Consider the following 144,179-nt stretch of genomic DNA (forward strand, 5'->3'; position numbering starts at 1 on the left):
TATTTATGTCTGACCTATGAACGAAAAAAAAACTCTCCCATAAAAGGTCAATGATACAAAAAACGAACGGAATTGGTTATTCTCCAATAAGGGGTTTTTATACCCTACACCACAAGGTGGTCAGGGTATTATGTCTTTGTGCATTTGTTTGTAACAGGCAAAAGGAAACGAGATAGACCCATAGTTCCTTTTGATGATCTGCATAGAATCACTTTCTGAGTTGATTTATGCATGTCAGTCCGTCTGTCCGTCCGTCCGTCCGTCTGTCCGTCCGTCCGTCCGTCTGTCCGTCCGTCCGTCCGTCTGTCCATGTATTCTTGTGAACAAAATGCAGGTCACATTTATTATCCGATTGAGATGAAATTTTGCAAACAACATTTGTTTGGCCCAAGGACGAACCCTATTGAAATTGGAGATAATCGGTAAAAATTTAGATATAGCTCCCATATATATCTTCGTCCGATTTGCCTTTTATTGTGCACCAAACGTGTCAGCCCGAATAGTATGGAATTTTGCACATACAACCAAATTAGGCCTGAAAATAAGTATGCCAAATTTTATCGAAATCGGTTCAGATATAGCTATAGCTCCCATATATATTGTTCATCCGATTTGTTATTTTTGTCCTCCGCAGCCGTAATATGCACTCTGTAACAACAATATTTGGGGAAATATATCAAATTCAGCTCAGAAATACCTTTGCTAAATTTTATCGAGATCGGTTTAGATTTGGATATATCTCCCATATATAATTTCGTCCGATTTACCATTTATTGTGCACCAAACGTCTAATATTTGTCCAAATGGGATGGAATTTGGCACATACGACCGAATTTAGTCTAGAAGGTTGTATGCCAAATTTGGTGAAGATCGGTTCAGATATAGTTATAGCTCCCATATATATTGTTCATCCGATTTATTGTATTTGTTACCCACAGCCGTAATATGCACTCCGTAACAACGATATTCAGGGAAATATATCAAATACAGCTCAGAAATATTTTTGCCAAATTTTATCGAGATCGGTTCAGATTTGGATATAGTTCCTATATAAATTTTTAACCGATTTCAAATTAATTTCGCACCAAATGGGCAATACAAGTCCGTATTTAAAAGATACAAATGCTTCGGCATATTTAGTCCTTTGAATTTTAAATTATAATTAAAAACTTCTAATTATTAAGTGGAGCTCAACTAAATTAGCAAGGCGGTGTAGGGTATCATAAAATCGGCCCCGCCCGACTTTAGGACTTTCTTTACTGGTTATAACTATAACAATCAGGAAATATGTAGTCCCTCTGACTCTGCTGGGAGGGTATTATAAGCTTGATTTGGCGTGTGACGTTTGTAACGCGTCGAAATATGTAACATAACTCTTGTGCGAACAATAAAAAAAAACTGAGTTAAAAAGTATCAGTTGAATTTTCCGACAGATGTATACCTCAGCCTATGCATATGTTAACCCTTTGTAGGGAAGGTACAAAAGGAGATGGCCAATTTTTTAAGGGATAATTATTTTTTCTCTAGAACTTTTTTAACGTCTCCATATATAAACCCCAGAAGCCAACAGTGACCTAAATATTAAATTTCAGAATTTCAGCTTCAGTTTTTAGCTTTTTGTATAGATATGGCAGGGTAAGTGTACCAGTAGTCGGCAATTTTAGGATTTTCGATTTTTCATTCTTTCAACATTCTGAGTGAAATCTTTCAATTGCAGAAAAATAAATTGTTCAGATTCCAAATTTTGTTTAGTTTTCGAAATAATAAACAAAAATTTAATTTGGTTTTATTAAATTGGCAAAATTTGCAATTTTACTAAAATAGTACTTTTTTGCCAGTAGTCGGCACCATTTTCCAATGCTCGGCATGCCTATTATAAATATATAAAATTTCACGGTTTCAGCTTTATCTCTTCAACCATTACCAAATTTAGTAGCATTTAGTACTGTACGAATAATTATGGTACACAATTCCAACTCCATACCTCAATTCCAAAGAGCCTTAGTATCAAATTACGGGATTCTAACACTTTTTCTTCACCCAATACCCAATTTAGTTCCACTTAGTACTTTTTGAACAATTATAGTACGCATATCCAAAACCACATCCATATCTTAACCAAAGACACAAACAGTGTCCTTCACCCAATACCAAATTTTGTACTTAACGTACAATTATAGTACAAATGCCCAAAACCACCACCATATCTCAATTCCAGATGCCAACAGAGACCTCAATATACAATTTAAAGGCACCAAATACACTCCCTCCTAATTTCAGGTATCCAGCTCTATTCTTCCTAAAATACCGACGTTAATACTATTTGTTCGTATTTTTTAATTACATATTTCGACATCCCCCGCCGTGTAACAACCAACCGCACAAAAGGTGTTCCTAATGCCAAATTTTAGACTTCCAACTCAATCCCTTACCCAAATACCAAATATTGTACCATTTAGTACTTTTTAGTACGTATTTCCAAAAACACCTCCAAATCTCAGCCCTACACACTGACAGTGATCCTAATGGTAAATTTAAGATATCAATCAGTATCCGTTAACGCAATACCAAATTTAGTACCATTTAGCACCTTTCGTACTCTTGCTAAACACATTTCCAAACCGGACTCTTCCTCTTCACCAGCAGAGACCCTAATACCAAGATTTTAGATTTCCAGCTAAATCCGTTCAACCGAAAACAAATTGTACCGAATTTAGTACAGTTATTAAACTTAGAACACATTTCCAAACACATCTACTTCTATCAACACTACATAATTATACCCTCAGCCATACTGCTACAGGGGTGATACGACCAAAACGTGACTCGTCGAAATAACAATTTTAGGCCCTAGGTCCCTTGGACCAAATCTGTTTCAGGTCATTTGGAGTCGATCTAAAGGTATCCGTCCGCCCGTCTGACTGGTGCGCACAATAACTAACGAAGAAATATCCGATTTAATCAAAACTTGGTTCATCGTAATATTTTTCTCAAACTTAGATCGAGTTCGTGGATGGGCAATATAGCTCCACTCCTTCCGGTACCTCCCCCACAAAAGGTAAAAAATCGCAAAAAATAATTTAGCGTAAAAAATTTTCAATTTTTTGCGTATGAAGAACATATACATAGAACAGAGCACTACTTCGCGAAGCTCATAAAACGCGAAATGAACGTTTGGTTCTTTTTGAACTCGGCACATCCCAATATTTCTATCAACCCAAGATCTGGTGTAAATATGGAATATATCGGTCCACTCCTACGGTACTAACCGCGGTCAAAATTTAAATAATCATAACGCTAGTCAAAATTTATTCTGATAAACGAACAGGTTAATGAAACGTAACCTTATGTTGGTGGGTAGGGGTGAACCACCAACACTGACCCACATGCAAAATTTCAATATTCTAGCTTCAGCCTCTTCGCCTCGATGAATTATTATAAAAATATAGATGGAGTTGGAGCTGACTTTATTCCAATCGATACTTCATCATATGATTCCCAATTTCATCTAATTAGACAGACGAAACATGGTTGGTACATCATTACAAAAAACTAGAGATTAGACGAGAATTCATGCAAGACAGAACGGCTCTTTTCAAAACTTTGTATAAAAAAAAAAACATTTTTAGTCTGTTTATACCCTACAACACTATGTGTTGGGGGTATTATAAGTTTGATTGGGCCAAAAATTATGTAACACCTCGAAATATTGGTTTCCCACATAGGAAAGTATATATGGATCTTCCTAGCTTGCCGAGCTGAGTCGATCTAGCTATGTATGTCCGTCCGTCAGTCTGTCCGTCTGTCCATGTTAATTTGTAATCACTCTACAGGTCGCAATTATGGCCCGATCTTCACGAAATTTAGAATGGAGGTGGGGTCTGGGTCAGAATAGAACCCTATTGCTTTTGGAGATGATCGCATAATATTTAGGGGTTGAAATGGACCAAATACTTAAAAATTTCCTGATTTTGCAGTTGCTCTACAGGTCGCAGTTACAGACCAATCGACGCGGAAGTTAGCATGGGGCTACATCTTAGGGCTGGCCAGAAGTCTTCGAATTTTGATGGTCATCGGGTCATATTTAGTGGGTGAAATAGACCATAGCATTTGTGTTAAATAAAAGTCAAAATTTTCATTAAACCGCGAATATTTTTAATCCCGGCGAAATCACAATAGATGAAGAGGTCAATTCTGACCGTTACGTAGATGCCGATAGTAAATATATCTGATATATATCGGGAAATATATACAATGTAAATATACAATAGAAGGGGACGTTAGCAAGAATGCATATATCTCAAGAATGGCTGAACCGATTTTGACAAATTTTCTCAATTCAAAATGCCCTCTTAACATAAGAGAATAAAATCTAAAAAAATCTCATAGAAATGTGCCAATAATAGTGTTATTATAGATTTTGTAGTATTTTGTGACATTTTTTTTATTTTTTCATATTTTTTATCGCATGCGATTTTTTCAATTTGACTTATAATATTGAAGAATACATTTTGTAATTTGTTTTCACCTTACAACACGGGTTGGGGTTATTATATACAGATTGCAATTATCGTCCGATCTTCACGAAAATTTTCTCAAGGGTAGGGTTAGGCTCAGGAGAGCCATTGTTTTCAAGGATGACCGCAATATATTTGGGGGTTGAAATGGAGCACCCACTAAAAATGTTTCTGGTTTTGCAGCCGTTATCAGATCGCAAATAAAAACCAAATGACTCGAAATCTAACATGTAGTTAGGGTTTAGGACAGCGGTTAGAATGGACCACTAATTTTGTGTGAAAAAATACCAACATTACTTACAAGCGATATCCGAAATACACAAAAAGCGAACTTCTGGCTTTTTATGCTGATTTCGTTGATGAATATAGCCAAATATTGTAGTCAAGGAAATCATATATATGGGTCTAAATTTGTAGATGCATAGCGGCATCTTGCTTTCGGAGATGATCGCAAAATATTTAGGGGTTCAACTGAACCAAAAACAGAAAAAATTTTCTGATCACAAAATTGAAGCCAATCGACACGCCTGAGAAGTGAGTTAAGGACAGGGAAGAATTCTTGCATTTTGGATGACCATTGGATTATATTCTATATTTTATATAAACCACAACAAATAACAACACGATGGAGTGCGTAAATATTTGGCAAATGTCCCTGGTAAAAATGCTAAGGGTAATATCTGGGCAGTGCTCCGTGATATAATTTCAAAGCGAAATCTTCCAAAATGGATTTGGACATAAGGAGGCTTTTAACATATTGTAGTGTTGTAGGGTATCACATGGTCGTCCCCGCACGACTATAGCCTTCGCTTACTTGTTTTGATATAATATAACGACTTAAGTATCAAATATTGGGACGAAAACCTTTGAAATGCCGAAAGTCAGGAAGTTTTTTTATAATAGAGGTTAAACCATTTTCAACATCTTGCGTGCGTGTTTCATAATAAACTTTTATTAATACCTTATCGTAATTTATACAATATTCAACAAATTCTAAATTCATCCTACTGTAAATCACCATCCGCATCAATTACTCTTGCTGAACATTCTCCAATACGATGGGTGCTGGAGCGGGATAACATCCAACGCTTTCAATTGTCACATTTACTCCAAATTCATTAATTTTGTTATAGACAATTGGATAACAGATTACACCGTAGGGTGTTGAAATTTCCAGATTGGCATCTTGAAGAGATGATTCTGTAACAACAGGTGGTAGATCCAAGGCCAGCGTTGACTTCTCATCTTTGGTAATAGAATCTGCAAATGAAATTTCAGAAGATATATCCGAGGTCGGGATTGTGGTAACTGGCAATTCTGGGGTGTTTGCAGAGACGTCTTCGGTTGTTGTAGTTCCGACCAGGGCTGTTGTAGCTTCTACTTTGGAATTTGCTTTTTCCACTTCGGCTGTTGTTGTTTCTATTGATTGCATGGCATTTCGGGTCGAGTCCGCCACTTTTGTTAACATTTCACCGAAATTAATTGTCGATATTCTCTCCAAAAATTCATCCATACTTTCATCTGGTCGATACGAGGGATTTAGGCTATTCAAAAATTCCAACGGATCTCTTTGGTTAACAATGGCACGTTCTGTAGTGGTAGTAGTTGTGGTTTCGGGTTTGGTGTCGGGTGTTGCTGTTTCTAACCATTGCATTGCATTTCTGGTCGACTCCGCCACATTTGTTAACATTTCGCGGAAATTAATTTTCTGCATTCTCTCCAAAAACTCATCAATACTTTCATCTGGTCGATATGATGGATTTAGGCTATTCAATAATTCCAATGGATCTCTTTGGTTAACAATGGCATGTTCTGTAGTGGTTGTAGTTGTGGTTTCGATTTCGATTCTGGTTTCGGGTTCAGTGTCTTCCTGGATTTTAGGCAATTCTTCCAAAATTGAAGACGCCACGCCGTTTATGTTTGTTATTGAATTTAGGATTTCATCTAAATTCATATTACCATAAAGAGGATAATTGAAATTATTTGTTGGTATGGAACTTTCAGTTGTGGTAGTGTCCCATGGGTAGCTGTTTCGATGGCTATCACCAGAACTGTGAGTATTATGCAACAGTCTTCGATAGGTAAAGAGATTCGAGAGTTCATCTGATAAATCCGGTTTGTTGACGCTGCCTGCACGATAACTCGTTAGAAGACCGTCGTGATCTGAAAATTAAAAAATATTTTTTTTTAAACTATTTTCTAATGCTTTCGATATTATCTTAAATGTGGGAAAAATATGTACGCATCATTATTTCCTTTCAGGACTATAAAAACTCACATTGTCGATTTAAAAAAATTAAATCCAAGAACTGTAATCGGGAATTTTAAAAAACAATATTTCTAAGGCATCAAGAGCTTTAAACGTGGAAATTATATTTTTGTCAAAGATCTCAAGAGCCTATCTTCGTGGAAATTTAAAGAATGTTTTTTTAAAGCTTTAATCGTTGATTCAAAAAAAAATGGTTTTCATGAGCCTCATAGAGTTTTTTATACCCTACACCACAAGGTGGTCAGAGTATTATGTCTTTGTGCATTTGTTTGTAACAGGCAAAAGGAAACGAGATAGACCCATAGTTCCTTTTGATGATATGCATAGAATCACATTCTGAGTCGATTTATGCATGTCCGTCCGTCTGTCCATGTATTCTTGTAAACAAAGTACAGTTCGCATTTATTGTCCTATCCAGATGAAATTTTGCACAAATCATTTGTTTGGCCCAAGAACCCTATTGAAATTGGAGATAATCGGTAAAAATTTAGATATAGCTCCCATATATCTTCGTCCGATTTGCCTTTTATTGTGCACCAAACGTGTAATATCAGTCCGAATTGTATGGAATTTTGCACGTACGATCAAATTGGACCTGAAAATAAGTATGCCAAATTTGATCGAAATCGGTTCAGATATAGCTATAGCTCCCATATATATTGTTCATCCGATTTGCTATTTTAACAACCATATTTGGGGAAATATATCAAATACAGCTCAGAAATACATTTGCTAACTTTTATCGAGATCGGTTCAGATTTGGATATAGTTCCCATATAACTCCGTCCGATTTACCTTTGATTGTGCACCAAACGTCTAATATTTGGCCAAATTGGATGAAATTTGGCATTTACGACCGAATTGAGTCTAGAAGCTAGTATGTCAAATTTGGAGATCGGTTCAGATATAGCTATAGCTCCCATATATACTGTTCATCCGATTTGTCATATTTGTTACCCACAGCCGTAATATGCACTCCAAAGAGTGCATACCCACGATATTCAGGGAAATATATCAAATACAGAAATATCTTTGCCAAATTTTAGCAAGATCGGTTCCGATTTGGCTATAGCTCCCATATATATTTTTATCCGATTTCAAATTAATTTTGCAGCAAATGGGCAAAACAAGTCCGAACTTCAAGACTTTCTTTACTGGTTTTTATATTGAAAGAATATTTCTTCAAGAGCCTAAAGGCCTTAATCTATATCTAAATGAGTAGCGAAGTAACTGACCGGCTGACTAAGAATTAAATCCCAGACGAAACTAAGCACTAGGGTCAGTCTCGGTGTTTAGGCATGTGAAAGGCTAGGTTTTTGGAAATTCGTACTAAAATGGTACGAAAATTACTAATATGTACTAAAAAATTAATACTCTGCACTGGACAAACGGGATAAATTAAAATTCTGGTTTTGGAACGAGAGTCACTGATGGAGTGCTGGATAAATGTACCAAAGGATTTTTGGAAATTCGAACTTAATGGTTACGAAAAGTTCTTAAATGGTACTTAACTTTTGAAGTTGAACCATTTGTTGTTATTTGAACGGATAGAGCTAAAAACTTTTGGTATGAAGATTAAGGTTGCAAATTAAGATGGTTTCGGAAATGTGTACTAGGTGTACGAAATGTACTAAATGGTACAGTTTGGTTTAAGGTGAACGGATGAAGCTGGAATTTTGAAATTTTTGTTTTGGGGTCTTTGTTGATAGTAGGTTTGTGATAAAGAGGTTGTTTTTGGAAATGTGTACTACAAGTGCACAAAAAGTACTAAATAGTACTATGTTTGGCACTATTTGGTATTGGATGAATATAATCTTAAACTTTATTTTGGGTCGCTGTTCATATGTAGCTTGGACATATAGAGGTTGTCTAGTATAATTGTACGAAAAGTACTAAATGGTATTAAATTTGGAATTGGTTGAAGGGACAGAAATAAAATTCTTAAATTTTATATTTAGGTTACTGTTGGTAACTGTGAGCTTTAGAGGTGGTTGGTGGTTAAAAATGTGTACCATAACTGCTCGAAAAATACTAATTGGTACTAAATTGGCTAATGGGTGAATGGATAGAGCTGGAATCGCAAAATTTGATATGAATGTCACTGTTAGTACCAGGTATTGAGATCTGGAGATTTTTCTAAATTTGGACTGATATCTAGTATGGAGAGATGTAGATTTTTTTTGGATATGCGTACTAAATGGTACTAAATTTGGTTTTAGGTGAGCAGTTTGTGCTTGAAATCTGAAATTTGGTATTAGGGTCACTGTTCACGTGTAGCCTGGACAAATGGAGTTGGTTTCAGAAATGTGTACTATAATTGTACGAAAAGTACTGAATTGTACTTAATTTGGTATTGGATGAAGTTAAAGTCTGTTTTCCCCAAATTTGATATTGAGGTCTCAGATGGTGTATGTGCTTAATAATTGTACGAAAAGTACTGAATGGTACTACATTGGGTATTGAGTGAAGGGATAGATAGATGGCATCCCGAAATTTAAAATTGGTCACTATTTGTATCTATTTTTTGTATTGGGTGAAGGTAAGCCTGGAATACTCATATTTGTTATTATGGTCTCTGTTGATATCTGAAAATGAGATATGGAGGTGGTTTGGAAATGCGTCCTAGATTTGTACCAAAAGTACTGAATTGTACTAAATTTGGTATTGGGTGAAGGATAGGACTGAAATCCTCAAATTTAATATTGAGGTCTTTGTTGGTATCTGGAATTCAGATATGAAGGTGGTTTAGGAAATGCGTGCTATAATTTTACGAAAAGTACTAAATAAAAACTAATTTGGTATTGGTTGGAGAGATAAGGCTGGAATCCTCAATTTTGATATCGAGGTCTCTGTTGGTATCTAGGATATGCATACTACATTTGTACGAAAAGTAATAAGTGGTACTAAATTCGGTATTGGATGAATAAATAGGGCTAGAATTCTCAAATTTTATATTTAAGTCTCTATTGGTACCTGAAATAGAAATATGGAGGTAGTTTTGAAAATGTGTACTATAATTGTACGAAAATTACAAAATAGTACTAAATTTGGTATTGGGTGAAGGGATAGAGCTGAAATGCTAAAATTTATATAGATGTCACTGTTGTTAAGATATGGAGATGGTTTTGGATATGCGTACTATAATTGTACTAAATAGTCCTATAGTAAGTAATGGGGAAACTTAAAGAGCAGACATTTGATATTATGATCACTGTTGGTATCTATGTTTTGGGATTTGGTGGTTGTTTGGAAAAGTGTCATACATTTGTACGAAAACGTACTAAATTGTACTAAAACTGTCATTGGGTGAAGAGATAGAGCTGGATACCTCAAATTTGATATCGAGGTCACTGTTGATGTATGGAATTGCTATATGAAGATGGTTTGGAAAATGAAATATAATTGGTACTAAAATGCGTACTATTATTATTCGAAAAGTACTAAATGGTACTTATTATGAATCACTATTGGTGACTAGGATGGAGAGAGGTAGTTTCTTTTGGATATGTTATTAAATTGGTTATTGGTGAAGGATAGACCTGAAATTCTGAAATTTGGTATTGATATTGGTTTCTAGGGTTTACATTTAGAGACGTTCAAATAGTTTTGGACCGAAACATTGGATCTGGGTCCTTTGTCTAATCTTGGATTTTTCAAAAGAACAGAGCAAGATTTTCAAAAAAATATTTCTCAAAAAAGGCTAAAATCATAGAAGGCCAGTTGATCTTCTCATAGAAGGCCTTGGTCTTCCCCTAGTCAGTATTGGTATTCTCCATAGAAGTTTTTTTTTTTCATACATTTTAACATAATATTTATCCTCACCCGAATTTCTCGAAAAATCTCGATTTCCATAGTTATGACACATTCCATAAGAATTTAAATACGAGGGTTCGAATGGTTTCCACCTGTTGCCATAGGACGATAGCGATGAGTCATCATGTGAGCGTGAACCATAGCTCCCAGTATGACCAAAACTGCTACCATAACCGCTACTGCTTTCATGACCATATGGTCTATACGAATTGGAACCACTTCCATAATTATTGGAATTAATTGCATGTCTTCCACTGGAGAGACTATGAAATCCGCTGCTGCTACTGCCCCCACCATGACTGAAAGAGCTACTTCCATGACTGCTACTCGAGTGGCCACCTCTGCTGCCACCATGGCTGCCTCCTCCCCTTCCTCCACGGCCACCACCACGGGCTTCAGCCTTAAAAGCAAATGTTAAAAAGCCAATGGCAATTAAAGCGCACTTTATTTTCAAATTCATAATTAAAATTTCTTTTTGTATTTTTTTTTTTTTTTTCAAATCAGACTACACTTCACAAAGGTTCAGTTCCGCTGCACAAATCGTAATGAGATCAATATGACTATTTACATTTTTTTTAAATCAATCCGGGCTAAGCCGCTGTTTTGATTAAATCGAATTTTACATTTGGTATGGGTTTTTCTTTATATTGATAACGTCATCAACCTGATCCCGGGTACATTAATCGACTGATAAGAGTCATGTATTGATACGGCTTAACGTCTCACATCAATTTGTACTCGATTAAGCGCCAACACAATTGCAACGTATGTTAGGTGTACCGCAAAAATACCAACAACATATTGTTGAAGCATTTAGAAGCAAATAATTAACATACATATGGCGCTAAATATTTGGATTTACAAAGAAGGACAAATTTGTAAAAAAAATTTGAATCACATCAAAGCGACAGCGATATTAGAGAATAAACAAGTAAAAAGCTGTAAGTTCGGCCGGGCCGAACTTTGAATAACCTCCACCATTTGGAACAAATTTGACAATTTTTAAAAAAAATAAAATTCGTTTGAAATTCTGTTAAAATCTTAAAAATACCAAATGTAGCTGTCATATTAGGGTCTAAGCGATGACGTGGATCTGCATAGGTAACTTTTGTCTTAAGCCATTACAATATTCAAATGCGAAACTTGAAAAAAATCTGTGAATAATGTAGCTAAAATCATCAATATAGGGAGGTAATATTATATGGGGGCTATACAAAAAATGTGGACCAGCACAGATAATTTTTAGTATCCCTGAAGAACTTCAAATACCAAATTTAAAAACCAGTAAAGAAAGCTCAAAAGTCGGGCGGGGCCGACTATATGATACCCTACACCACTATGCATATTTTGTAGAGCTCTCGTAAAAAGGTTTATACAGGACATTTCAGAGCTCTATGAGATATTTGGTACAAAATCAAAATCTATCTAATTCTATCGTGCATTTTACGAACTATAGCTATCTATTTTATTTTTTATTTTTACTAAAATTGGTGTACTTGCTTCTAAGCTGGTTTCGGTCGGATTTGCCAAAATTGATGCTATTACGGCCATTTGGTGGTCAATCACCCGAAATCGGATGAAGATATATATGGGAGCTATATCCAAATCTTAACCGATTTCGATAAAATTTAAAACAGCTATTCCTGTGCTCCATCTAATACCTGGTACCAAATATCACGGTTGTGGAGTGAATATTACGAATGTATGGGACTAAAACTCTAAATCGTATGAAACATATATATGGTTGCTATATCTATATATGAACCGATTTTCACTAAATTTGATATACTTGCTTCTAGGCTGAATTTGGTCCGATGTACTAAAACTCAGTCCATTTGGACTTATATCGGCCATTTGGTGCACAATTAACCCGAAATCGGATGAAGATATATATGGAAGCTATATCCAAATCTGAATCGATTTCGATAAAATTACAAACAGCTATTTCTGGGCTGTATCTTATATCTGGTACCAAATATCATTCTTGTGGAGTGCATATTACGAATGTGAGAGGCTTAAACACCAAATCGGATAAAACATATATATGGGAGCTATAGCTGTTTCTGAACCGATTTTCTCCAAATTTGTTGTATTTGCTTTAAGGCTAATCTCAGTCACATGTGCCAAAATCGGGCCATTTGGGCTGATATTGGCCATTTGGTGGTCAATTAATCCGAAATCGGATGAAGATATATATGGCAGATATATCCAAATCTGAACCGATTTCGATAAAATTTAAAACATCTATTTCTGTGCTCCATCTAATACCTTGTACCAAATATCACGGTTGTGGAGTGCATAGTAGGAATGTGAGGGACTTAAAGATCAAATCGGATGAAAGATATATATGGGAGCTATAGCTATATCTGGACCGATTTTCTCCAAATTTGATATACTTGCTTCTAGACCGAACTCGGTTGGGTGTGCCAAAATTCAGGTAATTTGGACTGATAGTGGACATTTGGTGCACATTTAACCCGAAATCGGATGAAGATATATATGGGAGCTATATCTAAATTTGATCCGATTCTCACCAATTTCAATAGGGTTCGTCCTTGGGCCAAAAAAATATTATTTGGAAAATTTCATCTCAATCGGATAATAAATGCGACCTGCATTTTGTTCACAAGAATACATGGACAGACGGACGGAGGGACAGACGGACTGACATGCATAAATCGACTCAGAAAGTGATTCTATGAAGGTTCTCAAAAGTAACTATGGGTCTATCTCGTTTTCTTCTCCATGTTACAAACAAATGCACAAAGACATAATATCCTTACCACTATGTGGTGTAGGGTATAAAAATCCTGTGAATAATGTCGGTAAAATCATGAAAATACCGAATATCGGGAGGGCATGAACCTGCACAGACTATTTTCTGTCTCAGGCTGTAGTAACCATTTCGAACCTCAAATACCAAATTTGAAACAATTTTGGTGAATAATGTCACTAAAATCATAAAAATACCGAATATCGGGATCATCAAAATACCGAATACCGAACGGGGCTGTACCAACACATGGACCTACATGGCCCATTTTCAATACCAAAAGTCTTGCAGACATAATATACATTTCAGTAAAATTTTATCAATCTACTTCATTTCGTTCGGAAGCTAGAGTGACTTCCACAGACGGATAGACGGACGGGCATCGCTAAATCGACATAGAATTTTATGCTGATCAAGAATATATATATATATATATATATATATATATATATATATATATATATATATATATATATATATATATATATATATATATATATATATACTTTGTGGGGTCTAAAATGTGTGTTCGAAGTGTTACAAAAAGAATGACAAACTTAATATACCCTCCATTCTATGGTGGAGAGTATAAAAATATTGAAATGTTTTGAAGCATAGACATTGCTAGATCGACTCAGCTTGGCGATATGTGATGATCGATATGTAACATCGAGGGTCTTGTTTCGAGCAAAATTCATAAGTTTAGCTCAATCTTACACTTAAATCAAATTCCATTTAGTGGCTGTAGTTGTTGTAACAGCTTTACAAGCTCGGTTTAATTTCTGCCAAACCGCTTGTAACTCTACACTTTTATAGGATGAAATTCGAAACATTTTAATTTCAATTTGAGAATTACATTTGTAAGTCGAATCATTCGATTTCTAGTCCGATAATTCCAATTTTAATTCAAAATTTTCCAATTGTAATTTGAATTATTCCTATTCTAATTCGAATTGTTCCACTTCAAAATCGAAGAAAAAAATAATTCGGAATACAAATGGAATAATTCGAATTACAATTAGAATCATTCGAATTACAATGGGATTCCAGAAATACAACTGAAATAGTTCGAATTACAAATGGAATTCTCGAATTACAAATGAAAAGTTACAAATTAAATCATAAATTATTCGGATTATAACTGAAGAAGGTGACGACCTCCGAGGGCTATAACCAAAAAGGTATCCTGGAGAGAGAGAGGTAGGTTTGACAGAACATTTTAAGGTGGTGCACTGTATTGTACGGGTCTGTATCATATGCCGGGCAGATTTGCCGTACATCTGTATCAATTCGTGTCACATACGAATTGAGACGACCTCATAAAACTGAACGTAACTGTGTCAAACTTTACTTGTTTTTCTAGGCTGCTGAAGTTCTTCATCGAAAATGGATAGGAGGGTGGATTCCGAGAAAGTTCCCCCTTCCCCCCACTGGTGTCATAATGAGGCATCCCAGTTCAGACAAAGTCCCTCATATTCGTAATATAAACTCCACAACAATGATATTTGGTATCAGATAAAGGCCAGAAAGGCCCATACAGGTTTATTGTGCACCAAATGCCTAATATCAGCCGAAATGGAGTGAATTGTGGCACTTCCGACCGAATTCAGCCTAGAAACAAGTACATAAAATTTAATTAAACTCGCTTCAGATATAACTATAGCTCCCATACATATTTATACCCTACAACACTATGTGTTGGGGGTATTATAAGTTTGATTGGGCCAAAACTGATGTAACACCTCGAAATATTGGTTTCCCACATAGGAAAGTATATATGGATATTCCTATCTCGCCGAGCTGAGTCGATCTAGCTATGTGTGTCCGTCCGTCTGTCCATGTTAATTTGTAATCATTCTACAGGTCGCGATTATGGCCCGATCTTCACGAAATTTTAAAATGGAGGTGGGGATAGGGTCATAATAGAACCTTATTGTTTTTCGAGATGATCGCATAATATTTAGGGTTTGAAATGGACCAAAAACTGAAAAAATTCCTGATTTTGCAGTTGCTTTACAGGTCTCAATTATAGACCAATCAAAGCGGAAGTTAGCATGGGGCTAGAGCTTAGGGCTGGGAAGAAGCATTCAAATGCTTCATCGGGTAATATTTAGTGGGTGAAATAGACCATAACATTTCTGTTAAACAAAAGTCAAATTTTCCATTAAACCGCGAATATGTTTAATCCCGGAGAAATCACAAATAGACGAACAGGTCAATTCCGTTACGTAAATGTCGATAGTAAATATATCGGATATATATAGAGAAATATATACAATGTATATAAACAAAGGAAGGGGATGTTAGTTAGAATGCTCATATATAAGAATGCCTGGACCGATTTTGACAAATTTTGTCATTTCAAAATGCCATCTTGACATAAAAGTATAAAATCTAAAAAAATCGCAGAAAAATATGCCAATAATGATGTTAATATAGATTTTGTAGTATTTTTTTGATATTTTTTTTTCATATTTTTTATCGCATGCGATTTTTTCAATTTGACTTATAATATATTTTTTCAACTTACAACACAGGTTGGGGATCTTATATAAGTATTGCAAATATCGTCCGATCCTCACGAAACTTTTCACAAGGGTATAGTTGTGCTCAGAAGGGCTGTTTTCGAAGATGTCCGCAATATATTAGGGGTTGAAATGGACCAACAACTAAAAATTTTCCTGATTTTGCAGCCGTTATAAAGGTCACAAATAGAAACCAAAGGACACGAAATCTTGCATAAAGTTAGAGTTTAAGACAGCGAGTAGAATGGACCACTAATTTTGTGTGAAAAAATGCCAGCATTACTTACAGGCGATATCCGAAATACACAAAAGGCGAACACCTGGCTTTTTTATGCTGATTTCGTTAACGAATATAGCCAAATATCGTAGACAAGCAAATCATATAGATGAGTCTAAATTTGGAGATACAGATGGGCTTCTTGCTTTTGGAGATGATTGCAAAATATGTAGGGGTCCAAATTAACCAAAAACAGAAATGTTTTCCGATCACACAATTGAAGCCAATCAACACGCCTGTGAAGAGAGTTCATGACAGGGAAGAATTCTAGCATTTTGGATGACCCTTGGATTTTATTTAGCTGTAAAATGGACCACAACAACTAACAGCCCGACGGAGTGCATAAATATTGGGCAATGTCCCTAGTCAAAATCCTAATTTCAAAAGCGAAATCTTCCAATATGGATTTGGACATAGGGGGCTTCTTACATATTGTAGTGTTGTAGGGTATAACATAGTCGGCCCCGCGCGACTATACTTGTTTTTTTTTTTTAATTTTATTGAATGAAAGCAAAAAATATCGGAAATAGCATCAAATTTTAGAATAAGTTTAGGTTTGTTCGAATTTTTCACCTTTGCACTAATTATGGCCTTCAAACGGCCAATGAAGCCGTCACACGCTGTCCGAATGTTGCTCTGCGGTATTTTGGTCCATTCCTTTTTTTAATGCCAACCTTGCTTTCCAAAATACTCCAGACACAATAGCCCAACGGTTTGGTATCCGGAGATTTAATGGGCATTGTGCGCTGAAAATGAAGCGAGGAACCTCATTTTGTAACCATTCTTGGGTGGAGCGTGCTGAGTCCTGTTGGAATGTCCTAGGTCTATGGTCAAAATGTTTTTATTTTTGCCATAATATTCGGCATTTATTCTTATGCCACGGTCGATTAATACGAGCGGAGGCGACCATCGGCTGTTATGCCATTTTTCGGCCACTGCGATGTGGGTGTGGATAAAGTCGCTTCTTTACTTTTCGAACCATTTCTGCTGATGTTGCTGTTTTCTTCCTTCCACTTCCTGAAGGTCATATTGGCTCAGTTCGTATACAGAGAGGAGCTTTCCAATGCAGCGGGCGTCATTGTTGGTCATGATCTTCTTCGCTATTATGCTCATCTGCCACTTCACTAATGGTATCAAATACGAAATTTGAAAATACATAATTACATACATTTTGTTTTTCCTTCATTGCTTTTTGGATTTATCTATCCTGCCAACGATAGCTATGATATAACAATATTTTTGTTTCAAACGTTCTATGTCGCCAGCAACTTATGTGGCATTACGTTTCAATTATGCATTGTGGAATTATTTAATTATTGCTATACAGTATTTATGGAAAACACAGTCAACTTATTTTAAATTGATGTCCGATGTTCAATCGCGTCATGTAATACCTTCCAATGACGTTCAGAAAATAAACAAGACGCAATATTGGATTGCAACAAAATTTATGTTTATCAACAATTAGGATTGACTAGAAACGCATCTTGTTTAGAGGCTTGAAAGTATTTAAGCATGTCTAAATGATATTTCATTTCAATTTTTCCAATTTCCCTTGTCACCATTAGCTGGCATGTAACGTCAATTAATTTCCTTACTTAGCACCCAAGGTTCTATGTATGTCTTTCCCGCCATAAATACTCTGCACTCAGTGGCTTATGTTACCTTAGGTCTGGGAATGTATCTTTATATTAGATTCTCATGGTCTTTCTAAATTCGATTTATCTATTAGAATAAGTGACAAAATTTAATAAAAACAACCATTTAATTCAATAAAAGAATTTAATTCAAATACCTGAATGGGCGTTTACATCAACACATAAATCACAAACCTAGATTTGTTTTTGTAAACACATTAATTGAAATAAATTAGAGTGAATATTTCAACTATGTAAGCCGCTGTAATTGTACAATGTAAGACAATTCTAAGAAAAATTTAATTGAATTACACTGTAAAACACAAACAGAACGATTTACAGTGAATAATTCTGGGGCAAAATAGATTTTAATAACACTGTGCGACAAAGTTCAATTTTTTCAAAAATTTTGGGAAAAAGCCAGCTGATTATGACATTAAAGATAAACCAGTAAGGTAGAGTCAAAAGTCGGGCGGGGCCGAATATAAGATACCGTACATCACTATGCATATTTAGTTGAGCTCTATTAGTCCTTGTAACAAAAGAATTTACTGGAAGTAGATCATACCACCTATCAACATTTGGCTTTAGAACAGTTATAGTTTGGTTTCAGAGGGATCTAATATATGGGAGGCCGGAAAATATTATTGGGCATTTAATTCAAAGTCGTTTTCCTTTAAATTTGACGGAGACATTTTAATCTTTTATACCACTTATACTTTTATACTTTTTGTTATAGAGCGCATGATATCACTAAGAGAACAATTATATTAAAATATATATATCAGAGCCGAGTTCCGCAAAATAGAACCATTTGTCTCGAAATTCACTACATTTGGGCCGATACTAGCCCGTATCATGACCAGACCTATATATGGGAGCTATATCCAAATCTTTGGCAATCTCGATAAAATTTGGCAAACGTATTTCCGAGCTCTATAAGATATCTGGTATCAAATATCATTGTTGTCGAATGCATATTACGAATGTAAGGGACTATAAGACCAAATCGGATGAAACATATATATGGAAGCTATATCCAAATCTGAACCGATCTTGATACAATTTGGCAGAGGTATTTCTGGGCTGTATATGATATCTGGTACCAAATAACACTCTTTTGGGAGCTATAGCTATTTCTGAACCGATTTTCACTAAATTTGAAATAATTGCTTTTAGACTGCCAAAATTCAAGTCATTTGGACTGAAATTGCCCATTAAGTGCACAATTAATTCGAAATCGGTTAAAGATATATATATGGGAGCTTTATCTAAGTTTGAACCGATTCTTACCAATTTTAATAGGGTACGTCCTTGGGCCAAACAGATATTGTTTGGAAAATTTCATCTCAATCGGATAATAAATGCGACCTGCATTTTGTTCACAAGGATACATGGATAGACTGCATAAATCGACTCAGAAAGTAATTCTATGAAGATCCTCAAAAGTAACTATGAATCTATTTCGCTTCCTTCCCCATGTTTCAAACAAATGGACAAAGACATAAAGAAGACATGCGTATTTCAGAAATTCAGCTCAATCGGTTCATAACAACTCCAATTTGTACCAAATTTAGTATCATATAACACAGATATGTAGGAATTTCCAAAACTTCGTACATAACCCAATCTTACACTCCAATGGTAATCTTATTTCCAATTTTTAGGACACCAACTCAATTGGTTCACTCAAATCCAAATTGTACCATTTAGTACCATTTAGTACACGAAATTCCAAAACTACCTATATACCTCAGTCCTACAATGCAATTTGGAAACTTCCTCCATATACCAATCCTACACTCCGCTAGTAATGTTCATTTCAAACTTCAGAATTCCAGCTCCATCCGTTCCACCAAATTTGAATTGTACCAAATTTAGTACATATAAGTGCAACTTTCCAAAACTACATCTATTTTTCAATCCTACACTTCGATACTAAACTTATTTTAAATTTTGAGGATGTTCATATCTACCTACATCATACAGTACAATATGAATTATATTTTCAAATTTCAGAATTCCAGTTCTATTGGTTCACCCAAAGTTTGAATTGTACCATTTAGTACACATAAGTACGAATTTCCAAAACTACCTACATTCCTCAGTCCTACAATGCAATAGTAATCTTATTTCTAAAATTTCAGAATTCCAGCCCCATCAGTTAACCCAAAGAAATTGTTCCAACTTCAGTACAATTTAGTACTTTTCGTGCCCAAAAGTACGAATTTCGAAAACTTTCTCCATATCCCTATCCTATACTCCGCCAGTAATGTTAATTTCAATTTTCAGGATTCATTTCTCTAAATTCAAACTTTACTAAATTTAGTACCGTTTAATACTTTTCGTATACATGAGTGGGTATACACCGCCAAAACTACCTCCTTACATCAACTCTACTCCTCAACCTTGATTGCCATTCCAAATTTCAAATATTTCGCTTCAACCGTTTACATGATACGAAATGGTACCAAATGCAGTATATTTTAGTACTTTCGTATCTAACAAAGTATAATAAGTATTGATCAGCGCAAAATTATAAGACGATTCAGCCCTGTCCGTATGTCTGTTATTAAAAACGAATTGTGTACAGGTAGGTCAAGTTCGAAGATGAGCTACACGGTCCGCGATGTCGTATGGCCCCCATATAACGGTTATTCAAAGGAACTTTCTGAAATTCAACACAAAGAGTTTTTTGTCGGTACTTTACCGCCTGTATGAGAATTATCTACATAGGTACACGATACAACGGTAACTCCCCCATACAACGGTACCTCACGATATTCGATATTTTTATGATTGCAGCCATATTTTTCAATAGAATTGTCTGAAAACCCACACAAGGAGTACCTTCTGAGTACTTCACCCCCTGGAAGAGAATTGTCTATATAGGTCTACGTTAACGTATATCCCCCCATAGAACGATACCCTCCGATATTCGGTATTTTGACGGTTTTAGCGAGATTTTTGACCGAAATTGTTTCAAATTTCGTATTTAGATGGATTTTAGATGGGTACTGCAGCCTTTGATAAAAAATTGTGTTTGCTTGTCCAGGACTTCGTATAGCCCCGATAAAACGGTACCTCCCTATATTCGGTACTTTTGATGATTTTAGCTACATTATTCACCGGATTCTTTCAAGTCTCGTATTTGAAAAATGCTGATGGCTTATGACAAATGTTGACTTTGCAGGTCCACGTTTATATAGACCTCCATAATAACGACTATATTCGGCATTTTTAAAAATTTAACAGATTTTTAACGGATTTTATTTTTTTTTTAAATTTCCAAATACGTTCCAAATGGAAAAGGGTATTCAAAGTTCGACCCGGCTTACTGCTATTTTAATTGACTAAAAAATTGAATTTAGGCTTTTTTCTATGTCTCACCAGAATAAATTCAACACAGGCATATATTTTGGCATAGTCCCACATCTGTGAATTATTATGCTTTAAAAAATATGCATTAAAAACTAAAACTGCGGGCCAACAATGCAAACCGGGCCAGCTAGAAATAATAATATTAATAATAATAATAATAATAATAATAATAATAATAATAATAATAATAATAATAATAATAATAATAATAATAATAATAATAATAATAATAATAATAATAATAATAATATTAATAATAATAATAATAATAATAATAATAATAATAATAATAATAATAATAATAATAATAATAATAATAATAATAATAATAATAATAATCATAATAATAATAATAATAATAATAATAATAATAATAATAATAATAATAATAATAATAATAATAATAATAATAATAATAATAATAATAATAATAATAATAATAATAATAATAAAGATATACATAACAATTCCAAGGAATCTAAGTGCGAAAATTAAAAAAAATGTGGAAGAGGGGGGAGCTTGTCCCCTCTACTTCGGTTGCTTAGGGATGTAATCTTTCAACAAAATTTTACAACTCTTGGTCGATATCTGTTGTATTACAACTTGGTATAGCGAACCCAAATTCAAATTATTCCGAAATAATTTCAAATGAAATATTTCCTCCAATTATGAAATTTTTAATTTCCCATTTATGTTGCACGGTGGGGTTGGTCGGATCACGTTTCGATCACACCGATGACAATTCTCAGTAAGATTTCTACATTTCTTCGAATACAAAATATGTGATACATAGCAACATATATATGGCCACACTTGCACGCTCTCTGCGGATCATCGCACACAAATTTTCCCAAACTAATTTACGTTCAATTTAAATCGTTTTGTATTGTCGCGGTGGACACCGCATCGAATTAAATCAACATTTTTTTCCCCCAATTTACTACGACTGTCAGCTTACTCGTATTCTTTAAATTGATTCAAGTAAACAGATTATGATTGTTGTTTGTTTTGCGGAAAGATACGCTACCCTAGATCCATCTTAGAACACAATACGAGATTTAAAATTTTTCTCTCGGTGTAGGGTGGTGTAGATTCGACCCAGTTCAACTTAAAAGCATTTTAATTTATTACTTGTTGCCCCAATCACATTTCTGGTGCATTGTACGGCATAATATATAATATGTATAATATATACTATTATCCCCATATGTGTATGTACGTACATCCTCTTTTATGTATGTACCTATGTCACACATAACGTTGATGGAGATAGATATGACTAATGGCTTTTTCGAGTCTAAAGAATTTGCCATGGAGGCTAAACGACAACGATCATTTTCTGTCAAGACATCAAAGTGAAAAGATCAAAAGATACAAAAAGCGGTTGGAAAATTCCATCGAAGAAATTTTTAATTTAAAGTGATTTTATCCGAATCAAATAGAAACTAAAAGAAAATGTTGACAAGAAAAAGTTTCTTCTACTTTGTCTTATTGCTGCTATCACTCCTGGCCGTGAGCGAGGCTCGTGGTGGTAGGCGTGGCGGTTCTATGGGTGGTATGTTCGGTAGTTGGCGTAAATATAAGAAACCCTCATCGAGCAGTGTCTCATCGAGGCGTATTGTAAGCAGTTCACCGGTTCACACGCCCATTACAAAGGCCCTCAACGAAAAGAAAGCATCCGGTGGAGATAAATTTATAAAAAGCGGAAAGTCTTATAGTAAATATAATACACCACCACTACCGCCAGGTGGTTCATATTACACTAATACTGCAGCAATGCCGGGAAATGCTATTTACATAGCTCAATCGCCCCCAAGGGGTGCAGGTAAGCATATAATGGGAATTAGGATGAGTTTAAATAGGGGGTTGGCTCCTATTCCTATAGTTCCTATTCCTCGTTGGCTCCTATTCCTATAGTTTTATGGATCTTGAAATGAAACATCAAGAATTTCTCTTCTATAGAAAAATTTCTCTTCCATAGAGAAAGTGGTCGATATTTTCTTCCTTTCACACAAAAGTATTCTTCAATTACATCCGCTATATGTAATACCTAAATTCAAGGCCTTGAGTTATTTAAACTTCAATGACTTCGAAATCAGATATTTGTGAAAATTATATCGTGCCCAAAGCGATTGCTCTCAAAAACTCTAAAATATGGTATAGTGTTACTGAGGCGATGTATCAATACCTGTAGATAATGAATAATTTTGCTACATAGCTATCTACAGTTGAAAATGTTAATAGGACCTTCGAAATGCTAATATTTGAAATATATGTTGGATATATATGCCAAATTCGATTTAGAGAAGTGGTCCAGTACCCTAAAGCTACATAATCTAATATTTCATTTCGAAGTTGCGAAGCAAAGTCGATTGAGATTTTAGTTCTTTGAAAAGAGATGGGCATTTCAAAAGACTAAAACATCGAATTTTTTTTTTTTTTTTTTTTGTGTCCGATCCAATAGAAATGACATTTTTTCAATCAATACACTAAATAATCGTTCTTAATTTTGAGTATTTCAAGGTTTAAAATGTTATTCAATTTGTCTTTTTCTCGGAAAGAATAATAGCAAATGTTTACCCTTTACACCAAAAAGTCATCAAAACCATTCATTTTGAATTTTACAGAGGAGGGTACCAGTAAAACCATTGGATAATTGGCCCACATTCTATTTTTTGTCCGAACTATTTCAACCATAGGAACCAACAATATCAAAATCAAATTTCAAATCAAATCAAATTTGAGCTCTGTTCCGTCAACCTTTACCAAATCTAGTACAAGTTAGTACTTTTCGTACAATTTTAGTTCGCATTTCCAAACCCACCTCCAAATCTCAAACTCAGATACCACAAGTTATCCAAATATCAAATTTCAGAATTATATCTCTATCCCTTAAACCAATACCAAATTTAGTACCATTTAGTACAGTTCGCACATTTAGTACACATTTTCAAAACAACCTCCATAGATTAACCAGAGACATCAACAATGACATATATATAAAATTTCAGATTTTGAGCTCTCTCACCCAATACCAAATTTAGTACTATTCAGTACTTTTCGTGCAATTATTGTACGCATTTCCAAACCCACCTCCAAATCTCAATCTCAGATACCAACAGTTATAAAAATATTAAATTTCCGTATTTTATCTCTATCCCTTAAACCAATACCAAATTTAGTACTAATTAGTACTCTTCGTACGATTATAATATACATTTCCAAAACCACCTGCATGTTTCAATTTTAGATACCAACAGAGACCTCAATATCAAATTCCAGGATTTCAGCTCTATTCCCTCACTCTATACCAAATTTTGTACTATTTAGTACTTTCCGTTCAAGTATAGTACAAATTTCCAAACTCACCTAGAATTCTCAATTCCAGATACCAACAGAGACCTCAATATCAAATTTCAGAATTTCAGCTCTATCCTTCACCCTATACCAAATTTAGTACTATTTTGTACTTTTTGTACAATTTTAGTACCCATTTCGAAAACAACCTTCCTATCCCAATTCCAGAAACCGACAGAGACCTCAATAAAAAATTAAAAGTACATATTTTCAAAACCACCTCCATATGTCAAGGCTATACATAAACAGCGACCCTAATACAACATTTCAAACCGCAGACGCTATATATTCACTAAATTATACCAAACATGGTTCTAAGTAGCACTTTTCGTGTACATTTCCAAACCCATTTTTTTATCACAAACCTAACCACAGCACTCCAAAAACCACATTTGTATTTGCCAGCTTCTTCCGTTTACCCAAAACGGAATTATACTAAATCTAGTACCATTTAGTACAATTCTTAAACTTAGCACACATTTCCAAACATCATCATTATATCAATTCCACAGGACCCCAACATCAACATTTCAAATTACCAGTTTCTTCCATTCCCCCAAAACGAAATTGTATTAAATTTAGTACAGTTCTTACACTTAGTACACATTTGCAAAACTTATATCAACCCCATTTCCACAATCCGTTCACATTATTCCAAATGGTACCAAATTTAGTGCATTTTAGTACTTTTAGTACACGTATTGCTAGAACTTTGAAAACCCCTTTAGTTTTTCTATCCTCCACAATATCAAAGACTCCCACTACAAATTCCAGATTTCCAGCTCTATTTCCTACTCTGAATACCAATGTTAATACTATTTACTACTTTACTTACTTTTTAGTAGGTATTCAAATCCCCCTCCATATATCAACTAAGCCGCACAAATGGTGATCCTAATGCCGAATTTCAAACTTCCAACTTAAACCCTTACCCAAATACCAAATTTAGTGTCATTTAGTATTTTTTAAAACGAATTTCCATAACCACCTCCAAATCTCAACCCTACACACGAACAGTGATCATTATGCCAAATTTCAGATTTCAAGCAGTATACGTTCATGCAATACCAAATTTAGTACCATTTAGTACCTTTCGTGCGCTTGCTGAACGCCTTTTCAAATCCAACTCTTTATCTTAACCCTACCCACCAGCAGAGACCCCAATACCAATATTTTAAATTCTCAGATCAATCCGTCCAACCAAAACAAGTTTAGTACAGTCAAAAACTTAATTTTCATAATTTTTCACAAAATACCAGAAAGTAAGAAATTAAGTGTTTTAGTACCTCTAGCACACTTCTAGTCCGAATTTTCAAAAACCCAGCCTTATCTGACCCCTACACAAAAAAAACACTGAGCCACAAGAAACATTTAAAAATTCTAGCTCCAGCCGTTTCGTCTGGGCGTTAATTCTCAGTCAGTCAGTTATTTCACTACTCTTTACTATATATAGATATAGGTATACCCTCTATTGCCCTAAGACTGATGATATAGTTTTAATTTCCCGATTGAAGTCTCGATAAACTCTGTATACTAAAATTTATTTTCTTCTTATTTTTAGATTTTGGCGACTTCCTAACTGGCTATCTCACGGGAAGACTATTAACAATGGGTCTATCGCCATACCCATATCATCAGCACATTACACATGTCTATCATGATCATCCGAATCAAGGAGGTACCCAGCAACCCACAAGCAACGCAGATGGCAAAGTTATCATTATCAATAATGGCCAAGACTCACCGGCAATATCAAGTACAACTTCCTCATCACCAAATAGCGCCGACACGACAACAGAAATTCCCGCCTCCTCATCCCCCTACGCTTTAGCCTATTCCTCATCAACGGAGAATATTGCCGCCACATTGTCAACAACACCACCGCCAAATGGCATCATTTGTGTACCCATCAAAATGAAAGAGAAGAACGCCAGCGGGGATCTTGTGGAAGTCGATAGAATTGTCTGTTACCCTGCACCACCGCCACCGGCCCACATACAAAATGAAATGAAATCGAAACCAGTGGAAATTGCTGGCGATATTGTCGATCATTGAAAGAAATTTTTTTATATATATGATTTTTTTTATTATATAAAAATATAATAACTTAATATTTATTATAGATTTATGAGGCGCGGAAATGTTTGTATTATTAATTGTAACACAGTGCGAATAATAAAGCTTTAAATATTTTATAATCTAAAGGAAAAAATAAATGAAAATGAAATATAAATGAATTAATTTTTATATTCTAATAGGTTGTGGAATTTCAATTGAGGTTTGCTGTTTAAAAAATCTTTGCGGAAATAGGAAGTCAGCTCTATAGTTCTGTATTCGGTATATTTATCAATGGTCCAACCGAATTTATAGATGTTCCTTATTGTCTGATGCCTTAAAGCATGCTTTAAATTTTGGAAATACCCCTTAGCTGTTTATGGTAAGCAGTTAAGAATAACAAATCACACTGTGCGACAAAATTTAATTTTATCAATAATTACGGGAAAAAATCCAGCAGATTATGAAAGTAGAGCTAACGAAAGAACACACATATATCGTCGTTTTGAAACTTTGCATCGCAAAATAACCTAAAAAGAGGGAAAAAGTTCCTCTCTCTACAACACTTTTGGGTGAGATGAAAAAACAACCAACTTCAGACTGCTGTCATTTCTAAGACTCTCGTCCGACAGCTGTTAAAATTATTCCAGTGATAGCTCATTGTATTGTTTACAAGCGTACAAAAGCATTTTAGTGAGAATTTTCCAGAAAAAAAAATATTTGGCTTGAAAACCACAAGTGGCTTTAGAAAACTCCAGCATTTAAATGTGAATACATCTTTTATGTCTCGTACTATGCTCGTTACCGTATTACTGGTAGCGTAGCCCGACGCCAAGGAAGTGGACGGAAGAAAACAGCAACATCAGCAGAAATGGTTCGAAAATTAAAGAAGCGACTAGATCCAAACCCACGTCGCATTGGCCGAAAAATGGCTCGTGAACTAAACATATCGCAATATTCCATTCGGCAAACATTAAAAAATGAGCTCAGGGTAAAGCCATTGAAATTCCAAAAAGTGCAAGAACTTACACCGCAACGGAAAGAAAATTGACTTAAAAGAGCCAAAAAGATGCTTCGCTTGGCCGTAAGCGGTGAACTGCCAAATTTGGTTTTCTCCAATGAGAAAAAAATCGACCGTGGCATCAGAATAAATGCCGAATATTATCGCGAAAATATTCTGGAGGTTGCGCAAACATTTTGGCCGCAGACCTTGGACATTCCAACAGGACTCAACACCATTGCATTCAGCACGCGCCATCCAAGAATGGTTACAAAATGAGGTTCCTAGCTTCATTTCCAGCGCACAATTGCCAGCAAAATCTCCGGATACCAATCCGTTGGACTATTTTATCTGGAGTATTTTGGAAAGCAATGTTGGCACTAAAAAATACCAAAGTGTGGATCATCTCAAGCAAGCACTTCACCGGAAGTGGGCCAAAATACCGCAGAGCAACATTCGGCCGGCGTGTGACGGTTTCATTGGCCGTTTGAAGGTCATAATTCGTGTCAAGGTCATAATTCGTGCCAATTCGAACAAATCTAAACTTATTCTAAAATTTAATGCTATTTCTGACATTTTAAAATAAAATAATTCCGACATTAAAAAAAAATTACAAAATTTAAAAATTATATCGTTTGACGTTATTACAGCTTTTTATCTCACTCTGCATATTACGAATGAGAGTGACTTAAACACCAAATCCGGTGAAACATATATATAGGAGCTATAGCTATATTTGAACTGATTTTGATTAACTTGCTTCTAGACTGAATTCGTTAGGATGTGGCAAAATTCAGGTCATTTGAACGCCATTTGGCGCAAAATTAACCCGTAATCTGTTGAGAGCTATATCCCAATTTGAACCAATCTTGATAAAATTTGGCAAAGGTATTTTCGGGCTGTATCTGATATCTGATTCTTGTGGGGTGCATATTACGACTGCGGGGGACTTAAACGCCAAATCGGATGAATCCTATATATGGGAGCTATAGCGATATCTGAACCGATTTGCTCCGCCCTTGCTTCTAGACTAAATTCGATCGGATGTACCAAAATTCAGGTCATTTGAACTGATGTTGGCCATTTGGTGCAAAGTTAACCTGAAATCGTTGAAGATATATAGGGGAGATATATCGAAATCTGATCCGATTCGTCTTTGGGTCAAAGAAATATTGTTTGGAAAATTGCAGCTCAATCGGATAATAAATGTGACCTGCATTATGTTCACAAGAATATATGGACAGACGGACTGACATGCATAAATGGACTCAGTAAGTGATTCTATGAAGTTCCTTAAAAGTAACTGAATCAAACGCACAAAGGCATAATACCCTTACCACTATGTGGTGTAGGGTATAAAAATAAATGATAATAAAAAATTAATTAAGTAATTATTACATTCCTATAGAATATGGTGTTTCTCTATTCGATATCTTAATAAATGGTTCAACCGAATCTATAAATGTTCCTTATCAACTGATGCCTAAAAGTATGCTTTAAATTCCCACAACTCACACAAAGTACGGCTTTAACCCGTACTAAATGTCTCATCAATATATATGATTTACTGGTGTTCAGGTAAGACTTATACTCCTGACATTTTGTGGCAAATAATTTTGTAGAATATTTTGACTTGCTACGATCCCTTTGTCGACTCGCTTAAGGGTTAAATTTTTCAATTCAATTCTACATACCAACTTTTATATTTTCGAAATACTTGAAACCAATGTTTTTTTACTTTTATTACATTTATTATTTTACATAAATACTAAAAACCTAAGAAAAATAAAAAAAAAACATTATTTCCCCCTTCGCCTCCTTTGGGTATTTGTCGATCGAACCACCGTTGACTCCAATGCTGGACGCATACGACACATAGCTCCCAAACCGTAAGGCCTATGTTTTGTTGTGCTCAAATAGAAAACACCTTTCTTACGTCGAGCCGGCTCACCACCCATAAAAACCTCCGCAGGGCATTCTTTCGACCCCGAGGGGCAGCCACATTTCTGTTCAATAACATTTCTATAGTTTTTACAACGTATCGCCCCAAAGGCATATGGATTTCTTAGAGATTCCGTAAAGTAATACAAAGACCCGAAATGATCGCAAGTAAATTTCGGTTCGGTAGCAGTGGCATTTGGACAATGTGGTTGCCCTAGCCCCCAGTTGGGGAAAAATGAAGCATGTCCCAAATCAGTGCCCCGATAACCGAATAACGCCGTATCCGTTTGTATCGATTCCACATACAGCGCAGCATCTGGGGTTAGGCGCCAATCTTTGGCAATGCTTTGATGTATTGGTCCCGCGGTGTCCAGGGCATAGATGACCCCATAACGTGATGGTTTCAACAATTTACCCGCTACACCGGCGACATGGCACCCGTAGCTGTGACCAATCAAATACATTTCTTCGAAGGGATAATTGGTGGTGTCGTGCAGAAACCGGGTAAAATCATTTATCTGTTCCGCAATATCAAATACTTCAGTTATCACTCGCAAATAGTTCACATCCAGCGAATAGTCACTGTAATCAACCAGAATGACATTAAAGTCTCCTATCTCCAGATAGGCATCTTTAATGGCTGCACTCGAACATGTTGTCGTCATGCCATTCCAACCGTGAATGGATATTCTGAAATTATTAAATAAAAATAAAATTGGTTAAATAAAGTATAGCCTGAGAGTCCGAAATTCTTTTGGGAAATTTGGAATAACCATGAAGCTCACAATACGCGAAGTGAGCATCCGATTCCTTTCAAAATCGGTGCATCTCAATATCTCTATCAACACAAAATCTGACGTGAATATGGAATATTTCGGTGCATTTTTCTGGTACCTCCCCCACAACCGAACAAATTTTGAACAATTACAGGGTGAGATAAAAAACTGCAACATAATCAAACGCCATAATTTTGACATTTTTTTTTAATTTCATTAAATGAAAGCAAAAAATGTCGGAAATAGCATCAAAGTTTAGAATTGTTCGAATTGGTCACCTTTGGCCAGAATTATGGACTTCAAACGGCCAATAAAACCGTAACATGCTGCCCGAATGTTGCTCTGCGGAATTTTGGCCCATTCCTGTCGAAGCGCTTGCTTGAGGTGATCGGCACTTTGGTATTTTTTAGTGCCAACCTTGTTTTCCAAAATACTCCAGACACAATAGTCCAACGGATTGGTATCCGGAGATTTTGGTGGCCATTGTACGCTGGAAATGAAGCGAGGAACCTCATTTTGTAACCATTCTTGGTGCAGAGTCCTGTTGGAATGTCCAAGGTCTGCAGCCAAAATGTTTGCGTGTCCAAGGCTTTAATACAGAATATTTTCGCGATAATATTCGGCATTTATTCAGATGCCACGGTCGTTTTATGTGAACGGAGAGCGACCATCGGCTATTATGGTGGCCCACACCATCACCATGGCCGGCGCTTGAGTTCTGGTGGCCAACCGAATGTGCACATTTTCAGCTGACCTATTTGGCAAGTAAACACGATTATTTTGTTTGTTTACAAACTGCTGGACAACGAATGTTTTCTCATCGGAGAAAACAAAATTCGGCAGTTCATTACTTTCGGCCGAGCGAAGCAACTCTTTAGCTCTTTTAAGTCTATTTTCTTTCTGTTGCGGTGTAAGTTATTGCACTTTTTGGAATTTTAGTGGCTTTACCCCGAGCTCATTTTTCAACATTTGCCTAGTAAAATATTGCGATATATTCAGCTCACGAGCGATTTTTTGGCCACTGCGACGCGGGTTTCGATCAAGTCGCTTCTTTACTCTCCAAACATTTTGTGCTGCTTTCTTCCGTCCACTTTCTTGAAGTCGGGCTACGCTACCAGTATCACGGTAACGAGGCATGGTACGAGTCACAAAAGGTTTATTCACATTCAAATGCTGGAGTGCTCTAACGCTAGCCACTTGTGGTTTTCCAGCCAAATATAAAGAAATCACACTATCGCACTTGAATTCCATCACGAATAAATTTTTTCCGGAAAATTTTTTCTCACCAAAACGCTATTGTGCGCTTGCAGCGGTCGGACGAGTGGCTTAGAAATGACAGCAGTCTGAAGTTGGATGCAGTTTTTTCATCTCACCCTGTAGAGTTCTTATCCAACTAATTAGCTAACTGTATATATCACAAAATATTTCTTAAAAGACACTTCACCTAAATATACGTAAATATATACAAACGGTAAATGCTGCTTAAAAGCACCTCTTTATTCCTTCTTTAACACAAGGAATATTTTTAAATATTTCCGCATATTTATATGCAATTCTGCAACTTAAATGTCGTCTACCAACAAATTTCTCAAGTTTGTGCCTTAAGTCTTTTGTTTTGCAAGAGCCTATATCATTATGATTGTTGCAACCCGTTCCCATTTTTATAGAATTTATATAAAAACAAGTAAGCAAAGGCTACAGTCGAGCGGGGCCGACCGTTGAATACCCTACAACACTATAATAAACCATACAGTTTATAATACTCGACAGAATCCCACAAGATATTGTGACAAATAATAAAAGAAAACCATCAGGTTTCGTTCTCTAATTTTCGAATAATAGCAACATAAACAAATTTCTCATTTCCAATTTATTGGTAGATGTTGCACTTAAATGGTCTTCCTAGATCTGGAACCAATATTTCCCAAAGCCCTATAATCTCTCAGAAGTGGCAAAAGATTAACATTTATTATTGGTTTTTGACTGAAACGCATCTATATGAGATACAGCCATTTGAATATATTCTTCAACTAAATCAGCGTTAACGAAATAGTCAGAAGTGCGTCTTTCCTGTATTTGTGAATTCTCCAAGAAGTCACTGTAATGGACATTTTCGTATTTTGTCGACAAAAGTTGGCAAACTATTTCACACATTGAATTTTTTTGGATGGCCATCCAAAACTGCTTGGCTTTTGCAATGTCCGGTAACCCCCATTCAAATGTGCGTGAGGATCGGGCGATAATTACGACCTGCCGACAATTTTGCAGTTTTTTGGTCCATTTCAACCCCTAAATATATAGCGATCATCTCCAAAAAGAGTAGACTTCTATTCTGACCCTCATCTTATCCCCATGCAAAAATTTAAAAGGATCGGGCCATAAATGATATCTGTATATGATATCCTGATATCCTAACTACTTAGTTTTGTTAGCTGTAGAAATATTACCAAATGTTTAATTCAAAATGAAAATATGCCAAAAATATGACAAAATTGAAAAAAATATGAAAAAATTTTACAAAATCAATATTTTCATCTTTAGAGAGATATTTTTATGCGATTTTTTTAGACGTTTTTTCTTTCCTGCCAAGAGGCCATTCTGAATTAATGAGAACTGTCGAAATCAGTTCAGCCGTTCTCGACATATAAGAGATCTTTCAAGCATATCTCCTTTGATAGACATATATATTGCACATATTTTGCTATATATCCGATTTGTTGGATAATAACATCAATGTAAAGGTCAGAAGTAACCTTGTGATGGCTTTGTGATTTCGCCGGGATTTAAAATATTCACGGTTTAATGAGTGGGCTTCTTCCCCGCCCTAAACTCTATCTACATGCGAAATTTCGCGTCGATTGGTCTATAATTGCGACCTGTATAGCTACTGCAAAATCCGACATTTTTTCAGTATTTGGTCCATTTCAACCCCTAAACATTTGGCGATCATCTCCAAAAGAAATAGGGTTCTATTCTGGTCCAAGCCCCACCTACATTCTAAATTTCGTGAAGATCGGGCCATAATTGCGACCTGTAGAGTGATTACAAATTAACATGGACAGACGGACAGACGGACGGACGGACGGACGGACATACATAGCTAGATCGACTCACTCGGCGAGCTAGGAAGACCCATATATACTTTCCTATGTGGGAAACAAATATTTCGAGGTGTTACATAATTTTTGGCCCAATCAAACTTATAATACCCCCAACACATAGTGTTGTAGGGTATAAAAATATAAAAAATCGAAATATTCAAAATATTCGTAAATTATTGCTATTGAAACCAAAAAACGATTGCAAGTTACAATTAAAATCAAAATAACACTCATCAACGGCACAACTGTAATTACAGCCATCAAAAGAAGACATAAAGCGTGTCATCACATACAAAACAGCAAATAAAATATTAAGGGCACTTACGAATAACAGTACACACACATATACATGCATGAATGAATACATTGCTATGCTCAAAACAACAAAGGGTAAACTGCAAACCCTAGAGCAAATAACAAACAATCCATTTAACACATTGCTTCCTCTTCTAGATGTTGAGTTCTTTTTTTGGCATATTTTTTCCACAGATTTTTATAACCCAACAGAGAACGTCTGCCAACACCATGACGACAAGCAGTCCTCCTGCATACCTACCTCACTGGCCATGCGACATTAAAATTGGACTCCGACAATCCCTTTTGATCGCCCGCTCTGAGCACTTGTTTCACGTTCGGATTCTTCCGTGTATACAAATCGAAACGAACATGTTTCTTTGTTGCCCGCAAATCTGGTGCGATCAGCTGACGAGCCTCTTTCGTCACGAGCGTTGCAATGAAATCCACCGTTAACGGTTCACAATAGCCCAACTGGTTCTTAACCACAACGACATTGTCACGAGCTGTAAGGGGAGATAAATAAAATGGGAATTTTGTTTTTTAATTGGTGGAGAGGATAACAAGTATCGCTTGTAAATCATCGTAGAGGGAACTCATTTTTTCACATAAATTTTAAGAATATTTTACTTTCTGTTTCGATCTAATCAAAATTAATCAAACTTTCAAAGAATTTTGTTGCTTCGACAGAAAGTACCTCCTAATGTTTTTATACCCTCCACCTTGGAAAGGAGGGTATATTAACTTTGTCATTCCGTTTGTAACATCCCTAAATATTCGTTTTAGACCCCATAAAGTATATATTCATAATCAGCATAAAATTCTAAGTCGATTTAACGATGTCCGTCTGTCTGTCTGTCTGTCTGTTGAAATCACGATACAGCCCACATTATTTGCCGTAGAGCTCCAAAATTTAGCAGAGCTATTTGCATTGTGTCTAGGATGGTTGGTATTGAAAATGAGATATATCGGTCCACGTTGTGGCATAGTCCCCATATAACGGTACCTCCCGATATTCGGTATTTTGATGATTTATGCCGAATTTTTTCACGGATTTGTCTTAAAATTGGTATTTGTAGGTCATAGCGGGTCCCTGAGCGTGTGGCAAAACATTGCATGTATAGGTCCACGTTGTGGTATAGCCCCCATATAAAGGTACCTCCCGATATTTAGTATTTTAGTTTTTTTTACAACATTTTTCACCAAATTTGTCTAAAAATTGGTATTTGTGGGTCATAATGGTTTCCAGCTCCGGTGGCGGAACATTGCATGTATGGGTCCATAATTTGGTATAGTCCCCATATAACGGTACCTCCCGATATTCGGTATTTTGATGATTTATGCCACATTTTTTCACGGATTTGTCTTAAAATTGGTATTTGTAGGTCATAGCGGGTCCCTGAGCGTGTGACAAAACATTGCATGTATAGGTCCACGTTGTGGTATAGCCCCCATATAAAGGTACCTCCCGATATTTAGTATTTTAGTTTCTTTTTACCACATTTTTTCACGGATTTGTCTGAAAATCGGTATTTGTTGGTCATAATGGGTTCCAGCTCCGGTGGCGAAACATTGTAATTATAGGTCCACGTTTTGGTATAGCCCCCATATAAAGGTACCTCCCGATATTCGGTAATTTGATGATTTTTGCCACATTTTTTCAGGGATTTGTTCGAAAATTGGTATTTGTTGGTCATAATTGGTTCCAGTTTCGGTGGCGAAACATTGCATGCATTGGTCCATGATTTGATATAGCCCCCATATAACGGTACCTCCCGATATTCGGTATATTGATGGTTTTTGCCACATTTTTTCACTGATTTGTCTAAAAATTGGTATTTGTGGGTCATAATGGGTACTAGCTCCGGTGGCGAAACATTGTAATTATAGGTCCACGTTTTGGTATAGCCCCCATATAACGGTACCTCCCCATAATCGGCATTTTAATGGTTTTTGCCACATTTCTTCTAATGTTTCTTTTGCCCTAAGGTGGAGGGTATTAAAAGTTTGGCCCGGCCGAACTTAATGTTTTTTTACTTGTTTTAAATATCAGGGTTATTTTCTGGTTGATTTGTTGTTAGTTTAGCATTTTTGAGACTCATATCTCGACGAAATCAGCAATCTCCAAATCTCAATCCTAGACACCAACTCTTATCGCAATATAAAATTTTACGGTTTTAGCTATATTTCTTCACCCAATACCAATGTAAGTACTATTTACAACTTTTTATACAATTATAGTACACATTTCAAAATCCACATCCATATCTCCATTCCAGATACCAACAGTAATTGTAAAATGAAATTACACGGTATAAGATATATCCCTTCACCTAATACCTAATTCAGTACCATTTATTAATTTTCTTTCAAATCTTTAACACGGATACCATCAGCAATCTAAATATCAAATTTCAAACTCTTATCTCTATCTCTTCACCCAATGTCAAATATAGTACCTTGAAGTACTTTTCGTAAAATCACCCTCATATGTCCAGGCTACAAATGTACCAAATTTCAGAGCAATACCGAATATAGTACTTTTTAGTACTCTTCGTGCATTTGTAGTACAAATTTCCAAAACCACCTCCATATCTTAACCATATTCTCCAACAGTGGCATCAATATTAAAATTCAGGATTCCAGCTCTATCCTTTCACCCAACACCAAAATTTAGTACTATTTAGTACTTTTCGTACAAATATAGAACTCATTTCCAAACCACTGCCAAATCTCAACCATCACTGATCTAAATTTCAAATTTCAGAATTTTATGTCTATCCCTTCACCCAATAACAAATATAGTACCATTCAGCACTTATCTACAATTATAGTACACAATTCCAAAACCACCTCCATATGTCCAGGCTACACATGACCAGCGACCCTAATACCAAATTTCTGATTTCAAGCACTATCTGTTTACCCAACACTAAATTGTACCAAATATAGTAAAGGGTGAATTTTTTGAGGTTAGGATTTTCATGCATTAGTATTTGACAGATCACGTGGGATTTCAGACATGGTGTCAAAGAGAAAGATGCTCAGTATGCTTTGACATTTCATCATGAATAGACTTACTAACGAGCAACGCTTGCAAATCATTGAATTTTATTACCAAAATGTTGGGAGAAAATCCGCTTTTTATCGACAAACTTTGTTCAGCGATGAGGCTCATTTCTGGTTGAATGGCTACGTAAATAAGCAAAATTGCCGCATTTGGAGTGAAGAGCAACCAGAAGCCGTTCAAGAACTGCCCATGCATCCCGAAAAATGCACTGTTTGGTGTGGTTTGTACGCTGGTGGAATCATTGGACCGTATTTTTTCAAAGATGCTGTTGGACGCAACGTTACGGTGAATGGCGATCGCTATCGTTCGATGCTAACAAACTTTTTGTTGCCAAAAATGGAAGAACTGAACTTGGTTGACATGTGGTTTCAACAAGATGGCGCTACATGCCACACAGCTCGCGATTCTATCGCCATTTTGAGGGAAAACTTCGGAGAACAATTCATATCAAAAAATGGACCAGTAAGTTGGCCACCAAGATCATGCGATTTGATGCCTTTAGACTATTTTTTGTGGGGCTACGTCAAGTCTAAAGAAGTCTACAGAAATAAGGCAGCAACTATTCCAGCTTTGGAAGACAACATTTCCGAAGAAATTCGGGCTATTCCGGCCGAAATGCTCGAAAAAGTTGCCCAAAATTGGACTTTCCGAATGGACCACCTAAGACGCAGCCGCGGTCAACATTTAAATGAAATTATCTTCAAAAAGTAAATGTCATGGACCAATCTAACGTTTCAAATAAAGAACCGATGAGATTTTGAAAATTTTATGAGTTTTTTTTTAAAAAAAAAAGTTATCAAGCTCTTAAAAAATCACTATTACTATTTTATACTTTTCGAGCTGTCTCTTCATCACACACCTACCACCAACAGGGACTCAATTTTAAATTTCAGCTTCATCCGTTGATCTTAAACAAAAGTGTTCCAAATTTAGTACCATTTAGTGCAGTTCGCACACTTGTTACACATTCCAAAACCTGTATGAGAAGTTTGATCTCATACCGAATTGTGAGTTTTTAGGTCTATCTGTTCACAGCTCTATTACGTTCAATACCAAATGGTACAATTTAATAAGTTTGGTACGATTTTAAATTTCGAATTTCCAAAAACCCTTTGGTACATTTATTCTGCATATATTGTTCATCCGATTTGTTATTTTTGTGCTCCGCAACCGTAATATGCACTCAGTAACAACAATATTTGGGGAAATATATCAAATACAGCTCAGAAATACATTTGCTAAATTTTATCGAGATCGGTTCAGATTTAGATATAGCTCCCATATATAACTTCGTCAGATTTACCTTTTATTGTGCACCAAACGTGTAATATTTGTCCAAAGGGGATGGAATTTGGCACTTATGACCGAATTGAGTCTAGAAGCTAGTATGTCAAATTTGGTGAAGATCGGTTCAGATATAGCTATAGCTCCCATATATACTGTTCATCCGATTTGTTATATTTGTTACCCACAGCCTTAATATGTACTCCGTAACAACGATATTCAGGGAAATATATCAAATACAGCTCAGAAATAAATTTGCCAATTTTTATCAGGATTGGTTCAGATTTAGATATAGATCCCGTATATATAAAATGGGCAATACAAGTCCGAATTTAAAAGATACAAATGCTTCGGCATATTTAGTCTTTTGAATGTGTTTAGTCTTTTGAATATGTGGAGCTCTACTAAATTAGCAGAGTGTTGTAAGGTATCATAAAGTCGACCCCACCCGACTTTAAGACTTTCTTTACTGGTTTTAATTTTTAGTACATTTTAGCAATTTTTTTACCTTTTAGTACGAATTTCCAAAACTTACACTCCCACCGCACAATTTCGGATTTGTATATTTTTACGCAGTATTTTGGACTCGAAATAGATTTGGAAAATTTAGTACATTGAGTGTAGTCCGAACACTTGGTACACATTTCCAAAACCTTCATATATCAAACTGCAAGTTTTCAGCTCATGTTCAATGCAAAATGGTAAAATTTAAGAAGTTTAGTACGATTTCGGATTTCCAAAAATCCTTTGGTACATCAATACTTCACTCCATCGGTAACTCCAATACAATATATTCAATTTTTAGTGCATTTCAGTACTTTTCTTTACCTTTTTGTACAAATTTACAAAACTTACACACCCAAAAATTTTGGACTGTCTTCGAGAATTATCGTGGACACAGGCAGACAGCCAAACAGACTGACTTGACTAAATTGACAACAAATATTTTTAAATGGATCTAATCGTCCAAAGAGACCTAAGATCTAAAACCATTATTTCGATGAGGCACATTTTGGAATTACCTATTGATATATTTCCTCTGTAGCTGTTATACTGAAGGTATAAAAATTGAGAATATATATGTACTAGCAAATATTCTCTACTTATTGTTCGAAATTAAAAAAAAAAACCTTTTGTCCGTCTATTCTACACAACATCAAAGACCCTCATTGCCAGTTTCAGATTTCCAATTCTATCCTTTCCCCAAATAACATATTGAATACCATTTAATGTTTTTTGCACTCTTTTAGAAGATATTTCCAAAACGACCTCCATATCTCAACCCCACCTCACATTGCAGATTTCCAACCCTTCCTCATATACCAAATTGAGTACAATTTAGGACTTTTCGTACATGTTTCCAAAACCACCCTCAAATCTCAATCCTACACACCAATAGTGACCAAATACCAATTTTAAAATTTCAGTTTCATCCGTTCGCCCAAACCCAAATTGTACAAAGTTTAGTAAAGTTCTTCCACTAAATGCACATTTTCTAAGACACCTTCTACTCGATAAGATTTTACCTCTATCCGTTCACATAATACAAAGTGGGTTTGAAGTACTTTTAGTACACTTGCAGTTCAAATTTCCAAAAAAAAAAAAACTTTGTTTCATTTATCCCACACCCCGTCAGCGACCATCATTCCAAACTTCAGATTTCTAGCTCTATCTACCTTTTACGTTTTTAGTACATTTAGTACCCAAAAAATTCGAATTTCCAAAAAACCCAGCCCCAAAATTCTAGCTACAGCCGTTTTGCCTGAGCGTTGATGAATCAGTAAGTCGCTCACTCCGTCGTCACTTAAATATTTTGAAAAATTAATCTGTTATAACAAAAATATCCTTTAAACATAAAAAATGTAGTTCCGATGACCAAACAAAAATTATTCTTAAACCTGTAAGGAAATGTGAAAAGTCGTGAGGGCCGACTTTATGATACCCAACAACACTATGCGCATTTAGTAGAGCTCACGTAACAAAATTTTTATATTGGCAACCAAATAACGTTGCTGTATAGTGCATGATATGACTTCGATATTGATTTATTGAGGCAATAGATATACCGAACCGAGCTTCGCCAAATGGAAAAATTCGGTTGAATATGAAAAACTCTATCAAATTTGGGCTGATGAAGATGTATAGTGAAGGTATATACAAATTTGAACCAATCTCGATGAAATTTGGCCAAGGTATTTTCGAGCTGAATCTGATGTCTGGTATCTAATTTCATTGTTGTGGAGTGCCTATTACGCATATGAGGGAATTTAACACCAAATCGGATGAAACATATGTATGAGAGCTATAGCTATATCTGAACCGATTTTCACCAAAATTTGAAGCGCTTGTTTTTAGGCTGAATTCAAAAAAAAATAAAATTCAGTCCATTTGGGCTGATAGACATTTGGTGCACAAAAATCCTGAAAACGGACAAAGATATTTATGGGAGCTATATCCAAATCTTAACTGATCTTGACAAAATTTATAGATATATCTGAACCGATTTTCACCTAAAATATGAAGTACTTGCTCCAGGCTGAGTTCCGTCAGAAGTGGCACTTCTGAGCTGATATAAGCCATTTGGTGCACAATAGGTTTCGTCCTTTCGACGTTCGTTTTGGCCTCTTTAGCCATTTGATTGAGGATATAAATATTCTCCAAAAACCACGATGATCCAAAAAAATATACATTTTCTTTAAAAATGCAGCTTTAAAGGTCCAGCCTTAAAGATCCACGACTAAAATCCTGCTATTCAATAATCCATATACATTTCTTGGTCAGCTAGTCCTTGAGCTAATATTCTTTAAAATTAACATTTATACTCATGCTACCCTGTCACTTTTACCTTCTAAAATTGCAGTGTTCGTAACTAATACAAACACTAATAATATCATCATGTACACTCTGTTATTAATCTACCACAACCATTTAGCCGTTAGATTTTAGTAACACAAATTTATACAAAACGCCAACCAAAATATTTTTCACTTAATAATTGTTTTTCTATTTTTCATTAGACCACATATTTTAAATTATAGACAAATTGCAAAACAAGCATAGGGGTTAAGTGATGCACAAAAACTGAGGAATAGATTTTTAAAATGTTTTTCGTACTTAGCCCACAAAATAAAGTATCTGTTCTAAGTCGTTTGTTTTGCGGGTTACTGACATACAGCATTAAATGCATCTTAACACATATATAAATGGCCAACACCATAACAAGGTTGGATTTATTAACTAATATTTTTATTTATTCGAATTAAGTTCAATTTTTTTTATTTGAATACCAACCCCAACACTTTGCTATCAAGATCACAGAGAAAATTAAACACAATCGTTTTAACATTTTTCCCGATTTTTGTAAAATTTTCTTCAAACTGCCAGATTTTGGTGGGTTGACAAATGCGTGCGTATTGGATGTTAACCCGGCTATGTCCTGTCGATAACTAACCTTGCCACTGGAATAGAACAAAAGTTTTATAAGATTCTTGGTAATGATGAAACATCACCTTCACCACCACCAACAACAACAATAAACAAAAAACAGCATACTTGGAGTAGAACCTGTCAAGAAACAATGAATGGGGAAGAGTTTTTTTAGAATCAGAGCAAGGTCATGATCGTATCAGAAATGGAGCTACATGCTACGTGAAAACAATTAAAATGCAACTTAAATACAAAATATATATTGAAACGTATGTGGATGGGATGAAATAGGACAGGGAGGGGAGGGTTGCCTCAGATATATTCTCTTATAAATAAACCGTTTTAATTAATTCATTTAAAAATGTGTTAACTTTAAGAAAAGTTCCATTCACAATTCAAAATCTGATGCATAACTGAGAAGATGGGGTCGTAGAATTTTTTGGAATTCTTAAAACATATTTCTTATAGAAGAGCAGAAGAAGGTCTTCTCATATAAAGAGCAGAAAAAGGTCTTCGCATAGAAGAGCAGAAGAAAGTCTTCTCATAGAAGATGAATAGAAGGTCTTCTCATGGAAGAGCAGCCGAGGAAGCTCTTCTCATAGAAGAGCAGCCGAAGAAGCTCTTCTCATAGAAGAGCAGCCGTAGAAGCTCTTCTCATAGAAGAGCAGCCGTAAAAGCTCTTCTCATAGAAGAGCAGCCGAAGAAGCTCTTCTCATAGAAGAGCAGCCGAAGAAGCTCTTCTCATAAAAGAGCAGCCGAAGAAGCTCTTCTCATAGAAGAGCAGCCGAAGAAGCTCTTCTCATAGAAGAGCAGCCGAAGAAGCTCTTCTCATAGAAGAGCAGCCGTAGAAGCTCTTCTCATAGAAGAGCAGCCGTAAAAGCTCTTTTCATAGAAGAGCAGCCGAAGAAGCTCTTCTCATAGAAGAGCAGCCGAAGAAGCTCTTCTCATAGAAGAGCAGCCGAAGAAGCTCTTCTCATAGAAGAGCAGCCGAAGAAGCTCTTCTCATAGAAGAGCAGCCGAAGAAGCTCTTCTCATAAAAGAGCAGCCGAAGAAGCTCTTCTCATAGAAGAGCAGCCGAAGAAGCTCTTCTCATAGAAGAGCAGCCGAAGAAGCTCTTCTCATAGAAGAGCAGCCGAAGAAGCTCTTTTCATAGAAGAGCAGCCGAAGAAGCTCTTCTCATAGAAGAGCAGCCGAAGAAGCTCTTCTCATAGAAGAGCAGCCGAAGAAGCTCTTCTCATAGAAGAGCAGCCGAAGAAGCTCTTTTCATAGAAGAGCAGCCGAAGAAGCTCTTCTCATAGAAGAGCAGCCGAAGAAGCTCTTCTCATAGAAGAGCAGCCGAAGAAGCTCTTCTCATAGAAGAGCAGCCGAAGAAGCTCTTCTCATAGGGTCTTCCCAAGGGTCTTTTTATTGAAGAGCCGAGGATATTCTTATACAAGACCCGAGGGTATTCTTATAGAAGACCCGAGCGTATTCTTATGGAAGTCCCGAGGAAGAAGAAGACCCGAAGGTCTTCCTATTGAGAAACAGAAGGTCTTCTTATAAAAGACCCGAAATCCTCCTTATAGAAGACCAGAAGGTCTTCTTATAGAAGACCAGAATGCCTTCTTATAAGAAACCTGAAGATCTTCTCATAAAAGATCCGAAGGTCTTCTTATAGAAGACCCAGAGGTATTCTTATAGAAAGCCCGGAGGTGTTCTTATAGAAGATCTGAAGGTATTTTTGTAGAAGACGCGAAGGTTTTTTTTTATAGAAAACCCGATGTCTTCTTATAGGAGACCCGAAGGTCTTCTTATGTAAGACTCGAAGGTCTTCTTATAGAAGACCAGAACTTCTTCTCATAGAAACCGGAAGTTCTTCTTTTAGAAGACCGGAAAGTCTTCTTAGTTGGACCAGTTAGTTTATCTCAAGAAGACTAGTTGGTCTTTCTATAGAAAACTATTTCGTATTCTTATTCAAGGTCTTCTCGTTCCACAGTCATAGGACCACTGTACTTTTTCTCAAAATCAGGTTTAATGTCAACCGTTATTTATATTTTTTGTTTATACATAATTTTTTTTTTTTTTTTTTGTATCCATAAATGATGTGAAGTCCACTTAACCGCAAATTGTTTGTTTCGTAGTTCAATTCAATATCGCTGATGAGCCTCATTACACTGACCTGCCTACCAAAATCTGATTTTAGCCTTTACATTTGTTAAGTAAATAATACGTTATTAAAAGTCAGACTACAGCACTCGCACTACGTCATCATGCGTCAATGGCAGGGCAATGCACCCAAGGCATTGAACGTAAAAGTGACATAATGCAAAGATTGAATAAACTTTTGAACTAATTTTTTATTCAACATTTATTATTAAATAATATGAGGGGACAAAATTCAACCAGGTTTGATTTATGACGATCGTTAAACTAAACCTTAGATACGAAGCACATTTACGCAGTAAAGTAGAATTCTTATGTTTTTTTTAATCGTAAAATAAATTAACAAATGCCAATGATGTTTCATTCATCCTTTTTTTTCATATTTTTACACACCTATCAACTTTGACAAGCCCCCTGGTTTTACGCATCTTAACTAAACAGCCCATTTACTTTGTTCTTCCTCATGCAAGCGCATCATTTCTGGTTTTCGATTTGTATTGATTTTAATGAGCCCACATTTAAATAATTCCATTCCATAAAGAAGTGATAAATGGCAATTGCAACTGAACTTGTTTTGCCTTGTTTAGCGAGTCCAGTAGTTTTCCTTTCACTCCTAGGATGAAACAAAAATGACATCAAGGAATTTCTTATTGGTATGTACAACAGAAAAAAATCTTGTCGAAGGGTGGTCAGTGGGACAAAAAAAGGCAGGATTCGAAATATACTATGCGATGTGGGAAATGAAATTATTATTACTCAAAAATTTGATTTTTAGTAGGGAAGGCGCTAAAAGTAGTAAGAGAAATTCACATTTTTTTCTCTGTTGAACTGAGCTTTTGAAAACATTGCGCGATACAAAATTAAGACTATTCAATTGTTCTTAAAAATTTCTAACTTTTTTTTAACTTTTCGTCGTATCAAAACAACAAAACAAAAATCAGTTTTCTTTCAAAAACCCAGTAAAGAATGTCCTAAAGTCGGGCGGGGCCGACTTTATGATACCCTACACCACTTTGCTAATTTAGTAGAGCTCCACATAACAATTAAAAGGATTTATGGGAGAATTCAATCATACACGCTATAATTATAATTTAAAGTTGAAAGAACTAAATATGCCGAAGCATTTGTATCTTTTTAATTCGGACTTGTATTGCCCATTTGGTGCAAAATTAATTTGAAGATATAGATATATATGGGAGCTATATCCAAATCTGAACCGATCTCGATAAAATTTGGCAAAGATATTTCTGAGCTGTATTTGTTATATTTCCCCAAATATTGTTGATACAGAGTGCATATTACGGCTGCGGAGGACAAAAATAACAAATCGGATGAACAATATATATGGGAGCTATAGCTATATCTGAACCGATCTTCACCAAATTTGGCATACTGGCTTCTAGACTCAATTCGGTTATATGTGCCAAATTCCATCCCATTTGGGCAAATATTAGTCGTTTGGTGCACAATAAAAGGTAAATCGGACGAAGTTATATATGGGACCTATATCCAAATCTGAACCGATCTCGATAAAATTTAGCAAAGGTATTTCTGAGCTGTATTTGATATATTTCCCCAAATATTGTTATTAAAGAGTGCATATTAGGGCTGCGGAGGACAAAAATAACAAATCGGATGAACAATATATATGGGAGCTATAGCTATATCTGAACAGATTTCGATCAAATTTGGCATACTTATTTTCAGGCCTATTTTGGTTGTATGTGCAAAATTCCATACTATTCGGGCTGATATAAAAAGACAAATCGGACGTAGATATATATGGGAGCTATATCTAAATTTTTACCGATTATCTCCAATTTCAATAGGGTTCGTCTTTGGGCCAAACAAATGCTATTTGGAAAATTTCATCTCAATCGGATAATAAATGCGACCAAGAATACATGGACAGACGGACGGACAGAAGGACGGAATTACATGCATAAATCAACTCAGAAAGTGATTCTATGGAGATCCTCAAAAGTATCTATGGGTCTATCTCGCTTCCTTCTCCATGTTACAAACAAATGCATAAAGACATAATACCCTGACCACCTTGTGGTGTAGGGTATAATCAGCATCGGACAAAATACCACGCCAGTGCGACATCTAGCGCCGGATAGTTAAGGTGGTATTATGTGAAGACTGTGCCATCTAGTGAGAAGTAGATTATTAATTTTAAATGTAAACAAAGACCAAAGACATAAAACTATAAAGATTGGATTGAATCGAATATTTATAACCAATTTTATGCGAAATCATAAATTCCATATTCATCTCAGATTTCTGGTTGAAAGAAATATTTGGATATAGCAAGTTGTAAAGAATCGCTGACTTTTTTCGCATGTTAAGACAGATAAAAGTATTAAAAATTGTGACCCTTTGTAGGTGAGGCCCCAGAAGGGGCTGGCAGATGTAAATCATCTTCACAACAGATCTTGTGTTAGCAAAAATTTTTGTGTGTGTGAAATTTGAAGAGAATTGGATGCTTATTTCACCTTTTTTGAGCGTTTTGTTTTTCAAAATCTTGAACCCTATGTGAGGGAGGTACCAAAAGAGATGGTCCGATCTGTACCATCTTTATAACAAATCTTATATTGATGGAAATATTGAGATGTACTAAGACTGAATGGAAACGGATGTTGATTTCGCGTTTTATGAGCTTTATGATATTCAAAATTTTGAAACTTTGTGTGGGCGGTACCAGAAGGAGTGGACGGACATACCCCATTTTCACACCAGACCTTGGGTTAATAAAAATATTGTGATGTGTGTAATTGGAGACAATCGGACTCTTACATCACATTCTATAAGAATGGGGAAAAGGGGGCGTGAAATGATGGAGTAGGCCGATATTGTCCATTTTCACACCTGACATAGCACTAATACAAATATTAGGATTTGCAAATTTTACACTAAATTAGATGACCCCTTCCAGCGTGTCAAGGTCCCCTTAGGACATTCAAATACTAAATTTAAAACAATTCCGATGAATAATGTCGCTGATATTATCAAAATACCAAAAAAAATTGAGGTACCGTTATGAGTGGGTCATACGAAGACGTGGAACTACATAGACAATTTTCTGTCATAGGTTGGGTATCCATTATGAACTACAAAAACGAAATTTGAAATAATTCCAAAGAATATTGTCGCCAAATTAAATTGCCTACTGGCAAAATACTAATGTGTGCAAAATGTCAGTCTTCTATCTTAATTCATTCAAAAGATCGTGATTACAACAGACAGATAGACGCATATCGCTAAATCGACTTCGAATTTTACACTGATCAAGGATATAAATACTTTGTTGGGTCTGACATGAGTATTTCTAGAAGTTACAAACGGAATTACAATATTAATATACAATCATTAGTATGCTGGAAGGTATAAAAAATCCGTTGAAAAAAGACATCTAAAATTATAAAAATACCGAATATCGGGTAGTACAGTCCTATACAAAAGTGTGGGCCTGTATTGTCATCTATCTGCCAGGGAAGGCATTAACTGAACCTAAAAATAGCAATTTTGAGACAATTTCATTAAAAATGTAAAGTCGGAAAAATCCTGAATGCCGAAAGGTGTCATTCCATATTAGGAAGTGATACTCATTTCGAACTCCAAATACCGAATTTGAAAAAATATATACGAAATGTGACTAAAATTGTGAAAATATCGAATAGGTAGTACAGTTATATGGAGCCTATGCAAAACTATGGATCTACATACATAATTTTCTATCAGAGACCATAGTATTTATTGTCTAATACCAACATTAATAATCCCGCTACGATCGGCTTTGTGTAACAAACAACACAGCAAGTACATGTTCCTGTTCGTTAATTTTTCTGATGTGAGAGCAACACTACCCAGAATGTTTGCTCCGAACTCGCTTGGTCTAAGCCGGGAATAAGGCCAACACCAGACTATGGTTCTGCTTCGTTTGTCGTAATCGCGTCTTTAACCGGATACATTAGTATAGCTATAGGGACGTACTGCTTCCTGCTGCGCCAATGTAGACCCCCAGTGGGTAATCACCTTCCACTCCCTGCAATCTCCACAACAGCAATTTATGCAACAGTTGACGCCACACACTGCTTTTGAAGTTCAAGATGATGCATCTTTACTCCACAGGTACAGTTATACGGCGACTGTACCAAAACTTTGGCATATAGATTGTTCTCTGCAAGGATATTTCCTATACACCGATAACACAAACTGTAAATTTACAACAAATTTGGCTTAACATATTGACTGAACCATTAAGATTTTCCAGTACGATATTTGAATAATTCTATAATTTCTCTAAAATCATCAAAATACCGAATATTGAGTGGTACCGTTATATGGGGGGCTATAGGAAAACGTGGACTGACATAAGAATAAAAAATATCCGTTGAAATTAGAGCATTTAAAAAAAAATCCGAGTCATTTGGTGGCGAAACCAAAATGTGAACCAATATGGTCCATTTTCAATACATCTGAATAAAATGTTATCACCTTCTTAATTTCGTTCGGATGAAGAAAGTATATATATATTGTAGGGTCTGAAATGGATATTCTCAAGTCTTACAAACGGGAAGACACACATAATACAACCTCTTGCGGAGGGTACTATGGTGGAGGGTAAAAAAACAAAATGTCGAAAAATGTCTCATTATGGGGGTCCACAAAATATATACAAAATACAAAATATATGCCAAATTATATCTGAACCTCTAACCATCCCGCAATGGTTTATTACATAATCTTTCTTGAATACAGTGATATAGGTATTTGAAACCGTACAACCCGATTCTGTTTGGTTCCTTAGAATAGATAGGGATTTTTATAAGATTCAAATGATAGTTATATTTCCTATAACGATTCTGTAGATCATATTGAGTTATCTATCACATATTTAAGAATGGGCCTCAGTTAGGCATTCCATTTAACCTCATACATGAATTTTTCAACTTTTTTCAACAGAATTGGCTGTACATTCAAATATGAGGTATTAATTGAGTAGATGCGCTCCTTATTGCAATTTTAAATCTTGTCCCCACATAAAAATTATGCATGATTTAATATAATTTTAATTATGGCTGTGAAGCACAATAGGCTTACAGTCCGCCTTAAGCTATTTTGCAAGTGTGATGCTTTATATTCCAAAAATGCTACTCTTTATAAAATATTTAAAATTTCAAGTTTCTCTTATGGTAGGGACCGCCTACTATGAACTTTGCTAAAACTCCAAGTTTGTAATTTAATTCACAAATAATAACACGTTTTTGAGTTGATGGTTTTTTTAAGTAATTTGTTATATTGAATTGGTTTTATGTTTCTTTTTAGTTTATTTTCTGAATATAATTTGGATGCTTCTTTAAAACTTGCTGTTTCTTAATATTTTTCATTTGTTTACATAGATTTATTTTGTTTATTGATAAACTGCATTATTGGTGTTAAAACAACATAAAAATATTGTAGTTTTTTTGTTTTTCAAATTTATGTTGTATTTTTGTTTGAGTAGTCTAATCAAAATGTATTTTTCTTAATTTCATGTTTCAATTTTTTTCTGTTTTGTTGATTTACCTTATAAGGAAATTCTACTATCCTTAAATACAAAATACACAAGTTGTTTTCTTTATATGTTATCATTTTTTTAATTCGAAAAGAATTTTTTAGATGCTAGAAAATAGGTCAGAAAAAAAGAATAAACGCAAATTTGCAAAAACTGCACTTTGAAAGGCCAGGCATTAAAAGATGTTAAAATAAAAATAGAAGAAAATTATTATGTTTAAATAGTCTAACTTTATTTTATTCTGGTTTTTGTTGTTTTTCTTTTTATTAAATATATAAAACATTAAAATTGCAAAAAGAAAATAGTAACGAGAGTGGATAGAGATAAAGTGGTGGGGGGAGAAGACAAATTAAAATATATTTGAGATAGTAAAATGTTAAACAATTTCTGCTGTTTCGTTGTAATTAGACTTTGTTTGGGTGGGGGTGGGGCACCAACAAGGGGAAGCGATATAGAATAAAAAAACACAAATACATATGTAAACAGGGCAGTAGATACAAAACAAACAGCATTTGTTGAATTCTTAACATAAAACAAACAAAAAAACAGCGGGCATGTTTTCAGAGAACAGAAGCGTTTACGCCCACTTCTTGGAAAGAAACATTTTTGCAATTACACATATACAGCAGTGGCAACGGCGACAGTTGATCATCATTTACTTATTAAAATTATTTGGGTTTTTCTTTTGTTGTTGTTGTTGTGGATGAATTTATAAAATATTTATTTTATATTTTTACTTAATATAGTTTAGCAGTTTGTTTTTGTATTATTATTTTTGTGTTTGTAAGTAATTATATTCTTGATGGTTGGCTTTTGTTTGTTTTTTGGACAACTAAAACTAAATGTGTTATTAATTTAAAGTTATCAAAATAAATTTTAAAGCGAAATAAATTTTGAACCGTACACGACAAAAGGAAATGCCTTTCCTCGCGTGGCTGGATGATTTGTTTTTCTCCACAATGCCAAAAGGATGAAATATTTCACTTTAAGATCATTTTGAAAAACATACAAATTAATAGTTTAAAATAATAAAAAATAGAGGAGAGTGAAGGACAAAAAAAGTAAAATTTTAAAATTATAACTAAAAATTACGCGGTTTTACACTTTTTAGCACACGGTGGCTGAGGCAGCTGCTGCAGGTCAGCTTCTAGTCAATTGATGTTCAAAGGTTTAGCCTGTTCCCATGGGAAAACGTTACGGCCGAAATGGCCATAAGTACTTGTGCGCTGGTAAATGGGTTTCTTCAAGTCGAGATCCCTGCAAAACATGAATAGCAAAGCAATTAATTAGATGGATCCCTCCAAAACAGAATTCAATTCCAATTTGCACTTACTTGACAATTTTGCCGGGTCTCAAGTCGAAATTGTTTCTAATGATTTCCAACAATTCCTTTTGTGTTTTGTGAGAAGTACCATAATCGAAGACTGTAATGGACAGGGGTTCGGCCAAACCGATGGCGTATGACACTTGAACCAAACAACGTTTGCACAAACCAGCCTTGACCAATGATTTGGCTACCCAGCGAGCTGCATAGGCTGCGGATCTGTCTACTTTAGTGTAATCCTTGCCGGAGAAGGCACCACCACCGTGAGCACCCCAACCACCATAGGTATCGACAATGATCTTACGACCAGTCAAGCCGGCATCACCCATTGGTCCGCCAATAACGAACAAACCGCATGGATTGATGTGTACAATTGTATTGGCATCGAAATATTTGGCGGGAATGACTTCTTTGACAACTTTGTTCATCACCTCTGTACGTAAATCCTCGAGTGTGATCTTCTCGGAGTGTTGCATGGAAATGACAATGGTGTGGACACGCTTGGGTACGGCGGCACCTTGATGGAACGAATATTCGCAGGTGATCTAAAAAGGAAGGTGGATGAAGAATATTTTTTAGTCTGTAGAATAGCTTTAGTAGGTTTTCTATGTATTGTGGAACAGAAGAGGTTTAGGAGTTCTTCTATGTATAGAAGAACTTTAGAAAGTCTTCTATCTATTTAAGAACTTTAAGAGGTATTCAATCTGTAGAACGGCTTTAAAAGGACTTTTGTGTATAGAAGAGCTTTGTAATATCTTATATGTGTAGGAGAACTTTGGAAGATCTTCTGTGAATAGAAGAGCTTTAAAAGGTCTTGCATATATAAAAAAGCTTTAACAGGTTTTCCACCTATAAAAGAGCTTTAAAAGGTCTTCTATGAATAGAAGAGCTTTAGAAGGACTTCTATGCATAGAAGAGCTTTAGAAGGTCTTATGTGACTAGAAGATCTTTAGAAGGCCTTCTTTGAAAAGAAGATATTTACAAGGTCTTCTCTGAATAGAAGAGTTTTAGGAGGTATATTCGGAATAAAAGAGCTTTAGAAGGTCTTCTATGAATAAAAGAGCTTTAGTAGGTCTTCTATGAATAGAAGAGCTTAGAAGGTCTCCTTTGAATAGAAGAGCTTTAGAAGGTCTTCTATGAATAAAAGAGATTTAGAAGGTCTTCTAAGAATAGAAGAGCTTTAGAAGGTCTTCTATGAGCTTTAAAAGATATTTCAACAGAAATGAAGATCTTTTAAACGTGTCCAGAGAAACACAGCTGAATGTGCAGGAACAAGGTCCTCAAGGCGCTAGCCGTCAGCACTTGGGGTACGGACAAGAAACCTTGTTGACCTCTTATAACGCGATAGGTCGGTCTGTGGTCAGCTATGCGGCTCCAGTGTGGTCTGTGAATACTAGTGCTAGGCAGTGGAAGCACATTCAGACCTGCCGTGAGAACTGCGATAGGGTGCCTCCTCATGACATCAGTGGACCATCTACATGAGGAGGCGAAAGTCCTTGCTTCACTGCTTCAACAAAATAGAAGGTATTTTATCTTCAGATCAGAGTCATCGAAATCTGGACGCTTTTGAACTACAATTTATTTTCCAAATCTCCTTTACGGAACTTATGAATGCTTATGGTTCTTCTTCATCCCTATGACGCTTAAGTCGTCAATGAAAGGCGGTTTTATTTTGCCACGGCTATTTTTTCGTGCTGGACTCTATCGCTGCCTTTACTATATTTCTACTTTTTTAGGTTAAACACAATTGACCGCTGATCTTTGAGTAAAGGGACTGACTGATTTCATGCATCGAAACCCTTGCCCAAACTTATTTTGTATATATAATTTTTTTTCGGCAGTTATCCTCGTCTTTCAGATCAAAGGCATAAAAAGCTTGGCTCTTCTGCCACAATATCTTTTCTATCGGATGATGGATCTTCCTCCAGTCCTGTGGCGCTTTGTTTTCGCCACCTGTTTTTCTCCTTTCGGCACTATATCGCTTTTTCCCTCTTTTATTTCTAATTATTCGGGTTAACACAATGGACTGTTGATCTACGAGTGAAGTACTTGACCAATAAAAAGAAGGCAGTGGGTCCCTGTAAAAATTTTATGAATTATTAAAATGATTTCCTTACCTGTGTTTTAGAATCAGGACGTGCCCACCAGAAAGCACCATTACGGCGCAACTCGGCGATTTTCTCGTTCAATTTGTGTGCCAATACCACGGTCAAGGGCATGCATTCTTCAGTTTCATCGGTGGCATAACCGAACATAATACCCTTTATATCAGGAAGGGGAGAAAAAAGGGAAACGTTAACAAAAATTCAGCAAGATAAGATGTTAACTTATAGATAAATACACAAAAATAATATTGTTGTGAATTCTGATTGTTATTTGTGACAGGAGTTAGAGTTATTTGCCTGATATCAATCAGATACCACAACAAAAATGTTATTAACTACACAAGAGATTAGTAAAACAAATTAAAGCATAAAGCAGATGAAAGAAAGCCATGACAGATGGATTGATTAATAGGAAATGAAGAATTAGTAAATATTACATTTTATTAAACTAAACACTAAAATTTCCAACACCATGATAAATGAAATTTGAATGGTTCGATTTTGTGAGACATTAAAACTACAATATTTTTTTTTGTCTTTTAAAATCGAGCCACAAAACGAGAATTCTATTCAAACCAATATCCAGATATTATTATGATATACATTTTTGTTTTTGAGAAATTTGGAATTTTGGGAAACTAATTTTGAAGATTAAAAACTAAATATTACAAACACCAGGAATGGAAAAAGTAAATATCTAAGTTATGAAAACTTGTTATTTTCATAGGGAATTTTGAATCGAAATCTAAATCGAAATTAAATCAAATTTAGATTTTTTCTGTAAGAAATAACAAGTCTTTTTGTTGTGTTTCTAGGTAATGAGTGATTTAAAAAAAGTGAAGATGAGTGTGCATTGGCAAAAGAAAAAAAAATCGAATTAAGAAAAAGTGTATCAACAACCGAATATCATAAAGACGACAGATATAGGGCTAGCTAAAAAGCGGGCCTAGTTAGAAAAAAAAACTAAAAAAGAAGAGTCAGTTACAAACAAGGAAAATTAAACAGTTCTTCTGTACAAAGACGTGTAAATTGTTTCTATTTTTGCTAAGTGTTGTTTTGGAATATTTTACATATAGGTTAAGCACACCTGATCTCCGGCACCGATTTCTTCTTCAGCACGATTTACATGCACTCCAGCGGCAATTTCCGGTGATTGCTGGTCCAAGGCTAACAAAACGTTGCATGTCTTATAATCAAAACCTGTTTGGTGTTTTGTTTTTTATTGTTTATTAAGTTAAATTGTTTCATATATTTTCCGATAAATACAATAAAGAAAAAAGAAAGAAATGCACACCATTATTTAATTAAAATATATAAAACAATATAAAAATAATATATCATAAAATATCATCTTGTTCTTTGTTTAACCCAAAAATTCTGTAAAGGAAAAAATTCTGAAATACCCCAAGAGTAAAATACGACAAATAAAAATAAACACTCCAATATTGGACAATCACAAACATTCACATACCAAGAGGACGACAAACACAATAGGCCCAAGTTGTTTCAGTTTATTTCGAAATCTGTTTTGGTTTTTCTAATTTTGTTCATGATTTTTTTTTTTTATGGAATCCCTTTTGACGTGCATTAAATGAAAGTTATGAAAATTATGCATTAAAAAAATATATAAAACCTGTTATTTCTTTTAGCAATGTTTCTTTGCTGTAGAATTGTTAATGATTTTGACTGAATGACATGACAGGAGGAGGTAGTTTGTGAAGAAGTTAGATGAGAACTAGTCCCAATTTGGGAAAATAGAACTTCCAACCGTTGGATAATTGAGTCTGGAGTATTTTGGAAAGCCAGATTGGCACTAAAAAAACCAAAGTATCGATCACCTCAAGCAAGCGCTTCGCCGGGAATGGGTAAAAAACCGCAGAGCAACATTCGGGCAGCGTGTGATGGTTTCATTGGCCGTTTGAAGGCCATAATTCGTGCAAAAGGTGACCACTTAGAACAAATCTAAACTTATTCTAAAATTTAATGCTATTTCCGACATTTTTTGCTTTCATTCAATAACATTAAAAAAATGTAAAAATTATGGCGTTTGACTTTGTTGGAGTTTTTTTTTATCTCACCCTGTATTTATTCCATTCATAGACTGCAGATTTGACAAATTTTAAAATAGCTTAAGTGGACTACTTAATACTAAGAAAACATTACTCAGACTTATTTTCGATAACTTTCCCTATTTACGAAAATAAAATAACCCTATTCTTACACAAATAAAATGAATCAAAAATGTTGATGACATATTCCCCAGTTTGCGTTTTTTATCTTAAGTTGTTTTAATGGATTAGTTGTTTGGTTTTCGGTTTTGCGTTTTTTTTTAATAAATAATGAACATTTTCAAGGAATTAAGAAAAATAAATGTTTTGTTATGAATTGCCAACCATGGATGGTAACAAACAAAAAAAAAGGAAACAACGTTATTCTGAGAAAATTTATAGGCGCCACAGACAAACAAACTTATTTGGTAGAGAGATATACATTGATGAGGAGTATAGTAGAGTAGAGATGTTGAACCAAAAGAACAACAACAAAAACACACAATACCTGATCACCAGCGCCGACATCTTCTTGATCGCGATTAACATGGACACCGTTGGCAATATCAGGAGACTGTTGTTCAAGGGCAACGAGTAAATTTAAAGTTTTCCAATCGAAGCCTTAATTTGTACAAAATATCGGAAGGGTTTTTAAATTATAATAAACAAAAAAAATGTGAAATCAAAAAGGAAATCAAAGCCTTGGACGTTAAGTTATGGAACCCCCCATGGATTTTAAAGGAAAAACATACTATATTTTCAAATTTAAAAAGAAACAAAAGTCATATTCTCCTCTAATTTTAAAACCTTACCCTTTGAGGAATCATCATAGCCAATGTGTTTAACTGTTTCGCGTACAACCTTTTGATAATCCACCACAGCTTTGGAGGTAATTTCACCACACAACAAAATCATGCCAGTTTTAGCCACAGTTTCTGTAGAAAATAAATATGAAAAGGAAATGAATAAATAAATCAAGAATTGAAAAAAATTGTTTATTTTATTGAAGTAGCACACGCTTTGTCATGATGACGTATCAATAACACAAGTCTTGACGAGACTTTTTTTGTTTATCAACAAAGGGCCGAAGTGTTTATTTATTTAAATCAATTGAGAAGCCGAACTCAGACGCATAAAGAATCAAATTAACCACTGCTTGATATCATAGTACAGCGCGAAAACTTGCAATTTTGAATAATTGATTATTTGGCACAAGTTTTTTTTTTCTGTCATTGTAAGAAGGTATAATAAAAAAATTAAATTTTTCCAAACTGCCAGGTCAAACCGCTATCACAAACTAGATTTGAGATTTGTTCCACTAAGAAAGTTAAAGTGGACCTTCATAGGCAACTTCTGTAATAAGCCATTACAGAATTCAAATACGAAACGAATAATGTTTAGCTATATCAAAATACCGAATATCGGTAGTTTCCGTTATATGAGGGCTATACGAAGACGTGGTCCTACACCGACAATTGTCTGTCATAGGCTGTAGTATGCATTACGAACTTCAAATACCAAATTTGAAACAATTGCGGTGAATAATGTGCGCGTAAATCACCAAAATATCGAAAATAGTGAGGTACCATTATATGGGAGCTATACCAAAACGTGGACCTACATAGCAAATTTTCCAAGTCTTGCATACATAATATACATTTGAGTAAAATTTTATCAACCTACTTCATTTTGTTTGGATGATAGAGCGATTTCGACAGACGGACGGACATTGCTAAATCGACATACAATTTTATGCTTATAACGAATGTATATGCATTGTGTATATTTCGAGGTGTTACAAACGGAATTACAAATTTAATATACTCTCCAAACTATGGTGGAGGGTATAAAAATATTTATTGGTGCAATAGATATACCGGACTGATTTTCACCAAAGGAAAAAATTTATTGAATATTAAAAAATCTATACGAAGGTATAGATTGAAGGTATATAAAAATCTGAACCGATCTCGATAAAATTTGGCAGAGGTATTATCGAGCTGTATCTGATGTCCGGTGGTATCAAATATCCTTATTCTGGGATGTTAGGGATTTAAACACCAAATCGGATGAAACATATATATGGGAGCTATAGCTATATCTGAACCGATTTTCACCAAAATGTGAAGTACTTTCTTATGGGCTGAATTCCCTCAGAAATGCCAAAATTCAGACCATTTGGGCTGATATAAGCCATTTGGTGCACAATTAACCCGAAATCGGTCGAAGATATATGTGAGAGCTATATCTAAATCTGAACCGATCTTGATAAAATCTGGCAAAGATATTGCTGGGCTGTATCTGACATCTGGTGCCAAGTATCATTGTTGTGGAGTGCATATTACACATGTGAGGGACTTAAAACCCCAAATCGTATGAAACATATTAATGGAAGCTATAGCTATATCGAAAACGATTTTATCAAATTTGATGTACTTGCTTCTAGACAGAATACGGTAGAATGTGCCAAAATTCAGGTCATTTGAACAGATATTAGCCATTTGGTGCACAATTAACCCATAATCGGTGGAAGATATATATGGGAGCCATATTTAAATTTGAACCGATTCTCACCAATTTCAATAAGGTTCGTCCTTGGGCCCAAAAAAGTTTGTTTGGAAAGTGTAATTTCAATCGGATAATAAATGCGTCCTGCATTTTGTTTATAAAAATACATGGACTGACATGCAAAAATCGACTCAAAAAGTGATTCTATGACGATTCTCAAAAGAAACTATGGATATATCTCGCTTCCTTCTCCATGTTACAAACTTTTCTATTTAATCATAATTAATTTAGCATTTAATTTAGTTCAAAAGTCTCTAAATTTCGCCATTAGATTGTACTCTGAAGTAGATACATTTTCAATTTAATCGGCTTAAAATTGTAAATTTCAAATAAATAAAGAGCCCTTTCTTTCTAAACATTTCATATTGATAATGACCATGACGACATTGTTTAAAAAAAGTTGAATAATATTAATTACCACAAGCAACTTTGGCATCGGGATCTTGTTTTAAGTGGGCATCCAAAATAGCGTCACTGATTTGATCGCACATTTTATCTGTAAATAGAAAGAAACAAAGAAGTGAAATATTAGAAAATGTTTAAAAATATATAGAGAAACAGAAATACAATTGAACAATGAACATTTTCTGTAATGCAAAATTTTAACAAAAAATATACACATGACAAAGAAAATTTTGGGGGGAAATCTGCAACACGAGTAATCGCACGCGCATTCATAATTTCACATCATATGAAACATAGCTAGACGAAAAAGAAGACGCTACACTATAATGGACATATATATATTTAAATACACAAACAATAAAAAATTATGCACTCTTAGGCAATGGTGTGTATCCACACTGCTACGCGTAATTCAATGCCAATGTGTCTAGATGAAATAAAACTAGGAACAGTGTACTGTTCCCGCAACATATATGCATGCATATATAGACAATACATGTGTCGAGTTTGAAAAAAAAGTAAAAGATTTCAAATAGCATTTTCAAAATCACCATAATTTCATGATGATGCGACAGAATAGAACACCGCGAAAACGACATCCACACACAAGAAGGCCATTATTCTTCAATGTGATATATGTGTATGAAGAATATTGTATTCGGAGAGAACATAATAGAACCTTGTAGGACATGCACTTTTTTGATGACGTTGAGGAAAATATATACACGAAATAAAATGCCAAAAGAGAATGCACGTTGAACTAATTGTGGCACAAGCGCCAATTTGATATTTTCCGCGTTGAAATTTTATTATGTTTATTTCAAGATGATTTTTTTTTTTTTTTCAATTATCACTTTAAAACAAGACATTGCTCCAGACATCTAAAAAGAAAACAGACAAGACAATCTTTATGTCTGAAGTTGTTGAAATAGGAATGTCAATTGGGATTGCATTTTTCATACCCTCCACCATACATAGTATATTAAGGGTATATTAAGTTCGTCATTCCGTTTGTAACTCATCGAAATATTAATTTTGGACCCAACAAAGTATATATTTATTCTTGATCAGCGTAAAATTATAAGATGATTTAGCCCTGTCCATCCGTTCATCTATCCGTCTGTTGTAATCACGCTAGAGTCAAAATGTATAAAAATGGGAAGCTAAAATTTTGCACCAATTTTTCTTTTGTCTGCAGACAAAAGACCCATATAACGGTACCCCGATATTCGGTATTTTGGTGATTTTAACAACATTTAACAATGGCATTTTCTAAAATTCTACACAAGGAGTTCTTCGTGACTACTTTACCACCTGAAAAAGAATTGCCTACATATGTCCACGATATCGTATATCCCCCACATAACTGTACCTCCCGATATGTGGTATTTTGATGATTTATGTCACATTTTTAAATGGCTTTGTCTGCAATTCTACATAAGGTCCACGATATCGTATAGCCCCCATAGAATAGTGTCCCTTGATATTCGGTACTTTGATGATTTCAGCCACATTTTTCAATGGCATGGTCTGAAATTCTACACAAGGTGTTCTCTGTGAGTACTTTACCCCCTGGAAGAGAATTGTTTACATAGGTCTACACCGAAATATTCGGTATTTCCATGATTTTCGCGACATTATTCACAGGAATTGCTAAAACCTATGATAGAATATTGTCTATGCCGGAACCTCCCTTTATTCTGTATTTTGATGACATTAGCGACATTATTCACCGGAATTGTTTCAATTTTTTTCTTTAAAATCTTTCAAGTTCCTTCCGAATATTGGAGGGTATAAGAAGTTCGGCCCGGCCAAACTTAGTTGTTTTTTACTTGCTTCAGACTATAAGGGCAAATTATGGTTATTGAAAAAATATTAAATAAAAAATACTATCTTCGATAATTTTGTTGTTGTAAAATAGTCAGGCTTAATCCCATTATTGCTTTTTTTTATAAAAACGTTTGTTCATTAGTGAAGAATGATGGCAATGTTAACCAGGGGAATATAAAAATGTTTATGAATCTTGGAAATTAATTTCACAAATTTGTCAGACATTTCCAGAATTGTTAGTTACATCGGATTTATTTTAAAGATTTTTTTTTCTATCTTCTTTTTTTTTTTTTTGAAATTTTTTATTTTTAAAACTCAATTTCAAATTTTATTGTCTTTTTTCATAGTCTCAAAGTCTTCCAAACTGTAAGATTTCTTGTTCGTAATCTCTAGTCGTAGCATGTGATCAAAAAATGTATTTAAGAACAATGACTATAATTAGTAAATTCCATTTCTGTAGCAATATGTATACAACAAATGTATTCATATATGTAATTATAATACAATATAGTCCGGGGTCTAGTATTTAATAATTGTGTGGCCTGTATGTACATATAGGGAAAAACGAGTGATAAGACAGAAAATATTTTGCAACGTAATGCTACGTGCATTTATCCCCGTGAATTCTGAGAAGGAAGGAAATCATTATTTCATGGAAATATCATCATAACAACAAATATTGTACAGTAAAATCTCAATAACTTGGAATTGTAAGGGGACCAGTCAATCAATCTCCTATAATGATAATTTCATTAGGAATTAGGCAGTCAGAGGACTAACGAACTGTAACAAATATCATGTCTGCACTAGATTTATGGATTTTACTGTCTATTACTATTTGGGAATTTTTATTTTAGACAAATACTGTAAGAACTTTACTTCAAAAATATTTCGGTATAAAAAATAAATTTTAATTATGATTTTTTTTATACATTATAAAAATTATGAAACCATAACCTTTTTGTACGTTTAAACAGCGTTATCAATCTGATACAAAATTGAATGATCCATAAAGACCCCAGACCGTTCAATTATTCAAATTATAAAATTATAAAAAAAACAAAACGGAATCTAGAGCTCAAAAAGCTTTTGAAGTAAGACTCAGTGATATTCACACAGATGCAATAAACAAATTGTATTGCATTGAAAAAAACTGATAAAAGTTGCCTTATAAAGAATGATATTTTAGTTATTATCCTTTTGGCAACATTGGTTTAAACAGCGCAAGTTTTGGGTTTTGTTTCACATCAAACATCTTCAGTTTTGTTTAAATCGGTGAATAATGTATAGGGATTTTCCGTTATATGAGGGCTATACGAAGACATGGACCTTCACAGACAAATTTCTGTCTTAGGTTGTAGTATCTATTACGAATTTCGAATACCAAATTTGAAACAATTCCGGTGAATAAATAGATAGCATAACCATTATGTTTAATAGCAGCTGTATTCCTACGAGGCATTAAATCTATAACACGCTCAATTTGATCCTTGGGTATGCTTTCCCAAGCACCCTGAATTCTTTGAAAATTTTTGTGTTTATTTGCTTCCGAATCTCGCTTGATCTTCCTGACTACGATACTCCAAAGGTTTTCTATGGGGTTTAGGTCACATGACTGTGCCGGCCACAAAAAAACACCGATTTCTGACTCCCGCAACCAATCATTGACAAGTTTTGGTGCATATTTGGGATTATTGTCATGCTGAAACGCTCAAATAAGTCGAATATTTTCCTCAGCGAAAGAGAACAACGTGATGTCCAACACAAAACCGAAAATAAACCGATCCATAGCATCCTTTATTTCATGGATAGTCCCAAATCCATAGAAAGAAGAACAGCGCCACACCATTTTTGACCCTCCCTCATGCTTTACTGTACCCTTGCAACACTGCGGCTTGAGTCTTTCATTTTTTGGTTTTCTTACCGTAAAATTTTTCATGTCTGTGCCTTTAATATTAAACGTAGACTCACCCCAGAATAAAATGTTTGTCCATTGAGCTGGATTCCAATTAATATTATCGTTTCCGATTTTTTCTGATATAAATGGCTTTTTGATGGCTTACGGGCATGCAGACCAGCTGCCACTACTCGTCTACGCATTCATCTCGAGCCTACATCCAATGAAAGTTCTCTCCTATTTGTTGTTTGTTGTATCTCACAATTTGTTGATCAGTACGGGCTGAGGTCTTTCATGGCCTTCATCCGTTATAGACTTTTACTACTTATCCAGTTTCATAAAACCGACTTAGTATAAAAAAAAAATTTCTCGGAAATCATTTTCATAGTCACTGATAAATTAATTAAACTTTTTTTGGGCAGTACTTAAAAAATGAAAACAAACACGTGCTGTTGTGAAAATCTTCTCAAAAATGATTTATGACAAGTGAAATTGTTGAAGAAAAAGGCGATATATATAACAGTGAAAACAACTGAAATTGCAGCGATGACATGAATTTAAAACAGAGTTGTTTTTTTTTTTTTGTCCAAGCCAAAATCGGGTTAAATTACTTTTAACATACATTTTTGTTTTTTCATATAAAAACGAATTTTGTTTTAATTTTTTAAAAAGAGAATAAAGCGCCTAATTTAAAGCTAAAAAACTTTGTCATTTTCTTCATTTTTAAAAAAGTTACAGAGCATTCATGATCCTTGTAATTTCCGTTGCTTTTGTTTTGGCCACCAGTGTACATCTATCGGCAAAACCTACTGATACTATTTAATTTGTTTTCTTTTTATATTTTATAAATTGTTGAGTTTAAATTTGACCCTACTATCTGTTTTATTTTTATGAAGAGCACAACACGTGATATTTGTTATTCCCATACAATTCATAATTATATCAATTTTTTTCAAGAACTAGCAATTATCTGAACTACAACCCAATTTATATATGTCATATTTCACGAAATAACAAAACAAAACAGACTGAGAAGAAATGTTTTAAATATATGTAGGTATTAAAAAAATATTTTGCTAAAAGACATAATATGTTGCGCAATAAAATATTTAAATCAAGTTTAATGTCACAAAATATTATAATTTTCCAATTTTTTTTTTTTTTTTTTTTTTTTGTTTACGAAAAAAATCACTTTTAGAGTGATTTATTTTTTATTTTAACTGATAATGAGAAAGAAAATCAGCATCGAGACGAGGGGATTGGAATGGGGAGAAAGAAAGCAATCAATGTTTGTGTCATAATACAAATGCCGAGTCATAATATTGTTATTCAAAAAATCAAACAAAGATAATAGACCTATTTACGATTTACATAAAAACAACAACAAGAGCAACAACAAAAGGTATATATAGTAAGCTTGTAAGTAGAAGATAAATCGTCGTTTAAACTGAGATTTTCGGAAAAGAGAGCCAAAAGCAAATTGAAGAAAAAAAAACAAAATAATATAGAAAGACATGACGAATACCGAAAACACGTGGTTCCGCCAAAACAGCACTTGGAATTGAAACCACATACAATACAAACGAATATCGCACACGCTGCTTGCTCTACAACTTAAAAACGTTGTCAACGAGATACTATACAAACAGTGTGCCCAGAAGGTGTTTGGAAGATTTAAAATGAATCACAAAGAAATACATATGTGGAAAAAAGGTGTCAAGAATAACCAAATTTTGAACACCCTGTCTGACATCTATTTGTAGGAAACCCTTAACCATTAGTTTGTTATTCCGTTTGTAATTACTGGAAATATAAATTTTTAACCCCACAAAGTTATATATTCTTGATCAGCATAATATTCTATGTCGATTTAGTGATGTCCGTCCGTCAGTTCGTCCGTCTGTGGAAATCACTCTAGCTCTAGCGAACGAAATGAAGTAGGTTGATAAAATTTTACTCAAATGTGTATTATGTCTGCAGGACTTTTGGTATCGAAAATGGGTGATGTAGGTCCACGTTTTGGTATAGCCCCTCCCTTGGTACCTCCCGATATTCGGTACTTTGATGATTTTAGCGACATTATTCACCGGAAATGTTTCAAATTTGGTATTTGAAGTTCGTAGTGCATATTACAGCCTATGACAGAAAATTGTCCGGGCAGGTCCACGTCTTCGTATAGCCTTCATATGACCGTACCTCCGATATTCGGTATTTTGAATATTTTAGCGACATTATTCACCGGAATTGTTTCAAATTTGGTACTTGAAGTTCGTAACGGATGCTACAACCTATGACAGAAAATTGTTTGTGCAACGCCACGTCTTTTTTATGGCCCCCATATAACGGTACCTCCCGATATTCGGTATTTTGATGATTTTAACGACATTATTCACCGAATTTTTATCCAAGTTTAGCATTTGAATATTGTAATGGTTTATGATCTATGCCTATGCAGGTGCACGTCTTCGTATAGACCCTAATATAACGGCTACATTCGGTATTTTTAAGATTTTAACAAAATTTTTAACGGATTTTATTTTGTTTGAAAATTGACAAAATCGTTCCAATGGGGCGGGTATTCAAAGATCGGCCCGGTCGAACGTACAGCTTTTGTACTTGTTTATAGGCAGAAGGTACTAAAATAATATCTATGTATATAGTAAAACCAGAGAATGTTTTCTATTTATACAAAATCTTAAGATAGTATTGTACCAACAGAGAGGAGACAGGTTCTATGTCTTTAAGATCCATACTATAGGGCACATTTTAAAGGCTTTCATCTGTAGAAGATATTTTATATATCCTCCTCTGTAATATATATTTTATCTGTCTGAGAAATATGTTGGTCAAAAAGAGACGTAAAAGGTATTTTTTTAAGTCAGGAGATTTAAAAAAGGTTCTATGATAAGATCCATTAAAACTCTTCTAACTGTACAACACGTTTTGAAGGTCTGCACAAGATCTTTTATATATCCTCAATCGTAAAATATATAATTTATCTATGTTATATTTGCATAAGAAATATGTTGGTCTATGAGAAACGTAAAATGTATTCTTTGAAGTCATCGAGTTAAATCCAGTCAGAGGTCATCCATCTACAGAATATATTTAGACTGTGATTGCATTTTAAATGTGTGTGTAAACTTTCATTTGACACACTGTGTGTATATTTCACATCGGTATGTTAAAGAAGGTATTGTTTATATTTCGCTTCTTGCACGTTGTTGGCCCGAACAAAAGTAGCAACAACAGCAGTTTTAGTTTTCAATTAGAGCAAAAATAAATAAAACGTAACCAGAATTCACAAAGACTGGCGCCGAAAATAAACTTCATGATGGCTATGTAGATAGAAATGAGGTATGGCAAAAATAATGCCTCAACAATTTCAAACATAAATTGAAAGCGATCGTTCAGATTTTTTTATTATAATTGGTTTAGATGGAACAATTCATCTATGGCTTTGCTGCCACACTGACGTCTTAAATTTCTCAAAAGGCTAACAGGGGTTTTATCTAAATATGACGAAATCCAATTGCCCTTTTTTGACATCATAGTCTCTCATATCCTCTTTCTCAGCATTTCAAAAAAACGTCCCGCTTATAAGAGCAGAGGCAAATAACATTTACTTGTTTGTACAATCAGTTATCGGTGTTCTGTTGTTTTGTATTTCTCCACGAATTGCTTTGCAGGAGAGCCAACAAGTATTGAGAACGAAAGAAAATGAGAAAAAAATAAAAATCTTTTGAAAATAATGGAGGGAAGCACATGGTGCGCATGAATGAGATATGCGTGTGTGTCTTCTGGGGTGACCAGACCCGCCAGATGAGTATGGATGCACTGAAGGAGGGAGGCTTATAACACCGTGCATTTTAAAAACAGTTCTATTTATTATTTTTTGGAATGATTACAAATGAAATCGATTGGGTTATAAATAATATTACAGAAAATATAAAAAAAAAACATTTACATTTTGTTTGACTCAAACTGAGAGCAACGAAATGCACAATCTGTTCAGTTTGACAAAAATGCTTAATCATATACAGGGTGAGATGAAAAACCTGCAACCAACTTCAAACTGCTGTAATTTCCAAACCACTCGTCCGACAGCTGTTAAAATTATTTCAGTGACAGCTCATTATATTGTTTACAAGCGTACAAAAGCATTTTGGTGAGAACTTTCCAGAAAAAAAATTATTTGTGATGGATTTAAAGCGTGACAGTGTGATTTCTTTATATTTTTCTGGAAAACCACGAGTGGTTATAGTTAGACCACTCCAGCATTTAAATGTGAATAAATCTTTTGTTTCTCGTACCATCGCTCGTTACCGTGATACTGGTAGCGTAGCCCGACGAAAAGGAAATGGACGGAAGAAAACAGCAATATCAGCGGAAATGATTCGAAAAATAAAGAAGCGACTTGATCGAAACCCGCGTCGCACTGGCCAAAAAATGGGTCGCGAGCTGAAGATATCGCAACATTCCATTCGGTAAATATTGGAAAAATTAACTCTGGGTAAAGCCATTGAATTTCCAAAAAGTGCAAGAACTTACACCACAACAGAAAGAAAATAGACTCAAAAGAGCTAAAGCCGAATTTGGTTTTATCCAATGAGAAAACATTCTTTGTCCAGTAGTTTGTAAACAAACAAAATGAACGTGTTTACTTGCCAAAGAGGTCAGCTGAAAATGTGCACCTTCGGTTGGCCACCAGAACTCAAGCGCCGGCTATGGTGATGGTGTGGGCCGCCATAACAGCCGATGTTTTTGTCTCACCCTGTATATCCTGTACTCCATAAGTGACTCTCATTCCATTTTCTTTTCAATTTTTAGTACATTTTAGTATTTCTCGTACCCTTTTAGTACGAATTTCCAAAAACCCATCTTTAAAACACTCCCAAGCATCAAGACTATTTTTATCCGTTTCGTCTGGGCTAGATCAGTCAGTCACTACTATTTTATATATATAGATTAATTGTACAAACATTCTAAAATAAAATAATGTCAGGAGATTTGTAACTCATAATTAAATACGTATATAAGTGTCTGACTTCAAACACGTGTTTCAAAAAATTCTATAAAAAAAATTCTATTTTCGCAGATGTTTTAAAGAGAAAGCATGAAAGCGAGTATCAAATTAAAAGCTCTCGGAAATTTAAACATTTCGGCAATTACTTAGCTTAGCCACTAAGAAAATAATAGAAAAGGTTAATATATTTCAAATACAATAATGATACAATTAACACGTTTGCCAATCAAAATCATTTATATGGTATGTTCATAAAAATCATTGTTAGTTTTCATATTCATTGATCGGGCAATTTGTAGCAATAAACAATCAGCTGCCACATTTATGGTTCAAGGTATAAAATACATAAATTATCTTTAAAAGGAGTATACTATTAAAAAATAATAATAATTTTGTTTTTTCCTGCTACCTTAAACCAATTCTAATTCAAACTGGTCCATTTATCACGTGAACGTTTTTTGAAATTGTTTTTCAAATTACTCTTAATCTACATACTTAACTGCTTTATCTAAGTATATGATATAAAGTTACAGCAAAAAGCCTCTCCAAAAATTATAGCAAATTAAGGGTTTTTATTATTTCAATAATATTGATTAATGGCAAAGAAAATATACGTTTAATAAAAATGCAGAATACATTTAATTTAAATTTAATTGTACATTGAGTAAACTAAATACTTCGGCATGCCCCCAGCAATTAAAAGTATGTCCCTCTTTAAGAAAATTGCTTAGTTTATTAGGGTTCTAAGATTTGCCTTCATTTAAACACACAATATAAAAATAATAGAGCTGGGTAAAGATAAACTTCTTTCTGTTTATGCAAATGTTTTCATGGATGAAATTAAAAATAAAATGGGAACATGTTTGATTTTCTTAGATTTGAGAATTAGCGACTTCCTGTTTTCAATAAAATTTCCTCAATATCTTTCTTATATTCGAAAAACATATGATTGTTTATCCTTTGATGGACACTTTAATTCCATCTTTTCTCTCCCTCTCTCTCTTAGTGACCCACACAATCTGTTTCGCCTTGCATCCAAAACACACAATTTGTCATGAGAGCGAGGAAAAAAGAAACGCGCGCATACCACTCTGACATTTTCTCCAACATAATGTCGGCAAAAAAAGTGAGAGCATAACATGCATATTGACCAACAATCTCCTGGTATACATTTAGACAAGACATTGGCGGTTTTATTATGATTAAGTTTGTCAGGAGCAAAACGACGACGAGATGAAATTTAATATAAATATAATATTTTTTTATTCACAGCCACCAGCCGATAGACAAGTCGCCAATACAGAAAGAAAAAAAACTAAAAACAAGGAGACCACAAACAAATACCCAAACGCCATTTTGTTTGAAATAACATAACAAGAGATTGCCACACACTAAAAACAAAAAGACAACAACAAAACTGCTATGGTACGCAATTGTTTGTGTCTGGAAAGGTATTTAAGCTTGTTCCTTTTTCGAACTGTCAACAAAGAGACCGACCACCGATACAATAATCTACCTTCTGCCATTTGTTCTTCTTGGCAAGTGGCGTATTATAATTTGTACAACAATGTTGAATAACAAATACATTTCAGGAACGTCGAACAAAAACGATTGTTTAAAAAGATGTCTACCTAGCTCAGAGGGGCTTCACCGATAGGACAAAAAGTCGAATGCCTCGAACAGAGGACCTTAAGGGGATTTTACAAAAAAATGGTAAAAACGTTTTAATCCTATAAAGCAAAAAGTTGTAAAAATAGCGAAAATGGAGATTATTCCAGGTTCTGAAACAGAGAAAATGAAATAAATTTAACAAAGTGTTTTAAAAAATACGAATAACTACTATTTGAATTTTGTATTCCAGACATATATAAATATGAATGGAGGGAGTAAAAAATACAAAATATTTGCAACAAAAATGTTGAATTGTATAGGTAAATAAAAACAAGCGAAAAAACCGACGCAATCTATATACGGTCGTGGTCATACACAGATGTATTTCACCCAACCTCAATAAAATCTTTGAGAAAGAAATCCTTTTTTGAAAATGGATATCAGAAAACCTGGAGAACAATGATTGCATTAAGCTTTGTTGGGTTCCAGGGTTGATGAGACTCTGGAAGTTTTCTAGACTAAAAGTCTTTTAAATATGCTAATTTTCTCCTAATCACAGGGGATTCTTCTATAGAGAAGCAGTCTAAAAAGTTCCAATATATACAGTTAGCAGATATTTTCAAAGTCTAAACTTCACGTGATCCGAAAGTCTTTTTTGTTTTGAAAACTACAATAGAACTGTCTACGTCTTCTTCATTCATAGGAATACTAATCCATAGAACAAAAGCTTTTGTCCTAATATACCTGTATCTTGTTCTTAAGAGTTCCTGCTTGAGGCATATTTTAAATTTCTACTTAGAATATATTTCTAGGGAATTTCTTAGGATTGGAATCTTTTTGAGGTCTTTTCAGAAAGATATATATTTTGAAATAGTTAATATTTGGATACCTTTATAATCAAAAACAAATAAGCTGGCGTAGGAAAGATATATTCTGGAGAAAGAAGCTTTCTTAGAAAATCATAATCTATGGAATGAATTTTTGTAACCATTTCATATAAAAAAGAAAGAAGTCTACTTTGTCTTTACTTTGAATAAGGAAGTCTTATATAGAACGTGGATCTTCTTGACATTATTTTATGGGCAAGAAACTTCCATTGACAGAAAGTATTAATGGGGTATAAAAATAAACAGACAAGACTGGATACAAGGATCTTTAAAATATAGGAAAATTCCTTAAAGTTCTCTAGTAGAAAATATTGCTACATTGGCAGAAGGAATTTCTCCTGATGACAACTTTATGGGCGCAGAATTTCTGCAGACTTTCCAAGACTAATATGCTTTATACTTCTCTCCTCCACCTAGGGAATCTCCAATTAAGCTCCTACAATGGAAAATCCCAAATATATCCCAATGTTTGTACATTTCCAAAAAAATATTAGATTTATTTTCCAAATTCCTAACGAATAAGCAAAGGCTACAGTTGAGGCCGATCATGTGATACCCTACAACATATTAAATATAAGTTCAAAAATTCATTGTAATGTATCTGTATTTTGTCGTCATTACATACCTCCGTTCAAATCTCTAACCTCGTGCAAAATTCCCGGTCGATTGTTCTTCAATTGTTATCTCTAGAATTGTTGGTCCGTTGCAACCCCTAAATATCCTCTCCAACAATAATAGGCTACTATTCTTAAACCTATCGGGCCATAAATGAGACCTGTAGTCTGATTACACATTACATGGTTACACGGACGGACACACATGACTAGATCGATTCAGTTCGGCAGATCCATAAATTATATCCTATGTCCAGGACCAATATTTCGAGGTGATACAAACATATTGCCCCAACTAAGCTTATAATACAACTAACCATTTGCATCGTGGGGTATAAACATCATTTGCAACTCTCAAGGTCTCAAGGGTTTAATTGAAATCCTATTTGTGGTATGCCCCTGGTCCATATTTCTATATTCTTTCCCAAACATCTTTCACACCAAATAAACGAATATCCTCTTAGTTATGCAGATTTCCCAAAATTATATAAAAATTCCAATTAGAAAAACAAATAAACACAACGACAAACTTACCTGGATGTCCTTCTCCTACGGATTCGGAAGTGAAAAGGAATGATTGACCATCTTCCATGTCATATTGGGTACCATTGCCGTTGACACTGCAACCGTTGGCATGACCGTTTGTTAGAGTAGCTGGCATATTGATTGTTTGTTGTTGTTGCTGTTGTCGTTTAAAATTGTTTATATATGGTTATTTATGTTGTAGCAGCAGCGGTCGCAGACTGTATTGGTATGATGTTGTTGCACAGTTGTTGTAGATACTTTTGGACAAGCTGAAGAAAATGAATTCTTTTTTAGAGATTTGATTTTTCTTGGTTTTCTTTCAACAATATAAATACAAATATTTCATATATTTAATAAACTAAAAATAACTATTTTCAAAATATAATTGATTTTTCTCAAAGTGACAGTATTTGTTTATGCTTTGTGTTGTTGTTGCTGCTGTTAGCCGACAAACATTTGAACGTTGTTGGGGAGAGGGATTGGATTGAACTGTGGGGGGTCGCCGCCGCCGATGCGGTGACTATATTTCACAAGGAAAACACACTTGAAAAAAGAGCACACACACTATATTTTTTTCTTTTCGTTTTTACTTGCTTTGCTTCAAATTTTCTTTTTTATGTGATATTTTTATAGAACAGACAAAAATTTATGTAACTTTTCTTTTTCGGTGAAAAATATATCTTCGCACTTTTCAGTCTTTTGCAAATTGACTAGATACGTTTTGTATGAAACTTTTAAATTTTTGCACTTAAAATTGGCCAGGAAATAACTTGGGTTACTACCCAAAGCTACTACTTTTTTGAAATTCTTCCGTACACAAATAATGGTGGATTTGGTTCCTTCTTCTTGTTCTCCTCCAGAGCTAGGGATATTTGAAATATATACGCGTTGTTCTATGTTTGTGTGCGGACAGACAACGTTCTGTGTGTTTCGCCACAAGAAGACAGGCACAGGCAGGCAGATGCAGAGAAGGCAACGTCCTCACACCTCGAGGTTCTAAACGTAAAAGAGCGCACAAATTTCACATTGTTTTCATTTTATACTCTTCTACCCATTTTCGTTCACATATGCGCCGTCTCCAACTAGCCAGCCATTCGAAATGTCCAGACCGACAGACGGATGGATGGCTAGCAGCCATAGCGGGGTATTAATTGTTTGAGTGTTGGGTTATTAGATTATATTTAGTCGTTATTTGTTAAATTCCTTGAATATTCCTATTAACTAAATTCCAACCAAATCCTAAATCCAAATTACCTGGGAATCTGAATTTTTATTTTTGTTTCATATAATTCTTGTAAATGTGCGTTTCAAACTGCACATGTTTTTGCCAATTTTTATTCTCTGAGATCTGTAGTGTGTGAGTGAGTGTATGTGTGTTTCTCCATTTGACGTTTCTATCGTTTTTCTCTTTCTTATCGATAAATAACAATGTGCATGATATTGAGCGTACAGAAATGTACGCCATACGCTGTGTCAATGATTGGTCTGTTCCAGAACTGCAAGAATGTAAATGTTTTTACTACGATGATGCAGATTCTTTAAAATGTTGCCGATATCATAATCGTAGTAAAAACTTTTACATTCTTGCAGTTCTGGAACAGACCAAGTGTAAACGTTTTTACAACAATAACCAATTTTCCCTTTATGATATCGAAAAAATTTCAAAAATAGTAGATTCTTGCAGCTTGTGGGACAGACTAATACTTGCAGTTCTCTTATATTCTACTCACAAGTTATCATGCGTTCAGGTAGATGCATCAACGCTTGGGAACATTGATATGTAAACATTTTCAAAATGTTTTTTTTTTTTGCAAAAATAAGTAGGTTTTTTATGTTTTTTATACAACACCAATCTGAGGTTGTTATGATATGAATTTTTTACCATGGCACAATGAAAAAAAGGTAACCTCATTTCAAATTAACCTTCCCAGCTCTGCAGTTTCTATAATTTACCTTGTCAAATTTCAATGCATAAAAAACAGTTCCCATCTCTGATTTTGTATGTATACAATGGATTTTTTGAATATAGAGTTTGACAATGAGATGTTTTCAAATGTATAAATTTGAAAAAATTGTAAACCTATGATTGCATGACCTTACCTTCTTAGTTCTACCATGGTTTTAATGAATTTGAGTAACATTTCATTGACAATTTTCAATTTCAAAATTGGTTTGACAGTTCATTGACCAGCAGCCATAGTAGAAGAATACAGGTAGTGCATCGACCCAGCTGCTGGGACAATGAACTGTCAAACCGATTTTGATATTGAAAATCGTGAATGAAAAATTATTGAAATTTGTAAAAATTGTTAAAAAATACATATCATTACAACCTCCGATTTGCGTCGTATAAGAAAATATATAAAAATCGACTTATTTTTGACAAAGCACTTAAAAATGTTTGACATATCAATGTTCCCAAGCGTTGATGCATCTACCATGCCAGCAGCTGTGTCTCAAATGTAAATTCCATAGCGTATTCGTCAAAATTATCCACTGGATTTATGAATACGATTTACGTGACGTATACGCTATCGAATTGAAGCAAAATTCTCGAGACAAGCATGGTAGAAGAATATAGGTAGACGCATCGACACAGCTGCTGAGACAATGAACTGTCAAACCAATTTTGGAATTAAAAATGTTGAATGGAAAATTATTCAAATTTATAAACATTGTTGAAAAACACGAATTATAAAAACCTTCGAATGACGTCGTATAAGAAAACATATAAAAATCTACTTTAATTTAAAAAAATATTTAAAAATTTTTGACATATCAATGCTCCCAAGCGTTGATGCATCTACCTGTATCCTTCTGCCATGGAGACAAGCGTGAAATAAAGATTATACGCCTGGAATCTCTTTCAAAAATGTAATCTAAAATGTTCAATATTACAATTTCATAATAAATAATAAAAAAAGAAACGTGAAAAGAACAAATTTAAAAAGGAAATATTTTTCATTTAATATTTTCATAGAACAAGAATCGTGTCCCTGATATGCCATGAAATTGAAAGATTGAACAGTTAGGACTATGTTTTTGCGAGAACATCCAGGCATTTTATTCATCTTTCGCGCTATATGACTCATTTTAAAATTTTTGAATAATTCTGACAGAAAGGTTTATGAAGATTTATGTAGATTTATGAAGCTGTTTTATCTTCTTATTGGGTAAAGCCATGGTATAATAAAAAGGTAAGGTAGAGCTACCAGCTTATTACAATTGTTTGTGTCCGACTTCTGTCAAATTTGTGTAAATTGTGTTGTAAAATAAAAACAAAATATTTTCAAAATCAATGATTGAAAGAAACGTACATTGCGGGGTGCGTATTAATGATATTAGCCGGTTTTCTCACTAAATTGAAAGATAGAACATTTGGATCATATTTTTTAAATAGGCATATCCAACTATGCATCTTCTTAAATGACTCAGTTCAGTTTCGGCCCATATTTTAAACGTTGTCACGATGTCTTTTGGAATAAAAAAACGTATATATCTTTTCATGTTAAAATAAAGAAGGTAACGTCATTTCAAATAAGACTATCCATCTCTGCATTTTCTGTAATTTACATTGTCAAATTTCAATGAATACAAAACATATTTCCATCTCAGATTTCTGGGATTTACAAATATAAATTTTGACAATGATATGTTGTCAAATGAATCATTTATAAATATTGTAAACATATGATTGCATGACTTTACCTTCTTAACTCTACCATGCTCCACCCTTTGTTTCAATCAATTAAGTAATTCATTGTAGAATTAAGAAGATAACGTCATGCAATCATTTTTTACACATTTTTTCTCCAAATTTGTACCTTTGACAGCATCTCATTGTCAAAATATATATTCATAAATCCATTATGTATGCAAATCATAGATGGTAACATGTTTTTACTAAAATCTAATAAAATTGAATTTAAAAGCGTTGCCTAAAATTCGACGTAGCGTACATAAATATTTAATTTCCTCACTAGTGTAAAATCTTTTGTACGTCCGTATTATCCAAATACGCCAGGTCCATATTTCAGAGTCTACCAAACGAAAACGTTCTTATTATTGAGACATTTTTTTCGATTCACCTAATTGTAATACTTTCTATGATGCAAAGATTCACATTTTTGGTATTAAGGTCGGAATAGATAAAACGCTTTTTTATTTCCAACCATGGCAAAACAATAAAGGTAAACTCATTTGCTAAATTTAATATGGCAATCCTTTTCCGACGAACTCGACATTGTCATTTTTTCGTATCTTAAATATTTTCGTATGTCGAGTGGCAAATTTTACAAATATAATAAATAAACTTTTATTTTTGGCATTCCTTTTCACATGAGAAGCCAGCCGATGATTTAAGCCAGTCATAAAGCGTTTTATGTATTCCCATTTTAGCTCACATATAAATACATATGTTTAAAGTGTGTGGTGAAAAACGTCGACTGAGTACGTCGAATTTTAGGCAACGCTCTAACCGATAAATGACACAAAAAAGAGGTTACCATGAATTAACTGTACAACGAATTAAAAAACATATAATACGTTTGAAGCAAGCGTAGAATTTATAAAACACTATTTTTTTGTTATGTATGCTTCCTGTAACAATAAAGCTTAAGGAGCTGCTACGAACAAAATACAGAAAAATTCGAAATACTGGTCTAAGTGACATGATCGATAGTGTGTAGTCAACTTAAAAGGCTTCCATTTGACAAGTAACAGCTGTTCGTGTTGTATAACCGTTTTTTACTTTCATATTTTTTTGCACAGATTAATTGTTTCATTTTTTATACAGAACAGAATATTTTTATGTCTATAAATATATAAATTTCACAACTACTATATATTTTTTCCAACACTTAAAAATGCCATAGAAAACTTCCACAATTTTGTATTTTTTCCATTAGAATAGAATTTTAACAATTTATGTACATTTTCACTTTTGTATAACAAGACAAAAAATAATTTAAAAAAAACATGTGTAATCAAACAAAAAATTCAATGAACTTTATTGATCGGGAAGCGTTGTTCGACAGATAAGACAAGCATGTTTTTGAACTCTTTCACATGTTAATTTATAGACAAAACGTGCTGATCGTTATCTTCGAATAAATAGTTTATATAACGGGATATTTTTTACAGGATCCTTTGTTTTTATTCCTCTTGGCAAGAGCATCACATATATTTTCACAGTAAAAAGAATTAATAATTTTTGTCTCAATCATACAAAAAAAAAAAAAAACAAATCACATGTCCTTTCACAATTCCACTAAACAATACACGATACTAAACTTTGAGAAAAATTCCTAGAATTCTGATAGTTCCAAAAAAAATCTTATTGCACATTCAGACTTACTTCTCACAACGGCAGTTTAGTATTAACTGTTTGAAATCCACTAATTTCAGTTTCATTTATAACATGCGGAAAATACAATATTAAACCCTGCTCTATGTGGAATGTAAAGAAAACAAAATCAGATCTTCGTTAAAATAAAGCTTATTATCAATGGACAAAAGCCGAACTCGGCATACCGAACACAGAGATCAGAGATTGGTTTTTCATATAGCTATAATTTACATGCGCATGTATGGGGATATTGTCTAATGGAAGGTGTGTGCAGTGCTGTGCTTTACAGTAATTGGCAAAAGTATGCGTCGAAGTGAATTGTGATAAAATTTTACATATTACAAGTAAACCGGGAAAGGTAATCTTACAAAAGAGAAACCGAATAATCCGTTTTTAATTGATTTAACTTACATCGACATCTATATTACGCGTTTTGTGAGAAACGGCATTTATTTGACGTATAATCGATGGTATTGCCATAGTAGAATCATGGAGGTAAAGTCACGCAATCATATGTTTATAATTTTTTCATTTGTTTTTTTTTTTTTTTTGACAACATCTCATTGTCAATATTTGTATTTATAAATACATTGTTCATACACAAATCAGAGATGGGAACCTGTTTTTATGTAGTGAAATGTGACAAGATAAATTACAAAACATGCAGAGATGGGAATGCTTATTTGAAATGACCTTACCTTCATAATTTTACCAATACCCCATGGTACAAGAATACAGGTAAATACATCGACACAGCTGCTGTCAAACCAATTTTGAATGAAAAATTATTTTAATGACCTCCGATTGACGTCGAATAAGAAAACACATAAAAATCTACTAATATTTGAAGAAACATTTTAAAAATTTTCTTCTTGTATTCTTCTACTATGGTGTTGCTAATCAAAACAATACGTTTTACAGAATACCATGGTGAAACAATAGAGGTAGACTTATTTGTTAAATCGAATGAAAATGGGTCACGTTTTGGTATAGCCCCCATATTCGGTATTCCCTATTTTCGGTATTTTGATGATTTAAGCGACATTATTCACCGGAAATGTTTTAAATTTGGTATTTGAAGTTCGTAATGGATACTACAGCCTATGACAGAAAATTGTCTGTGCAGGCCCACGCTTTGGTTTAGCTTCCTTATGAAAGTACCTCCATATTTTCGGTATTTTGATGATTTTTGCTACATTATTAACCGATTTTTTTCAAGTTTCGCAATTGAATCCACTACAAAATTCAATTGCGAAACTTGAAAAAAAATCGCAACTTATGACAAAAGTTGTGTATGTAGGTCTACGTCGTCGTATAGACCCTAATATAACGGTTACATTTGGTATTTTTAAGATTTTAACAAAATTTTTAACGGATTTTATTTTTTTGAAAATTGTCAAAATCCTAATGGTGGAGGTTATTAAAAGTTCGGCCCGGGCGAACTTAAGCTGGGAATACATAAAGCGCTTATTTGGCTGGCTTAAGTCATCGTCTGGCTTCTTCGGAAATACATAAAGCGCATATTTGGCCTAAGGCTGGAAATACATAAAGCGCATATTTGGCTGGCTTAAGTCATCGGCTGGCTTCTTCGTAAATGAACAAAGGGGTTTTAGGTTGACCTAGTTCGATTTTGGCCCTAGGCTCCTTTGTTCATTTCCGAAGAAGCCAACCGATGACTTAAGCCAGCCAAATATGCCCTTTATGTGTTTGAACCTTAAGGCTGGAAATACATAAAGAGCATATTTGGCTGGCTTAAGTCATCGGCTGTCTTCTTCGGAAATGAACAAAGGAGCCTAGGGCCAAAATCGAACTAGGTCAACCTAAAACTCCTTTGTTCATATACGAAGAAGCCAGCCGATGACTTAAACTGGAAATACATAAAGAGCATATTTGGCTGGCTTAAGTCACTGGCTGGCTTCTTCGTAGATGAACAAAGGAGTTTTAGGTTGACTTAGTTCGATTTTAGGCCTAGGCTCCTTTGTTCATTTCCGAAGAAGACAGCCGATGACTTAAGCCAGCCAAATATGCTCTTTATGTATTTCCAGCCTTAGGCCAGCCAAATATGCGCTTTATGTATTCCCAGCTTTATCTGGCTGGCTTCTTCGGAAATGAACAAAGGAGCCTAGGGCCAAAATCGAACTAAGTCAACCTAAAATTCCTTTGTTCATCTACGAAGAAGTCAGCCGATAACTTAAGCTGTGAATACATAAAGCGCTTATTTGGCTGGCTTAAGTCATCGGCTGGCTTCTTCGAGATGAACAAAGGAGCCTAGGGCCAAAATCGAACTAGGTCAACCTAAAACTCCTTTGTTCATTTACGAAGAAGCCAGCCATGACTTAAGCCAGCCAAATATGCTCTTTATGTATTTCCAGCCTTAAGCCAAGGAAAAAAACATTTTATGCATTTTCAACTAAGTCTTCAAAATCTTATGGCAAATTCTGCATATAAGATTACATTACGGGTGTTTAATAAATGCTTAAACTTTGATTAAATTTACATATTTGTAGTTAAAAAATTATCATATTTTTCAAATAAATTCATAAGTTTAGAAAAATGCAAACATTTCGTAAAAAATATGTGGGTATCAAAAGAATAAGCAAATGTGTAGCTAAGTAGCTATGGTATACATTGATTTATTATTTTGTCGGGGCTAAGACCTTTCAAATGGTTGGTTCAATTATGGAAGTCAGGAATTTCATTCATTATTTGCGCATTTTAAAATATCAAATAAATGAGAACAACTTGTTGCATATAATTTTGAAAAACTCTGACGGGAAGCGGAAGCTTCACCTTCTTAAGGTGAAAATAAGGCTGGAAATACATAAAGCGCATATTTGGCTGGCTTAAGTCATCGGCTGGCTTCTTCGTAAATGAACAAAGGAGTTTTAGGTTGACCTAGTTCGATTTTGGCCCTAGTCTCCTTTGTTCATTTCCGAAGAAGCCAGCCGATGACTTAAGCCAGCCAAATAAGCGCTTTATGTATTCCCAGCTTAAGCCAGCCAAACTTCCACCTTAAGTCATCGGCTGGCTTCTTCGTAGATAAACAGAGGAGTTTTAGGTTGACTTAGTTCAATTTTGGCCCTACGCATCGTTGTTCTTTTCAGAAGAAGACAGCCGATAACTTAAGTCTATGAAAAAATCGTTTTATGTATTCTCACCATTATTGTAACGTGCTTATTACTAGAGACACAAATCTGACGAAATCTTCTCTACCCAATTGTATTCTTTTTTTTTTTTGCATCGATATGGGTATTAGTTTTCTGTGTATGATTTTATTTTAATATATTGGTATTTTTTCGGTATTGAATGTCGTTGTGAGTGTTCAAGGCATCTGAGAATCCATAATAAAAAATTTCGGCAGGAAAGTGTCAGGGTGTCAAGCAAAATAACAAATAATGCTAAAAGATCAGCCACACTTCCCTCTTTTTTCTCTGATTTAAGAGTTCGTAAAAAAATTAGAATTGCGTCAAGAATAGCTGAAGATCTTCGATAAGCTGTTTTGGAAGGTCTTTCAAGATCAGCACATTATCATTGTTTTTGGTGGAATAATTTGACAAAGCAACAGTATTTTTTTTTGTATTTTTTCAAAAGATAATTCTTTGTTGGAGGCAAATCTGTTAAAAAATAGTATTATCAAAAAAAATATGGTCCGAAAATTCATGTGAGTCAAATTGCGAAATCATGGACTGAACGGTACAAGTTCAAAGCAGTACAGTTTTGAAAGGCCATGCTGAGAATGAAACCCAGATGGTAAAACTTCAAATGTTTTTTTAACATGAGAGTGAGTGGTTATGTTCGGGGATATAAAAAATTAAAATCGCTAGTTTCTGTGAAGTTGAGCAACCTTTCTTAAGGTGAGAATAGATAAAACGCTTTTTGACTGGCTAAAGTCATTGGCTGGTTTTTTCGGAAAAGAACAAAGCAGCCTAGGGCCATAATCGAACTAAGTCAACCTAAAATGCCTTTGTTCCTCTACAAAGAAGCCAGACGATGTCATATGGCAGCCAAAGAAGCTCTATATGTACTTCCACCTTTATTGAGCCCCGGTTATGCCCACACTTGTATATTTTATCGCCGCAAAATCAACAAAAAATCAAATCAGAACAAGTTTTTCTTTTTTGTCAAATCTGATTGGACTCCAACGCAATAATCCCAAGAGTTTATTATGTTCTAGAAAATAAAGTCTCTTAAAATTTACTCGTTACGGTGAACATGGACGTTGTTCGAAATTTAAATTTTGTCTTATCAAACGCCAATATTAATAACTAAACAGGAAAAATAAAAGCATTATTAAATGTACGTGACATAAAATGTGTTTGACCCCGATAAGATCAGGGTCATACTATCGCCCACAGACACTTTGTCGATGAATTGTGAATTTAATAAAAATATTTGCTGTAATTTCAAGAATGTCAATGAACTGTAATATCAATATTATTTAAACTTTTTTAAAAGACAGCTACGAAACGTGAAACCTAGAAAGGATTAAAACAAAATAAGACATCGATTTATATATATTTTAAATATACTGTTCTAGCGTGTTTATATCAAATTTAAAGGTGAAAATACATAAAACGCTTTTTTGAATGGCTAAGTCATCGGCTGGCTTCTTCGTTGAGAAACAAAGGAGTGTTAGGTTGACTTAGTTCGATTTTGTCCCTACTATCCTTTTAAGGTTCAAGTTCACATTTCATAAGAGCATTGCAGAGCCGCACTAAAATGTTGCCGTCGTTTTCCATTATAATTTGACATTCATATGCCTTGCCATGACTTCAAGCTTTTTATGTACTTGCACCTTTATTTGGCTTAAGTCATCGGCTGGCTTCTTCGTAGAGGAACAAAGTAGTTTTAGGTTAACTTAGTTCGATTTTGGCCCTAGGCTCCTTTGTTCATTTCCGGAGAAGCCAAATAAGCGCTTTATGTACTCCCACCTTCAGAATTATTATTATAATATTTATATTATTGGCAATGCCAATTCGGCATTCCAAAATTAGCAGCGCGGCCTTACCGACACACTCACTGAGAGCATTTCATCAATTCCTTTATTTGTCTATTACGTATTTACATTTTTAAATGACGTTGATGCCAATTTCTCATCATTAATCTCAAAATACTCTGTAGCCAACAAATTTAGAGAAATCGAAAGCAAATAATTATTAAATGTTTTTGTTCAAATAATCCAATGCCTTACAATAACCACAGACCCGCCATAAAATAATTTTCTCCCAAGCATATATCATATGAATACATACGTTTACAATGCGGTATAATATTTCGAAGAAATGATACAGAATATGATTGGAGGACATTGGAGATACGAGTTCATTACTCTTTAGTGTCATTTAACTGAATGAAATTCTAACCTTCGCAATATTCATAATGATTGGAACACATACTAATACTGTAGTTAGCACTCCCTCTTCAATTCAATATGTGATTTTTGTTCAATGTTGCCATAATAAGGTTAAGAAGGTAAAGCAATTTCAAACCAACATACCCATCTCTGCATTTTCTGTATTTGCCTTGTCAAATGTCAATGCGTAGAAAACAGAGTACCATCTCTGATTTGGGTATGTACAATGAATTCATAAATATTCATTTTGACAATGAGATGTTGTCAAATGAATCATTTTGAAAAAAAATTAATTCTACCATAGATTGACTCCTCGGGTCATATATTTGAAAGAAAATCCAAGCGTTTCATTCATTTTTCTCTCATTTTCTCTCATTTATGGGAACCTGTTTTCTATGCGGTGAAATTTGATAAGGTAATGGAGGGAATACATAAAGCGCTTATTTTATGTAATGCCATTCTACCTTTAAGGTGGAAATACATAAAACGCTTTTTTGGCTTGCTTAAGTCATCGGCTGGCTTCTTCGTATGAAGGATCCTTGAACAAAGGAGTTTTAGGTTGACTTAGTTCTATTTTGGCACTAGGCTTCTTTGTTTATTTCCGAAGAAGCCAGCCGATGACTTAAGCAAGCCAAAAAACGCTTTATGTATCCCCTTCTTAAGTTACAGAAAATTCAGAGATGGGTATGGTTATTCGAAATAACTTTACCATTTTAATGTTTCAATGTGTCAATCTTTTAAATTACATGGCAAAATTGGTTAATATCTTTAAATCAATAATTAATTTTGAAAATATTTTGTGTTTATTTTTTTAAAACAATGAATACATACAAATTGGCAAAAATCGAGCACACTTAGAAAAAATTGTGTTCAGCTGGTAACTCACCTTACTTTTTTATTGTACCATGGGAATGTATTGTTGGCTTCAAAAAATATTAAGGTGAGAATACATAAAACGCTTTTTTGACTGGCTTTAGTCACCGGCTGGCTTTTTCGAACAGGAACAAAAAATTTTTAGGTTGGCTTAGTTCGATTTTCGTCCTAAGCTCCTTTGTTATTTTCCGAAAAAGCCAGCCGATGACTTAAGACAGTCAAAAAAAGCATTTTATGTATTCTTACCTTTACACATTTTATATAAAAATATTTTCTCCCATTCAAATCTAGGCACCACTTTAGAAATCAAGGTTATCAAAACTTGTGGTACGGAAACATACTTTAAGGGTGCACATGTAAGAAAAATGTATAATCACGCTAATCACTTTTAAGAAAATTTCCTTTATTAGATCGAAAGAAAAAAAAGAACAAACGATGCTCTATCAGCGTGAAAGATAATAATTGAAAAGCATTTTGTGCATGTAATAAAAATTAATTAATTATGACTCAACATAATTAATTAATTTTTCTACGGTGAAAACAAACAACAATAATTATTTGTTTAATGCGTGAAATGACACTTGTTTCTTTTTATTGTCTATTGTTCCAAGTCATATTTAAATATATTGAACATTTAAAATAAAAAAAAATATACATATAGCAGTAACCGATAAGGTTGTCCGTTTAGCCTTATCTCGCCAAGTAGGACCAGAATTATTTTCTTTTTCTTATTATAAATATTTATGGTTTTTTATATAATATTAGGAATATAATAAAATGCATTCATACATACTTACACTTGCTTCAATATTTATATTTCTGATGGCAAAATTTGGTTATTTGATCAGCTGATCCTATGTCGCAATTGCAAAAAATTGTGTAGATTATTCATATAGAAAGAAGTTTTTCATTCTTATCTTTGCCCCATTTTTCAAAATTTGCGTAGATTGTAAATAAAAAGGGGTATTTTATTTTTGGTAAGCAATATTAGCATATATGATACACAAGATAGTACAATAGTTCATAAGGTAAATATCGGCTGTTTTTTTTTTCATAAAAGAGGAAAGGAATTAGCTTGACAATTTTGGTCCATAAAATCGTTTGTTCTTCTACGAAGCCAGCAGGTGACTAAGGGAGAATACATAAAACATTTTTTAATGGCTGAAGTCATCGATTAGTTTCTTCGTAAAGGAACAAAAAGCGTAGGGCGAAAATCGAACTAAATCAACATAAAACTTCTTTGTTCATATACGAAGAAGACAGCGGATAGCTTAAGCCAGTCAAAAAAGTGTTTTATGTATTCTAACCTTAAAACGTTTTTAACTGGCTCAAGCCATCGGCTAGCTTATTCGTATAAGAACATAGAAATTTTAGATTGACTTAGTTCAATTTCGGCAAATAATCTATAGTTGTTCACCCTACGCTTCTTTATTATTTTACGAAGAAGCCAGTAAAAATTTGTTATATGTATTCTTAGGCTGGAAATACATAAAGAGCATATTTGGCTGGCTTAAGTCACCGGCTGGCTTCTTCGTAGATGAACAAATGAGTTTTAGGTTGACCTAGTTCGATTTTGGCCCTAGACTCCTTTGTTCATTTCCGAAGAAGCCAGCCGATGACTTAAGCCAGCCAAATATCTATACCAGAATAAAATGTTCTATATATTTTCACATTAAGTAGTAAATCATTATATTTTTATTCGGAGTAAAAACCGTTCACATGGTACAATAAACATGTTCGCAAACTAGACTAGACTATACCCTATGCATGGTAGAAAAACACAGGCAGTCGCATCGGCACAGCTGCTGGGACAATAAACTGTTATGAAAAATGTGTATCATAAGAACCACCAATTCGTTTCGTATAAGAAAACATGTAAAAATCTATTTATATTTGTCAAAACATATTAATATTATTGATCAATGTTCGCAAGCGTTGATGTATACATACCTTTATTTTTCTACCCCGTGGTAAAAGAATAGAGATATATGGATAAACGCTTGGAAGCATAAATATGTCAAAAGCTGACTTTACCTTCTTTATTACACCATAAAAATTCACCAATATATTTTTTGAAGAAAAAAAGTTTTTAATTTTTTAGTTTTTGAAGTTTTGAAAGTTTTTTTTTTTAACAACAAATGGACAACAATGGACAAAGATGAACAATAAATAGTTTAAAGGTGAGAGTACATAGAAGACTTTTGTCGGGTTAAGTCATCGGTTGGGTTCTTCGCAGAAGAACAAAGCATTTTAGGTCGATTTAGTTCGATTTTCTTTGTTCTTTTCCGAAGAAGCCAGGCGATGACTTACAGCACGTATACATATAAAGAGGTTAACCCGATGGATTTGGATTAAAATTGTCATATCCATTACATATACTTCAAATAAATCCTCTTGAAGTAGGTTAATCCTACAAAAAGTTCTAACGTAAACATGGCATTAAGCCAGTAAAAAAAGGGTTTTATGTTTTCTCATCTTAAAAGCGGAACAAGTATACATTATGGTCCAAAATCAACCAAAAATCCTTTGTTATTTTACGAAGAAGCGATAACTGAAGCCACCCATAAAAGCCATTTATGTACTCAACCTTAATGTTTTAATTGAAAAGTAAACGTTTGTATGTCAACTTCCGAAAGAATTAAGGTGGAAGTACATAAAGAGCTTTTTTGCCTTGCATAAGTCATCGGCTGGTTTCTTCGTAGAAGAACAAAGGATCCTAGGGTTAAAATCGAACTAAGTCAACCTAAAACTTCTTTGCTCCTCTACGAAGAAGGCAGTCGACAACTTATGTCAGTCAGAAAGCTTTTTATGTACTCCCACCTTTACAGAATTGTTCTAGTGGAAACAATCGAAAGTCGCAAGTGTTTCTACAACGGCGCTGCCTACATGTTCCGCCGAAATATGAACAAGCACTTGTTTTTCAAAGTGAAATGTTTCCACTTTATAGTTTTCGCGACTGTAAACCATGGTAGAATCAAGAAGGTAAAGTCATGCTATCATATGTTTACAATTAAAAAAAAATAATTTGACAACATTTCATTGTCAAAATATGTATTTATAAATCCATTGTATATACAAAAATCACAGATATTCCGTGACCAGGTAAATTACAGAAAATTCAGAGATGGAAATTATTATTTGAAATGACTTCGCTTCTTTTAATTTTACCATGCTGTAAACATACATAAGTTGTGTTCCAGAACCTGCAAATTAGTACTAATTAGCACTAATTCTGCTACAACGCGTTCCCGTACTCCAAAAACTAGCAAAACTTGCAGCTCTCTCGAGAAAAAAATGGCGCTGGTTGGTGCACATTTCTGCTTGTTTTAGCTACATGAATTTGGCCGAGCAGAAATGTGCAAATTGTGACTTTGACATTTAATTGGCAGGGCTAACAAGGTTGAAAATGTATTGATACATTTCAATAAAGAAAATGATCAACTTGAAAACTAAAGGAAAAACTAATATTTGTCGTGCAAAAAACAAAAAGAGAAAATATGGAGCAACTGATGTATTTACGTTTGGATGATTCCAGCAGTGAAGAGGACTGGCTGAATGAGGAATCAGATTATTAATTATTATTATAAATTATTAATTTTAACTTATCGTCTTCAATACTCATTTTTTAAATGTTGGCGCTCTTTTCAGCAAAGGTTTCACCAGTCTGATTTAGGCTGTTTACTTTTGGAATCTTGAATTTTGACATTTTATCGCATTTCTGCTAATTTTCCGTTCCCTTATTTTTTGAGCAAACCTAAATGAGAATGACATTTCGAACTGTTCTCTCTTCTGCTAGTTTTACTACTAAAAAAGTACTGGAACACAACTATATATGAATACATTGTGAGGATGATATTTTTGTTGTTGTCAGGCCACAAAGGGTTAAACAAGTACTGTACACCTTGTTATGCCAAAAAAGAAAAAGTAACCATATTTACAAAAACAACAACAAAAATATATGTCAGCTGTTGTATTATTCGCCCTATTTTGAAATGTTGACATGTCAAATTGATACAAATTCGCCACGTACTCCCCCACCCGCAACCAATCAATTCTCAATGAGCTGTGGAATTCAACTGCGAAACGGCGACAACGACGTGTATTTGTAATTGTATATCCAAAGAAAATGAGTAACATTATAACTATTTTCGAACTTTCGTGAAAAACGCTTCAAATCACATATTAACTACAAAACGCCTTAAATGAAATAGTTTTTCGTGTTTTTGGTAAAAATTCACTATACACAAAATTAATGCTGAAATATGGCTAGAAATCGTGCAAGAACACCAACGACATTCACATACTGTGTGCTAGTGGTGCTGTTGATAACATTGTCCAGCATTTTCACGGTTACGATAAGAGCGGAAGAACAAAACCCACAGCCGCAGCAACAACAATCGAATGCTGCCATTTCCCCCAACGGCAATGATGTTCCCTTGGCAAGTCATAACAAAATTTCATCAAATGCTACTTCAACGGCAGGAGATTCTACACAACAATCTAATAACAACGGTGGCAATACGCAAAATAGTTCATCACCAGCAGGAAACGCCGAACAATCTAAATCCAATCTAACAAATGACGCAAATAAACCAAACAACAATTCTGTGTCAACAAATGAAAATGGTGGTCCACCAAATGGCGAGAATGCATCATCATCGAGTTCAACCACCACATCCATATCTCCACCACCAGCAAATAACTCACAGCAGCAGAATGAAACAAAAGTGGTTACAGAACCTCCACTGCCAGATCATCATGCCGTGGAACAGGAGCACAATTCATCGCTGTCGCTGTTCTTTGTAATATGTGTCATAATGTTGGGTATTTTACTCATCCACTCAATGCTACAGACCGGATTCCAATATTTACCCGAATCCATTGTTGTGGTATTTTTGGGTGCCCTAATTGGTTTGCTGTTGAAAGTAATGTCCGGTGAAAATGCCAGCTGGAAACGTGAGGAGGTATTCTCACCAACGGGATTCTTTTTGGTCCTATTACCACCGATCATCTTTGAGTCTGGTTACAATTTACATAAGGGTAACTTTTTTCAAAATATTGGCTCAATTCTGGTTTTCGCCATTGTCGGTACGACAATTTCGGCTCTAGTTATTGGAGCTGGTATTTATTTGTTGGGCTTGGCGGAGGTTGCTTATCGGTAAGTATTTTCGTGTTTGTTGTTTTCAAGTAGGTAATTTCGAGAGGTTTAGCTAAAAGACAAAGTGGCATAGCTAATAAAAGTTGAAAAGAGAATTGGGGAGTAAAAATAAAGGAATGAAATTCGGTAATGGTGTACTTCATAGAATATGGAAATTCTGAGCTTCCGGGCTATGGACACATATATAAACTTCTTTATTGGGAAAACTTCAGCTTGAAAGGTGCAAAAGTTATTTTGGTATTTAAAGATTTATTTCAAAACTATGCTATCCCCCAAAACCCTATGGCAGGACCTGATTTTCACTAAATCCTTCTAAATCCCATTTCAGCATAAGCTTCGCTGCAAATGTAGCTTATTGAAGTTCTGGTCACTATTTGATGCAGTCATGCAATTGAAATTAAAATCAATTCAGATCTCTGAAACCTCTTCGACTAAGCTGCATATCAACGCGACTCCTGACTGCAAACCTTTGTCACTGACGACAATGTTCCATTTTTTGGGACTTGATATATTGCTCCACAACCTACCGATACTCGAGCTTTTGTTTACTTAAGCCCCAAAAGTAGTTTCCTGTCTAGCCTAATTCAAAAGTGATCGATCGTTTCTGTTTGGTAGCAATTACATCTTTTTTCCCTTTGGCCAATATTCCTTCCATTGCACTTGTTAAAAGAGATAGAGCTATATGGTTTGAAATCTAACAACCAGACTCCGTGAGTAATACTATTTCCGGATAGATTTTGACAAATCGAATGAAATTGTAAACGAGTGGCTTCCCAGAGTCTTTGATTACAAGACCGAGTAACTGCCAAAACTTTTGCATTTATATTTTCCCTTGATTTCCACGCTTTCATGCCACGCTTTGATAAAAGTAGTTTCGTTTGGAGTTGGTAGAAAATCGTTTAGTGGAGTCATGGAATCACTGGCTTTTTGAACCTTCTACCATACACAGTATGGAGGGTACATTAAGGTTGTCATTCCATTTGTAACTCATCGAAATAATAATTTTAGACATAACAAAATATATATATTCTTGATCAGCGTAAAATTCTAAGACGATTGAGCCCTGTCCGTCCGTCCGTTGTAATTACGCTAGAGTCAAAACGAATAAAGATAGGAAGCTAAAATTTTGCATAAATCAGTCTTTTGTCTGCAGGCAGATTAATTTCTGTATCGGTCCACGATATCGAATAAACCACATGTAACGGTACCCCCGTTTTTCGAGATTTTGATAATTGAAGCCGAATTTTTCAATGAAATTATGTGAAAATCCACAAAAGGAGTTCCTTTTAAGTTCTTTACCCCCTGGAAGAGTATTGTCTATATAAGTCCACGATATCGTATATATCCCCCATGTAACGGTACCTCTCTATATTCGGTATTTTGATGATTTTACGATGGAATTGTCTAAAAATCCATACTAGGAGTTCTTTCTAAGCACTTTACACCCTGGAAAAGAAATGTCTATATATGTTCAACATATCGAATAGCCCACATACAACGGTATGACGATTTTAGGGACCTTATTGACCGGAGTTGTTTAAAATTTCGTATTTCGTATTTGTAATGGGTACTACAGCCTATGACAAAAAATTGCGTATGTTGTCCCACGTCTTCGTTAACCTCATTAAAACGGTACTTCCAAATATTCGGTATTATGATAATTTTAGCGATAGTACTGAGAGTTCGTATTGGTAACTACAGAAAATTGTATATTCAGGTTCAGGTCTTCGTAAAGGCTCCATGTATCAGTACCTCCCTAGGTACAATATTCACCGAAATTCTTTGAAACTTCGTATTTGAAGTTCCTAATAGGTACTACAGCCTGTTGCAGACAATTGTCTTTTGTAGGTCCAGGTCTTCGTATAGCCCCAATATAACAGTACCTCCATATATTCGGTCCACGTCATCGTATAGAGCCCAATATAACAGCTACATTCGGTATTTTTAAGATTTTTACAGAACTTTTAACGGATTTTATTTTTTTGTTTTGAAAATTTCTAAATTCGTTCCAAATGGTGGAGGGTATTTAAAAGGTTCACCCAGTTTCTCGTATTTATATCGCCGCCATAATAAAATTTTTGTTAAGACCATAATCATCAACTCAAAAAATAGCTAAACCTCAAAAATTATTCTTTCCCCATAAAATCTTTATCTAATTTAATTAACCTGACTTTTCTTACAGCCTCAACTTCTCCGAATCATTTGCCTTTGGATCGCTGATATCCGCCGTTGATCCTGTTGCAACAGTTGCCATATTTCATGCCTTGGATGTTGATCCCATACTTAACATGTTGGTATTTGGTGAGAGCATTCTGAACGATGCCATTTCGATTGTATTGACCACAACGGTAACACAATCAGCAAATAGTCCACTCTATGCCAAGATGACAACAGGGGAGGCTATTTTCTCCGCCCTAAAGACATTCTGCGAAATGTTCTTCGCTTCGGCTGGTATTGGTGTAATATTTGCTTTAATATCTGCTCTATTATTGAAACACATCGATTTGCGAAAACATCCATCATTGGAATTTGCCATTATGTTAATGTTTACTTATGCTCCATATGTTTTGGCCGAGGGTATACATTTGAGTGGTATCATGGCGATATTATTCTGTGGTATTGTCATGTCACACTATACACATTTTAATTTATCCACAATAACGCAGATCACAATGCAACAGACCATGCGTACCTTGGCCTTTATAGCTGAAACATGTGTCTTTGCCTATTTAGGATTGGCCATATTCTCGTTCAAACATCAAGTGGAGTTGTCATTTGTAATATGGGCCATAGTTTTATGTTTAATTGGTAGGGCGTGTAATATATTCCCTCTGGCCTATTTGGTCAACAAATTCCGTGAACATAAAATCACAAATAAAATGCAATTTATCATGTGGTTTTCGGGTCTTAGAGGTGCCATTTCTTATGCCTTGTCATTGCATTTAGATTTGTCTAGCGATGAGACTAGACATGTCATAATTACCACAACATTAATTATTGTGTTGTTTACCACTTTGGTATTTGGTGGTTCAACAATGCCTTTGCTAAAATATTTGAAACCAGGCAAGAAACGTCGTTCGCGTTCCACACGTGGTTCGGCATCTTCGGCATCAACACGTTTGCGTAGCACATCTCGTAAACGTTCCAAATCCATATCGCTGTCGAAAACTCGCGAATGGGGTCAAGCCATTGATTCGGAACATTTATCCGAGCTAACCGAAGAGGAAGATGTGTCATTTGCCCAGACACGTATAGCAGGTTTTGGTCGTCTAGATCGTAAATACTTTATACCATTCTTTACACGTCGATTTAATAGTCAAGAATTACACGAATGCAAGTCACAAATGGCCGATTTGACTAATAAATGGTATCAGGCAATACGGGTTAGTCCCTTGGACTCGGATGAATCAGATGAAGAAATGGGTCTATCGGCCAGCACTAGTCAAAGTACTTTAAATGCAAGAACTTAATGGGTAAGGTGGGTGTCGCTAAAGTAATGGCAATGGGAAATATAGCAACAATTGTGATCATCATCTGGGTAGGAAGAATAAAATTGTTATCTTGGTATACGATAGAAATTGTTGGAGGTTTTTGCTCAACATAGAGATTTTTTTTCATTTTTTAGTCACAATTTGTTTTCAATAATTGCACAATTTTTTTGTAACATTTTACCAGCTTTTATTTTATGTTAACTCATATATTTGCACTTTGTACTAATTTAAAGGTGTCGTTTTTTCAAGTTTCAAATCTCTAGCAGTAACATTTTTATGCACACATTCAATTTTGGGTTATTTTAACATTTAACTTACAAATATTTTGGATTTACATTCATATTCCTATCTCAAACTCATCATCTACACAATTTCTTTGATTTCCAAATTATTGTGTGGTTGCTAAATGTTGTCTTAGCGTGCACAAATCAAAAGGTTTTCAAGCAAATAGAGGATTTTTACAAAATGAAAACTCCAAGTCTTAAATCAGTGACAACCAAAAATGCCCCTCCTTGTTATGATAGGTTTTGGGATAAGCCAGACCAACAGTCCACTGTCCATTCAGCAAAGTGGTATGTAAGTTAAGGAAGATTATTTTAATTGTAGAATTAGAACAAGGATATTCTATGAGTCATTTCCCATAAATGTTTGTAAAACGGAAAAGTTCGAAGGCTTGATTAGGACGATATAGGAATAAGATTTGATTTTCTAAAATGATGTGTCTTATCTTTTTGAACACTGGATAGCCTTAATTTCCTCGTCATGTTCACAGCATACCATATTACTTTTCTGCCACATACTAGCCACTTACTTTACAAGCCATGGGGAAATGTAAGATATGCTAAATATTGAAGATTGATGATGTGAAATCTAATGCCAAATCATTATTTTATTAAAAATGAGGGTCAGTTACACTGTTGTGTAGATGTAGGTGACAGATTGAACCCTTAATTCACCTAGCAGCCACCGGCTGATTCGATTCATCGGATACCCTTGAGATGCTTAATGCAAGCCACAGATTGCAATTGCGGAGAGGGAGAATTATATGGCTTTTGAAATCTAGAAACCAATACAACTCAGTGAGTCGTACAATTTCCCCAATAGACTTTGGTCACAGAATCTTTGATTACGAGACCGATTAACTGCCAAAACGTGGGCACTCTCATTTTCCTTTGAGATTCAGCTAATCCAAAAGATAATCATAATAGTATCCTTTGGAGTTGGTAGAAAATCGTTTCCTTGACTCATGCCTTTCTACCAATGTCCAGTGTTTCAAAATGCTATCTTATCTAGTGGCCAAAGTGTTTAGGATCACAAAAATATTCTCTATTTTTTGGATGAAGTCTTTTCTATTGTCTCTTTTAAGGACGTTTCGATCATTCCTTGGGCGCGTATATCAAATGGACTATAGGAAGGTTTAAAGGGGAGGGCCGTCACTGAAAATTTTTTTTTTATTATTTCTTTTTGACTTTTCGTTAATACCATTGAAATTTCAAATTATGGCTCTTCATGTTATGACGTCTGGTTTAGAAAGTAGAAGGTAGAATAAGGAGGTAGAACAGCTTTGTAAAACTACAGAAATACAGCCCTGAGGCTATGCCCGCTTCCTGTCAGAATTATTCAAAATAATATCCAACAACTTGTTTTCATTTATTTCATATTTTTTGTTCATGTTCTCTCAAAAATATGATCCTAAGTGTTCAATATTTCAATTCCGTGATTTAAGTTTCTTCCAATCATTGATTTTGAAAACATTTTGTTTTTATTTTTCAAAACAATAAATTCATACACAAAATTGGCAGAAAAAAGCTTGGTCATGGTTAGGCATATTTTGTGACATTTCATAAAGGGATTACTGACCCGCACTTAGATCCTGCCGTCGTTTTTCATTATAATTTGGCATTGATATACCTAGCCATCTTCAATCTCTTTATGTACTTGCACCTTTAGAACAAAATTGTATTCAGCTTGGAGCTCTACCTTACCTTTTTATTGTACCACGGAATTACCCAGGCTAGTTATTTGTCAGATTTTAGCTGGATAAAATGGCAGCATTAGTAGTTTTCTAGTATTTTCTTCCCGATCTATGTCTAATCAAGGCTTTCCATGGCTGATAGTCTATTCCATAAGATAACACCCATGAAATTCTATTAGCAACATATAATACAAAAAATATTTTTAATTAGCATTTGTATTAAAATTGTATCACAATTCCAACGAAATCGAAAAATACACAAAAATCGATTTAAAAAAATTCTTTTAAAGATATTTTTAATTTTTTAAAATTAAGTTCCTTTAAATAAAATAGCTCAAATTATATTTATTTAAATATTCTATATAACATAAATATTATTTATATATATTTTCCGAAACTAATTGCCAATGTATTGCAAAAACAGATGTACCTTGAAAAAATACATTCACAATTAACTACATTAATTACATGACCATATAACAATAACTCGCATATAATTATATATTTTTTTTTTGCATACAACAGTATTTAAAACATCATCGGAGTAATGTTATTCATATTTTTATAAATTATTTTAAATGTGTATTGTTTTTTTCCGAAAGGTAGATCCTTACATTGTCAAAAACAGCCATTTGAAAATGTTAAGGAATCCTAATTAATATTAGAAAACCTATTTAATAATAGAAAGAAATTTTCAATATTAAATTTCTTATTTGTGATCTACTTATTTTCTTTGTGAAAGAATGCAATTTATTTTTTTGTTAGCAAACCAAATGAAAACAATGTAATTTATATTTTTAATGTTGTAAAATAATAAGAATGGTAAAATGTAAAAAAATAAATAAACTAATGAACACTTGCAAAATCAAAAATAAATGTTTTAATTGTATTTTTTAAAAGAATTTTAAAATTAAAAATAAAACTATTAGAGCAACAAAATTGTGGATTTAAAACAGGCTGACGGTCCTTTTGCTCAATTTTTTAATACTTTACCAGTAAGGAAAAGTCAAAAGTCGGACGGGGCCGACTATATGATACCCTACACCACTATGCATATTTAGTAGAGCTCCCGTAGAGCTCAGCATTTGGATTTAGAGCAGTTATAGTTTGGTTTCAGAGGGAACTAATATATAGGAGGCATATCCAATTCTGAATCGATTTTCACTAATTTTGACAGAGACATTTTAATCTTTTATACCAAATAACATTGCTATAGAGTGCATGATATCACTTCGAGAAGGATTATATTACAAAAATATATATCGGAGCCGAGTTCCACAAAATGTAAACGTACGTCCCGAAATTAACTCCATTTTGGCTGATATTAGCCATTATTTGTACAATAAAACTGAAATCGGATTAAGGATATATATGGGAGCTATATCCAAATCTTAGTCAAATCGGATGAAACATATACATATATGGGAGCTATAGCTATATCTGATCCGATTTTCAACAAATTTGGTGTACTTGCTTCTAGACTGAATTCGGTCGGATGTACCAAAATTCAGGTCATTAGGACTGAGATTGGCCATTTGGTGCACAATTAACCCGAAATCGGTGGAATATATATGTGTGAGCTATATCCAAATCTGAACCGATCTTGATAAAATTTGGCAGAGGTATTTCTGGGATGTATCTGACATTTGGTGCCAAATATCATTGTTGTGGAGTGCATATTACGCATGTAAGGGACTTTAAATTTGATGTACTTGCTTCTAGACTGAATTCGATCGGACGTACCAAAATTCAGGTCATTAGGACTTATATTGGCCATTTGGTACACAAAATATCTAAATTTGATTCGTTCATCACCAATTTCAATAGGGTTCGTCATTGTGCCAAACAAATAATGTTTGCAATTATTTTTTGACTCAAAAGTTACTAACCGCATTCTGACATCGCGAAGTGATAGAATGCTAAAAATAAAGACGAAGACACGTGTCACGCGGTTTTTGCTCATGTCATATGCTTTTTTATTGACCCCAACATTGTCAACATTGTAGAACTAAGAAGTCAAAGTCGTTTCAAATCTTCCTACCTTCTGTTATTTAAAGTTAAATTTCACTGGATAAAATACAGCTTTCCATCTCTAATTTGTATATATACAATGGATTAATAAATATAAATTTTAAGAATGAGAAGTTGTCAAATGTTAAAATTTTAAACAAAAATTGTAAACATGTGATTGCATGACTGCCTTCTTAATTCTACCATTGGTTTCTAGTAAATATTGTTAAAGTAGTAAATCTTTGGCATATCTGCAAAGAGAGCAAAATAGTCGAGAAAAATACATTAAGGGGAACTGTAGACGGGTATGGTTCTTTAGCAAAAAAGATTCAAATTGTGAATTCTTGTAGCTTCTCCATATAGAGCTGTTGTATATGGACACTTAGTCTAAGGAGGCCTTAACATATTGCTCATAACCATATAGGTATGGCAACGTTTAAGTTGTTTTCCTCTCCTTCATTATACATCGAGATTCGTAAACAAACAAATGATTTATACCATTCTGCGGTAAAAATTATAAAAAATATTTGTCCATAGCTAAGTTTGAGTAATAAATATTTGTCTATTTATTTACTACCTAATTAGTGTTAAAATCTGGTAATTAAAACTAAATTCATATCCATACAATACCGGCTAAATGCTGTCTTTTAATTTCCGCCGTTTCGAAGATTTGCATAAACCAACGACGTTAGAAAACATTTGGTTGGCTCTGTACTCTGAAGAACAAAATGGAAAAAACTCTAGGTAAAACCACGTAAACCCTCTTCACTTCAGCAGAGATTATCAATTAAAAGCAGAGAAAAGATAAATAAAAGTCAGACCCATCATTTGTCAACATAACACGCAAGCAAACGTCATTGGAATATTTGCGTGAACATGAAAAGTCTTCCGGAAATATTGCTATTGACAGCTGTTGCTGTTGTGGTCATCAGTGCCGATGATCCCTTGAATCCAAAGGAACAGAAGGAGAAGGCTACCAATTTGCCACCATGCAAAGCATGTTCCACATTGGCAGCTTCGTTCAAATTGGGAATGGATAATACTAGGTACGACTAGAAGATCAATCATGGTCAAAAGAAGACCATTACAAAATAGTATAACAGTATTTGGAATATTTATTTAACTACTATATCTTTTAGCCGTGGCAAACATGCTGGCGGTGATGCTGCTTGGGAGGAAGAAAAATTGCGTTCATATAAAACAAGTGAGGTGCGTTTGGTGGAAATACAGGAAAATCTTTGCCAAGAAGTGCGACGAGGTCAAACTCAATGTCACAACATGGCCAATGATCATGAACATCTGCTGGAGGAGTGGTTTACTCACAAACAGACTGAAGAACCCGATGTCCACAAATGGTTGTGTATAGACCAACTAAAAGTTTGTTGTCCTGAGGGACATTATGGTGCAGAATGTAAACAGTGTACCGATTGCCATGGCAATGGCAAGTGTAAAGGTGATGGCACCCGCAAAGGAAATGGTAAATGTAATTGTGATGCTGGCTATGCTGGCGATGATTGTAATCAATGTGCCAATGGTTATTATGAAGCGTTCCGCGACGAGAAGAAGCTGCTGTGTTCGGCATGCCACAAAGCGTGTACGAAGGATGGCGGATGCAAGGGTGCTGGACCAAAAGGTAAGTGAAGGGGAGAGAATTCAGTGCAAATTTATTTGCTCTATCTAAAGAATTCTTATCAAAAAACGTTATATATCTGTAGAATACATATCAGAGAAATTTCTTAGCTGGAGAAGGGTCTCCTTAAAATGTCATGACCAATTATTGGATTTTGTACTACGAAAGAAATTTCAATATGGGTATTTTGTAAAGAAGACCAACCGGACTGCTCAATCTGCTGAAGGAATTTAAAAAGGTCTTCACTTGATACAAGTCCCCCCTAAAGGCTTTTTAAGTACGGAAGATATTTCAGTGAGAAACATAGGTATACAGAGAAACTAAAGGCTTTTTACTTACAGAAGAAGTCACAAAGGCGGTTTTTTAATAGAAGACATTTCAAAATATTTATCTCCCATCTCTATCTATCTAAACCAGGCTTCATGATAAGTCTCTCATCAGCTAAAACTTCTAAAATGATCATCTACTTATAATTTTTTTTTTAAACGATATTCAATATATAGAAGGCTTCTTCCTCATCTCTACTTGCCTTCTGCATTTATAAAACTTTCGAAAAAGATCTCAAAAGGTCTTGAGTACATACAAAACCTCTCACTATATCTAGCCATAGTACCAAATATCATTGTTTTCGAATGCAAATTACAAATGGATGAAATGAAACATATATATGGGAGTTATAGATATATCTGAGTCGACATATTTTGATGTACTCGCTTCTAGACTGAATTCAGTCAGATGTACCAAAATTCAGGTCAGTTGGATTAATATTGTCCATTTGGTGCACAATTAACCCTTAATCGGTGGAAGATATATATGGGAGATATATCCAAATCTTAAGCAAATCATGATATAATTAGGCAGACGTATTTCTGGGTTGTATCTGATATCTGGTACCAAATATCATTCTTGTGGAGTGCATATTACGAATGTGAGGGACTTAAACACCAAATCGAATGAAACATTTATATGGGAGCTATAGCTATATCTGAGCCGATTTTCTCCAAATTTGATGTACTTGCTTCTAGACTGAATTCGGTTGGATGTATAAAAATTCAGGTCATTTGGACTAATATTGACTATTTGGTGCACAATTAACCCGAAATCGATTGAAAATATTTATGGGAGCTATATCTAAATTTCAACTGATTCTCACCAATTTCAAACAAATATTGTTGGCCAAACAAATATTTCATCTCAATCGGGTAATAAATGCGACCTGCAATTTGTTCATAAAAATACATAGACAGACGGACTGACAGATGGACTGACATGCATACATCGACTCAGAAAGTGATTCTTTGAAGATCTTCAAAAGTAAATATGGATCTATCTCGCTTCCTTCTCCATCTTACAAACAAATGCACAAAGACATAATACCCTTACCACTATGTGGTGTAGGATATAAAAATGCCTACTTTTAAAGAAATCCTTAAAATGATATCTTCTACTGAATTCTACTGAAACAGTTTATTTTATTCTATTATACTTTTATTGAGGATGTTTAGATAAATCTAATTTATTCTTTATTTTATTTCCAGCTTGCACAAAATGCAATGAAGGTTGGCGTTGGGATGCCACAAATGGTTGCCAAGACATCAATGAATGTCTCGATAGCCCCAGAACCTGCCGGCCAAATCAATTTTGTGTTAACAATGAAGGAACCTATTCCTGTTTAGAATGTGATCGTTCGTGTGAAGGATGCGATGGTGATGGTCCGGATATGTGTAAAAAATGTGCCTCCGGTTATACACTGAAGGATGGAAAGTGTACTGGTAAGTAATAAAACAAAACTAAGAAATGTATCCATAAAATGGCTAAGATACTTCTCCTTTTGTATTTGTATCTTTTCACATTACGCCCCACTACACTCGTAGACGATTCGAATGAGAAACGTGATCAATATGTGAACATAACACGTTTTCTAACATATTTCGGTCTGTGTGTGGCCACTTGTGTTATATTTCAAAGTTCAACGCACATTGCCTACATTGTTGGAGCAGCTGTGGCAATTTATATTGCCGCTTCGGAATATTGGCTTAGTTCCACGCCAGCCGGTGCAAATAAGCCACAAATCGATACTAAACAATTGGAAGAAATGCTAATGAAATCATTGTAAGAGGAAGGCCAAAGAATAAGAATATAACTACAAGCAGCATCCATTCCATTTGTATCCATTTGTTTTGCCTAGAAAATTTATACACCATAATATTTTTAAACTACAATTAAGTGTTCAAACATAACTACTTTTTTTTTTTTTAATTTGCTAAAGCCGCAACGTAAAATGAAGCAAACATGATTAGAGAACAGAGCAGCATCAGCGTTTATTCTGTGAATAAATGAAAGCACAAAACCATGACCATAATGGAATGCCTTTTACAAGAAAAATATACGAGGGTATTCTTATTTACAATTTTAGATGCGTTTCGTAGTTTTTCTACTTTTCAGTATTTTAAGTTCCTTATTTAACTTATTTGTGCTATATATTAGCTGAAACATAACTTCACGTTTTTTGTGTGAGTAATAATTGATGGAAATATATGGCAACCCTCATTAAGCAACATGAATGCTGTTGTAACTTCTTTATTTTCTTTTGCATTCATTCTCTCGTTGAACTTCGTTGTGTAAAGAAGCATAAAATATTACTTTTAATTTCAATAAATCTTTGGATATATTTAAAGAATAAAAACAAAGTTTTATCAGGTTATGGGCCCAGTCCACCCAACACTGCGCAATTTGATTGAAAGTTAAAAGATAAAAGGAAAGGAGAGAAAAATGAGTGCACCCGTTCTTCAAATAGATAAATTGGATGAGAACAATTATGACCTATGGTCAATCCAGATGCGGAGTGTTCTAATCCATGCTGGTTTTTGGAAGATAGTAAATGGAACAATCAGGAAGGAAGGCGATGAAGCGGCAAAGGCCAAATGGGATGCCGAAGACGAAAAGGCCCTAGCATCCATTTTCCTGGGAGTTAAACCAACACAGTTGGCTTATATACGGAATTCTAAAACTTCAAATGAAGCTTGGAAAAAACTGGAAGAGGTCTATATGCCGAAAGGTCCCATACAAAAAGTTTCCTTATACAAAAGATTGTTAAATTTGAAGATGACGCCAAATGGTAATGTAGTGCAACATTTAAATGAGTTCTCGGAAGTATACGAGAAATTGCATGAAACCGGAATTGAGATTAAGGAGGAGCTTCTAACCATAATGCTTATGTCTAGCCTTCCCGAGGAATTCGACAATTTTGTGATCGCAATGGAAACCCGCGATGATCTTCCCACTTTGTCATCCCTAAGACAAAAACTGCTCGAGGAGGGAAAGAGAAGACAAGAGAAAGAGGAAGAGACAACCAATCAAAAGGCATTTGTCGCACAACCTGCAAACTCCAAAACGGGCAAGAAGAAGCAAAGTAGCAAAAAAGGTTTCAAAGGAAAATGTTTCAACTGTGGATTAACGGGACATTATGCGAATAAGTGCGAAAAGGAAAAGAATAAAACGCAGGCGATGACGATGTTAGCGGTGGCAGAGACAGCGGCGTTAGACAGCGAGAATTGGTATGTAGACAGCGGTGCGACGTCACATATGTGTAGAAAAAGAGAAATGTTTGTAAACTTCAAAGTACACAATGAAAGAATTACACTCGCTGGTGACAAATACATCAATGCCATTGGTAAAGGTGACGTGAACATATACACCAACGATAATGAAATTAGACTTGAAAATGTTTTATACTCTCCTGAGTTGCAAGCTAATTTCATATCTGTTAACAAAGCAGTTGACAGAGGTTTGACGGTGAATTTCAATGGGAAGAGAGCATCAGTTAAGAAACCAGATGGTGATATTGTATTGCAAGCAGAAAGAAAAGACAATATGTTTGTATTTAACAGCAACTCGTGTGAGAAATTGTTCGCTATGCATAACAACAATATGGTGTGGCACAATAGATATGGCCATCTAAATTTCAGGAGCCTGAATGACTTGTCAAGAAAATGTATGGTAAATGGCATGAGGATAAATGGAAATGTTATGGCAAATTGTGACACATGTATGGTCTGTAAAGTTCATGTATTACCATTCCCTAACCAGTCTCAGACGATTTCGAAGGAATTGTTGGAACTTGTTCATTCAGACGTGTGCGGTCCATTTAGAACTACTTCGGTAGGAGGATCGAAATATTTTGTAACATTTATCGACGACAAGTCCAGAAGAATATTTGTTTACTTTATGCGGTCGAAATCGGAAGTATTTGAAAAATTTAAGATATTTAAAGCTCAAGTTGAGAAGCAGACTGGCTGTAAGATAAAATCACTACGTTCGGACAATGGGCGGGAGTATATTAACTCAAATTTCGATTTATATCTTGAGAAAGAAGGCATTACACGGCAGTTGACGGTTCCCCACACACCACAACAAAACGGGGTAGCTGAGAGGGCCAACCGCACCCTCGTTGAAATGGCCAGATCGATGATGGTGTATGCTAATGTGAAACCAACTTTGTGGGCAGAGGCACTGAACACGGCTGTATATATTAGGAATAGGTGTCCTACCAAGCAGCTGGAAAACAAAACTCCTTATGAAGAATGGTGTGGAAGAAAGCCCAACGTGCAACATTTCAGGATCTTTGGGGCATGTGCTGTTGCCTTAGATAAGTCTGAGAATAAAGCTAAATTTGATGCTAAAGGCAGACGATACATAATGGTTGGTTACTCTTTAACATCTAAAGCGTACCGTCTGTATGATGTGGATAAAAATAAGGTCATCGAACGTCGGGATGTACTTTTTGACGAAAATTGTTTTGGCAAAAGCAGTGAGTCTACTTATCCTGAAGGATTTTCTCCGACCGATACACTTTTTGATTATCTACTGTCAGACCAAAGTAATTCTGATGGCAATGGACGTATCACAGGTGATAATTTACAACAAATCCAGATTAGACCTGACAGTGAAAATGATGATAATTCCGAGGATGATATGAGTGATTTTGAAGGCTTCACTGATGGGTTTGAAACAGCTGAAAATGATGGCGAGTCCAGTAATGAAGTTATATGCCATGCTGTCGACGAAAACATTCCTAATACGTTTGAACAGGCAATATCTGATGGTAATAAAGATAAATGGCTTAGGGCGATGGAAGATGAATATAATGCGCTTTGCAAGAACAAAACTTGGTCGGTGGTGGATCTTCCAAGGGGACAAAAAGCTATTCCATGTAAGTGGGTCTATGCCATAAAAAGGAATGTAAATGGTGAAATAGAGAGGTATAAAGCCCGCCTAGTAGCCAAAGGCTGTCACCAACGTCTTGGAATTGATTTCCATAAGATGTTTTCCCCTGTTGCTCGCTACTCAACAATCCGTATTTTATTGGTTTTGGCTGCGAAAGAAAAAATGTTTTTACATCAAATCGATGTCAGTAATGCATATTTAAACAGTGAACTCCAAGATGAAGTCTACATGCAACAGCCACAAAATTTTAAGGAAAATATTTCGCCAACCAAGGTTCTACGTCTCCATAAGGCTATTTATGGATTGAAACAAAGTGGAAGGGAATGGAATTCCAAATTAGATAACACATTGCGTAAGATGAATTTTAAACCATGCGATAACGAACCCTGTCTTTATAAAGGCATGAGGAGAAACAAACAAGTGTTGATCGCCGTTTACGTGGACGATATTATTATAGGATGCAAAGAAAAATTGATTGTTTTGGATATCAAAAAGGAATTGGCAAGTGAGTTCGATGTCAGTGATAAAGGTCAATTACGCCACTTTTTGGGTATGGAAATCGAAAGAGAAGGTGAGACGGGTATGATAAAATTAGGGCAAAGCCAATACATACGTGATCTATTACAACAATATGACATGGAAGGTTGTAAATCACTGCAAGTACCCTTGGAACCCGGTTATCAGGTAAATTGTAATGATAATGACGAACGTGTAGATCAAACCGCTTACCAATCCCTTGTCGGAGCTCTGATATATTTAGCCACTTCTACGAGACCTGACATCTTGCATTCAGTGTCAAAACTGGCTCAGAAAAATTCTGACCCTCGAAAAACTGATATGATTGGCCTTAAACATATTCTGAGATACTTGGCAGGATCGGTCGACAAGAAAATAATATATCAACCTAATGGAAGTAACATAGAAGGTTACGTGGATGCAGACTGGGGTGGTAACCGAGTGGACCGTAAATCATATACCGGATTTATATTTTTTATTGGTGGATGTCCCATATCATGGGAATCTAGAAAACAGATGTCAGTCGCACTTAGTAGCACAGAGGCTGAGTACGTGGCGTCATCCGAAGCAGCAAAAGAGGCGATATATTTAAAGCGTCTTATAAAAGAAATAGGCGCATTGAATAACGAATACGTAACTCTACACATAGACAATCAAGGGGCACTAAAATTGGCTGAAAATCCAGTTTACCACAAGCGTTCAAAGCACATAGACATAAGGTTTCATCACATCCGAGACTCAGTCCAGAAAAATGAAATAAAATTAAAATATTGTCCTTCGACTAATATGGTTGCTGATGTATTCACCAAAAATTTGTCTAAACAAAAACATTGTAATTTTATAGATTTAATGAATCTAAAATGATATCTTTGTGTAAATGTAAAGCATCATTCATGTTGAGGAGGAGTGATGGAAATATATGGCAACCCTCATTAAGCAACATGAATGCTGTTGTAACTTCTTTATTTTCTTTTGCATTCATTCTCTCGTTGAACTTCGTTGTGTAAAGAAGCATAAAATATTACTTTTAATTTCAATAAATCTTTGGATATATTTAAAGAATAAAAACAAAGTTTTATCAATAATTTTAGTAATTTCTCCTTTATAAAGTATTTTAGACATTTCCTCATTATAAAGTATTTTAGTCATTATTTCATTATGCTTGCAAAGTTTTTTTTTCTTCAAAATTTTGTATGATATAATGATTTATATTTTTGTATTAAGTATCAATAACATGATAAAACTAACAATTGCAACACTTGCCTGTACATCTGCATACATTCCATAGTTTAAATTATTTAATTTATTGCTGGAGGTATTTCGATAGGTTGCTTATGGAATAGTGACCACCAACAGGGCTTCAAGACTTTCATACACCCTACAGAACATTTTCGCCATAATATTCGGCTTATAATCTGATGCCATGGTCGATTAATAGGAGCGGAGAGCGACCATCGGTTGTTATGCTGGCTCACACCAGAAAACACAATCCGGCAGTTCAACACTTTCGGCAAAGCGAAGCAACTCTTTAGATCTTTTGAGTCTATTTTATTTCTGTTGCGGTGTAAGTTCTTGCACTTTTTGGAATTTCAATGGCTTTACCCCGAGCTCATTTTTCAATATTTGCCGAATGGAATATTGCGATATGTTCAGCGCATTAGTCATTTTTCGGCCACTGCGACCCGGGTTTCGATCAAGTCGCTTCTTTACTTTTCGAACCCTCTCTGTTTATGTTGCTGTTTTCTTCCGTCCACTTCCTTGACGACGGGCTACGCTACCGGTAACGAGCGTTGATACGACACAAAATATATATTCACATTTAAATGCTGGAGTGCTCTAACGATAACCACTTGTGGTTTTCCAGCCAAGTATTAAGGAATCACACTATCACGCTTGAATTCCATCACGAATAACTTTTTACCAAAATGCTTTGTACGCTTGTAAACAATATAATGAGCTGTCACTGGAATAATTTTAATAGCTGTCGGACGAGTGGCTTGGAAATGACAGCAGTCTGAAGCTGGTTGCAGTTTTTTCATCTCACCCTGTGTAGCAATTTTATTTGGTATTTGAGGTACAAAAGCCTTCTAGAGAGCCTACTAGAGTTAGAAAAATTAAATTTATTTAAAGTCGATACAGATTTGGATATAGTTCCCAAATTGTGACTACTGTATTCAAATATGGTTCATAATTGGTATGATCTACTTCACATAACTTCCCAATGCAAATTCTTTTGTTGTGTAGGGTATCATATAGTCGACCTTGCCCGACTTTTGACATTTCCTTACGGGTTTACTGTTATTGTCTTGGTATTAAATGTTCCCATATTAAATACAATTAGGGGGACAATTGGAGAGAGAGAGATGTCTGAAGAGATTGAAGATGGTAAAATATATTTAGCAGAGAATACTATGATTTTGGGAATGGCGAAAAATCCTCATCTGTTCCATTGCTTCTTGTCTGGGGATATTCTCCCCAGAAGTCATTTCAAAACAACTCCTATGGCAAATAATTTTTCTATACCAAAGTGGCGATATCAATCTCAATTTTATTAATTATTAATTTATTTATTATTAATTAATTTTTTTATATTTTATTTTTCTTTTTAATTTTTAACTTTGTTTTTTATTTTAATTTTTTGTGTTTATTTTATTGTTTGTTTTAGATGATTCTTTAGATGAGGAAGAAAACCACGATGATGATGACGACACATATACGCAAATAGAAGCTCCTCATCTTAAAGATGAATTATGATTAATTTAGACCATAAAGAGTATATACAAACAAATATGTACGTTTAGAATAGCACAATTAGACATTTGAAAATCACCTCTTGTCCAATCAACCAAGGAACCACTTCCATGATTATTTAAATTAAGCTACCATTAAGACAACAAAAGTACCATGCACTGTGTTAATTGTATAAGTTAGCCAAAAAGAAAATTAAACAACCTAAGTCAAAACAAGCAAAACCATAAAACATCGATACAACATGGATTTCAATTATTTATTATAATTTGTAATTCTGTTCAAATCATTTTTTTAAAAATAAATTTAGAAAAAAATTTACTTTTGTGTGTTTTCTTCTCTTTCCTGTTCTTGTGGCGCTTCATGCTCAGATCCACTATTTGGATCCTTAAACAATTGCAAATTATCTAATACCTTGGCATTTTCATCGAGAAAAGAACTGACAAAACTTCCAAATATTTCTTCTGCATCTTCTGGATGGGTAACAGCAGACAATCGTTCCTCATTTTCCTCTTCATCTTCCTGATAGGTGGCCAAGGTTTGATCAAATGTTTTTAATGTATTTTCCAATTCTTCTTTTAGAAATCTATCCACCACCTGTTCAATAATGTCACCATGTTTGTTGTGCTTTGAGGGTCTTTCATTGAGTATGAATTCATTAACGGTGGACTTGAGAGATGCCGCATCATCGGAATTATTTTCCGTATCCATGTTGTGATAACCACCCCATTGACTTTTGTGGCTACTCTTGATTTTATGTTCCTGCTGCACTTCACCATGATTATCGCCATATAATTCTTTGAGAGTAGTCCTCGTTAAATTCAATTGTCTCCAACCAAATCCCTTCTTTTCTCGCGTCTTATGATGCATTTTCTTTTTTGCCTCATTGCCGGGCAGCACAACAACACTTTCACGTCTCGATGACCAACCCGAGGATATAGACTGTCGAGAACGTTTTATTATTTGTCGACATTTATTCGTTATACCACCAACAATTTCCGAAACCAGGGCAATTGCACCAATCGCATAACCAATGCCCATCAATAAAAACATTCCCTCAGTATCGGCTGTGGTTAGTTGACGTTCTTCTTGTATGGTTTCTCGTAGGGGTGAAGAGGAACTGGCCTGTAGCAGTTTCCCAGCCGATGATCTTTGCATTGCCCATTTGACTTCACTTTCGATTTTATTGATGAGCCCCGCTTGTTGGGCTAGCAATATGAGGGAGTTTAGTTTTTGTTTATATACCGAGTTCTTGGGGAACATATAGCCAATATAGAACAGGGCAAAACATTCCTCGCTAAGATGGAGAGCTGAGCGGCGTGACATATTTCTGCAACAAAGTGGAAATTGGATAAATTGAAAAATACAAAATAATAATTTCGGAAATTATGCAAATATTAAATAAAATGCGAGGTAAGTGAAAAAATCATCAACAATCAACAAAAATTAATTTTTTTCAATAATTACGGGGAAATTCTAGCATATTATGAATGCAGAGCTAAAAATAGAAGGCACTTGTATCAGCCTTTTGAAATCTCACATCGCAAAGTAACCAAAATAGAGGGGAAAAATTCCCAACTCTTCAAGATTTTTTGAAAATTTCGTATTAAGATCTCTTAAAATACATCGATTTTAAAATATTTTTTTTTAGATTTTGATTTTAAAATATTCAAAATTAAAGAAAAACAAGTAAGCAAAGGCTACAGTCGAGCGGGGCCGACCGTTGAATACCCTACAACACTATAATAAACGATACAGTTAATATAGGCGAGATACTCGAAAGAATTCCACAAGATATTGTGACAAATAATAAAAGAAAACCATCAGGTTTCGTTCTCTAATTTCCGAATAATAGCAACTTTAACTAATTTGCACATTTCCAATTTATTGTTAGATGTTGCACGTAAATGGTCTTCCTAGATCTGGAACCAATATTTCCCAAAGACCCATAATCTCTCAGAAGTGGCAAAAGATTAACATTTATCATTGGTTTTTGACTGAACGCATCTATATGAAATACAGAGATTTGACTATATTCTTCAACGAAATCAGCGTTAACGAAATAGTCGGAAGTGCGTCTTTCATGTATATGTGAATTCTCCAAAAAGTCACCGGAATGGACATTTTCGTATTTTGTCTACAAAAGTTGGCAAACTATTTCACACATTGAATATTTTTAGATGGTCATTCGAAACTGCTTGGCTTTTGCAATGTCCGGTAACCCCCATTAAAATGTGCGTGAGGATCGGGCAATAATTACGACCTGCCGACAATTTTGCAGTTTTTTGGTCCATTTCAACCCCTAAATATGTGGCGATCATCTCCAAAAAGAGTAGGCTTTTATTCTGACCCTCATCTTATCCCCATGCAAAATTTCGTAAGGATCGGGCCATAAATGAGATCTGTATATGATATCCTGATACTCTCAGTTTAGTTACTACTCAGTTTTGTTAGCTGTAGAAATATTACCAAATGTTTAATTCAAAATGAAAATATGCCAAAAATATGACAAAATTGAAAAAATATGAGAAAATTTTACAAAATCAATATTTTCATCTTTAGAGAGATATTTTAATGCGATTTTTTTAGACGTTTTATGTTTCCTGCCAAGAAGCCATTCTGAATTAATGAGAACTGTCGAAATCAGTTCAGCCGTTCTCGACATATAAGAGATTTTTCAAGCATATATTCTTTGATAAACATATATATCGCACATATTTTGCTATATATCCGTTTTGTTGGATGTTAACATCAATGTAAAGATCAGAAGTAACCTTGTCATGGCTTTGTGATTTCGCCGGGATTTAAAATATTCGCGGTTTAATGAAAAATTTTGAATTTTTTCAACAGAAAAGATATGGTCTATTTTACCCGCTAAATATTATCCGATGACCACTCAAATGGGTAGGCTTCTTGCCAGCCCTGAACTCTAGCTACATGCGAAATTCCGCGTCGATTGGTCTATAATTGCGACCTGTAGAGCAAGTGCAAAATCAGGAGTTTTTTCAGTTTTTGGTCCATTTCAACCCCTAAATATTATGCGATCATCTCCAAAAGCAATAGAGTTATATTCTGACCCAAACCCCACCTCCATTTTAAATTTCGTGAAGATCGGACCATAATTGCGACCTGTAGAGTGATTACAAATTAACATGGACAGACGGACAGACGGACGGACGGACATACATAGCTAGATCGACTCAGCTCGGCGAGATAGGAAGATCCATATATACTTTCCTATGTGGGAAATCAATATTTCGTGGTGTTACATAAGATAGATTTTAACATATTTAGGATTTTAATACATTTAAGACTACAATACGAGGATCATTTTGCTCGAATAAGTTAATCCCCAAGCGAGTCAAATAAGGTCCTTTTTGAAATTATGATTTAAAACATCCTTTAAACGAGATCGTGGGATTCTACAGGGTGAGATGAAAAAACTTCAACCAACTTCAGACTGCTGTCATTTCTAAGCCATTATTCCAGAGCTCATTATATTATTTACAAGCGTACAAAAGCATTTTTGTGATAATTTTCCAGAAAAAAATTTTTCGTGATGGAATTCAAGCGTGATAGTGTGATTTTTTATATTTGGCTGGAAAACCACAAGTGGATATCGTTAGAGCACTCCAGCATTTAAATGCGAATAAATCTTTTGTGTCTCGTACCATCGCTCGTTACCGTGATACTGGTAGCGTAGCCTGACGTCAAGAAAGTGGGCGGAAGAATATAGCAACATTAGCTGAAATGGTTCGTAAAGTAATGAAGCGACTTGATCGAAACCCGCGTCGCAGTGGCCGAAAAATGGCTCGTGAGCTGAACATAAGACAATATTCCATTCGTCAAACATTGAAAAATGAGCTCGGAGTAAAGCCATTGAAATTCCAAAAAGTGCAAGAACTTAGACCGCAACAGAAAGAAAATAGACTCAAAAGAGTTAAGTTGGTTTTCTCCGATGAGAAAACATTCGTTGTCCAGCAGTTTGTAAACAAACCAAAGAGGTCAGCTGAAAATGTGCACCTTCGGTTGGTCATCAGAACTCAAGCGCCGGCCATGGTGATGGTGTGGGCCGCCATAACAATCGATGGTCACTCTCCGCTCGTATTAATCGACCATGGCATCAGAATAAATGCCGAATATTATTGCGAAAATATTCTGGAGGGTGTATTAAAGCCTTGGGCACGCAAAAATTTTGGCCGCAGACCTTAGCCATTCCAACAGGACCATCGGACTCAGCACGCGCCACCCAAGAATGGATACAAAATGAGGTTCCTAGCTTCATTTCCAGCCCACAATGGCCACCAAAATCCCCGGATACCAATCCGTTGGACTACTGTGTCTGTAGAATTTTGGAAAGCGAGGTTGGCAGTAAAATATACCAAAGTGTCGATCACCTCAAAATACCACAGAGAAACATTCGGACAGCGTGTGACGGTTTCATTGGCCGTCTGAAGGACATAATTCGTACCAAAGGTGATGAATTCGAACAAATCTGAACTTAATCTAAAATTTGACGCTATTTCCGACATTTTTTGCTTTCATTCATTAAAATTAAAAAAAATTGACAAATTATGGCGTTTGACTTCGTTGAAGTTTTTATCGCACCCTGTATATGATTTCTTCTGGGATCTATAGTAGAATTTTATGATGGATAATTTTGTCGAATATTTTGTGTGGCTACGATTTGGTTTTAAGATAAAACGATATTTTGAAAAAATAACTAAAATACCCCTTTGGTGACTCGCTCAATGGATAAAATTGTGAACCAATAATCCCTTGTATTGCTATCTGTAACATCGCCAAAGACACTATATATCAACGATCAACGGAAAATTTTAATGCGAAAATTTCAAATTTAATTTTAAAGTTAATTTACAATGCAAACTTTCAAATACTAGATTTAGCTCTAGTTTCACGATCTATTGGATTTTCCCTTTAATTATTTTTTATGTTGCACAGTGTTATAGTAACATGTAGTAATATACTTAGGGTACAACTCTAAGGTATTTTTAAAAATAGTTTTCATGGGGATCCTTGTTATTTTAAAAATGAAATTTCTGGACAAATATTTGTTATATAGGCCAATAGAGCTATAATCGTAATTTTTTAAGAATTTATTGAATCAAATTTTTTAAGAATTTATTGAATCAAAATCCTTGGCCTTTTAAGAACGTTTATTTGAGGATTTCAAAACCTTCTTACTTACTCATTTGAAAAATTCGCCTGTACTAAATATTCCAATTGGGCTCTGGAACCGAGGAAAGCATAATTCCAAAAGAAACTTTGGGTTACGTTACCAATACCCTCTTCCACCGAGGAGACATATTCCATTTTTTGGAACAAGCGAAATGTGGGTTCGTGGGAGGAATTTTGGAACCAATATTCCCAACCGCCATTATCTAAAGAAAAAATATTAACATTAAATTTTAATGTTCTTGCTGTCACACATGACCTCACCAATCGTTCCAACTCTAAAAAATAAGCCCAGCAAATCCATTACCGAATCCACCGTATCAGGAAAAGCGGGCAAGGTGACAAAAGCAATTATCGATCCCGTATAACATGCCGTAATTATAATCGTAAATATCCAATAGGAACCAATTAAAATTCTCGTCGATACTTTTTGTGTATTGGCCCAGGAATATTTGCCCGAAAATGTCAACGAATTCGTAAACATGCCGAAAACATACCAAAACATATTTTCAATTTCACCCCAATTGCCAAGGAGATGGCTCAACGTCAGGCGATCTGTAAAAACAATGGGAAATATGGCACCCAAGTAAATGCATATCAACGCCACCCAGACGGGCCATTGAAAGGGACCCATTATCGCCCGATATCTGTAAAAAGGAAACTCAATTATAATGGCTTTTTATAAAACGATTAAATCTCCCAAGTACTTTGGCAGGGCCTTAGAGGCCAGGGTTATGAATGCGGCACAGTCCTTGGAATGTCCCACCGAGAAATCCACACTTTCCAGCTTATCATTGGAAACATACATGCCGCCCATGCCAACATCAACCAAACGTTGGGCCACATTGTACTCCAGTAGTTCCCAGGGTCTGGAAGAAAAATATGTTTAACAGTAATGATATGTATAAAAGGTTTATCTTGATCTACCTTTCATTTCTTCCCGTATTGGGATTATCCAAAATATCAATTGAGAAATTCAATTTCTGTCCCATCATTTGCAGCAGACGATATTCAATGCCATCCCAATGCACCTGGGTCACCCCAGTAAAGTCCAGGGTTTTTATACGGTAAATATAAGGCGGTTGATTGACCGCCATCACTTGAAAACGATGTCCGGCAAAACCATTTTGAAACTTTTTGGGATAAAGATTTATGTGGGGTCGTGTGAGACCACCCCTTAGCCAACTGGTCAGTACCACCGGTTTGTTGGATCCCAGGCCATCGGCATATAATTTGTGGGTGTAGAGGACATATGGTCTTTCCTGGAAATACAAATTGGGGGAGAGGTAAAAACAATATTTTTTGAAGGGTTATCAGGTATGATTTCTTGTTTGTGAATAATACTCTTTTGGACTTATAACCCCGACTTATAACCGTGGACTTTTTAAGAATATATTTTCATGGACTATTGGACTTATAGCCCTGGACAATTACAGAGTATTTTTTCTTGTGGATTTTTATACAATATTTGTTCATGGATAATTGGACTTACAATCATAGATTTTTAAGATTGTTTTTTAAGGACTTTTCCAATTTTTTTCAATAATTACAGGGATAATCCAGCAGATTATGAAAGCAGAGCTAAAATAGAAGGCATGTGTATCGGCGTTTTGTTAGTTTGCACCAAAACAGATAGGGCAAGTTGCCCCTCATCCACATTTTTTGAAACTTTCGGATTGAGATTTCTTGGAGTCCTCTGATTTTGGGTATAGTGTCTTTGCAGATGAAAGCCTAACATTGCAGATTAAAACACGAGGACTGTTTTGTCGAAAATTGTTAGCCCTCAAGCGAGTCAACAAATGGATTTTTGGTCCTTTTTTAAATATAGTTAAAAGTCCCTTTTAACGGGATCACAGCAAGGCAAAATATTCTTTAAATTACTTGCCGTAAAATCTACTATAGGTCCCAGAAGACAACAAATGTCTAAATTTTACCCAAACGCCAATAATTCTTTATAATAAAACCAGTGAGGAAAGGTCAAAAGTCGGGCGGGACGACAGTATGATACCCTACACAACTATTCATATTTAGTAGAACTCCCGTAACAAAATAATTTATTTGAAGTAGTTCCACAAAATAGAAACGTACATCCTGAAATTCACTCCAATTGATATTAGCCATTATTTGCACAATAAACCTAAATCGGATTATGGATATGTAAGGGAGCTATATCCTAATCTTAGCAGTTCTCGATTAAAATTTGGCAAAGGTATTTCCGAGCTCTATAAGATATCTTGTACCAAATGTAACTGTTGTGGAATGCTTATTACGCATCTGAGGGACTTAAACATCCAATTTGGATGAAAAATATATGTGGGAGCTATAGCAATATCTGAACCGATTTTCTCCAAACATGATGTACTTACTTCTAGACTGAATTCGGTCGGATTACCAAAATTTACGTCATTAGGACTGATATTGGCCATTAGGCGCACAATTAATCCGAAATCGGTTTGACGATATATGTGGGATCTATATCCAAATCTGAACCGATCTTGATAAAATTTGGTAGAGGTATTTCTGGGCTGTATCTGATATGTTGTACCAAATAGTATTCTTTTGGAGTGCATATTACGAATGTGAGGGACTTATACACCAAATCCGATGAAACATGTATATGGGAGATATAGCTATATCTAAACCGATTTCCACCAAATTCAATGTACTTGCTTCTAGACTGAATTCGGTCGGATGCGCCAAAATTCAGGTCATTTGGACTTATATTGTGCATTTGGTGCACAATTAACCCGAAATCGGTTGAATATATTTGAGAGCTATATCTAAATCCGATCCGATTATAACCAATTTCAATTTCTTTAGCCAATGGTTCAATAAATCACATATTCACAACAGATATTGTGTTTGTAAACATATTGGGATATGCAAGTTTGAAAAGAATCGAATGTTCATGTATCCAAATTTTTGACACATTGTGAGAGAGGTTCCAGTAGTTGTTTAATCGATTCCATTTTCATACAAGGTAGGCGAGATATTGGGATTTTCGAAATTTGAACATAATCGGATTCTTCTTTCAAATTTTATAAGCGTTTCCTTTATTCAAAATTTTGACCCTTTGTGACCGGAATGACTGGTCCGATCTAGCCCATCTTCATGTCAGACCTACGGCTGTTAAAAATATTGAGATATGCGAAATGTTAAGACAATCGAATTCTTCTTTCACATTATATAAGCGTTGCGATTATTCAAAAATTTGACCCTTTGTAGGGGAGGTACCAGACAGAGTTTTACCGATATTGTCAATTTTTGCACCTGGCCTAGCACAAAATTTAACGATCCTTTCTTGTTCTATGAGATAAATTATTTTCAATGACATGTTTGACTTTTTGTGGGGAAGTGGACCAATGTTGATCATCTCCGAGATCGATCTAAGTCTGAAATTAATATTACGATGTACCAAGTTTGGACCAAATTGGATACTCCTTTCGAGAGTTATCGTCCGCACCAGCCAGACAGACAGACAGACGGATGTCCTGAAAAGGATTTGGTCCAAAGAAACCTAGGATCTAAAACTGTTATTTCGATGAGGCAAGTTTTTGCCGTATCTTTTTTTTGAGATGACGCCTAAAAGCAGCTAAAATTTTTTTTAGACAGAGGGTGTCAAAAAATCTCAGAATAACCCATTCATATAGGTGCAATAGTTTTTAAGGAAATTACATCCGAAATTTATGCACTATAAGTGACAATTTTGTGGCTACGTTTTTATTTATTAGTATTTCATTTTTTGGAGGATGTGTCAAAGTAAGAAATATTCTGGATTCAATTTCAAAGCAATGAAATCCGTATATCAAGAAAATATTTGTAGCACCCTTCCATAAAAAAAAAAAAAAAAAAAAAAAAAACTCGGAAAGTATTCCTTAATTTTTTTTTTGATAAATTTTACCTCTGACTTTTTTCGACATAAAATTTTGTTTTAGGCATAAAATGTCAAAAGAAGAAATATTCTACACCGAATTTTATTATAAATCTCGGAAGAAATCATACATCTAGGTACAATAGATTTTAAGAAAATTACATTCGAAATGTGTTTACTCAAGTGATTATTATATTTTTGCTTTTTGTGCTTTTGATGTAACTCGTTTCCAATACAAGTTAAAATCTACCTTTATTCTTCAGTTCTTTGTGAAAAATGTCAAAGGAGGAATTATTCAGGAATAATTTTTCTCAAATTTGGTAAAAATTGCTTAATATATGGCTATATATAGCTCCTATATATATGTTTCATCCAAGTTGGTTTTAAGTCCCCAACTTTCGTAATAAGCAATTAACAACCATGATATAAGGTACAAGATATCTCATACGGCGCAGAAATACCTATGTCAAATTTTATCAAGATCGGTTTAGTTTTGGATATAGCTCCCATAAATATCTTCATCCAATTACTTAGGACTAAAGATCGAGGATTTTTAAGAACTATTTTTATGGACCATTGGGCATTGGAATAATTTACCTTATTCGGATCCGCCGTCAGTGATTCACCCACTACTAACAAATTCACAATATTTGATGACTTTTCCGATGAGAGGAAATCCTTTAATTTCCATTGTGTTGAACGTGATATGACCAAAACTCTATTCTCCGTTTGAGGGCCAATAATGCTGCGGGTCATCAGGGGATCGGATAAAAATAAAATATAACTTTGACAATTCGAATCAATGGAGTTCTTAAGACGTCTATTGTGGGCCACATAACGACTATTTATTTCTCCATGATAGTAGGTGAAGGGAAACGTTTTAAACAACAACTCCAGGAGTAAACTTTCCGATTTTTCCACAAAACTGTCATAATAGATAATGGGTGGACATTTACTTAAATATTCGGTGGCAATTTTGTTGACCAACGAAACCAGAGATGCAGTTTGGCGATTATCCAAATTCAAATGAAATTTCGTTGCCAACACATCGCGACGAGGTTTGGGTTTTCCACGAAAAATCGGCTCAACACGACGCGGTTTACGGTTATGCAAAGCTTGGGCCTCCCGACTTTCACACGACTGATAGATATCGGTATTGAATTGATAACGTTTAATTATTTTTTCACTCATACAATTCACTGGCGACTCATCTTCGGTTTGCAATAATTCACTTTGATTCAAAGACCGGGCACCATTTATTAAAATTATTATGAGAATTAAATTAGTCGTTTTTAAGATTTTACACATTTTGAACAATTTCTTGTTGGGATGAACAAATTTGAAGTGACAATGTTACACCTTTTCCAATTTAAAGCAGGTGTTAACTTGACAAATGCCTTTCGTGTTTTGACACTGCGATATTAATCTGCAGTCGTATTTATGGCAGCCATTCGATAGCATTGTCTGTGGCCAATTGACAGTGTTTTCAGTGGCTTCGATACAGGACTGTAAGTTTGGAAAGGATACAAAAGCTCTGTTTGTAATATCCCTAAATATTCGTCGTAGACCTTATAAAGTATATATATTCAGAATCAGCATAAAATTCTAAGTCGATTTAACGATGCCCGTGTGTCTGTCTGTTTAAATCACGATATAGCCCATATTATTTGATGCACACCGTCAAAATTTAGGAGAATTTGTATTGATATTGAAAATGAGATATATCGGTCCACGTTTCGGTATAGTCTCCATATAACGGTACCTCCCGATATTCGGCATTTTGATGATTTTTACCACATTTTTTTACAGATTTGTTTAAAAATTGGCATTTGTAGGTCATAATGGGTTCGTGTCGAAACATTGTATGTCTAGGTCCACGTTTTGGCATAGCCCCCATATAACGGTACATCTTGATATTCGGTATTTTGATGATTTTTACCAAACTTTTTTTTTATGGATTTGTCAAAAAATTTGTATTTGTTGGTCATAATGGGTTCTAGCTCCGTTGGAAAAAATTGTTTTTATAGGTCCACGTTTTGCTGTAGCCCCCCTATAACGGTACCTCCCGATATTCGGTATTTTGATGATTTTCGGCACATTTTTTCACGGGTTCGTATACAAATTGGTATAAGTTGTTCGCAATGGGTTCTAGCTCCGGTGGCAAAACATTGTATGTATGGGCCCACTTTTTTGTATAGCGGTACCTTCCGATATTCAGTATTTTGATGATTTTTTCCACATTTTCTCACGAATTTGTCTAAAAATTGGTATTTGTGGGTCATAATGGCTAGGACCCATTCCTTTACCCAAAGGCGCAGGGAACTTAATTTTTTTGGATATAGCAAAGAGCGAAGAGAGTGTTTCGTTATGCTACTTTCAGGCGTTAACTCAAAAAGGCCTTTTTTTGTTATTGGGAACATTGTTATATAAAAGGTGAGATAAAAAAAGCTGCAACAAATTCAAAAGCCATATTTTTCATTTATTTTTTTTAATTTTATCGAATGAAAGCAAAAAATGTTGGAAATAGCATCAAATCTAAGCTTAGGTTTGTTCGAATTGGCCACCTTTGGCACAAGTTATGGCCTTCAAACGTCCAATGAAACCGTAACACACTGCCCAAATGTTGCTCTGCTGTATTTTGACCCATTCCCGGCAAAGCGCTTGCTTCAGGCGATCGACACTTTCGTATTTTTTAGTGACAACCTTACTTTAAAAAATTCTCCAGACAAAATAGTCCAACGGATTGGTATCCGGATATTTTGGTGGCCATTGCACTTTTTGCACTTTTTGGAATTTCAATGGCTTTATCCCGAGCTGATTTCTCAATATTTGCCGAATGGTATATTGCGATATGTTCAGCTCACATCCCATTTTTCGGCCACTGCGACGCGGGTTTCGATCAAGTCGCTTCTTTACTTTTCGAAACGTTTCTGCCGATGTTGCTGTTTTCTTCCGTCCGCTTCCTTGACGTCGGGCTATGCTACCAGTATCACAGCAACGAGCGATGGTACGAGACGCAAAAGATTTATTCATATTTAAATGCTGGAGTGTTCTAACGATAGCCACTTGTGGTTTTCCAGCCAAATATAAAGAAATCACACTCTCACGCTTGAATTCAATCACGAAAAACTTTTTTTCTGGAAAATTCTCACTAAAATGCTTTTGTACGCTTATAAACAATGTTATGAGCTGTCACTGGAATAATTTTAACAGTTGTCGGACGAGTGGCTTAATAATGACAGCAGTCTGAATTTGGTTGCAGTTTTTTAATCTCACCCTGTATATGTATGATTATGAGACATCGATTTCAACCAATTTAACCCAAGTTACGTGTGGATATAACTTAAACCAATGTTTATTATATAACGACAGATTAAAAAAGTTTCCTTTTATTAATAAATTTTTCGGAACCGAAATTTTTCCTCTACCAAAACACTGTAAACACTCCACCACATCCCTCCCTTTTGTGTGGATATCCACCCGAGTTGTTATTGTAAAACATGATAGTTTATGATTGAATTTGTAGTATATGTTACCAGTGAGTGGGTACGTTTGTTTGTGTGTCACATCCCGCACACATGCCATAGGTCACCACCTCTATAAAAATTAATTTGATTTAATTCGGTTAATAATTTTCCAATTCATTTCTTAGACCCACTCATGCGGCAATAGTTTGTTGCACCTGTTTTTAGGTCTATGGATTTTTGAATGGCGAAATCAAAAGGGTATTTATATCGAACAACGCAACAGAATCCAAAATATAATTAGTTAATAAGAATAAAAATAAGTACCTTAAAGTATACAATGACATTCAGGGTCTATTTAAAGAACTGGAGCCAAATTCTGGCATTCAACATTGAAGAGTTTTGATTGAAATTAATTTTTGTATTCTTATTTTAGATTGATAACCAGTAAAGAAAGATCAAACGTCAGTTGGGGCCGATTATATGATACCCAACACCATTATGCATATTTAGTAAAGCTACCCGTAACAAAGTTTATATTGGGAATGTATGTAAAGTAGATCATACCAACCTTGCTTTTCGTGCCAACCTTGCTTTCCAAAATACTCCAGGCACAATAGTCCAACGGATTTGGTATACGGAGATTTGGTGGCCATTGTGCGCTGGAACTGAAGCTAGAAATCTCATTTTGTAACCATTATTGGGTGGCTGAGTGCGGTGGTGCTGAGTCCTCTTGGAATGTCTAAGGTCTGCGGTCAAAATGTTTGCGTGACCAAGGCTTTAATACACCCTCCAGAATATTTTCGCGATAATATTCGTCATTTATTCTTATTCCACAATCGAGCGGAGGGCGACCATCGGCTGTTATGGCGGCCCACACCATCACCATGGCCGGAGCTTGAGTTCTGGTGGCCAACCGAAGGGGCACATTTTCAGTTGACCTCTTTGGCAAGTAAACACGATCATGTTGTCCGGCGTTTAGGTAAGAGTTAGTCTTTTGATGTCTTCTAAGAACTGTAGCACAATTTTATGACAAATAAATTTTTTTTGACGGGACCGTACCCGTTAAAAGGGAGTTTTTTTTAAATATTTTGAAAAAAAAAATAGACCAAAAAGGACCTTTGACAAGCTTGAGGGCTATAATTTTTAAACAAAATAATCCTCGTATTTTTATCAGTATTGCTAAAACATATTAAATGCTTAAAATTTGAGGACTCCAAGAAATCTAATTAGAAAAAACATGTAGAAGAAGGGGGATTGACCGTTTTGCGATGCAAACTTCTAAAAAGCTGATTTATGTGTTACAGAGTGTAATTTTGGGGTTTTCTTAAAAATGTTCTCTTGAACATTCCATTAATAACTCGATTCGTTTGGGAGTTTTTTTTTTGCTATACTCGGAGACCTTTAGGATATCATATGCACAGGAATATCCAAAGAAAAAAAATGAAATACAATTTTTATATTTTTTTTATAATTTATTTTATTTTTCTTAAAAGTTTCCATTAGAGTATTATCTAAGACAACGTGCATTAAATTTAAGCAGATTACTTTTGTTCTATAATTTTACGGCAAATTTTGTATTTATAAAACTATATTCACTCGTTTTATAAGTGGCTTTACAGTAGTTAAATAATATCTAATTGAAATTCAACTAAAATCTAAATTTTTCAAAAAATATTTATAAAATTTCAATTTGTTAAAATTGGTATATGTTTTTGTGTGGTTTATTTTATTCTATATTTAGAACTTATCTATAATGTAATTTCTAGTACAAGTATTTAAATATTTCCCAAAATATTTTTAATACTTTCGTTTGTTATTATCAAATGTGTAAAAATTTTGGGTATTAAGGAGAAAGGGTAGGGAACAGTTGAATTATTAAAAAAGGTAGTCATTTCAAACAAGCATATCCATCTTGTCAAATTCTACTGAATAGAAAACAGGTTCCCATCTCTGATTTGTGTATGAATTCATAAATATACATTTTGACATTGAGATGTTGTCAAATGAATAATTTTGAAAAAAAAAAAATAATTTTACGATTGGTATTTTTGTTTAAAAAGGGCAAAAAATTGTAGATTGCTAACTTAAATATAGCTAGTAGTTGAATAAATTAGGGCCATAAACAAATTTTGATTCCCAGAATCTCCGCAAAAATTGTGGAAAATAAATATTTAGGATCTGAAGAGAAATAAGCCATTAAAAATAATTTCTACGAATCCAAATAAGAGTATTTAATTAAACGTCTTGAAAACTTTAGAACAATCATTTTAACCAATGGCTTACACAATAGAATATTTGTATAACCTTTCTCATATTCTTTGCATTTAATTTGTAATTACCGAAATAGTAATCCAACTAACATTTTATTCCGAATTCGACCCGAATCTCTGCTGATGAATTTTCCATCCTGATTCCGAGTTTCTTTCGATTTCGGGCTGGTATTTCAGTGTTTTTTATGGATCAAAACTAGTCAAAGGTTTTCTAAGAACAAAAGATGTTAAAAAGGTATTTTAGAAGAAAAGTCTTTTCAAGTTATCTCATTGGCCTGGAGCAATTTAACATTTGGGGTCCTTAGAGAATAGAAGTTCCCTTTGAAAAAAAAAAAAAAAATGTCAAATATCTTAAAGTTTTATGAATAAAAACAGGAAATTTTAGAAAGAAGCATTAAATGCAATATTTATATTCTTAATATTGGGATTTGGGAATCTACAAAGATCATGAAATTTCGAATTTCACCTAATTCGGTTAAAAGATGTTTTAAAGCCTTATAAAAAAGAAATAAAATCGAGTAAGGTCGTTTGAAAATAATCATAAACAGATCGATAAGAAAATGTGGCTGGGAATATCAAAATATTTGAATATGCCGTTATATGGACGAATCAGACATATTGTTGGAAAATTTAGCCAAAATTAAAAAATGGGGGTTCCATTAAGTGGAGGCTATTTCAAAACATGTTTTTTTCCGAAGGAAATGACCAACCAATCAGGATTAAAGAACATCAAACATCATGATACCCTACACCAATTTGCATATTTCGTAGAGATACCCATTACAAATTATGATCGTTTATGATAATTTTTGAATGCGTAATATGGCTTTAAAGCAGTAATAATTTAAAGTTGAAAGGAGATAATATATGGAAGTATATCCCCCTCTTAATCGATTTTTGACTGAACCGATATTCATCAGAATCCATCTTAATTAAGCTGATATAGAACTTTTTAGGCGCTCTAAACGTAAAATCGGATAAAGATATCCAATCCTGAACCGATCTCTATATAAATTAGCAGAGGTATTTCTATGCTGTATCTGATAGCTGGAACAAAATATCGTTGTTGTGGAAGGAATTTTACGGTTGCGAGGGAATTAAATACAAAATCGGATGAAACATATATATGGGAGCTATACCTATATCCGAACAAATTTTCACAAAATTTATTTGACATATTTGCTTCTAGACTCAATTTGGTCGCATGTGCAGAAAAATGTGAAATTTGGAAGAATATTTAACATGTGGCGCCCAATAAAATTAAAATCGGACAAAGATATAACAAAATGTGGATCAATTATCACCAATTTCATTTGGTAAAACATTAGCAGGCACGGTCATACGTCTCCAATACATTCTACAGTAATGTTGAGGCAAATTCAACATACGATTAGTCTACTGAAACGACACTGATTTTTACGCGTTTTGATGATATGTGTACTTCATGTGGTCTAGACGAATATATCGATATGTTATATTGAAAAATAACCAACTGATCCGAAGTGAGGATAGAGTCTTCCTTATATTTATATGGAAGAGTAGAATCGACCAAAAATGGATTATGGATATCGACTTTGTGACTTCCGATATAAATAAGAACTTCCAATAAATCTATGAATTTCCGAAGTTTCACTAACAAAATTAGTTTATTCGAATATCGAGTTCGAAGAGTAAACCCTTAAATACTTTTCCAGACATATAAAACGCTTATCAAAAACGTTATATATCTAAATAAATAATTTGATTTTTTACAGAAGAGAAGAAAGAAAATTTTGTCGTATAATTGATCAGATGTCTCGTTTTTTGGATATATTGCCGAAATCTTGGGTTAGTTCGTCTAATCCTCGATGAATTGATTGGGTAACAAAGTTTTCTATATCCATTACCAAGAAATTTGTAGAACACCCTATGAGATGTACGATAGGAGCATATGATCACATCTTCGTGAACCTATAAGACACGCTCAAAATATTTTCATTTCATCTAAAACAAAAGCGATCAATCTCTGACTATTTTAATCCATTTATATTGAGCTTTCATTAAAGAAAATATATCCTGAATACGACATCGATTCGAAAATAATTGTTGGCAAGGAAATAGAAAAAACTTGAGAATGAAAAATTTGAAAATTCGAATTTTTATTAATAATTTTATATTTTATTTGGAAAATTTGAGAATTTTAAATATACAAATAATATTTTAACAAGTGTGGAAGCAGTTAAGTAAGAATGTTTGGAAAGTAGGTTATGTAAAAATATGTCTATGAGTTCCGAAATTCCAGTAAACAATACAAATTTCCCAAACATCGGAAGCAGAAAAATATTGACCGATATATACATTTTGCTGGTAGAACCATTTACGAAATCCAAATACCAAATTATAAGTAATTATTATGTAGACAATGTTCTGCCACAGTAGATAGAACCAATTATGAACTGTAATGACTGAATTTGAAGCCATTCCACTAGAAATTCCGTTTGTAACTCATCGAAATAATATTTTTAGACATAACAAAGTATAAATATTCTTGATCAGCTTAAAATTCTAAAATCCATCCATCTGTGCCTCCGTTATAATCACGATAGAGTCAAAACAAATATGATAGGATGCTAAAATTCGGCATATAACAGTCTTTTGTTTTTAGGCAGGTCAAGTTTGAAGATAGGCTATATCGGTCTGATGATTTTAGCTACATTTGGAATTGTCTGAAAATTCACAAAAGGAGTCCCTTCTGAGTACTTTACCCCCTGGAAGAGTATTGTCTATGTACGTTCACGATATCGTATAACCCCTATAAAGCAGTACCTCCCTATATTCAGTATTTTGATGGTTTTAGCTAAATTTTTTTCGATGGAATTGTCTAAAAGAAATATCTATATAGATCTACGATATAGCCCAAATACATACGATATTCGATATTTTTGGATGATTTTAGGGTCATTATTCACCGGAGTTGTTTGAAATTTCATATTTAGAATTCGTAACGGGTACTACAGCCTATGACAAAAAATTGCGCATGAAGACCAACATCTTCCTATAGCCTCAATATAACGGTACCTCCCAATATTCACTATTTTGATGATTTTAGCGACATTATTAACCGATATTGTTTAAAATTTGTATTGTCTATGCAGGTTCAGGTTTTCGTCTAGCCCCGATGTAACGGTACCTCTCTATATTCGATATTTTGATGATTTTAGCTAGATTTTTTTCAAGATTTGTTTTTCAATTTTCTTTTTTTTTGAATATTGTAATGGCTTATGACAAAAGTTGCCTATGCAGATCGACGTCTTCGTATAGACAACAATATAATTCTTTTTATTCGGTATTTTTAAGATTTTAACAGCATTTTTAACGTATTTGATTTTCTCGACAATTTCCAAATTTGTTCCAAATGGTGGAGGGCATTAAAAGTTCGGCCCGGCCGAATTTACAGTTTTTTTAATTGTTTAATATTATTCTTATCTTATACTTTAAACCTTTTCTTACTGGTTTTCTGTTGCCGTACTCTCTGGGTAAATCAGTTCTCTCAGAGAAGGGGCTGTCAAAATTGCTCTCTCGAATCGATCTCTTAGGTAACCAATGTTAGTATTGAAATTTAAAAATTGTTTTTTCGCCCATATGAATCGCTCTATATTGCCAAATTATATTGAAATCGGTTCAGATTTGGATGTAGCTCCCATATATATTTTCGTCTGATTTCATGCATTCGATACACCAAACAGGTTTTGTATGTCAAATTTATATGAAGTTTGGTTTAGTCACACATAAATAATAAAATATTTGTAGAATTTGACATCGATCCGACCATAATTTTAGGCAAGCACAATTTGAGAATTACAATATATTTTTGGAGTATTTATTATTTTCTTGTTAATTTTGAAAACTTTCAATTTTGAAACAATATTATGAAAGGGAAATGAAGTATTAAAAAATCCAGAAAAGGAAATTTTTTCGATTGAATAGTTGAATTTAAAAGTAAAAGTGCCAGTGAAGTGAAATTGGAAAATGTGTGAAGATTTTGGAATATACCCAGTTAATTTGTTATCTTTCGCGTTAGTTTATCACATATGTTATACTCTGTTTTTTTTGTATGACAACTTAAATATACTACATGTGTTTTTGTTTCTTGATTTTTTTATTTAATTTTTATGTTTTATTTTACTTCATTATCATTTAAAACTTCTTAATAATACACATAATTATAATACACTCGAAAAATAAAAATACATACAGATATAAATTCAATATTTTACAAGGATTTTTGAGGATATGGATTTTGTTTGATTTTTTTTAATTTTGTCTAAAATTTATTTCTTGCTAATTAAATGGTGAGTGGTAGTATGTGTGGATATGTGTTTGTGTGTGGGTTTTTATGCATTCATTTATAAAAAACAAATTAAAACATTGTGTATATTTTGTTTAATACTAATATTGCGCTTAAATGTGGCCATATTTTTGTTTGGAGATTCCATTACCTAAGAAGGTAGGTAAAGAAATTACACACAAAAAATTATTTGAATTTGTTTTTTTTTTGTTTTAACTAAATATTTAATATACATGCTACAGGTTTTGATGTTGTTGTTTTCATTTTTATTATTTCTATTTATTTTTTTATATATAAAATAACAAATTTTGAATAAATAATTTTGAAGGACATTTTGTTCTCACATTTTATTTTTTTTTTTTTTTAATAAATTCCAAAATAGAAACAATAAACATAATAAATTAAATTAACAAACAAAAAATAGTGTTTAAAAATAAAAATTTCAATTTTTTTCTAATTTCATTTCAAAACTTTACAAATAAAATCGCTTAAAAAAATTTAGTTACAATGAAAATTTTACTAACGAAAAATTTCTTAACTAAAGTTTTTTGTTGTTGTTGTTCCTTATAACTTAATTTTTATTTTAGGTGATAATGGATAAGGGTGGTGGGGGCCAGAAGGAGTAGTGTGGGCGTGAGAGTATTATTTGTAAGGATGCATCAATGTTGTTGTCTGCTAGTTGTTGTAGTTTTTCTTCTCTTAAATTAAGTAAAACAAAATGATGAAAATTGGGGGGAAAATGTTGCTTCGTGTGGAAAACGAGTGAATATGTTTTTTATGTTCCATTTTTTTGTTGTAAATTTCGTCCTTGATTATTTGTGCCTTTGTTGTTGTTAATTTTGAAGGTTTGTTGTTGTTGTGGTTTTTGTATCGCTTTTATTTAATCCTAGCAAAATTTATGACAAATTACGCTGTCGAATCTTCAATATCGTTGTCAATGCGCGATGATCGTATGCCTGTCTTGCCAGTCCATGGATAGATGTCAGGACATGGCTGGCATGTCTTCATGTAACGCACACCAGACTTGTGCCAGAGATTGCAGACTTTGGGGTTATTGCAACGTTTGGGGCGATCCTGGAAGAATATATTCAAAATTAAAAATCAAAAAATTTTCAAAAAATTCAGAATTTTTTTTAAAAATTATTAAACCTTCCACCATAGTATGGAGGGTATATTAATTTTGTCATTCCGTTTATAACACTTGGATATACATATTTTAGACCCCACAAGGTATATATATTCTTGATCAGCATAAAATGTCCGTCCGTCTGTGGAAATCACTCTAGCTTCCAAACGAATTGAAGTAGATTGATAAAATTTTACTCAAATATATTTTGTCTGCAGGACTTTTAGTATTGAAAATGGGGTCCACGTTTTGGTATAGCCCCCATATAAAGATACCTCCCGATATTCGGTATTTTGATGATTTTAGCTACAATATTTATCGGAATTGTTTCAAATTTGGTATTTGAAGTTCGTAAAGGATGCTACAGCCTAAGACAGAAAATTGTCTTTGCAGATCCACATTTTGGTATAGCTTACATATAACTGTACCTACCGATATTCGGTATTTTGATGATTTTAGCGACATTATTCACCGGAGTTGTTTAAAATTTGGTATTTGAAGTTCGTAATGGATACTACAGCCTAAGACAGAAAATTGTCTGTGCAGGTCCACGTCTTCGTATAGCCCCCATATAACGGTACCTCCCGATATTCGGTATTTTGATGATTTTAGCGACATTACTCACCGGAAATGTTTCAAATTTGGTATTTGAAGTTCGTAATGGATAATACAGCCTACGACAGAAAATTGTCTGTGCATGTTCGCATTTTGGTATAGGACCCATGTAACGGTACCTACCGATATTCGGTATTTTGATGATTTTAACGACATTATTCACCAGAATTGTTTCAAATTTGGTATTTGAAGTTCGTAATGGATACTACAGTCTAAGACAGAAAATTGTCTGTGCAGATCCACGTCTTCATATAGCCCCTGTATAACGGTACCTCCCGATATTCGGTATTTTGATGATTTTAACGACACTATTCACCGGAATTGTTTCAAATTTGGTATTTGAAGTTCGTAATGGATACTACAGTCTAAGACAGAAAATTGTCTGCGCAGGTCCTCATTTTGGCATAGCCCCCTCCCTATATTCGGTATTTTGTTGATATTAGCGGACCGGAATTGTTTCAAATTTGGTATTTGAAGTTCTTAATGGATGTTACAGCCTATGACAGGAGATTGTCCAGGTCCAGGTCTTCGTATAGCCCCCATATAAGTACTTCCGATATTCGGTATTTTTATGATTTTAGCGACATTATTCACCGGAATTGTTTCAAATTGGATTTTTGAAGTTCGTAGTGGATACTACAGCCTAAGACAGAAAATTGTCCGTGCAGGTCCACGCCCCCCATATAACAGTACCTCCCGATATTTTGATGATTTTTTTTCAAGTTTCGCATTTGAATATTGTAATGGCTTATGACAAAAATTACCTATGCAGGTCCATATCGTCGTATAGACCCTAGAATTTTTAACGGATTTTATTGTTTTTTAGGAATTTCCCAATTCGTTCCAAATGGTGAAGGGTATTCAAAGTTCGGCCCGGCCGAAGTTACAGCTTATTTACTTGTATTTTTTTTTTAAGATTTTTACATACCGAATAATCACATTGGAATGGCTGGAATGAATTAATTCGCGATAAAGGTGTGGGATCTCTCACCCACTGCAGGGCCTGCCAGTTGGTAACTATCCACACATCATTCATGGCATTGATGGTGTCCAAGAACTTGATGAAGCCTTCTTTATGATGAGGTTGGGTAAACCAGGCAGCATGGTAGAACAAACCAAATGGAGCTCTGGGGAAATTAAATTAATATAAATAAATAGATAAAAAATTTTGCCTTCTCCAAAAAATCCTCCCTCTCCTTCCCCACTCACCTGTTTGTTGTGTAATGTCTTTCAAAATTCTTCATGATCATCTTGGTTACACCCTCAGCATCAGATGGATTCGAGCAGGCATCACCCATCGAACAACGTCCACCATTCAAATCTTGCCACATCACCATTGGCACTTGCCATACACCGGGATAACTCTTTGTGGGACAGGGGGGAATCATACAGTCATGGAATATCTTATAGTCCAATGTATATGGCCATGAGGGTGGACGATTTTCATAGACAGGCATCGATGAGTCATAGGTGAAATTGGAGTCGTAGAGCATTTTAAACATTTTATTGCCACCAACGGACAAGAAGGGAGCACGCATGCCACGAACATCGGAAAGTTTGACACCACCATAGGCGGCAAGAATTTCACGTTGGCCAGCTACCTCACGGGTCCATTTCTTCTGGGAGAATTGTTCACCAAAACTGTGACTGTTGTTTGGAATGATTTTTTGTGGGTGGGTGGAAGAGAAATTTCGAAATTAGTTTGATTGTTTTGCAAAGGGAGTGGTTTGGTTAATATTAGTAGAGTGAGTTTAATGTAGAAGGTGCGATTTTTTATTTCGTGTATGGTGCAGAGGTGTAAGGCTATATTACAGTGTATGTGTGTGGGAGTAGATGTGTTAGATTGTTACATAAAATTGAATGTTAAATATTTGGAGGTTAGGGACGACACAAATATTGTCAGCTGAGCTATCTTCGATACTGAACTACTATATCCTTTGGATAAAAGGAAAAACTATCCACTTATCCAAAAACGTAGATAATCTTATCCGAAAAAGTACATTATCCACGTTGTTATTCAAGTTGCTGAATACATTTGTCCACGTTTTTGGATACAATTATCCACGTCGTTGGATAAAATTATCCGAGTTAATGAATAAAACTATCCACGTTGGTGGATAAAATTACCCACATAGGTGGATAAATTTATCCGCGTTGGAGGATAAAATTGTCCGCACTGGTGGATAAGATTATCCACATTGGTGCATAAAATTATCCATGTAGGTGGATAAAATTATCCAAGTTGATGGATAAAACTATCCACTTCGGCGGTAAATATTGGTGGATAATATTATCCACGTTGGTGGATAAAATTTTCCACTTCTGTGGATAAAACTATTCAAGTTGATGGATAAAACTATACACTTCGATGGTAAACATTATCCACGTTGGTGGATAAAATTTTCCACTTCTGAGGATAAAACTATTCAAGTTATCCACGTTGCTGCATAAAATTATCCACAATTGGTGGATAAGACTATTATCCATATTGGTAACATTATCCGCTTGGGTGGACAAAATTATCCACATTTGAGATACAATTATCCACATTTGGGATACAATTATCCACATTTGGGATACCATTATCCACGTTTGTGGATAAAATTATCCACCTTTGTGGATAAAACTATCCACGTTTGTGGATAAAATTATCTACGTTAGTGGATAAAGTTATCCACGTTGTTTGAAAAAATTGTCCACGTTCGTGGATGAAATTATCCACCTTGGTGGATAGAATTATCCACGTGGGTGGATAAAATTATCCACGTGGGTGGATAAAATTATCCACGTTGGTGGATAAAATTATCCACGTTGGTGGATAAAATTATCCACCTTGGTGGATAGAATTATCCACGTGGGTGGATAAAATTATCCACGTGGGTGGATAAAATTATCCACGTTGGTGGATAAAATTATCCACGTTGGTGTATTAACTTATCCACGTTAGTAGATAAACTTATCCATGTTAGTAGATAAAATTATCCACGTTGTTGGATAAAATTTTCACGTTGTTGGGTAAAATTTCCACGTTGGTGGATAAAATTATCCACGGGGTGGATATAATTATACACATTGGGGGATAAAATTATCCCAGTTGGCGGATAAAGTTATCCACGTTGGTGGATAAAGTTATCCACTATGGTGGATAAAAATTTCCACATTTGTGGACAAAATTGTCCACATTTGTGGATAAAATTTTCCGCGTAGGTGGATAAAATTTTCGGCGTTGGTGGATAAAATTTTCCACTTCTGAGGATAAAACTATTCAAGTTATCCACGTTGCTGCATAAAATTATCCACAATTGGTGGATAAGACTATTATCCATATTGGTAACATTATCCGCTTGGGTGGACAAAATTATCCACATTTGGGATACAATTATCCACATTTAAGATACAATTATCCACATTTGGGATACCATTATCCACGTTTGTGGATAAAATTATCCACGTTTATGGATAAAATTATCTACGTTAGTGGATAAAGTTATCCACGTTGTTTGAAAAAATTGTCCACGTTCGTGGATGAAATTATCCACCTTGGTGGATAGAATTATCCACGTGGGTGGATAAAATTATCCACGTGGGTGGATAAAATTTTCCACGTTGGTGGATAAAATTATCCACCTTGGTGGATAGAATTATCCACGTGGGTGGATAAAATTATCCACGTTGGTGTATTAACTTATCCACGTTAGTAGATAAACTTATCCACGTTAGTAGATAAAATTATCCACGTTGTTGGATAAAATTTTCACGTTGTTGGGTAAAATTTCCACGTTGGTGGATAAAATTTTCGGAGTTGGTGGATAAAATTATCCACGGGGTGGATATAATTATACACATTGGGGGATAAAATTATCCCAGTTGGCGGATAAAGTTATCCACCTTGGTGGATAAAGTTATCCACTATGGTGGATAAAAATTTCCACATTTGTGGATAAAATTGTCCACATTTGTGGATAAAATTTTCCGCGTAGGTGGATAAAATTTTCGGCGTTGGTGGAGAAAATTATCCACGGGGTGGATATAATTATCCGCATTGGTGAATAAAATTATCCAAGTTATCCACGTTGGTGGATAAAATTATCCACATTTGCGGATAACATTTTCCGCGTTGGTGGATAAAGTCATCCACGTTGGTGGATAAAGTTATCCACGTTGGTGGATAAAGTTATCCACGTTGGTGGATAAAATTATCCACGTTGGTGGATAAAGTTATCCACTTTGGTGGATAAAATTATCCACGTGGGTGGATAAAATTATCCACGAGTGTGGATAATTTTATCCACTAACATGGATGCAGTTATCCACGTGGTTGGATAAAATTATCTACATTGGTGGATAATATTATCCATGTTGTTGTATAAAATTATAAGGATTACCCCAGGTGAATCCTGCAGATTTTCGATTTTCTCGAAATGCGGATATACTTATCGGACACATATTATTGTTGTTGTTACGTTGTTTATCTTTTGTTTGTTAATTATTTCATTCTAAATACTTCGTGCTCTGTTTTGTTGTTTTTTTTTCTAACTACAGTGTTTTTTTTTTGTTACGAACTTCTCACTACGACGTAAAATTGTGCAGGGGCGAAATACTTACGAGACTGTATGTGATGCCATTTCATGGCCATCGGCATACAAATTTTGAACTTGACTGTAATCGGTCCATTCGTGAGAGACATAGAAAGTGGCCGTGATGGGACAACCGTTGGGATTAACACGGCCCTTTTCGAATAGGTCAATGTACAATTGCTTATTCAAATCATTGACGGAATCATCGAAGGTAATCAAGACAATTTGGGGGACATTTTCCACGGGTAGATCACCTATTTGCGAGTAAGGGCCAGGTGGGGTCAGTTGGGGTGGGAGGGCGATTTTGTACAATTCAAACGATCAGAGGGGGCGGGACAATTATGATGAATAATGATAAAATGTTGATGGCGATTATTGAAACAATTTTTTTTGTTGGAAAAAATCGGGGAAATGATGAAAAGCCACATGAAAATAGAGTAAATTTTTATAAAAAAGAATTTGATTAAAATAAAGCAAAAAAACATATGATATATAAAACCTTATATATATAAAAAAAGAGAATTTTCAAAACCAAAAAAACGCAAGAGAGGAGATAGAATGGTAATGAGCTCATGGATGAACGCCTTTATGATACACACACAATCAACCGGGGGGGTTCAACACTTACGACACAGTATGAGAAGCCATTTCATGGCCATCAGCATACAAATCCTGGACCATGCCATAATCGGTCCACTCATGCGATACATAGAACGTTGCCCGTATGGGACAACCATTGGGATTTTTTCGAGTCTCATTGTTGAATAGCTCCTCGTAGAGTTCTATGTTGAGCATGCTGATGGCATCGTCGAATGTGATCAGAACTATTTGTGGTACTTGTTCGAGTTTTAAGTCTCCTATTTTGGTTTTGTGAATTAATTGATTTTTTTTGGGTTTAATTTGGATTTTTATTTTAATTTTCAACACAAAATTGGTTTGCTTTTTGGTAATTTTTGAAATTATTTTAGATTTTTTTGAAAAGATTTTACTTACCGGGTATATCTCTACCACCACAGTAGCAATCGGGCAATAGACAAACATCCTTACGACACTTGGCAGCTGTCTTGTCGGGTGTGGGCTGAGGATACAATGGTTCCGGTCGGGATGGTGGATTCTTGTAGATATCAACGAACTCTTGGGCCTTGCTAACAATGGTTCCCGATGGCTTCAATGTGGGACGTGTGCGGCTGAAAAGAGAGAGACAGGTTTAAATAAGTCCAGTGGATAATTTGGGAAGATAAAAAAATCCCCAAAACTAGAGACCGTTTTTTCCAATTGGAAAAACTGGGCATCGAATCTTTTCCTAAAGGGAAAAAATTCCCAGTAATCTGGGGATCGAATCATTTCCTATAGGGAAAAAAAATCCCCAGTAATTTGGAGATCTAATTTTTCTCATTGGAAAAAATCCCCTGTGACTGGGTATCGATTTTTCACCTTGGAAAAAAATCCCCAAAAACTGAGGATCAAAGTTTATCCCATAGGAAAAAATCTCCAAAAAGTGAGGATCGATTTCTTTCCCATAGAAAAAAATCTCCAAAAACTGGGGATAAATTTTTTCCCCATAGTAAAAAATTCCCAAAAACAAGGGATAGATTTTTTTCCCGTAGGAAAAAATCCCCAAAAACTGGGGATCAACTTTTTTCCCATAGGAAAAATTCCCCAAAAACTGGGGATCGATTTTTCCCCTTAGGAAAAAAATCCCCAAAAACTCGGGATCGATTTTTCCCATAGGAAAAAATCCCCAAAAAATTGAGGATCGATTTTTCGCCATAGGAAAAACTGGGGATCGAATTTTTTCCTAGGAAAGAACCCTATAACTGGGGATCGATTTTTTTCCTATAGGGAAAAAATCCTCTATTGGAAAAAAATACCCAGTAACTGGGGATCTTTTTTTTCATAAAGAGAAAAAAGTCCCTAATAATCTGAGGACAGATTTTTTCCCCAGTTACAGGGAATTTCTATAGAAATTGAATCCCAGTAACTGGGAATTTTTATAGATATTGGTCCCGAGTAACTGGGGATTTATATAGGAATTGATCCCCAGTAACCGGGAATTTCTTTAGAAATTGATTCCCAGTAACTGGAAATTTCTATAGAAATTAATCCCAGTAACTGGGAATTTCTATAGAAATTTATCCCCAGTAATTGAGGATTTCTATAGAAATTAATACCCAGTAACTGGGGATTTCTATAGAAATAAATACCCAGTAACTGGGGATTTCTATAGAAATAAATACCCAGTAACTGAGGATCTCTATAAAAATAAATACCCAGTAACGGGGAATTTCTATAGAAATTAATCCCCAGTAACTGGGGATTTCTTAAAAAAAATCAAGTAACTTGGGATTTCCATAAAAAGTAATCCCCAGTAACTGGGGATTTATTTCAAACCTTTGAGGTTTGAAATAAAATAGGTTTGTAATAAAATACTTACGGTGGATGCGTTCCACGATTACTGGTCACAGGTGATGATCCAACATCTCCTTGATTGTAGTTGTTCGAAGATGATAAGCTACCACGATTCCTGTTACTATTCGAATTAAGTCTGATTATTTTTTCAATCAAAATGAATTATGGTTTTGCAAATAGGTTTTGGCAATTTATTTGAAAATTTAGTAGAATTTGGATTTTAGTTATTAGAATAAAAAACAGCAAAAACAGGGAAAAAGAGAAAAAAATGAGATTAAGAGAAAAAACAAAGGAAGCGATTAGAAAACAGGCAGTGTTATTGCTTAGAAATTAAAATATAATAAATAATCTTAGCAGATAATAAAACAAAATGACACTTTAATATGAGAGCTTCTTTTTTTTATAAAACGAAAATATTATACAAATACACCAATTATGCAAAGTTAGTTACAAAATGGTGAAATAATGAAATGACCAACACCTTGATACTCTAAAGCTGAAAAGAAAATTATTTAAAATTTATAAAAAAAAATATTCTTCCTTCTCTACAAGAAATCCCCAACAGAACTCAAAAATTACAATGTTTACAAAAATAATTGCGAATAGTTTTTTTTTTTACAGTGAGAACCAAAAAGTATTTTTCATGTTTAGAGTAATATTTCAACTGATAATGACTGTATGTTTTGGAATTTTTTCTTTTCAGTGTATTGTGTAAGTCTTCGGTTTAATTTGTGGTCTTGAAATGTTCCAGTATCGTTTTGTCTTTTCTATGTGAAAAAAAACCTGAAATAGAAATATTAAATAAATTTCTTAAAATTTCCAAAAAACTTCTTCACAAAATGACGAGGAAAAGGCAAGAACTTTGTTATGGTATAATTGACGAAATATTGATCAGGGTTCTTTAGACTTTTTGAGAGACTTCACTTTATTCCGACATTTCTATATTTTTTAGCTTTTTTCTAACAATTTTTCCAGTGTACGCAAATATTAGGAAAATTCCAATCTGAGGTGTAAAATTGTAATGAATGACAGTGTGGTAAATTTTCGATTTCGAGACTAGGTTTTTTATGGATTAATGATTTTAGATGAAACTACAAAGAATGGAAGAAACTGTACGTTATGGCTGAGTTATGGACTCTACAAATGATTTATGCTCAATAAATACCAAAATATAGTTTAAATATCAATGCATAACCTACTTATATCCTTTACAGGTGGCGTTTTCTAATGAACAATTTTCGGCAATAACTTATTTATATAATTTTTGCCAATGAAATATTCATAATGAAATGGTATGTAAAAATATTTTTATGGTATACGTCACTTAGGGCTTAACTAGGCACAAATCTGCAAAAATTCTTGGTCATAACACTGTGACCTCTCCCAAACACATTGTGTCTTTGAATAAGCAATGTCATCTATGTATGAAGACACAACTATAGCCCTTGCAAATTACAAGATGATAGATAGATGGCGTTTTTGGTGAAATATTACCTAAAAATTTCGTTCCAAGCTAAAGCTAAATCTTACTGTAACTCCTAGAAACTATGCAAACAAGGAAGTTTCTATTAAAACATAAATAATAGTAGATGGAATAAAGAAACGATTTACACAACTCAAGAAACAATAAGGCTTTTAATGGATTCTTATTTTCCGCATGACTCCACGTCTAAGACAAATGAAGAATCTGAAACTGACAACATATTAAGGTATGTCACAATCGAAGGCACTTAATCCGAAAAAAAACATAAATATATTTTTCATAATGATGACAAAATTTGAGAAGAACCTATATCTGAGTTTGGCTAATATTTGGATCTTCGAGGACTGCCTTCTAGTTTTGTTACTGTCTGTATAAAATTAGTAGGTGGGAAATGGGGCTTATATTCAATGAGAACACACAAGAGTTTTATTTCACCCATTTTAATATACGCTTCTGTAGTTTGGAAAAAGTAGACATTTTTCACAAGGATGACAACAAGTTGTAAAAGTCTTCCTGAACAGGACAAGCTTTGTCTCAAATAAAATCTTAGCTCGTTAAATTGTAAAAGCCTAAACATTTTACCATTTGGTTGATTGATAATTTATTTTGATAACTCTCATTTTTACTAGTTTTGTCGTCCAGTACAAGGGTAGTAGGTTGGAAATGGGGATTCATGTCAAAGACAAAACACTGGAAAAGCAAAAGTGTATGGGTGGAGAAATCTGAACTACGACACCTAGTGAAATATTAAGGTATGAAACGACCGTCGCAGTTTAAGGACTAATGTTTATGAAAAGGTCACTACTGGTCAAAAGTACTGCTAACTTCAGGTCGGGATGGACTAAAATTTTCAAAAAAAAAAAAAAAAAAAACAGTAAGGAAAGCTCAAAAGTCGGGCGGGGCCGACTATATGATATCCTACACCACTATGCATATTTAGTAGAGCTCTCGTAAAAAGGTTTATACAGGGCATTTCAGAGCTCTATGAGATATTTGGTACAAAATCAAAATCTATCTAATTCTATCGTGCATTTTACGAACTATAGCTATCTCTGAACCGGGTTTCTCCAAATTTGACGTATTAGATTCTAGACTGAATTCGGTCTTATGTACGAAAATTCAGGTGATTTGGGCGAATATTGACCATTTAGTGCACATTTAACCCGAAATCGGATGAATATATATATGGGAGCTATATCCAAATCTGAACCGATTTCGATAAAATTTAAAACAGCTATTCCTGTGCTCCATCTAATACCTGGTACCAAATATCACGGTTGTGGAGTGAATATTACGAATGTAAGGGACTAAAACACTAAATCGGATGAAACATATATGTGGTTGCTATATCTATATCTGAACCGATTTTCACTAAATTTGATATACTTGCTTCTAGGCTGAATTTGGTCCGATGTACTAAAATTCAGTCCATTTGGACTTATATCGGCCATTTGGTGCACAATTAACCCGAAATCGGATGAAGGAGCTATATCCAAATCTGAACCGATTTCGATACAATTACAAACAGCTATTTCTGGGCTGTATCTTATATCTGGTACCAAATATCATTCTTGTGGAGTGCATATTACGAATGTGAGAGGCTTAAACGCCAAATCGGATAAAACATATATATGGGAGCTATAGCTGTTTCTGAATTTGTTGTATTTGCTTTAAGGCTAATCTCGGTCACATGTGCCAAAGTTCGGGCCATTTCGGCTGATATTGGCCATTTGGTGGTCAATTAACCCGAAATCGGATGAAGATATATATGGGAGCTATATCCAAATCTGAACCGATTTCGATAAAATTTAAAACAGCTATTTCTGTGCTCCATCTAATACCTGGTACCAAATATCACGGTTGTGGAGTGCATAGTAGGAATGTGAGGGACTTAAACATCAAATCGGATGAAAGATATATATGGGAGCTATAGCTATATCTGAACCGATTTTCTCCAAATTTGATATACTTGCTTCTAGGCCGAACTCGGTTGGGTGTGCCAAAATTCAGGTAATTTGGACTGATTGTGGACATTTGGTGCACATTTAACCCGAAATCGGATGAAGATATATATGGGAGCTATATCTAAATTTGATCCGATTCTCACCAATTTCAATAGGGTTCGTCCTTGGGCCAAAAAAAATATTGTTTGGAAAATTTCATCTCAATCGGATAATAAAGACAAGTGTTGTCGTTTCCTACAAGAATAGTAGATTGAAAATGGGGATTCTATCCCATTGGTAAAAGTTTACAAACTTTTCCGGATATGGGTAGATCGAATTGGTACTTACAAAAAAAAAAAAGGTTAATCAATTATGTTTACAAAGGTATGTCGTAGTATTGTCATTTTGACAAGAATAGTAGATTAAACACGGGGATCCTATTGCACTGGTAAGAATTTACAACATTTTCCAAGACATGGGTAATTTGAAGGAAGACATTGGTACGTACAAACAACCTACTAATCTAACATTTTTACAAGGGCATGTTGTAGTATTGTCAATTTGATAGGCGTTTTCGTTCCGTTCAAGGGTAGTAGGTTTCAAATGGGAATTGTATCCCATTGGAAAGAATTTACAAAGAATTCCAAACAAAGTTTAGTTTGAAGGCAGACATGGAAATCTGAAAATATATCATTTGTGCCATTTCTATTTCAATCATTGGCCATTGTTTGTAGCTTCTGTGGACCTTCTTGGTTCCTTCCATAGTCAATGATCAAATAAACAAATTCCTTAAAAAAATGAATCGTCAGGCCTGATTTTGGATACGTAGCTAAACCCATTTTTATAAATGTAAATCTAGAGTACGTCCAATTTGCTCCAAACCATGAACAAAAAACTTCGAGATTTTAGATCCTAGCTTTTATCTAATTAGCTCCAAATTGATTTTTATGAGCCAAAAAATGTTGATTTATATTTTATAGGTTTATAGTATTTTTAGGTATATTTTTAATAGACGTAAATGGGGGGAAATGGAACAAAGAAGTCATTAAACGTTGCATACTTTTAGGCATGTATGCAAAGTAAACAATCTAAATTGAATAAAAAAATAAACTCAAAGTTTATAATTGACCACTAAAAATGTATTAATTAAGAATCGGTTTACATATTCAATGTACCGAGAGGTGGAGACATTAAGTCTATAATATGGGGTTGATTGGCGAAGAGAGGATATGCTGGGATCTTTTTATTTGGAACAATTTTTTTGTTGTAGTAGGACAAATTGAAAAAAATGAGTCCACGATATGTCCGTTTGGAATCTAAAGGAAAAAATATTTTATAACTTAAAGTTTTGTTGTTGTTTAATAAATGCAAAAATAATTTAGGCAAAAACTAAGGTGCATCAAATGAGAGAAAGCTAAATTGTTTATTTTCGTCCAATAGCGCCAACAATTTAGAGTGCATTTCAAAATGACAATGAGCTTTTCGGTTCTCACTTTAAGGTGAATATTAACGTTTTTGGTTTTTTATATTTTTTAAAAATGTCTAAAATTGGTGCGTTAAAAAAATTATGGAAAAATCTAATAAAAAATAACGAAAACCCAAAAAAACAAACAAAATAAAAAAGAAACGTAACACAACTCAAATTCTAAAATTTACCACCACCTGGAACAAAAAACAATTTCTATTGAAAAAAAAAATTGTAAAATTTTGTGATTTTCTTTTGGTTTGTTTAATATTTGAGCGTACTTTGTGAAAAATTGTATTAGAAAAAAATTTGCTAAAATTTATAAAAAAAATGATGGGGGCCATATTCAATTGTAGCTAATTAAATATTCCAAAATAAATATTAGGTTAAACAAAATTTTCATGGTTTTTAAGAGTAAGGGTGACATTGGCTGCTAAGCCAAATGTTTTTTTGTTGTTTTAGTAAAAATGGTTCAACGACATAGTAATACTTAAGAGAATATCTTTTTTGGTTTTACTTAATAAAGAGTGCAAGAATTTGTTTAATTGCAAATTGTTTGTTGTTGTTTTTTTTTTAGGAAGCCGGTGATTTTTAGCTAATTGCTCCAAATAGTTTTGATATTACTTTTAATAAAAATCAGTTTTCAGATTTTCGTTTTTGTTTTGCAAAAGAAAGAGAGAAATTTGAAATAGTAAAGAGAGCAATAAAGAGTATTTTTTTTTTTTTGGTTGTTCTTGCATTCATTAGACAAATACCTCGAGGGAATTTCGTTGCATTTGGCATTGGACGTGGTGTCGGAACACTTAACCGCCGAACCCAAGGAGAATTTATTTCTCGCAGATGATGAGCCACCGGCGGAAGCTGCATTGTTAGCATTCAGCGCAGAAGATGAAGAAGAGGAGGAGGAGGGTATGGCAGTGGCAGCTGCTGCAGCAATGGATGATTTGAGAGCACTATTGACTCGGGAGACTCTAGCAGGTGGCAAGACTGGTGATACAGAGCCGGTGGCGCCCGAGCTGGGGCCCGATGCTATCCTACCCTGCTGGTTGGAGTTGTTGGCAGTATTGGTGTTCGTGGTTGTGGTGGAGGTGGTGGTTGTGGTCGTGGCTACATAAGCAGATTGTGTGGTACCGTATTTTTTGTAGCTTGGAGAGGGAGTGGGGGGATTTGTGGTCTTGGCGCTAGTGGTTGTGGAGGGACTGGGAGAGGATGACAATTTGGAATAGTATTTAGGCGTTGTGGCTAATGCTTGGCCTCGGCTGCTGCTACTACTGCTGCTGGCTGAACTCTGACCATGGCTGGTAGAAGTGGGTGTTGTAAACCTAATCGGGGAATAGGAGTAGGAAGTCGAGTGGAGTGTTGTAGTAGTATTCAAAGTGCTGGGGCTAGAGGGGGTTGTATATAGATTTGTGCTACTGCTATAGTGTGGTGTTGTTGTTGTTGTGCCTAAACTTGTACTACTTGGACTGTAAGCTATGGTTGTGGGCCTAGCTGTGGTGGTGGGTCTTAATGTTGTGGTGGTCGTTGTCGTGGGAATTGTTGTCGTCGTCGTGGTCGTTGTTGTCGAGGTTGTTGTCTTTGGTGTTGTCGTCGTTGTCTGTCTTTGTCCCGCGGCATATAACTGTTTGATTTCTTCCACGGCTGCCTTAATTTCCGGTTGCTTGAAATCCTCATTGACAAATTGTGGTGAGGCACTTTCACTGTTCTCTTCCTCACTGTCACCGCTGCCAATAAGGAATAGCTTAAGTTGTTCCAAAACGGGAGAATTTTTATTGTATGCATTTCTACCCGCCGCCGTGGTGGAGGTAATATAGCCAGCATTTTCCAAACCATCAGCCAAGTTGTGGGCACCCGTTTGCTGGCGATATTTATTGGAGTAGTAATATTTGAGTGGACGATCGGTTATCTCCACAATTACCTCGCCACCACCCGTACCCGTGGTGTCTGTGGTGGACTTACTTGTCTCTATGCTGTTACTATTCTCCACCAGAGGTCCATGGGCAATTAAGGCCTCAGCTCGAGGTGCTGAACCGGTGGGGGAGTCTTGTCTCTGCTCTTGATATTTATCCCTTGACTTGGAGGTTAAGCCTTCGGGATTTCTTAAAGTTTTCAGGGCCGCAATGCGTGCCCTTTGCACCTTTCTCCTTCCAATGGGTGAATTGGTTGTCACCTCCACCTCATTGGGCCTATAACGATTGCGGGGCGCATAGGTGGTGGGAGTTTCATCATTATCCAGCACATTGCTACTGGCTGTGGCCAAGGTGTAACGAGATCTACCCCTGGACCGGGGTTTGTCGGGATTCACTCTCAAGCCAGAGGTGGTGATTATGGTAGATATGGTGGCTGTAGAGCTTTCGGCCGTGGTTGTGGGCACAGATGTCGTTGTTGTGGTGGTGCTGGATGTGGTTGTCGTCCCTGCTATGGGTTTGCGAAAACCAAGCCCGCCCGCCAAAGAACCAATTACCGCATCACTTACACTGAAATTCCGGGTATTCGAGGCTATTGTGGCAAATAAGGTCTCATTGAGATTCCGCGGTGGTGATGTTATCAAGAAATAACTTCTCAATGGCTTGGCAGTGGTTTGTAAAAATGGATGTGGCGTAGAGTTGACAGTCTGATATTTGGGTTTAGTTGTTGTCCTGGTATTTGAATAGGCGGATTTTTCATCTTTTTGTAAAATCACCTCTAAACTTTTGTAGGGTGACACATAGCGGAGATTTGTGGGTGATGTGGTTTTTTGTAGGCTATCCTTAAAGGTAGAGGCCCTGGCGGTGTAGGTTTGCACTGCCCAGGGTGTGGTGGTCGAGCTGCTACTGCTAGTAGATGGCGTTGTGGTGGTTGGTTTGGGAGTGGTAGTTGTTGTCGTGGTTGTGGTACTTGTTGTGGTCGAGCTGGTGCTGGTACTTGAACTTCTGGGCAAATATTCTTTGGCCACCGACTGCAATTTGCTCGATTCTGTTTGGCCCCGATACGTATAGTCATAGAATGGCTGTCTATACTGAGATGTAGAGGGCGCCACACTGGTGGTGGTTGTACTTTGTATGGTAGGTCTACCATTACGCCAGGTTCTCATTGGTGGGGCATAGGTTGTGGGCTCTACTATCTCATCGTAAAAAGCTTCAGCATTTTCTTTAAGTGATTTCAAGCTACTCGTTAGTAGTGGGGTAGTGGCGGGACTGACGGTACTTGTTGTTGTACTCTCGCTTACACGACTCGAGGGCGTTGTAAAATATTGAGTTACCGGATTTCTTTCAAAAATCGGACGATTTGTCTCTGCCTGAAACTCGACATGTTGGGCCCTAAGGGTAAAACCATTGGTCCCGGTCTGTAATTTATACTCAAATGGCTTGGGTTCGGGTACATTGTTGTAGGTAACAGTGGCGGGATATCTTATTGTAGTTGTAGTGGAACTAGCACCATTCAATAGTTCGACATCTTCTTGGGTTCTATCTCTGTTCGAGTTGTCCCTTAGCTTTTCGGTGGGTTTGGGCTTAAAGCTTTGGGGCGTTAAATCGGAAATGATATAACTTTTAATGTGTTTCTTGTTATTGCTGCTAGTGGCGCCCTCTTTGCCCGGCTTTTCATCCAGAAATTCATTGCTTTTAAGACCACCGCTACCGCCATAAATGTCATAGCTTTTGGCTCGAAACTCCGAGTTGGTAGCTTTATCGGTTTGTGAACTAACTAAATTATTGCCCCTTGGACCATTGACATAGCTGCTGGTTGGAGGCTCAGCACTTTGTACCTGGACATTTTGACTTTCACCATAAACAGTTTCCACATCTTGTTGGCCACTGGTGGCCGGGTGTCTGTCTCGGGCCAAAAAATGGTGGGAATCTTGGGAGGGAATATTTTGATAGGTTCTGGGAGAGGTGGTCGAAAGGACGAGAGTTGTGGTAGAGGATCTAAGGGGTGGCAGGAAAGTGGTGGATTTTGTTGTTGTGGTTGTTCTTGGGGTGCCTGTAGTTGTTGTTGATGTTGTTGTTGTTGTGCTTGGATGATGTTTGGCTATATGTCTGTTGTTGTGTGATTTTTGTATTAATTGTTGTGACTTTTGTTGGTCTAGCTGTAGGTCTTGTTCTGGTTCATGGTTTGGTGGTGGCTGTTGTTGTTGTTGGTTTTGGAGTTCTTGTTGTTGTTGTAATTTTTTATTGGCAAGCATTTTGGATCTGTTGGAGAAATCCACATTATCCGTTAATACAGTTGGTAAATATCTTTCAGTCTTATTAGCCTTAAATGGTAGTGGTAGCAGAGTCTCGGTTTTTTGTTCGGGTAACAGTTGTTGTTGCTGTTGTAGTGATAATGGTTCATGTTTATGGTGTACGAACTGTAACTCTTGTTGTTGTTGTTGTTGTTGTGCATATTGATTAATATTTTGTTTATGTTTATTTAAATTATTTCTATTTGAATGGATTTTGCCAATATTAAAAATGATTTGTTCCTCTTCCTGATCATGATCGGAATCCTTGACATGATCAGTTTGGAAATTGGCTTGCTTATTTCTATGACTATTATAAATATTAATTGGTGGTGGTTGCTGTTGTTGTTGTTGTTGGTTTTGTTGCTCTACAATATCATCTACATAATGGTGATAATGGGGCCTACGGTGATCGGCATTACTTTGTTTGAAGGGACTTTGAAGTGATGGACTAAGTGATTGAGAATTATTAGAAGAGAAAACAAATGTCCAGAATTGAAAGGAAATTGAGTACATTATTTCCATTATTAGAGACCAAGAGAGAGAGCGGGAGAGAAAGGGTTAACAGACACACAGACAGAGAAATACAGACAAGTAAAAATAAAGGGGAAAGGTCACGGTGATGATTGTGATGATGGGATATTTATAAGACGACGAGGACGAGGATCATTTGAAATATTTCATATTTTTATTAAATAAAGAAAGAGAAAAGAATTACACATAAATTAAATTAAATATAAATAAATAAAAAATTGTAATAATTTATAAATGTTTATTATAAATTAATTTAATTTTTATTATTTAAACAGGTTCTCACTGACTGATTTTGTAGCTGAAAACTGAATGCATAATTCTAATAAAAATGCTATAGAGTATATATCTGTCATGCTCATGCATTTTATAGATATTTTTTTCAAAATTAAGGAAACACGCTGAGTCTTTTTGGGGTTGAGACAAACTTGGAACCATAATAAAAATTATGTGGATATTGAAATAGAATTTTTGAGTAAAAATCTCAAAATAGCATTAACATCGTTCTTAAGATTTTTTTTTTGACATTTTGAGCCTAAAAGTATGCGTCGAATAATTTTTTTTTAGTCTTGATAACATTCTGATCTTTTACGGGAATATTTTCTGGTATTCCATCTATAAAAGGGTTTTCTATGAGAGAAGACCAATTGGTCATCGATGAGAGAAGATCAATTGGTCATCGATGAGGGAAAACCAATTGGTCATCGATGAGAGAAGACCAATTGGTCATCGATGAGAGAAGACCAATTGGTCTTCGATGAGAGAAGACCAATTGGTCTTCGATGAGAGAAGACCAACTGGTCATCTATGAGAGAAGACCAACAGTCCATCTATCAGATAAACCTTTTGCTCTTCTATGAGAGATGAGCTTTTGCTCTTCTATGAGATATGAGCTTTTCTCTTCTATGAGAGATGAGCTTTTGCTCTTCTATGTGAGAAGAGCTTTTGCTCTTCTATGAGAGAAGACATTTTACTCTTCTATGAGAGAAGACATTTTGCTCTTCTATGAGAGAAGACCTTTTTGCTCTTCTTTGGGAAAACCTTTTCTCTTCCTTGGGAAGACCTTTTGCTTTTCTATTTGCTCTTTCACGTCTTCTATGAAAAGACCTTCACGTCTTCTATGAGAAGACCTTCACGTCTTCTATGAGAAGTCCTTCACGTCTTCTATGAAAAGACCTTCACGTCTTCTATGAAAAGACTTCCACGTCTTTTATGAAAAGACCTTCACGTCTTCTATGAAAAGACCTTCACGTCTTCTATGAAAAGACCTTCACGTCTTCTATGAGAAGTCCTTCACGTCTTCTATGAGAAGAACTTCTCGTCTTCTATAAGAAGACCTTCACGTTTTTTATAAGAAGACCTTCACGTCTTATAAGATCGTCACGTCTTCTATGAGAAGACCTTCCCGTATTCTTTTAGAAGACCTTTCCGACTTCTATTAGAAAACCTTCCCGTCTTCTATGAGAAGACCTTTCCATCATTTTGGAGAAGACCTTTTTCGTATTTTGTAAAAAAATACATTCTGGTCTGGTAGAGAGGAGTTTCTTACCTTCTTAGGAAAGACTTTGTGGTCTTTGAAAGGAGGAATTGTTGATCTTCTAGAAAAGACTTCTGTGAGAATACTTCTGGTCTTTTTATGGAAGGCATTCTGGAGTTTCTTATGGAAGACATCCTGGTCTTCGTCGGGATGATTTTTAGGTCTTCCTAGAGAAGATTATCTTTTGTTCTAGTCTAGAGATACGTTCTAGTCTTCTTAGAAAGACTTTTTGGTCTTCCTGGAGAGAGCTTTCAGGTCTTCTTAGATAAAATGTTAATTTCTTTTTAGAGAAAACTTCCTGGTCAAGTTAGATAAGACTTTCTGATCTACAAGAGAAAACTTTCTAGCTTTCGTAGAGAAGACATTTTGGACTTCTTAGAGAAAACTTGCGGGCAATGTAGGCCATATCATAGCTTTTCTGCCTGCCATATTTGTCAATATCTTCCCTGTTCGGTGACATTAGCCTTATAACAATTGTTCTGTAACAATTACTTTTTTAAGTAGTTAGACTTTGGCTCTGGTACGGAAATTTCGGCGCCGTTCATAATCCACACGGACATAGTCCCCATTACAATTATGGAGACAGTATGGACTGTTTTTTCGGTCATAACATCCGTAATGGAATGGGAATCTTTTCCAAAAAATTGTTATAATACTCATAAAGTAGCGGATAACTCTGGACATATACCCTCTTACGGGCTAGATATTTTACTCGAGGCGGATTATTGACTTTTGTAAGTAGCCAACCTTTGGCTGGGGCTTGACATTTTCTTCTCTGGGGTTTATCGAATTTTTTTAA

The 144,179-nt window shown here is 34.8% G+C and overlaps 8 protein-coding genes across 15 annotated transcripts in view; 3 read left to right on the forward strand and 5 right to left on the reverse strand.

Annotated features, from left to right (window-relative positions):
- Window positions 1–5,442: 5,442 nt before the first annotated feature.
- LOC101899052 (keratin, type I cytoskeletal 10) lies at window positions 5,443–11,136 on the reverse strand. Its single transcript, XM_005178386.4, has 2 exons — window positions 10,609–11,136; window positions 5,443–6,680 (listed from the first exon to the last, which is right to left on the reverse strand). Exons 1-2 carry the CDS (start codon window positions 11,057–11,059, stop codon window positions 5,548–5,550), a joined length of 1,584 nt encoding a protein of 527 aa, XP_005178443.1. The 5' UTR covers window positions 11,060–11,136; the 3' UTR covers window positions 5,443–5,547.
- An 11,382-nt stretch (window positions 11,137–22,518) lies between these two features.
- LOC101899907 (uncharacterized) lies at window positions 22,519–26,782 on the forward strand. Its single transcript, XM_005178391.4, has 2 exons — window positions 22,519–23,017; window positions 26,111–26,782. The coding sequence occupies exons 1-2, from the start codon at window positions 22,648–22,650 to the stop codon at window positions 26,602–26,604; spliced, it is 864 nt and encodes a 287-aa protein (XP_005178448.1). The 5' UTR covers window positions 22,519–22,647; the 3' UTR covers window positions 26,605–26,782.
- A 2,621-nt stretch (window positions 26,783–29,403) lies between these two features.
- Window positions 29,404–41,574, reverse strand: LOC101899732 (inactive pancreatic lipase-related protein 1). The gene is made up of 3 exons (XM_059124709.1): window positions 41,362–41,574; window positions 33,979–34,222; window positions 29,404–30,235 (listed from the first exon to the last, which is right to left on the reverse strand). Exons 1-3 carry the CDS (start codon window positions 41,414–41,416, stop codon window positions 29,404–29,406), a joined length of 1,131 nt encoding a protein of 376 aa, XP_058980692.1. The 5' UTR covers window positions 41,417–41,574.
- Window positions 41,575–48,917: 7,343 nt separating this feature from the next.
- On the reverse strand, window positions 48,918–75,530 carry LOC101898767 (S-adenosylmethionine synthase). 5 transcript variants are annotated; one of them, XM_011292166.3, is made up of 8 exons: window positions 75,395–75,530; window positions 70,048–70,307; window positions 57,662–57,739; window positions 55,488–55,610; window positions 53,715–53,827; window positions 52,640–52,783; window positions 50,532–51,067; window positions 48,918–50,455 (listed from the first exon to the last, which is right to left on the reverse strand). In XM_011292166.3, exons 2-8 carry the CDS (start codon window positions 70,172–70,174, stop codon window positions 50,350–50,352), a joined length of 1,227 nt encoding a protein of 408 aa, XP_011290468.1. In that variant the 5' UTR covers window positions 70,175–70,307; window positions 75,395–75,530; the 3' UTR covers window positions 48,918–50,349. The 5 variants fall into 5 exon arrangements, with proteins under 5 accessions (XP_011290468.1, XP_011290469.1, XP_005178441.1 ...); XM_011292167.3 differs by lacking the exon at window positions 75,395–75,530 and adding an exon at window positions 71,293–71,448; XM_005178384.4 differs by lacking the exon at window positions 75,395–75,530 and adding an exon at window positions 70,855–71,053.
- A 10,106-nt stretch (window positions 75,531–85,636) lies between these two features.
- Window positions 85,637–93,089, forward strand: LOC101898592 (sodium/hydrogen exchanger 8). The gene is made up of 2 exons (XM_005178383.4): window positions 85,637–86,769; window positions 88,952–93,089. The coding sequence occupies exons 1-2, from the start codon at window positions 85,874–85,876 to the stop codon at window positions 90,237–90,239; spliced, it is 2,184 nt and encodes a 727-aa protein (XP_005178440.1). The 5' UTR covers window positions 85,637–85,873; the 3' UTR covers window positions 90,240–93,089.
- A 1,855-nt stretch (window positions 93,090–94,944) lies between these two features.
- LOC101898179 (cysteine-rich with EGF-like domain protein 2) lies at window positions 94,945–104,686 on the forward strand. 3 transcript variants are annotated; one of them, XR_009342566.1, is made up of 5 exons: window positions 94,945–95,291; window positions 95,385–95,878; window positions 97,414–97,647; window positions 97,750–98,269; window positions 104,283–104,686. XR_009342566.1 is itself a non-coding variant. In XM_005178380.4 (5 exons), exons 1-5 carry the CDS (start codon window positions 95,122–95,124, stop codon window positions 104,284–104,286), a joined length of 1,140 nt encoding a protein of 379 aa, XP_005178437.1. In that variant the 5' UTR covers window positions 94,945–95,121; the 3' UTR covers window positions 104,287–104,686. The 3 variants fall into 3 exon arrangements, 2 of the variants coding, with proteins under 2 accessions (XP_005178437.1, XP_005178439.1); XM_005178380.4 differs by having other exon boundaries at window positions 97,750–97,987; XM_005178382.3 differs by lacking the exon at window positions 97,750–98,269 and having other exon boundaries at window positions 94,946–95,291.
- LOC101899573 (ionotropic receptor 21a) lies at window positions 104,651–114,829 on the reverse strand. The gene is made up of 6 exons (XM_005178389.3): window positions 114,030–114,829; window positions 110,489–110,823; window positions 110,269–110,430; window positions 109,826–110,208; window positions 109,575–109,767; window positions 104,651–105,695 (listed from the first exon to the last, which is right to left on the reverse strand). Exons 1-6 carry the CDS (start codon window positions 114,738–114,740, stop codon window positions 104,684–104,686), a joined length of 2,796 nt encoding a protein of 931 aa, XP_005178446.2. The 5' UTR covers window positions 114,741–114,829; the 3' UTR covers window positions 104,651–104,683.
- Window positions 114,830–118,350: 3,521 nt separating this feature from the next.
- Window positions 118,351–144,179, reverse strand: part of LOC101899401 (mucin-2) — a 303,682-nt gene continuing 277,853 nt past the window's right edge. Inside the window, exons 9-14 of one of the 2 annotated variants that reach the window (XM_059124560.1) lie at window positions 132,249–132,359; window positions 130,808–131,001; window positions 130,443–130,671; window positions 126,447–126,884; window positions 126,166–126,364; window positions 118,351–124,570 (exon numbers count right to left, since the gene is read on the reverse strand). In XM_059124560.1, coding sequence (XP_058980543.1) covers window positions 124,403–124,570; window positions 126,166–126,364; window positions 126,447–126,884; window positions 130,443–130,671; window positions 130,808–131,001; window positions 132,249–132,359 — 1,339 coding nt within the window. In that variant the 3' untranslated portion in view covers window positions 118,351–124,402. Of the gene's footprint in view, window positions 124,571–126,165; window positions 126,365–126,446; window positions 126,885–129,842; window positions 130,069–130,442; window positions 130,672–130,807; window positions 131,002–132,248; window positions 132,360–144,179 lie in introns of both variants that reach the window. The other variant, XM_059124561.1, reaches the window with a different exon arrangement.

Source organism: Musca domestica, unplaced genomic scaffold (assembly GCF_030504385.1).
Source record: "Musca domestica strain aabys unplaced genomic scaffold, Musca_domestica.polishedcontigs.V.1.1 3, whole genome shotgun sequence".
Lineage (NCBI taxonomy): Eukaryota > Metazoa > Arthropoda > Insecta > Diptera > Muscidae > Musca > Musca domestica.

Excerpts from the sequence above, each read along its gene's own strand:
- LOC101899052 (XM_005178386.4), bottom strand. The coding sequence starts at position 11,059 with ATGAATTTGAAAATAAAGTGCGCTTTAATTGCCATTGGCTTTTTAACA. Across the intron at positions 6,681-10,608 it reads AGATTTTTCGAGAAATTCGG|ATCACGACGGTCTTCTAACG; the intron begins GTGAGGATAAAT and ends TTTAATTTTCAG.
- LOC101899907 (XM_005178391.4), top strand. The coding sequence starts at position 22,648 with ATGTTGACAAGAAAAAGTTTCTTCTACTTTGTCTTATTGCTGCTATCA. Across the intron at positions 23,018-26,110 it reads ATCGCCCCCAAGGGGTGCAG|ATTTTGGCGACTTCCTAACT; the intron begins GTAAGCATATAA and ends TCTTATTTTTAG.
- LOC101899732 (XM_059124709.1), bottom strand. The coding sequence starts at position 41,416 with ATGTTAAAACGATTGTGTTTAATTTTCTCTGTGATCTTGATAGCAAAG. Across the intron at positions 34,223-41,361 it reads CTTGATAGCAAAGTGTTGGG|CTCGTGACAATGTCGTTGTG; the intron begins GTTGGTATTCAA and ends CTCCCCTTACAG. Across the intron at positions 30,236-33,978 it reads AATGTCGCATGGCCAGTGAG|AATATCCATTCACGGTTGGA; the intron begins GTAGGTATGCAG and ends TAATAATTTCAG.
- LOC101898767 (XM_011292166.3), bottom strand. The coding sequence starts at position 70,174 with ATGCCAGCTACTCTAACAAACGGTCATGCCAACGGTTGCAGTGTCAAC. Across the intron at positions 55,611-57,661 it reads CGATGCCAAAGTTGCTTGTG|AAACTGTGGCTAAAACTGGC; the intron begins GTAATTAATATT and ends TATTTTCTACAG. Across the intron at positions 51,068-52,639 it reads GTCCTGATTCTAAAACACAG|ATCACCTGCGAATATTCGTT; the intron begins GTAAGGAAATCA and ends CTTCCTTTTTAG.
- LOC101898592 (XM_005178383.4), top strand. The coding sequence starts at position 85,874 with ATGGCTAGAAATCGTGCAAGAACACCAACGACATTCACATACTGTGTG. Across the intron at positions 86,770-88,951 it reads TTGGCGGAGGTTGCTTATCG|CCTCAACTTCTCCGAATCAT; the intron begins GTAAGTATTTTC and ends CTTTTCTTACAG.
- LOC101898179 (XM_005178380.4), top strand. The coding sequence starts at position 95,122 with ATGAAAAGTCTTCCGGAAATATTGCTATTGACAGCTGTTGCTGTTGTG. Across the intron at positions 95,292-95,384 it reads TTGGGAATGGATAATACTAG|CCGTGGCAAACATGCTGGCG; the intron begins GTACGACTAGAA and ends TATATCTTTTAG. Across the intron at positions 97,648-97,749 it reads GAAGGATGGAAAGTGTACTG|ACGATTCGAATGAGAAACGT; the intron begins GTAAGTAATAAA and ends CTACACTCGTAG.
- LOC101899573 (XM_005178389.3), bottom strand. The coding sequence starts at position 114,740 with ATGTGTAAAATCTTAAAAACGACTAATTTAATTCTCATAATAATTTTA. Across the intron at positions 109,768-109,825 it reads TTTTAGAGTTGGAACGATTG|ATAATGGCGGTTGGGAATAT; the intron begins GTGAGGTCATGT and ends TTTTTTCTTTAG. Across the intron at positions 105,696-109,574 it reads CAGGCGAATTTTTCAAATGA|AAATATGTCACGCCGCTCAG; the intron begins GTAAGTAAGAAG and ends ACTTTGTTGCAG.